This window comes from Zosterops lateralis, assembly GCF_965231275.1.
Source record: "Zosterops lateralis genome assembly, chromosome: 9".
NCBI lineage: Eukaryota > Metazoa > Chordata > Aves > Passeriformes > Zosteropidae > Zosterops > Zosterops lateralis.
In genome coordinates this window covers 16,324,713-16,428,993 of record NC_139769.1, presented here as the reverse complement: position 1 = coordinate 16,428,993, position 104,281 = coordinate 16,324,713, and the positions used below count along the sequence as shown (strand labels likewise).

The window sequence follows — 104,281 nt, the reverse complement described above, 5'->3', positions numbered from 1 at the left end:
CTGGTGTGCTGTCATTTCACAGACAGGCTCAGTGAATATTGCCTCGTGCACATGAGACACTGAGTTCCTTTATCCATGTAAGGATCTAACTTTCCTAAGGTGAATAAAACTGCAAAAGATCACGGTGCTTTGTTTCAGGTGCTGACCAAATGCTGAGAGACTAATTAAATTCAACAGGATATCATCAAACATTTTCACTAAGCTACTACCAATGAGTAAAATACAGACTAAAGTACATAAAATATTGTTAGAGTCTAAACTGATCCTTATTTTAATTCTACATAGAGTTGAAATATTAAATGAATAGCTTGAATTTCAATCAATGGGATTCTGTAGGTAATTCTTTGGGGATACAGCACGATGCCACAGACTTTAGTCTGGGGATGATTCTAAAAAATTTACATTATAAAAAATACTGCTTCCTATAATGGAGCAGTGAAAGAAAATTCAATGTGATGAGAAGTCAGATTTTACTATCTTACTTGTGTGATTCTCCATAATAAAATACATGCTTATACCTGCTTTTAATTTAACTTCAACTTCTTTATATGCTTCCTTCTCCTATCACACATATTGTGTGTGTCCTATCACAAATATTATATTTCAAAATATAAACTGAGGTCAACCATATCTATGCCTGAAGAAAATGCAATATGGACTCAAAACCCCCAATCTCCAAAAATAGGAAAATAGAGTGTTTAAACATGCTGCCAGACATATTTGTGTATATGGCAAGTTTATAGCATACAGAATATTGCAAATGTACTGTGACATAATTTCATTGCATTATGCATGTCTTGAGCACATTTTAATTATGTAGCCTTTATTCATTTTTTGAAGATTTTCATGAGTTAAACATTACAGTAATTGTTAGAATAAGTTAAAATAATTGCAACTAGTCAGACTCTTGTTATTTGGGTATATTTTTACTTAGATATACCTTCACAGAATAGTTACGTGAGGTATAAAAGTTGGTGCTCTTAAAGGCAGTCAGAATAACATTGAAGAAAGAAGTCAGTATATGAACCCCATGTACACAAAATAGTTAAAATCAGACATTTTGCAGAGCACAAATGATACCACTCTAATGCATCATTATGACAGTACTGGTGGTACCTCTTCTGAAAGAAAGGGTGTCTTGCATTAAGCTCTTTATGTCATTCCATCTGCATTTTATGTAGATGAGCAAAAGAGCTGTATCATGTCAATTGTTTTACTGCCGGAATCTTTAATTATATCTCTGAAATGAGATCCGTGAATGCCTGTTTTTTGTTTTTTTTCAAGCTCCTTTGCTTAACAAGGGAATAGAAAAGAAGGTATTAATCAGGGTAAAATTCACTTCCTGCAGAGGGCTAATAACACGTTGAATTTTTGGAAGACTTCCATGAAAATTAACTGAGGCACATACAGTGTTTCCAGTGATGAATTTCAGCTTGACTGAAAACAATCAGATTGAAAAAGGGCAGGTGTTTATTGGCTGCCACTGTTCAATTGAGAAAAAGGCCAACCTGGCTGAACCATGCTTCTGTATTTGTTCTTGAAATCTGTGTGACGTTAAATTGTATCAGTTTAAGCCTTCACTTTTCTCCCAGTGGTATAATTCCTGGTCTCCATGTGCTCTGCACGGGCGTTTCAGATGGAATGGGCTGGGATAAGAACTGCACCTCTGTAAGCACCAGGGGCCCTCAGGGCCCTTTTGTCGAAGGTCAGTCTCTAGGCAGTGCTGACCACTGTTGCTCTTCCCTCTGGTTGTGAAGTGACTGGACAAGATGTGCTACTGTTAACTTGCAGTCCTGCCCTTAACAGGAGTCCCAGTCCTGGCTGTTTATATCCCTGTTAGGGAGAGTTGTTTCCCAATTTACTTTAGTGTGCTACCTACCACAAGGAAACACTACACTGTCACTACACTTTGGGGAATGTGCTTTGAGTGGTCCCGAGTCTGTCCTCTTGTGCTTTTTAAATGGATGATTTCCATGTGCCAGGACTTGAGGGGCACATCCAATTGGTAGTGTGTGAAAACATTAACACGTTTTGCAGAAATGTAATAGATGGTACGGGGTGGCCATACTGAACATAAAGAAGGTATATGTCCTTTCAAATACAATAAAAGTGCCTAGGTATAATAAAAAGTAATTTCTTCCTGTATTTAACATATACTTCATGGATCTAGCGTGTCTTTTTGACTGAGGCTAGATGGCAATTTCTACATTTTAGATAGCTGAGCATAGGGAATAAGGCAAAATATTTTGTTTTGAAGGCTGTAAGGGTATTTTGTTTATATAAAGAAAACAATGTTTCTTTTGTAACTGTGAAACTTCCTATTAAAGGATGCATATAACTTTCAAAATAAAAAGACGCTTGTAACTGTAAATGGCTGATATATTTGCTGTTCCCCCACCCACTTAGAGGCAAAACCTATTTAAGAGGCTTTATTAAGTGCAAATAATTCCCATGGCTTCAGCACAGAAGAATCAGCTGCAGAATATAGTCTGATTTGCATATAAATGACATGATTTCTGCTCAGAAAAATATATTGAAAAATACATGTTTCTACATTGGAAACCTGTTATTCACACATAATAAGGTCAGCTTGTGTAACTTGTTTTAAGCTGCTGCATGTTGATACCTGATCACACTTCCAGCTAGATTCAGGCTAGTTTCAGGCTTTATCCCTTGAAATTATGGATTTCTTCTTTCAATCTAATTAAGCTGTGATGTAGAGAAATGGTTCCAAAACATTTATCTCATCAGTTTAAGCACTTAAAAGTACTCAGAATATTCATCAGTACAAGTGGAAAATTCCTAACTTGGCACTTTACCTTATCTCCAGTAATGTGAATTTGTGGTGTGAGAGAATTCCTGTTGTTTGTGACAGAAAAAGGCTGCTAATTTGCTCTAGTCACTTTAATAAATGGTAGGATGTAATGAAAGTAGACACAGAAATATTACCCTTTTTTAATGCTTTAATCTGTGTAATAAATAATACAGTGAACCTTACCATTGAACTCTGGATATTTTCACAGATTCTTACTATACCTTGCTTTGGCAATACCTTTGATGGTGTTTCTTTAAGCAGCCAAGCCACTCACTCAGGACAAGTGTTCACTTACTGACACGCTCTTGCTTCTTCTTAGATTCATCCTAAAATAAAAGAAAGATGTTGGACAGAGAGGCATTAAAAGGTTTGGAAGAGACCTGCCACACCTTGGTTTTTGAATTTCTGCTTGACAAAGGTCTTAGTGAGCTGAATGCCATTGCTGGAAGCAATAGGTTCTCGGCTTAGACTGATTTGCCATAGTGAATTGTCATTAGTTTTGAATGGCTCATGGAGAGCTTGACACTGTCTAGCTCTCACTGTCTAGTAAAAAAAAAGTGAAAGTAGTGCTATCTAGAAACTTGGATGTGCAAATCAGAACCTCCTTTTTAGCCACTTCTTTCAGTTTTTAAAGGCTATTAAATTATCTGAATGAAAATGAGGCAGTACGGTTTATTACTATTTTTCCTGGTTGAGGTGTAATATTTTAGCTGTTGTAGTCCAGACTTGTTAGATTTCTGGGTATAGGAAATACACTTTTCTTATCCCAGAACTCTATCCTTGTGTGTTACGTGTTATGCCTAGAGAAGGTTTTTCTGTCTAATTGGGATTTTATACTCAAATAATAGTCACCCAGCAACTGTATCATTTATAATTTTCATTATCTTCTCAATTATAAAGATTTTAGGCTCTGAGGTCAGTTTGGTTTCTAAAAATTGTACTAACATAAGTAAAAGGTGCATTGACCAAAGCATCAGCACATTATTAAATAATTTTATTTCCAAAGTATGGCAGCAGAAGTGATAAAGAAAATGTTGGCCATGAAATAGATATGCTTATCTTGTGATACATCCCAGAGATGCATTTCAGAGACTGGAGGCTTGCTTAGAGAGGAAAATAACCTGTGTTAGGAAGATAAGAGGTACAAGTGCATCTCTCTCCCTCCCTGTCTCCCGGGTATGATTGTCTCAGACAACCGCATTAGCAGAAGCTTAGACACATTCTTAGCTTCTGGAATGGATTTGCTGGAGTGAGAGTGCATATTGAGGATGATGGCAAAAAGATGGGCAGTGTATTCTGGAAGAAAATAAAGTTGGCAGTTTGCAATGGTGGAACACAGCTTCAGATAAGCATGTGGTTCAATAGAAATTAGTCTCTGTCCATAGACTTTATAGCAGCCGATCAGACCTGCTCTTTCAGTTCAAGCAGTTAATAATATCTCAGCACTGTAGCTTAAGGGATACAATTTTCAAAATTATTGTAGTGTGGGACCAATAAATTTCAGCACAAAGAAGGCACTATTCCATATAATTTATTTTAGATTTCCATCTAGGGTATGTTCTGACACTCCACATGAAAGTCAAATTGTCCATGTAAAATGGTTTTCAGGTGATAAGTTGACCCCTGGGGTTTTAGTAAAATAATAGATTCAGAATTCCATCTGACTCTCCAATCTATAAAAGCTAGTTATCAGCTGTTTGAAGGATTTGATAAGAAAGGGAAAAAAAGAGAGAGCTTTTGTACAGTGACATTTTTCTCATTAATGGGGACAATGTAAGAATCACAAACTCCTTCTGGATTTGGTAGTAAATACTCTGCTGACATGTTCTGGGAGGGAGTTGCTCTGTGTGAGGAGTGTATGTGTCTAATACTCCACATGCATATGGAACAAGGAATATTTCTAATCACGTACAGCCCGTCAAAAGAAGGACGTTTACTGTGCCATCATCTGGCCATCATTTCTAAATGCATTCCACCACCAGAGCCTACTTTGGCAGAAGTTTTGCTTCAGAATGACTGTCTTACAGTGCCTAGAGACATGGCAGAAGAATAAAAAATATTTTTCCTGCCAGCATTCTTCAATATGTTTCCTTTCCTGGAGTGGGATGACAGAAGGAAGTAAAGTACTTTATCTGTATTTCTCCATACCCCTAATATTGGGAAATGCTGGGCTGATATGGTGTCAGGTGTTGTAGCTGTGTAAGCATTCTCTGAAAAATCTGTGAGTGCAGCCATAGACAGAGTTGGTATGAGACATGAAAACATCATGATCCAGCCCTGGAAGGAGAGTCCCACAGCTCTGCATCAGGGAGGGCAAAAACAGAGCAGCCATATGCCCAGCATCAGCCTCCTCCAGCAATCCTTTACCCCAACAGGGTAAGTTTACTAAAGAAGTATCTGATAAAAAACTCCCGTAACTTTCAATGCAGTAGTGGGTATCTGTTCTAAGATTTATAATTCAGAAGACAACACGACTAAAAAGCAAAACAGGAGGAAAAATAGTAGACAAAGTATTGCCTCCTTCAGCTTTAGGAACCACCTGTTGCTTACATGAAGCACTGAGGCTTCGAGGGTAATGCTGAGTTTGGGACAGTCCTCACCTTCATGCCTGTATGTTGCCTTTTCTCCCCTGTAGACAAACTTCATGCAGATGGCATTTTGTCTACTGCTATACAAGGTTGTGCTGACTGGCCAGATACTTTTGGAAGTATGACTGGAATGTGCTTGTGAAGACATGGAAACCTAAACAGTAAGTGACTATTTTCTGTGTTCTGTCAGAAAAGCTTGTTGACGCTGTGGAGCTCCTCTCTTGCCCTGTGTCACTCAGCTGTTGTACCAGGCCAGTTGTTCTGTAAGGTTGTTATGTGAATTATCTTTTGAGAAGCAATGCTTCTCTTCTTTCTTTGCAATGCTGTTATTGCCAGAAGAAAGTGCACAAAGAGCAAAGCAGACTCAAATGTTAGCTTCCACTGTTGTATTTCACTCATCCTTGAATTGGAAAGTAGCCTTTGTTTTTATGTATGTGGCAAGTGAACTACATATCATTAATGAAACAGAGGGCCTAAATCCTGCTTAGAATTGTCATTGGCAGGTATTAATATATTTTCAATAGTATTTTTTATTTGGAGTCATAACTCACCAAGATGTAGTTCTACTTGTTAGCTATAGAGGTGGTTGAAAGGGCTTGGGATGCTCCAAGATTTCATCCCAGTTTCCGATCATTCCTCTTTGCCTTGAAACTGTGCTGGGCTTTGTAGTGAAAGAACTAAAAAAAGAGCAGCAGTAAATTTACATTTCCACTCCTTGGGTGGATGGAATGGGAAATGAGGAGCTCTTTGTCACCAAGTGGAATGGGTAATATAATTCTAAGTACTGGCTACCATTTGTAAACAGGCCCTGAGAAGAGATTTCAGGCCATATTTCTCTAAAAAGGTCATTGGGGAATACAACCCCCAGGATGCACCGCACACTAAGTGTTTTTCACACACGGCTCACATCGGACGTTTCCCCTCCGTTGCCACTCTCACAATCGCCGGCCCGAGGCGCATTGAGGAACGGCCCATCCGCCGTGCAAGAGCCGTGCGGGGAACGGGCACCCGCGGGAGCTCCGCGCGGGGGGAACAGAGCGGGGCCGGCCCCGGGGGGAACAGAGCGTGCCGTGCGGGACGGAGACCAGCACTGCCTCGCCGGCCGTGCGGGACGGAGACCAGCACTGCCTCGCCGGCCGAGCGCGGGGGTGGCCGGCAGGGCCGGGCAAGGTGCCACCCTCGGGGGCCGCGCTCCGGGTAGCCGGGGGCACTCGCGTGTGGCCGTGCGCTTCCCCTCGGTGCTGGCAGCAGGCGCAGGGTGGGACCGAGGTGTGGCACAGCTCGTGCTGTGTGTTCCACGGTGCTTGTCCGGAGGGCTCTCCCGTCTCGGCACTGCCGGGCAGGTGACACAGACCCGCGGGCAGGGACCCCGGGGACAGTCGGCTGGCCTTGCTTCGGGCACGTGCTTCCCGGCTTAAAAAGGGAGCCCGAAATACTGAACGCCCGTGCAAAAATGCAAGTTAAAAGCAAGGGCGCCCACTATACCCTAGCACCGGCAAGACCCGTAAATTTTAATTGGAGAGAGGCCTACGTAAGATGGCCAGTTCTGTGGGTTTGCAGTGTATTGTAACCAGACTGATTAAATGGCTAACAAGGGGCTCATGTGCTGCAGAGCGAAGGTGACATACCATCCTTTCGAGATTTTTCCAGACGAGGGAGTCGTGTGACCCACTCCGCACCGCAGTCCCCTCCTGACTCTGCTTTGTCACTCTCGGGTGACAGCTGGGCCCTCCAGAGAGGCCGGCCGAGCGGGACAGCATTTCCAGCCAGTGCTGCGGGGAGCGCCTCGGTTCGGTGTGCGGTCCCTCTGCACCGAGCCCGTCCGTGTGTCTGCCCGCCACAGCCAGCCCGCCACATCTCCTGTGGGAGAGAAGGGAGAAAAGAGCCTTTTCATTAATGCAGAAACAGGTTACGGGATAGTTTTGTCTCAGAATTTATTTTCTCCTGAAAAGGGAAGTGCTGCCCAAAGCAGCTGTTGGGCTGACTTCCCTTCCCCATGTGCAAGTCCCCGTTGCACGCCGGTGGGGGAAGGGAGGAGTGGCAAGGCTTGGCTTGGCCTGGCTTGGCTTGGCTCTGCGACCTTGCTGGGTTTGGCTCTGCAGACGGGACCCCAGAGGCCGGCGGTGGCTCTGGGGCTGGGGAAGGCTTGGGTGTGCCTGTGGTGGGAGTGGGGCTGCACGCAGATCCTTCCCTACAGAAGAGTTGTGTCAGCACATGCACTGGGATCTGGCTTCACATTCCTTCCCAGAGTTCTCGAGATGTTAACTTTAAAAAGGGAGGTCTCCCTTGTGGATTGTGTCAGTGATTTTGGGTTTTAAACTATTCATGCATGAAAAATGACTGTAGGAGCTGAATACTCCCATGTATGAATAATGACTACATGGGAACACAGATTACAGCAGTTTTGCACTGAGACTGCTGCAGTTTACATGCTCTCTTTGGGAACATTATGAAACGTTTTTAAATGCTGGTTCATGTTAATGCATTGATTTCAATCAGTCTCTTTTTGTCCCTTTTGGATTTGCTCAACTTAACAGCTAGCTTGTTTCATGTTTGCTCTAAGATACGCTTAGCAAATTAGGCAAATAAGAAAATGCATGCAAAAATATGGTGCTATGCACATGTATCAGGTTTTTTATTTATTAATAGACTCCAATTTCCATACCATAGTCTGTTTTGGTTTTTTTTTTCTTTTTTACTTTGGCTCAATGGATGGTTTATGCCAATTACATGTAGTTTAACAGCTTCAAAATCTGTTTTTGCTTTTCTAATGCATAAAGACATTGATTCTGTTTCAGGTTTTAATTAAACTCTATACCGACTTTAAAGATTCTATTGTCCTTTTCATTTAAATAGGATTTTTGTTAGATCTTTAACAAGACCTCAGTGGGGTAATAAATCTAAGCAATTGTCCTTATTAGGAGTAGATTATCCTCAAGAGATGTAAAGTCACAGAAGTAACTAAAACCATTTGCAGAGACTGAACTAAGGCTTTTTCTTCCTAAACATTAAACAGACTTGAAAATGACTTGCTTGGGCGCTCAAATTAAATTAAATGATTTTTTGTTTATTTTTCACATTTTCAGTGTAGGCTATTTGCATTTACTTAAAATTTGAGTTTCATTGAGTAAAATTCACTCCTGAATAAGGATCCTTACTTTCAGTGTAGAAGCTGTAACTGAAGCTCAGTATAGCCTGCCATTTCTTTTGCTATTAACCCTTGCAATGCTTCTAATTTATAGAACCTGCTGACACTGTATTCTTAGTTCATTGTTTTTGCCGTGGAGATGAGTCTAGGCTGAAGAATTGGTCTTGTGTTTGGCCCACACCCCAGCCAAGGAGATGTGGAGAATGCAGGAGTGTGGAGCTTGTGCAAAGATCACACATGCTGGACTGAAAACGGAAGTTCTTGGAGAAAACTTGTCACACACCCAACAGTTCTGTCTAGGTTTGACCTTACTGTGTTTACATACTGCTAGCAGGTGAAAGGGAGTATAACTCTAATGGTTCTTTTTCTCCCCAGCTGTTTGCTTCATTCAAGGGTATTCTCTGTTCTGTGGGTGCTCCAGGCTTGCTTTGTTCCTGGTTTTGGTCATCAGTTGACTTCTGATGGGACAAGGCCTCCTTTATACACAGTCAAATCCTGAATTTCTCCCCGGTGTCTAGTTCCCGACTCCGTCATACATACTGTGGTGCAATTTCTTTAACCATCCAGTTGTGTGGAAGCTCTGTGTTGGGCGACACTCATTTCTACGCCTTAGTTCTACAAACTGACAGGAAAAGGCAGCGATGTTGTTCAGGGACACCATGGCAGTGAGCGGCCTGTCCTGGCGGGCCGCGGTCTGTGCGCTGGCCGAGCCACGGCCCTCCGCGGGCACCGCGGGAAACGGGGCTGAGGGGACACGGCTGAGGGGACACGGATGTGGGGACACGGCTGAGGGGACACGGATGTGGGGACACGGCTGAGGGGACACGGCCGGGGGGACACGGCTGAGGGCACACGGCTGAGAGGACACAGCTGAGGGGACACGGCCGCAGGAAGCCGGGCTGAGGGCACACGGCTGAGGGCACACGGCTGAGGGCACACGGCTGAGGGGACTCGGCCGCAGGACACGGCTGAGGGCACACGGCTGAGGGGACACAGCCGAGGGCACACGGCTGAGGGGACACGGATGTGGGGGCACAGCTGAGGGGACACGGCCGGGGGGACACGGCTGAGGGGACACGGATGTGGGGGCACAGCTGAGGGGACACGGCCGGGGGGACACGGCTGAGGGGACACGGCTGAGGGCACACGGCTGAGAGGACACAGCTGAGGGGACACGGCCGCAGGACACGGCCGAGGGCACACGGCTGAGGGCACACGGCTGAGGGGACTCGGCCGCAGGACACGGCCGTAGGAAGCCGGGCCGCGGGGACACGGCCGCACGTGACGCGCCCACGTCCGCCTCCGCCGGGAAGGAGCCGCAGCCCTGCGCAGCTGATGAGGACCAGCCCCTCTGGGTTGTTGCGGCTCTACCGGCTCCCGGCCAGCAGGTATTTACTGTCGCGGAGCCCTCCTGTCCGCGGGCTCCTCTGCCCCTGTCCTGCGGGCCGGCGTCTCTGCAGAGCCCGGTCCTGTCGGCCTCCAGGCTGCTGTCCCCGCATGGCTCTGCTGTGTTTGTCTACTAAGAGACTTCCTCTCATCTTCTTGTCTTCTAAGTGATACTCTAGTGATACTGTGGGGCAGAACGGATTATGTTAGAGGAACACAGCTCATAATTATTAATTTCTAATTAGACTCTCTTTGCTGCATATTCTAGGCAAAATTGCAGGCTTTGAGCCTTCATCTCCCCCTTCCATATCACTCAAACAGCAGAGATTTTGGCATGGTAAATCGCAGAGGGAGGTGGAAAACCTGATGCAAAGTGAGATAATGTAGTTCTTCATTATTATGGCTCTTCTGTGCCCTGATAGAAAACTTAAAAACATAGAAGGTGCTGACAGCAGATAAGTCACCTAGTTCCTGCTCTGCTTTAGGTATAAAGCCTGGGGAAAGTGGAGGAAGAGAATGTATTACCTGATTTTTAGGCTCAGATTGCAACTCACCCTTCCTTCTGAAGCGGTGCACTGGAGGAAGTGTGGCAAACCTAGGCTGAGCCCTGCAACTTATTTAATGTGACTCAGTGCACAAGATTATGAGTGCTAAGAGTGCTCAGCCTTTGGGACAGATTCTGGGGAATTACGAGATTCTTCATCCTATCTTGCGTGGCAATTAGACCTGACTTAGGCAGTGCCATACCTCAGACAAAATCCACAGGGCACAGTTTTGCTCTGGATTCTTATCAGGATGTGGGGTTTTCCCTCTGTTTTCCCCAGCAGCAGGGCCGGGAGTTTGTGGCTCTGCAGGGTGAGATTGAGAGGGCCCAGCTCTGTCCCTTGCTGAGAGATTTGTCTTGTCTCCCTGTTTCCCCTCCACCCCTGTTTGTGGGGATGTATGCTGTTAGTCAGAGACAGGTGCTGTCACTCATCCTGCAGTATGAAGGTGATGTGTCTGTAAGAAATACAAGGCTAACTAAATGGACTTCCATTGCCTGCTGATGTGCCATGAAAAGATTCCTGTCTTGCCTTGCACTCTGCAGCAATGTGTGTTGCTTTCCAGTGGCAAGTACATACCACAGCATCAGATGTGGGGAGCTGCTGTTTGCACCTGTGCCACGTGGTGAGCATTCCCCCTGTTCCAGCAGCCTCCCTGGAGGGCAGCAGGCTGCTTAAAAGGTCGGCGAGGTACCTGTGCATCACAGGCGTGAAAAGCTGCCTCTTTAGGCCCTGAGGCAACAACCTGCTTTCACTTTGTGAAGCCGAGCAGAAAAACTGGGGTCCGACAGTGGCAGGTATCCCTGAGCACAAGATGAAGGTAGCATGAGGGTATAAGAAATCCAGTTTGCTTCTCAATGTGAGTAGATGAGGTTTGGGTGGGAAAGTAATGGGAATGCTAAATGTTAACAGCAGACATTTACTAAAATGACAGCAAATTTAATCTGTATTAATGTTTAGCTTTTGAGACGCAGTGGAATTTTACTTTTTAAAAGGAGGTAGGAAGCCTAGAACTAGCTCTTTAATCTTCAACTGGAAAATACAATTTTGAAATCCATTCTCTTAGGAATGGAATAATCAGACAGAGTGATAATGGATGTTAAACCTACTCTGAATGTTATTTAAAGGATTTCTCAGATGGAAACAAAAGTTGATAGGATGGTGTCAGGCTCATGTGGACATCACCTTTACTTATGCAGTTATCCACCTGAAGAAGAAAGGTTGATCAGCATGTATTTTCTGGTTGGAAATGTGATTGGTTAGAAATTATCAGAAGTCATTATATGGTTCTTAAATATTTCCATTTGCTCTTTGTTCCAACAAAAGGCTGTTGGAACTGTATCCATATTTTTTTACAAGCATGGCTCTATGCAAGAGGACTTCACCACAAAGGGTATCCAGAGTCCTGCATCTGCTGGAGTCTTCATTATTGAGGAGAAAAGAACTGTTAGTCTTTCCCCTCCTAATGCTGAGCTCTCTCTCTGGGCACACTTTTGATCTCCCTTGGTCAATCCATGCCTGATACCATGTATACATGTCTTACTGTTCTCCACAGTGTAATGCTCTCCTGTTTTTCCCAAATGTTGTTACATTTCTTTTCTCCTTCCTCTATTTTTCATTTCTCTTTCCAATTTGTAGTGCATCTGCTGTCTCTGTTGTTTTTCATTTCTAATTTAATACCACCAGTGAATTTGTGTGTCTCTGCAGATCATTAAAAAGGGGCTATGTGGGACTACTTGTAAGAGAAAACACTGCATTCCCAAGATAGGTACAAACTGGTGTGTGTCAGTACTCTGTTTTGGAATTTTTAGCTTTGCTGAGTTCTTTAATGGATGCAAAGTGATCTCTGGATCTCATTTGCCACTCCAGTGTGAGAATACAAGGCACAAATTCAGGAGTTGCAGGACTTGAAAGGACCTGTGAAGCTCTAGGAAAAGGGCAGTTTCCTGTGTAAGCAGAGCAAAAAATCAAATTAACAAAATCCCCGTCCAGCCACAAAACCAGTCTGTGCTCAGCGTGGGCAGTTTACAGGAGTCCTTTCCTCCTTCCTACCCTCTGTAGAGTCTGTTTCAACCCACCATTGTGATCAGTGGCTGGTGAGCTGGCGGAAATGGATGTGTGCCTGAAATACGTGCAGTCAGGGGCCACACCTGTGCTGTGAGAGGAGTTCTGCTCCTCCGGAAAGCCAGGAGTCACGTGAGTGCTTTAATCCAGCACAAATCTCTGCGGCTGATGCAGCCAAAGGGAGCATTTGTTTTCTGTGGTGGGTGGCGGAGTTGGATGAGGGAACAAATCCAACTGCGAGCTACCACAGTGCCTCGTGAGGCCGACCTGAATGCCGGTATTGACACAAAGGAGGGAGTTTTTGGGGCAGGGAGGGAAGGTGGGCTGACACAGACTGAGCAATGTCACCACATGGCCCGTGGGGAGAGAGGCTCTGGGGGCATGAGTCTCTTCCTGGTGCCTGGTTTTAGGATGTGGATGGCACTGCTGTGCCTGCGAGGTCTGTACGTGTCAGCTGATGCCCAGGGTAAATTCACGCCCAAGTGCTAGAGCAGCATTGGACAGACCTACCCCTTCATTTTGCTTGTGCTCCCTGCTGGAGTGTTCACTAGGAAAACTCACATTCTCAGCCGTGGTAGGGAGGGCATGATGTGCTCATAGTTGAGCTCTGACTGGGTTAAAGGATGGCCTTGGGCAGCAGCAGGATTTCTGAAAGCCCCTGTAGGCTGCATCTCCTGGCACAGACTCCCTGCTGCCCTTGGCCCTCCTCAGCTGCAGTGCAGGAGGCAGCCAGCATTGCCCGGGTGGTAGTTTTAACTCTTTGTTACCTAAAATTCAGACAGTTTCAAAGCAACACAGCAGTAAATAAACCACTGGCCTCTTTGTACAGTCACATTCCTCCTGTTGCCCCTGCCACCAGTGTTAATAATGTTGTGCACAATTTCCCAAGCACAGACTGGGAGTTGGGGAGTGTGAGGTGTACCTTAAGGGGTTGGTGGCAGCAGTGAGTGTTTGAGGCTGGATAATACCCAGTGGTGCTGCATGAACTTGCTGTCAGGGAACTGTTTAAGTCGTGCTTAGCATTGGTCAGTGGCAGGATTGTAAACTGAAGCAAATAGCTTGGTACTGATTACATTCTCTAGAGGGGATGATGCAAAAGAAAATTGAATTAGAAATTAGCTTTGAAATGACCTGAAAGTTTTTTACCAACCACGCAGAGCTTTGAAACATCTGACATGAACAAAATAACCTATTTGAAGCAATAGTAAACTGCCATCTGCTGGTAAAAAAGTAATGCACATAATGAACCTGCAGACTTAGGAAGTGATAATTCTTATGTCTTTGACATGCTGCAGTCAAATATGTACATGACATGGAAGCTGCATATATTTATTTAATGGGTGGTTTTTATTTCTATTTGCATTTTCATATAGAATATGCTAAACAGATGCCTATAATATAACTAACTTTAACGACAAGCACAGAAACAAGACAATAAGAATAAAGAATGAGGACTAATAAAAGCAGATGAGCGATCAGGATGATGACAGGCTCCAAATGTGTCCTATTTACATTGCTAATAATGAATCACAAGCGCTTCCTTTTATTGTTTCCCTGTGTTAGACCCTCCTGTATGACCAGAATTGTAGCACTGAGAAACATTTCTTGCCATATTCATTTTGATTTGTATGTGTGTGTGGTTCCTTATACAAGCCTGTAAATGGGAACTGGGTCTTTAATTGTTCCTGATTTAAGTAGGTCATCTTCACCAATACACAAATCTCTTGTCTTCTTGTAAGCCAGGTCAGCTGTTGAAAAGGATATGGAAAATATTTACTACACAAATACGACCAGAGAAAATGATTTCACAAAGGACCACTCCCAGATGATACGGCATTACAGAACCAGTTTCCATAAATCAGCAGTATGATGAGAACACTGCAGGGGAGAGACGATCAGATTTCATGTTTTTATAGTGTGTACCAAGTGGGTGTCCTGAGCATGGCTGGGTCCCTAAGGTGCTGCTGCACTATAAATAGTCGTGTTAGTGTGAATTACCTCCAATGCAAACAGCAGGCCACTTGCCTTTTCATATGCAGTTTTGTTCATGTGCAGTTTTGTTTTATGATTGGGATTATTCCAAACATAGACTATTGTTTTAGCAAACTGATCTTCTCATAGGAAATATTTTAACTGCGCAAAGAAAAAATAGGTCAGTTCTTCCTTTGAAATCAGAAAGAAGTGTGTATTCGTAATATTTCCCAGGCTTATTTCCTTGGAACAGGTTTGGCAGGTATGAGAGGAAGTTAAAGATTTATTTTTGGTGCTATGTACCAGATGTCATACCTGCTCTTCTGAGACAGTTACTTTTATCTCCAGCAGTACCTGCTCTAGTAGCAATGAAAAAGTGACTTGAATCCCATTTAAAGCATGTAGTGTGCACTGTTCTCATGCCACTAAAGGAAAAGGAGGCTTGTTTGGGAGACTCCAGGCAGAGTCCTTATGCGTCATTATAAAGCAAACATGTTTGCATCCCTCTCAGCAGTGTTTTTGCCTTCTTGAAGATGTGATGAATTAATATGCCCGACTCCAGGGCTTGTGACCCCAGCAGGCACTGAAGGGCTACAAATATGTCCAGTTTGAAGTGCTGTTATATTTATGAGATCTCCACATTTATGGCTCATTTTGTAGCATCCAGGTGGTTCTTTAGAAAAGACCATTTCTGGGGAATTTGTGGTGCTGTGCACATTCCACTCACATTGGCCTTAATCAAATGCTGTTCAGTGTCTCACCTGAAAAGAGCCCTGCTTGGTGGCAGAGTAACATTAATACTGTAGGGACAAATCCTCAGCTCAGGAAAACACCACAGCTTTTTTTGACTTTTAATCTGTGGAGGATTTAGCCTTGGTGCATGGTCACAGAGGCAGACACCCTGCTCTGGGTCCTGTTTACTGAAATGCTCCAATAGCAACACAACATGGAAACAGAGCCAGGGGAACAGTGGTGCCCGTGGATTCCTATTAACAGGTGGGAGCTGAAGTACCCACCTGTACTGAGTTGCCATCAAAGACACCACTGTCCTCTGCTGTGCTCTGCAGTCTCCATGCCAACAGGACTCTGCCTTCCAGCTGAAGAGTGACTGATGGTTGAAATAACAGTCCCAGTTTATTTCAGGTATGCCACTGACCCACATGACCCATAGGAAGGATAAAGTAAAGGCAATCAAAGCAGCCTGTTCCTGTAGCCTCTAAGGGCTATAAAAATGGAAACATGGGAAACAAGCTCATAGATATATGAAATGAGGATGAGGGTTCACTGTTACAGGCTATAGGCTAAATCAGGAGTTCAGTGAGACTGAGATTTGACCCAGCAAGAGAAAGGAGATGAGTAAGAGATGATCAAAAGATAAAGCTGGTGTTTCTTCATGTTATGCTAGAATCACTCTGTTCAAAAAGGCTCCCAAACCATGGAGAGCTGGGGCGGGCAGGGGTGAAGAGGTGGGTTATGGTGATGGAAGGGTATTGTCATTACATAAATTGGAACATTTCAAGTCTGTTTAACTGTTTAGTGCCATATCCCATTAGTCTTTTCTGAGCTTACTTTGCAGTGGAACGGGAGAAACTGTGCTGACAGCACAACTGGTTGTTTGGCTGTTTCTTTTCTCTGTGTTTCCAGCAAATTAAGCACTGTGTCCTGCCTATGCTATGTTCAAGGTTTGGCAAAGGGCTTTTGATGGGTTTGCCATCCTTTTGCCCAACACTTAATCCTGCTTCCTTTTAGTTCTATGGCTACTATACCAAAATGCAATGGTCAGACTGAGTAACAGTAAAGCTACTCGTGATTTACCAAGGAGCAGGAAAACCCTTAGTGAGGGAGCAGTTTCTAGCAAAACTAGTAGTTCTCAAGATGAATTGAGGTCCTTGTCTTTGCAAGGATTACTGCATGGTGGATGCAGAAATGATAACCTAGCAGTTAAGTGCTGTTCAGAAAGCAGTAAAACACTCACTTTAAGAATCAAGAAGCATGAAATAGATACTGTTTTACTGGGGCAGGAAGGGGGGAACACTAGGAGAATCATGAAATGGCTGCATATTGTTAATTTCTGTGAATATAGTGACACTAGGAGACCTCTGGTATATATTTGAAATAAGCAGTGAAATAAGACTCGTGTGCTATGTGCTTGTCAAAGCCAGACATAGGGATTAGCTAATATGCTTATCAGTCAGGCAGTGTATGTGGAGATGCTCTGCTTTCACACTGTCTGCTGACTGGAATTGGGCCCACAAAGAAGCCAGGTGATTAATCTGCAGAGGTTTATTTTTTCTGAACTGTTAATGTCCTCTGTTTCAGGGCAACAGCCCATGGCTCATTAAGCAGGGAAGATTTGATAGCAAGTGTGAAGGGCAACACACAAAAATTCACTACACATCTCTTGTTTGAGCCTTAGAGGGTAGGAAAATTAAGTATTGGAAAAGTTTGTCCTGTGCTGAGGCAGAACCAGTGCTTCGTGAAAAGCAATGGTACTGTTAGAAAATATGTATTTGAGTCAATCAAGATAAAATTTAAAGCCACAATGCTCTTGTAAGGTGGTAGTGGACACTTGGTAGTAGCCCAGAAATGCACAGCTGCCACTTGAGCTGACCTGCTGTGAGAATCATCCTCTTCTTAAATCTGTTGCTCCATTTCTTTGGTGATTACACCTCACTCTTGCTGTGTTCTTTCCACCCGTACTGTTGTGTACTCTGGCACCTGATGCTGAGAAAGCAAATGGGGCTGCTGAGTCCAACAGAAATGCAACAGGGGAATTGAATACTCAGTCTGAAAGATTTTGCAATATTAGAAGAATCTTAAGGGGATTATTTTGAGATTATTAGTCACCATTTATAGTCTGTGTTGTACCTACTTATAAAATTAATTTCTATCATCAATTGAAATATTTGAAAATGTTTTGATTTAGGAAAAATATTTTTCTGACAGTATGGTGTTATGTGAGCATTCATTTATTAACCCTAGTAACTTTCTTGAGAAACAAGGAAGTATTTCAGCATTGTTTTTACAGACTGGGATACATAAGGCTCAGATGTATAGATTTACATCTGTATGTTCTAGTGTCTGCTAACTAGCATTTGGCCTTGCTTACTTTCATTCAACTCTTTCCTCACTTGAGCTCCTGGTCATGGGGCAGCTGTGTCCTCTGCAGCTTCTGGCACCTCTCTGATTGCAGCCTGTGAGCAAGTCCACGCCTGGGGGAGAGGTTGGCAGTGAGGGTGGGTTATTGTGGAAAAGGGGCAAGGAAGAAAAGCGAATGACTGTCTTGTTTCAGGCTCTGAGAAAGCCAAGCTCCCGTTTTGAACATGGGAACCAGGGAAGGAGAGTGGCTGCACAGGAGGGAGCAGACTGAGGATCTGTGTTTCCATTCCCAGATGTCCAGATCAGACATGAGAACCAATATTAGGAATACAGACAAAATCATGGGCCCTCTAATAATTTATTGGCTCCAGGAACAGGAAAATGTTGTAAACTGTAATTATGACAGACAGCAAGGTCATTGGAGACAGGAGTACCCAGAAAAACGAAACAAAACAAGCCTTCCAAAAAGACTTCTTAGTCCTATGGTGCAATCTTTCCATGCTCAATGGGTGTTTTAAATGGAACTGCTATATTGTTAGATATTTACCAGTAATCTGGACTTAAACTGTACTGTGGAATGCAGTGATAATGGGGAAGGATTGAGAATACTTGTTAGAAGGGGCAGCGAGAAAGTTTCAAGGGCTTCTGGGTTTTGCTTTCTTCTGAACCTCTTTTGGTTTTGTTGGGTTTTTTTCTTTTATTTTTTTCTTCTTTTTTGCTTTAAAGTTGTACTATAAACAATTAGAGGAAATTTAGCAGTAATATTGCCTGTGGAGGCTGGGAAAGTAAGAATGCATTCTACATCACTGTTTTCCTTTGTTTGTCTTTTTTTATCTTGTTTATCTTTGATCAGCTCAGATGAAATAACCAGCTAACTGATTTCCCATACAGGGCTGCCACTCCTGCTGATGAAACTGTGCTGACATGGGAGTATGCTCTGTAGCAGTCTAGCAGTATCCATTTCTTATTCCAGTACACTGACAGGTCATTCAGGGAGACAAAAAACTCTATTCTAAAGTGGAAAAGAAACTGCAATTTCAATTTTGTTTTGATTTGAAATTTTCCAGCTACCTATCAAGACCAAATCCTTGAACTATTTACTTAGAGTAACTGAAATACCCCTATTTGAAATAGTGGATATGCAAGATTTAGCCATTAAAGAGTTGGGGTAAAATTAAAATCCCCTTCAATAATAACTAAAGTCAGAGAAAATCTTTCAAGAAAATTAAACACTTGATCAAAAAGAGAGAAGGGTTATTGTTGAGAGCATAAAGATTAAACAGGAGAGTTGTCTCAGAGAATAACCATCAATGATAAGTAGCAGGCAGTTAATAATATCCCCTCAGGGATCTTCTTTTACTCATGTAGGTTTTTGGACAAATACAAGATTACATTTCTTATAGTTAAAATGTGAGGGAGCTTCATGTCATTCCAGAGTAGCAATAAAGCTTCAGTGGAATAAGGACAAGTGGAATGATAGGGAAGAGGTGACCCAGAAGCTAAAACAGCAGGAAATCAGTGACAGTTTTTCCACATAACTCTCCTTTCTGGCCCACAAATTCTGAGATCTCTCCTCAGTCTCCCTGAGATGCCTATTTTTTCATATCCACAGCACTGTATTAGTGCTGAGATTTTATATGGTACTGGCCCTCAATATGAAAAAGAAGGAGAGACCAAGTAAATGAAGAGTCTGATTCCATGTTGTAATTAAGAGCAGTTTTAAAGCTTGATCATGCAAATGGTTGAACTGGCAGAATTAAAGGCATGGTGGTCTGCAGCCAGGGGAAGGCACATAGGGTGGCAAGGATGGGGGCAGGAGGGTCTGGAGAACCTCTGAAGCCAGCTCTGCAGCTGGAGAAACTGTAACATGAAACGACTCCCTTGATCTCTCATTTTTCTTCCCTTATTCTCTCTGCCTATGTAATTGCAATAATAAATCTTTTTTGTTCCTTAACCATCTTGTGGCCATTGCAAACATTTAAGAATTAATGCAGTTCTCACACATGATGCACATGTTCTTCGTGTCCCCTTGTGTCCCTCCATTTATTCATTTATCATGTACACACAAAACTCCCATAAAATATTAATCTGAAATACAAATCTCTCTTTGCATCCTGGGAGCATTTGCATATAGTAATGTTAACGAGAGTATTAATTCTGCATGCACAGTCTGTGGACTGCACACAGGGCCAAATCTCTCTCAGCAACTGTGCTGAAATCAGTGGCAAATTCAGAAACGTTATTTTCATATTAAAAATCCTGAGTGGAAAGTGACAGTTTCCTAGAACTGAAATGTCCTTAAAAGTCAAACAAGAATATTCGAAGCCTTATTTTTCCTTCTGAGAATTCCTTTGTAAAAGGAATTTTATACTTTTGTATGTTTCTACCCAATGGTTCCTAGTAAATTGGTACAGTCTAGAAACAAAACGATTTTTTTTTTTAACAATGCTGTAATTCATTGGAAATCTGAACATTTCTTTTGCCTTTCTTCCCTGTTGGGAATATCAGGAGTAGCTACACTTCTTCCAGTTGGAGAAGGACATGCAGTTGCAGATGGACCAAAAATAGTTCAGTTAGGCTGGAGAGAAGATCATTTGCTGTGGGGTAACAAAGAGTGAAAACTGTCTGAGAGGGCATTTGATGAAATGGAAGTATGAGGAGGATCTCATTGGTGGAGGAAATCTCTGCACCTCACTCGTGGCTGTGAGCACAGGTGGGTTGTCCTGCCTTTGACTGTGGTGGGAGACCTAGGGCACCTTGGAGGCCACTGGGAGCCAGGGCAGTGCCTCTGGGACAAGGACACGTTTCTTGGTCTGGGTTTTACTCTGCAGGGAGGGAGAGAGGGAACAATCTTCTCTGAGCCTGATGGTCTGCCTTGGATCCTTAACCATCCAAAGCAGGCCTAATACAAAATCAGTACCAACAATGAAGGATGGGTTCTTTGTCTGCACCCAAATCCCACCAGACACAGAAACAGAGGGGCACTGTTACATACACCCCTTGCCCAGATTCAGTGCATCCCTGCAAGTAATTTTTTTCTCAGTGGATTGTTAAAGAGTTGCATTTCCCTCAGTGAAACTCATGTCACTGAAGGTTTACAAAAGATTCTTAAAGGGAAAGGCCCTGCAGCTGAAATTGGACCTTTCTTTCTGCAGGGCCAGTCTCTGGTGAGAGGCAGTTGCCAAAGCAGATCAGATCCCTGCTGCCAGGAGCTGCACCCCTTAGGGGGAAAGCTGGAGCTCTCAGCAGATCCCTGGCTGCTGTTTATGGATCCTTCAATTGTCTGTCTGTGCTGCAGAAAATCAAAGCACTCATGTTTCAGGAGCAATGTATTTTGAGTTTGACTTTATTTCTATTCTGATATTCAAATTCTGATGTCTGTACTTTGTGAAAACAGTAAGTGCCTTACTGTCTTCAGGAACAATGCCATTGATCCTTCCTAACTGTAAAGCATTCATTTGGCTGTACAGCTTTTAAAAGTATTATAAATGAATCATGTGAGACAACCTTCCACAGCTGGAGTTAAGCACTTCCATGTGCTTGCTCTATCAGGGACCGAGTTCTTAGGAAGATCTTTCGGGACTCACTGGAGATCCATAAGAAAATGTCTTGACTTAACCAAGCTGTGGTATTTCTCTTAATCACTAATACATCATCATCTTTTTTCTTTCACTTCCTTCTTATTCATGCTTAAATGAGACACATCTGTTTCCATTTTTCACATTGTTCTGTTATGTGAGTAATGATATCAAGCTTTTTTTTTTTCCCCCCACGCACTGTGAAAGAATAAATTAGTGTTAAATTTTGTGAAGTGCTTTAAAACACTAAAGCAAAACATCTGTTTCAGCTGCAGGTCATTAAGATAAAAAACCCTAGTCTGTATGCAGTGGCATCATTTGGCAAAACTGCCAAAAAATTTATCAGCTCAAACACATTTCTTTACCTGTCTTTTACTATAACAAGTGAATATGGTGAAAGGACAGTAAATCTTTGTCAGGGATGGTGCAGTTAAAAGTGTTCAGTGCAGTAATCCACAGCAGTACCTTGTAGTACTGAATCTTGGTCGGGTCTGGAGATGCCTGGAGGTTGCTGCAGCGTTGTAGACTTCAAGCTGAGTCTCCTTGACCTCCGCATCTTCCAGCCAGGCACAACATTGTGTAGGGGTTGCTACTTATGCCTGTAGATGTTTGTGTTACTGAACTTCAGCTCTGAATCATTCCACCCGTCCCCAGTAATTTAATTGTTTCCAGGGCAGGTGGCCAGAGTAAAGCTGAGCTGGCAAATCTACTTTACAGGTGAACTGTGACACTCTTTCCATGCCAAAGCCCAAATAGAGATGTCTGTGTTCCTCTGTTGGTAATGATCTCCTTTACAAAGCATTTTGAGGTGTAGGGAGCAAAAGCCAACAGCTACCTGAGAACTTGACTATTAATAAATAAAATAATCAGTATTAATAGCAAGTGCATTCCCTTAACTTGCAGGCAGGTCCTAGCAGGCAGATAATAACTTACTTCTACAAGAGGCAGTGTCCACCTGTGTTTCCCTCTGTCTTTAATTAAAAGGTCTCGATCCTTCCTTAGTGTAAAGGAAGTGTTGGGTGTCACAAATGTGCTCCAAAACTGGATATGGCTTTTTTGGCATCTTAAGAGAAAGTATTTATTTGTTCTTCCAATCTGCCAAAGCAGCAGCCAGAGCAATGTTGAGCAATTCTGCTCCACTATGCTCACACCCTCCCTGGAGCAAATGAATGGAATGTCTGGGGTCTTTAGCAGCCCTGTGCACTTTTTTAAAGCAGCACTGTGGTTCCCCTTTCATTTAAACCCTCCATTTGTGAGACAGGAGAATGTATACATAATGCTGCACTGAATCTGTTCACCTGCAGCTCTCCCCACCCCCCGTTTATGAGCATGATTTCCTTTTATGCACTGCTCTGTCACAGCTTGGCACGTTTCCCAAGACAATCCATACCAGAGAGGAGAATATGGCTGCTGAGCAGCATAGACAGGAGAAATGCCTTATGTAACAGATTCATTTAAATACTATGAGATGTTGGGACAGGCGAGACAACTGAAAGCAAAATGCAGCTCTTAATCTCTTGAGAATCATCAGTTCTGCTTGCCCTCACCATCATCAGCATCTAATAGTCACTGCCTGTCTCCATGCACATCTCCATCTTTTTCAAGGAACTGCCTGTGGCATAGTGTACAAACAGCTTGGCAAGCGGTTTTAGGAGAAGGGGTTTTATTTATTTTTTTTTCTCCTAATTTGTCATGAGCCTTATGAGCATTTCCCCACTAATATGCCTGTGGCATCATTAGGTGTTTAATGAGAGTGATGTTGCTTGAATATTATTGTTTTTATAGCTCATTTTGTTTTGACAAGTCTTCAGTTCTGTGGCACTTTATAGTGTGCAGACTTCCCCTTCCTGTATCAGATTTTGCAGAAATATTACCACAGAGGCATTGTCATAAAACCTGAAATAATAAATTATCAACATTCAATATGTTTGAGTGCAGTATGTGTTCAACACCACAGCAGTTTAATGACATGAATTAATTATTTTAGTGTATTTCTTTTGTAATATTGAAGCACCAGGAATAAGCCAATAACAGCCATGTCTCAGACAGCAGTTCAGTGCAATTCTACACAAATAGTTCTATTTGGATTCTTCTAGCAGTTCCCCAAAAGACCAGCTTGTACTCCAGTGGATAGTGGATCAGAGTCTTGTTCCTCACATACAGAATCTGGATCATTATAGGTTGTGCTTAGATGAAAATGCCAGCATTGTATCTGCAGAGAACAAGGCTGCTGAAATTGTAAGTATTGAATAGACCCACACAATGTCATTTTACCCCCTGCATTTTGTCTACATGTTGATGGTACTGCATCCATTTCTTTACTGATGAAATTAAATGTATACAGGTTTTGTGTACAGACAAGACCATAATTCATACTTAGGAAAATCCTATCTTCATTTGCCATATCAAATAGGTGATCAATGCTGAACAGTGCATTTATTGAACAGCTGTGTCAATGCAAGAAAAATGGCTGTATTTTTAACATACTAATTAATACCCATTAAGTTCTCACTTTTATGTTATCTTTCAAGTAATTTTACCTGGTTTAGGCTGTCAGTACATATTTTCTTACTGCCACAGTGGCAGAGCCTTTAAAACAGCTAGCTGCTGTCATGAAATTGGCTTGCTGGCCTTTTGCTAAGGTGAGGGGAGTTATGGGGCAGAAGGACAGTGATGGTGCTCTTGCTGCTTCCTTGTGCAATGTGTCCTGCCTGACCTTATAAAGGGGAAGAAGCTGCACCTCTCTGCAATCCCTGTTCTCCTCCCACCACTCCACAATGTGACTGCACAAATATTCTGCTCTTGGGATTCCTGCTGCAGGTCCCAAAGGTCTGTGTCCCCAGCACAGGCAGTGGAGCTGCACAGTTCCAGGAGTAAATAATGTTAACAAAGCAGTAATTGTATACATAGTTACTGTTTCAAACATTCTTTTACTGGCTTCCAAGGACCCTATTATTATGTCTTTGTTTACATTTAATAGCAGTTACAGCACTTAACTGGCTTCATTTTGGAATCCTTGACGTTTCTCTTGCCAGTACTGGCACTGTGAAGATCAGAAACAAAGATGTGCCTTTTTACTCTGTATCTTCTGATAGATTTTGTCATTTGGCAACTGTTGTTCTGTTAGACTTTGCAGAATTTGGACAGGATTCTGATCTCCTACAAAGTGACACACACACTTATTAGAATGCAGGAACAGGTTTGGGGCCTTTTTTCTGAATACACCATGCTGAGTGCCATGCATGAGGAATTAGAGGCAGTCTGTTATTATGTGGCCAAACAGCTGCAGGAACTTCTAGTGTGTGCTTTTAAATACTAGCAAAATAAAAATCAAAATAATATTCCCATGAAGCAGAATGTAAAGCACAGGCACTCCTGCAAGTCTCCCAGGCTTTGGAAAAGAATGATCAAATCTGGACCAGGCCAGTGTTCTTACACTTAAAGTTCCATTGAAGTAACATATAAACTAAGGAGAAATTTTTGAGTTCTTCTAGAAGCTCTTTTGTGGTAGTTCCTTTTTCTATAGTCTCTTTTCAAACCCAGGCCAGTGTAATAAAAAAAAAATCTAAATTAAATGAAACTCAAGGCTTGAGTTGGTGGGGTTTTTTTGAGATCCCATAGCTAGGATGCATTTTAAGTTGAGGTTGATACATACTACATTTTGTATTAGGTTATTTTTCTTTTTAGGTACACAGGTGCATCACTCACATGACATTTCCAGTGGGGTACTCCTCAAGACATTTAATTTTCCTGCTCCTGCTGGGAAATGGGACTTGTTTAGTCAGCCCCCCCTCCTTGCAAATAAAATATCCTCATCCTGCTCAGAACAAAAGAACTGCCAGATGTAGGCAGGCCAACTAGTTTTGTCCTTCTGTCCAGTAAAAGTGCTCCTGTGCTACCATTAAGTCTGTGTTGCCTGAGGATCATGTGCCCTCTGGGACTCCCTGGGCGTGCTCCAGCTGGGATGCTACAGGAAAATTGCTCAGAAACCTTCTCAGTTTCTCCCCAACATGCATGGAACTTGGATCATCTCCACTCAGTGACGTTCCCTGCTGCAGCCCTGTACCTCTGCAACAGAGCCATGTGGCTTAGTCTTTACACTGCAGCTCTGCACCTGTGTGTGTGCCACACCCGCCCACACCTGCTCTGCACCAGCTGGCCATGTGGCCCTCTGGTAAACAGTGATGTGTTGGTCTTCATCACCCCCAGTGCAGCCTGCAAACACTTTGGGCTTCTCACAGTCTTCTTCCACCTTTGGGAAGCCACAGCTACCAGCCAAGCCTTTTCTGCATCTCTTAACCCTTAAGAGGAGGATCAGCTACCTTCCTTCCCAGAAGGAAGAGTGACACCCCCACACCCATCCCCGCATTGTTTGCAAGCCAAAAGGAGAGAACACTACAGATTTTGTTTCTGAAGTGAAGGCCTGAAGGTGGGTCATCTCAGAATGGACTGAGAAACCACAGAGGTGCTCACCATCTCAGGGAGGAGACCAACTGGCTGCTGCAGCAGGATCAGGAGGCTGGTCAGGGATGAGGTTTTTAACATAAAGGTAGGGGTGTGTATGTTGTGGGTTCTATGTGATATGTGTGTGCTGATGTCACATGAGTACTGGAAAAGCCTCCCATGATATCCTGCTGCTATGGGACAGAGGTACCTATGAGATCTGGAGACCTAATACAGCCTGTAGGGACGGCTCCTGTGCAAGTGATTCCCAACATCTCTGCAGTCAGAGCTCCCCACTTGCTGTTGCCCCAGGCTGTACTTTACAGTGACCCTTTCTGGCATAAGAGCTACAGAGGGGCCAGAGTTCCCCTGTGCCTGGGGTTGGAAATGGTGGCTCTGTGTCCTGAATGTTCACCCTCGTTTCCAGCCTGGGCCTCTTGTTAACACAGGTATCAGCTCCCTGAACTTCTATGAAGCCCTATGATCTCCTGTTTTTGGGTCTGTGCAGCAAAAGCAGGGTGTGCTCTCAGAGGGTGTTTTCAGCCTCTCTGCTCTCAGCAGGCTGCAGAGCTGTTTGATCAACACAAGCTTTGACAGTCAGGCATCATTAATTTTCCACAACCTACTACTTGAAACTCCTGAAAGGATGGGCTGTCACTGTTCCTCGTAGCCTTTGCTGGCCTGAACTGCCCTCTGCACAGTCCTACTGTAGCACAGGGGGGCTGCATGCCTCGAGCCACTGCTCTCCTCTCCTGGGCCTCAGATTTAAATTCTGTCAGCTCTGTCAGGGAAAAAAGGGAATTCTCAATATATAATTATTTCTTTTTAAAGGATGAGATAAACTGTAATGCATTAATAGTGGAAGCGATCATATAAAATTTAGGCTTAGTGAGTACCCATTGTCTTAAATTAATCCTAATAAGCACTGTTTTCCCCAGCATGTGCCATTTTAACGGTCACTGTGGAGAGCTCTGCTTCCTCAAACTATCACAAATGAGATGACACCTTCCTCTTTTGGAAAGCATAATTGATAAAATGTGACAAAACATAGTTATTGCTTATTCGTAAATAGGATACTTTAAAAACTACTCTCTTACATTGATTGGGTTAAATGACTTGCTGATTAAGACATCTGCATGAAATATTAAACCACCATTATCTGGCTCCTGTTAAAATTCAAAATCAGGATTCTCTTTTGTGCAGAGTAAGTAAAAACTTCTATGCTGTTTTAGAGTAGAATATAAACGTAGTAAGTAAAAGCCAGAGGTCTATTTGAATGACAATTCACACATAACTTCGTAAGAAGAAATTCTAATATGCTTGGGATGGAATTAGAAGGACACATTTGACACACTAATAGACAGATTTGAGTGCTTCCTGAGTGTTCAGATATAGCTGCTTCTGCTGAAATTCTCAAACTCTGCTGACTATTTCTGCTTTTACAGATACTCCATTTTTACTCTATGAATTATCTGCACTAAAAATACTAAATAATATCTTAACTAAAAATACACTTCCAAAGCTTTATGAGTCCATTTCCACACACTTTATTGGAACCCAGAGCCAAGGCCTGTGAAACTGGGACAAATTTGAAAACTGAACATGACTGTTCTTCCAAGTTTCCTCACTCTTTCTTTTGTCTGAGAAACCTCTACTCAGCATGCATTCCAGGATACTGAAATAACTATTTTACAGTTATTTTAAATACGTAGATTTTTGTTAGTAGGAAAATTAATGCTAGAATTTTCTTTCTTAGAGCCTGGTTGAAAACTCATTAAAGTCTTTGCAGTTATTTCAATGAGCTTATAATGAGACACTTTATGTTTGTATGAGCTTCACACTAAAGCCAGTAGTGGTATAATACAAGATCAGCCTGCAAATCCCAAACCTGACAGTATTTCCTGAATGAGATGATGGCATATGAACTGCTGTTCAAAATAACTCACTTGAGAGTTTAAGTGGGATGTGATATGGAAATACTGGATGAACAAGAGAGAAGCAAAAGTTTCAATATATCTTTTGATCATTGCTGAAGATACTTTTTGGCAGAAGAGTGGTAATGGATGTGGTCAAAGTGAGGAGCCTAAGAGATGCTCCTCTTCCTTTGGCATAAAAAGGGATTGGCAGGGAGGTTGGAAAGGAAAAACTTATTGGGTAACAATGCTGTCATTATAATAACCCTAGGTTGTACCTTGGTCTTTTCTTTTTTGTTAACCATGCCAACCACAAAATTTAATAAATAATTTTTCACATTTGCATATTGACTCTAAGACTGTGTACAACTATGTAGTTTTATGTAGTTCCCACCCCCCCACCCTCCCCTTTCAGGATTCAATTACAAAGATGTCTGGTTTTATGCCCTGAAGATACATACTTATCCATACACTACAATATAGTCTAAAAAAGCTTTTGTAGTTTTTTTTTTTTTAAGCTTTATCTCTGATGTTAGAAAACTCAGGTATATTCATAATTAATTGTCTTGATCAAAACCAAACTCCTTACAATTAAGAAACAAACAGAAGGTATGGCATATCAAACAGACTTTCTGCTGCTGTGATCTTACCTAAACACAAAGTGAGATCCCCAGTACTTCCACATTAATAGTAGTAAAGTGTTTTTTTGCTTTCTTTACTTCTTCTTTTGAAATGATTGCTATGTATCCCCGTATCCAAACCTCTGGCACTTGACAAACAATAATAAAGATTTCGGTAATTGTGTCAAGCATAAGGACAAGAAGGTGTGTATGTCCATGCAACAGTGAGAGAAATCAGAATTGCTGATGTAGCAATTGCCTACCAGGCAGAGGAGTAGGAAATTGCAGGGAAAAGAAGGTGGTTTGAAATCCTGCCTGGCAATGATTTTGACAGCTGAGAGACACTGCTCATTTTTCAAGTGCTGTTAAAACATATGGAACTTGCTTCTAAAGGCAAAGGGTTTTGGTGAAGATGTCTTCACTTGGATCTTTGTCCTGGCTTCCATCTGGCCAGATGACTTTGAAGTACAGAAGTGGTGGGGGTTGGCTAGTAAAGCCTTTTTCTTTTGGGGATGGTATTGAGATGGTCTTTGTCTAAGAGAGGTGGCTTCCTGATGTTGTGCCACCTGTGTCCCTCACTGGACATAGAGAAGTCACAGCTTTGGAGATGGAGTGTGCCTGAAAGGATTCTTGTCACTGATTCTCCACATTGACATTGCTCTGGTCTCTAATACGTGCTGCAGCCATGAGTGTGACCGTGATGCCAGTCACAGAGGGGGATGTAGGAAGTGGAGTGACACACCTTGAAGAGACAGAACATGACACTGTCAGGCCTTGTGCAGTTTCCCTCTCATCACTGGTGCTCTGCCAGCACAGCACGGTCGTGGCAAAGGTCCGGCATGTGGCCCATAGTGGTAGGAGCTGGATTAATTTGTGCTGTGACCTCTGCAAGGAGATTTTAAGGCTACCAGTGTGACACCTGAAACAAGGATCTTGAAATTACTATTTCTGTCTTCTCCTTGTGTGTCATTTTGGCACTATAATGTGAACTGAATCATCAGTTAAGCAGAGCTATGATAATTTATACTCGTTAAATCTTTTCCATCATCAATGGAAGGCCAGTTTATTGCCACTGCTTTCTTCCTCTCACACTCAATTATAATTAATCAACAGATTCAGGAAGCAACTTGTTATGGTTTTGTTGCTCATAGCATATTTTCATATATTAATGCTTCCTCTGTGTGGTGCAAATGGCAACTCTCCAAGTCAATACATTGTTTTTAAGAAGGTCAGTGTTAAAATGTATGGTGGTATTTTCCTACACTAATATGCTTTCTTTGGTCTTTGAATTCGGTGTAACTTGAGCTCAGTAACTCAGATGTGAGAAGAGAGATGGCAGATCCTCCTGAAAGGAACACAGATGTAGGCTTAGCTGGTGTCTTTTTAATGGAGGATGAATTAGAATAACACCTGATGAAATAAAATAAGCATGAGGATTAAGGTTAATTAATGACAATTGATAATTAATCCAGGATTTGTAATTGATAATGCTTACTCTGGTGGTACCTGTGGAACAGCTAAGAATGGAGCCTGGTGTGCCAGGCAGGCAGTGGTGCCCCAGCAGCTGCTCCCCTCTGATCAGTGGCATATGACAGGAACACTCCATCGTGGTGAGACTGAGAACAGGAGATGGCTGTGGGAAGCTGGGAACGAGCTGCTGTCCTGGCAAAAGCTGGTTTGTAATTGCAAGCACAGGCCCAGCCAAGGGGAGCAGGTCTAAGCAACAGACATGGAAATCTTCGTACCATTGCCTATGGAAAGGAGCTGAGCAGTGAGAAAACAGTTGTCTTTATTATGTAATCTGAGCAATCTTCTCCTAGCTGTGAGATTTCAAACACTTAGAACAGTAGGACACTTCTAAAGGCAATCCACAGTGCCAAGCAGTAATGTTTCTCTAGGCATGCTGTCGAAACAACCTTCTGTTGCAAAATATTTTATTTCAGGACTAACCTTATCTTGGGATCACTGTTAAGAGAGACATAGGTTTAATGGTTAATGGTTCTAATTTTACCTGTATGCTCTTACCGCTCTCTTACAATTTTACTGGTAATTCTAAAAGTTTAATTCATATTGACAAAGATTACAAGAATATCTTGATTTATGGCAGACACTAAATTTATAAATAAAATACATTTTTTGTTCTGTCTGAAAAGCAGACAGGACAATCCTCTTTAATTAACATTTACAATTGTATCTCAAAAGAGCCTGTGAAACAGGCAAGCCAGCAAAACATGAATCAACATCTCAAGCAGCAAAAAAAAAAAAGATTAGGAAAAGTCACTTTCCCCATTTTGGTTTTTACAATGTTGAAATAAATCAAACTGCCCTAAATAATTCTTTTATTAGTTCTTCTAATATTTCAATTGAAATAATGTTGATTACTTTTTGTTGAAACAACCAGTATATTGAGTTCCTAAAATCGTGGATATTAAGCGAAATCATCATTATGGCATTGTTAGAAGGGCCAGGAAACCAGACACATCTCTGTAGAGCGTAAAGAAAAACTCTTTGGCAAGTTGAGCAATGAAACACAGATATCTTTCATACCATGTTTCTGTGTGCTTGTTTTTGTAGTTAAAAGGGTCTAAAGGCAAAGACAACACAAACTTTATATATTAAGATAAGGGATTTTATTAGTAAAACCATCTCACCTTAAAAAAATTCCATCATTATATCTTATGTACTCAAAACCTCTCCTTTTTCAGACTGTAGTAGTGTATTTAATTAAAAATGCTACTTTTCTATAGAGGCCATTTTTGTCTGAAATTCAGACATCAAGAATCATTTCAATTTTGAAAATGTTATGGAAGACAAAATTTTCTACCAAGGGCTATGGTATAAAGATGAGATTGAAATACTAAATGGAGAAGGAAAATGAATGGGCTAAATGCAATGTATCCATTACATGACAGCATTTTGTAAAACATACAGCTTTAAATTGTTCTACAACTCAAAATTATATAGCTTAATATTTTATCTGTTGTTGTTTTGTTTGCTGTACACAAGATAACCAGAATATGTGTCAAGCGAATATGAAATTTTCACGGAATGATGCATGTAGTGGTTATATTTCCATGGTGAAGCATTTTGCATAGAGTTAATGAAGTGCTTGGGGTCCTAGGGAATTAAAGGTGCTATATAAAATGTAAGAAATTATCATTAAAAAGTTTTTCCCTCCAGGCATTTGGGATTTTGCTATGTGTTACAAGGAGGCATTTGCAGTCTTCTTTCATTCAAAATGCTTCAGCTTAAACCTGTTCCAAGTCTCACTCTGCAGCTTCAGCTACAAAAACGTTTATATGAAGAAACAGTTTCTAAATTGGTTGCAGTTAATCATACTTTTCTGCTAACTTGAAAGAACCTGCCTTGGTTTAAGCTTTTTATAGCCATGTTGAAGACCAGGAGGAACTACGCAGCATCATTCTCTCAAGAGATTTTCAAATGCTGTTTTAACCATTATTGGGCCTTGTCTGCATTGGTGGAGAAATAATACAGGACACAGCCAGAATTCCTGCAAACAAAAAGCCAGCTGTGCAGTATCTGGTTTGATTTTGAAGAATCCTATTGTGTGGTTCTTTACTGGACATACATTTTCTTTTGCTGACATTAGAATGCTTCTATTTTGTGCAGACATGCAGTCCTAATTTTGTGTCATTTTTTGTCTATTTCTCGAGTCTTCTTAATCCATCAGGCAACCTTTAAGATCATCTACTACTTTTCACATACTATAAATTGCAACAGAAGTGGAATTAGAAATCAAAAAAAGACTTCTGACACCACTGGACATAACCTTTCACCACACTGCCATTTTAATGAAATATTGCTTTATTCATTCACACCAAATGTGGAGTTTTCTTTTGATCCACAGATTATGTGAATCATAAGCATTTTTAAGAGTCCACATTGCTAATGGAATTGGACCTCTTAGTTCAAGTATTAAGTTGAGAGATTAAAAATTTGCTACATATCTTTATTAATAAATTGTGGGATTTGGCAGCATTAGAACTGAAGTTCAGGTTTTCTTATGCTAAGCATTTTACTTGTTCACAAAAGATGTGAAATATAATAAAACACTGCCTCTTTTTCTGTTTATGGAATTTGGTGATTTCCTTCAGTTATTAATTGCAGAATTGAAGCAAGAATTGCTGTTCCTTAAATTTTACCTTCTATGGGACGAAATATATTTAAGTAAGTGTGATGACCTTAAAATGATTGCGTGCAATAAAAGATATGATTTTCAGCAAGAAGCATAGGGGTAGTATTAATATTTGCTTTCTCACAGTTTTATTGTTTGTATTTTGGTTAGCATGGAGCACATATGATGTAAGAATCTTAGAAGGATCTGTGGATTGCATGAGATGATAATGTTTCTTGTGTTTAGGAGCAGTGGAAAAACTGTCCTTACAAGCTCCACAATAATTAGAACCCGATTTTATAAATGTGTATTTTCAGAAAACAAGCTTAATTCTCAGAAGAATAATATTAGCACTCATTAGGGGACTGAATGCTTTGGGGTACTGTTAATGAAATTCATAGCCTTTTGCCTGTGGGCTATCAGTTTGAATTCAGTCTAACTCAGTGGAGATTGAAAATTGGCCTATTTAATGGCCCTTTAGTCATCTCTAATGAGTAGAGTTTGGTGGGTCTCAGTCCCACAACATAAACCACTCACACTGCCTTCTCCTAACTGGCAAGCTCCAGAGAAACCCCTGAATTTAATGGATTTTGGGGGAAATTAGCCTCTGGTACCATGGAGAAAAAGCAAGGAAAAGCAAAAGCTGTGATAGACGATGGTTACATGAGCACTAATACACACATTATTTTTAAATGTGAAATTTCTAGTGATATATAAAGTTTATAAATTAGCAAATTAGCTGAGCATGTGACATATGTTGCCACACAGCTATACTGATTGTAACATGACAAAGACTCCCAAAGGGGATATCCACACCTGTGCATAAGATCTTGACAACACATTAAATGTTTAAATACCTCTGGGATTCACTTTTGTCAGAAAAAAATAGGATCAGAACAGATATCTGGGTATCTGGATAGTAACTGCAGCTACAGAAAATTATGCTGAAAACAATTATTACCTAGTGTGCCTCCATTACTTCACAGCAGTCAAATGCTTCTGTATTTTTCTTATAGATATTCAACTTAATATTAAAAACTGTACTATCAACATTTCCAGGATCCTGTAGTGAATATATGCCAGTTTTATTTAACTGTGTCATAACAGAACTGTTCCTAATGTCTAACTGAAATTTCTCAGTACAGTTTAAGGCTGTTACATTTAGCCTTGTCTGCAGTGGACTCGTGAACAATGGATTTTTCTGTCCATAGTCTTTTATTCTCTAGACTAAAAAAACATCACACATTCCTATTTTCAGTTAGGGTCACATCTTTTAAAATGGTGAATTTTTTTTTTCCTCCTTCCTTGTACTGTCTTCTACTAGAAGTTTTTGAAAGAAATTTTTGTTGAAATGCAGAGGCCAAATCTGAACATACAGATGAGGCTTCACCAGTGTTAAAGATGAGGAATTCTTCCTATGTCCTAGATATGACAGTTCTGTTTATGCATGTCTCTGTACTGCAGCTTTTTTCACAACAGTGTGACACTGTTGATGCATGTTCAGTTTGTGATTTACTCTGATCTCCAGCCCCTTTTCTGTAAACCTGGTGTTTATTCATCTGTTCCCAGTCTTGCAATTGTGCAATTGTTATTTTCCTGCTTAAATGTTGAAGTTGGCACTTGTATTTATTCAATTGCATCATATTTCTGCAACTATTTTTTCAGGAAGGTTTTGAATGCTTTTCTTGTGCTGTAGCATGCTTCCAGCTCTGCCAGTTTGGCATTGTTGGCAAATCCAATCCATGTAAACTGTATTCTGTCACTCATATAATTAGACTCAGTACCACACTCAGGACATACCCACCTCCAGGGAACCATATTTGCTGTCCTGCTATTTGTCACAGTGAAACATCGCTGATGTAATTTTGTACCACTGCAGTAATTTCATTATGTTATGTCTTTTGCTTGCTCAATTAAGATTTCTCTGAGATGGTGTCAAAAACTTAAGTCAAGCCATAACCGATTGGGCACTACTCACATCCAGGGCCTGTTATCCTGTCACAGCTAGGGATGAGTTTGGCTTGATGTGATTTTTTTGACAAATCTATGTTGGCTGTAACTTATCACTTCATTAGCTATCATGTACTTAAAGATGTGTGATTATTTGATTCAGTACTTTTCTGGGAATAGAGGCTGGAATGATGGACAGTACTTGGCCCTACCTCTTCCCCCTTTTGAATTACATGTGCTGTGTTTTACCTCTTCCTCTCTCCCTGACATCTGTTCTCCTTGAGCGCTCTGACCACCGCCCACAGCTCTAACGTTGCCTTTATCAGATTTTCACTCTAATGTGAAATCCCTCGGGCCCAGCAAGTCTGAAGGGGAAAAATTAACTCATCTAAGCAGTCTCTACGCACTTAACATTGTCCCCTGACTCCGGGAGAATTCCCTGTGTGAGCCAGGGCTTGCTTCAGCAGCATTTATCACAGGAGAGAATGGCATCGAACGTGTCTTTTTGTCACCTCGTGGCTTCCCGCCCCCCGGGCCGTGCCCGCTGCGCTCAGGTTCCCCCCGCGCCCTGGCACCGTCCGCAGGAGCCTGAGCCTGAGCCTGAGGCTCCCCTCCGCCGGCTCGGGAGCGCCCCGGCGCAGATCCTGCCGCACCTGACCTGCTTTCCCAGGCCTGTGGGAAGGGCCGCCCGCCCCCGCGCGCGGCGGAGGTGAGGGGAGCCCTCAGGGCGGGCGGCGGCCGCGCTGGCAGCCGGCCTTGTGCCAGGGCGCGTTCGGGGAGCCGCCCGCGGGGGGCATTTCCTCCGGGCCCGCGGGGGGCATTTCCTCCGGGCCCGCGGGGGGCATTTCCTCCGGGCCCAGAGGGGGAATTTCCTCCGGGCCCGCGGGGCCGCGCCCGGGCCCGGGGAGGCGCGCGCTGCCGCGGCGGGGAGGGGGCGCGCGCTCCCTGCGGGGGAAGGGGGGGATGCCGCGCGCGTGCGCCCTTCGGCCGCTGCGGGGCGCGTGCGCGGGTGTGTGCGTGTGCGTGTGGCCGCGCTCGGAGCGGTGGGGCGGTCGGGAGGCTTGCGCGATGACGTCACGACGGCGCGCGCAGGACGTAACCCCGGCGTGACGCACAGCCCGGCGAGCCCGTGAGTTTCCCGTTACGATTTATTTTTTTTGTAGCGCGCCCCTGCCGCCCCCGCCCGGCCGCGCAGCGAGTGGGGAGAGCGGGAGGCGCGGCGCCCCGCGGGCCGGGCGGCGCGGGCCGGGGCCGAACGGAGCCCACCCAATCCGGGCCGGGCCCGGCCGGCCGCCCTAGCGGCGGGTGGCGGAGCGGGCGGCTCTGCCCCATCCTGCCGCATCGGGAACATGGCGGCCGCCTCCGACCTGGTGCGGCACCGCGGCTCGGCCGCGGCCGCCCCCGCCGCGGTAAGTGGCCGGGCCGGAGCGGCGGCGGCGTGGCGGAGGTGGAGCGGCCCGGCAGGCACTGCCCTCCCCGGCCCTTCCTTCTCCGGCCCGCCTCGTCGCCTCTCTCCGTCCCCTCAAGCGCCCCTCGCCACCTCCCCGAGTCGGCGAGCCGCGTTCCCGGTGCCCCGGCCGGGTGGGACACAAAGGGCTGTGTCGAAGAGGGTTTTGTGCGGTCACATGAAGCGGCGCAGCCAGTGAGCGCGGAGCGGGGAGGGGGAGCGGGGCCGCCGCCATTGCCAGGCGCGGAGGAGCCGGGCGACCCGGGGCGGCCGCTCGGGGCCTGGGGCCGGGCCGGCGGAGCCAGGTAATGCCCCGCGGGCGGGGGCGGCCGGGCGGGACGGTGCCGTCGCTCGAGGGTGGCCGGGGTGACCCCGGGGACCCGCAGGCGGCCGTGCCTTGCCGCCGCCCGCCCCGGCAGGTCCCGCAGGGCCGCCCGTGCCCCGCCGCGCTCTCCCTGGTCCGGGTCCCGCCCGCGCTGCCCCCCTCCGCTGGCGGCCGGCCCGGGAAAGGTCGTGCTGCCGGCCTGGGACAGGGGGAGCCTGCGCTCCCCACCCTCCCTTCGTTCCCTCCCTGCTCGGCGTGAGGCGGAGAGGCTCTGGAGCGCCCGGGGTCGTTACAAAGGGCCGCCGTGCCCTCCGGGAGCCGTGGGAGAGCTCCCGGCGCAGAGGTGGTTTACAACAGCCAGGGAAAAGTTACCAGTTCAGGTATTAAAGTCGTGTTTTCGAGCTCCCAGCAGCTTCAGGATCTGGCGGTTTCTCGGACAAAGTTTGTGTTATCAGCTTGCAGTGATGAGCATCATCTTGACGAATGGAACTAGTGCGAATGTAGAAAGTTCTTTCTCTTCTTATGGCTCGTGTGTAAGCTTCAGCCTGTTTGCAGTACCTCTGCTGTGGTAGTGTGGTCTGTAAACTGGCAAATCAAGTGGTAGTGGAAAACAAGTATGATATATCAAGAAAAGGTTTCCATCAATGCTATACTCTAGTCCTTTAAGCAAAACCTCATTCGTGGTGATATTCTGATTCCTGCCCCCCTTTCCAGGGCATAATTTAATTATGAAGATTGTGTCATGGAACTTTGCATTCAGACACATATGAGGAATGAATGTGCACCAGATTTTAAAGTGAGAAGTCATTTCATGTTGTATAGAGTAATGAGTTAACATATTAATTAATTGACAGAGGTTTTTAATAGAAGTTGCAACATAATTTTTCATTCAAATTATAAAACAGATTTTAAAGAGAACACTCTTCACGGTGAAGGATGAAGTGCTTCAGAGTTTTGGTAACTTAAAGGGATTCTTCTGTGTAGAATTCTTTACTACTTAACTTGTGTAAGGTTGGTGATTTGAGGACAGAATAAATAGACTGATTAGACATTGCAGAATAAATCTGGGGAAGCTTTTGGTGGGTCACTGCAGAGAAAATGCAGCAGTTTTCTTACTGGAGAGGAGTTTAAACAGTGCACCAAAGAGCAGTGCAGTGTGACAATCCTGTTACACTGACTTAGAGTCAGAGCTGATGTTGCAAACCTGTATAATGTAACTGCAGAGGGATATGGTGGAGAGTTAAACAAGAATTACAGTGAGAATTGAAATTAATAATCTTCAGAATATCTTAGAATAGTTTCTTCTGATATCTAGTATTCATTCCAACAGATACCATTTTTTCTAAAAAGACCTACCTAATGAATAGTTTTGTAGAGAAAAATGCCCATAATGTCGCCAGAGAGACTTGATTTGTCTTTTTTATAGTATTTTTTTTTCTTTTGTTCAGTCTGCGTGATTTTTTTAAAAATAAAAATAGTCCTGGGTAAATATCACTGTAAGAAAACCCCCCAAACCAACCAAACAACTGAGGGTGTACTACTCTGATTTTTTTTTTTTTTTTTTTTTTTTTTTTTTTTTTTTTTTTTTAAGTTTCATGAAGGCCAGTGTCTGATTTATGCTTAGTTAGCACTAGGAGGACTATGCCTAGGAAAGTATAAAAGTTCTTAATGCAAAAAGGGCGTTGAACTCTCAACAGGTGACCTGGCTAGTAGGAGAAAAAAGCACTGACCACTTGGAGCATCTCGGTGAGGTTATTTAATCCAGAAAAGATTGGTAAAATAGGAGCATCAGCAGCCAAATAAACAGGATATTAAACAAGAATGGCAATGCCTTTGACTTTAAAATAACTGAATTTCATATGGACACTGAAGTCAAGGGTTGTCAGTGGAATTTCTTGAGCAATAGTTTGTGCTTACGCTTGCAAGTATGAGCACAGCCTACTTGTGTGTACACTTTTTAAATTCAAGCCTTTTCAAGTCACAGAGAAAATGGAACTGAAAAAGGTACAAAATTCTTGATAGTAATAAAGCACACACATGCTCACACACAGTTAATAGTTTCAAACACTTTCAGGCTTTTAAAAGCTCTGGGAACTCAAAAGTGGAGAAAATACAGAATAGTTATGTCACTTGCTCTGCAGTTTTACCTGAAGTTGGTTTGAATTAAAGATTTTTGAACAGCTGCTGATCGACTGTGTCAGTAATACCAGTCTCATGTTTTTACATTTTTGGGCAACTTTTTAACTTTAGCAAAGTTCAACTGATGTGGCTATCAGAGGGCTGCCTTAAGATTCTTGTTTTATTCCGTTTATTTTTTTAGTACCAAATGCATTATTCCAATGTTAATTACTACAAGCCACATTCAATTGGTTTCCTTTGTGCTCTGGATTGCAGAGCATTTTGTGTTATGTATCCAGAGATTGGGAAAATGACAATAAAATTAAACAGTGTTGCACTCACTTAAATTGATTTTGCGACTGGGTAAACTTGGCATAATCTCCAAACCTGGATTTGTTCAGATGGAAATAGTGTCCACCCTACTTCAGAGTGTAAAGGAATCCCTGGTGAAATAAACCAAAACCAGTTTGTCTTCTCTGAAAATATGCATTGGTCTTCTTGAGCACTTTGCCTATAAGCTAAATCTGTAAGCTGATTTTTGTAAATTAACATTTTTACTTGCTGCATTTTTTTTACCAATGTAGATGTAAACTTCATATTGGTACTGCATAAAGAGTGAAATTACCTGTTGAATTGTGATTGTTGGTCACTCTGGCTGATACACATAAAGATACTGTCAGAATGAGTTAAAGGATTTCATAAGTTTGTAGTATCATGAAAAATATCCTTTTTATACCTAATTAACAAAAAAAACCACCAACCCCAAAACCCAAACAAAAAACACAAACAAAACAAAAACCACCCAAAACCACCCCCACAAACAAAAAACCCAGACAGAAAGCTCACATGAACATTAATGCCTGTACACATTGTGTCCCTTAGATCAATTAACAGGAACCTTCCATGCAAGCAGTGATGGTAGAAGGAATGCCCACGCTGTTCACAGAATTGTAGAAAAGCTTTTTGATGGCAAAGATGTGAAATGGCCACGTCAAAACAGATGCAAATACTGTGCACCTCTACAGTGCAGTAATCCTGTGGGATGTAATTTGATGCTCAAATCACAGTTCTCCATCAAGAAAGACCATGTGATGAGTTTGCATAAAGTTATGTGTTGTTTTCAGAATTTGAAAAAATGTAACAGGCTCTGTTACTTACCTAGTGTGCAATTCAGTATCCTATAGTGGATACAAAGTCTACCCAGAATCTGTAGGATTTACCTAGTGGTAGAGGAGAAGGAGAGCTCTTTTAAAATTTCATAATGAAATATATTATAAAATAATTTCATATAAAATAAGTTCTTTTAAATCCAGTTGTGCTGCCTTTTTATCACTGTTGAGCTGTACGCAGCAGCTGTTAGGTTGACAAAATGTTGCAGCCATGCCCTTACATTGCCAGTAAGGTTAAATGGGGGAAGACAGTGGTTTAACAGTGTGTTTGTGTGTTTTGGTTACACTAAATGTTTGAACAAACTTGGTTACAGAGAGCTCTCACTCCAGTAGAAGTAATTGTAAAGCTCTTGGTATGGGAACTAATGGTTCATATTAAATCCAGATACTGGAAATGGAATTCTCTAGTTGATGTTTATTGATTGATATTGAGTGCTTTGTCTTACAAATAATTAACTAGTTTAAGGATGATGGGACTATTTAGTAATTCAGTATTTCTTGGAACTTAATCCAGTCTATGCGAAATTCCTGCTCAAATCAGAATAAAGGTTAGATGGCTGGGTTTAGGAATATTTCAGGCCCATTGTTAGTGTGTTGTAACTTTTCAGTACGCTGTACACTACAAGTTACATACTTAATTGGAATTTTTTCTTCAAAAAGGAACAGTATTTTGTGAGTATTTGAATTATTGTAATTTTTGCTTGCCTTAAATTAAATGACTTCTTGATAATGTTCATTTTTACAAAGCAGTGTACAACAGGAGAGACAGTGCATTTTGGGAAACAGGATGGGAGGAATTACAGGTGCCTTATTGGTTGGTCTAATTGTAGCTGAAGTCATGAACTGAGATCATTGTACCTTCCCTGTTTCACTGCACTTCCCTGTTTCCTGGATCAACTGTTAGCACCTATTTGTAAAAATACTTTCCACAGCAAAGTATCTCTTGTGTAATTTACCCTTATTTACAGGCCTTTACGTGATGCATCCATTTTTAGTTTGAGTGAAAGACAAGGAATTCCTTAGCAAATGTAATCATTGAAGTGTAGTAGTGAGTCCCTTCTGCCTGCCTTTTCACAGAGTATTTTGGTACATTGATGGCATTAAATTGTGCTTTATCCCATCTTTTTTCCCAGTGTGGCTCTTTGGTAGGGACAGGGGTGAGTTTTCCAGAAATGCCATACAACAGGAAGTGAGGTGACTGCTTTCGGAAAAATGATCCTTATGTCTGCTTGTAAAGCAGCTCTGGAGCTGCCCCTTACTGTGCTGGTAGGAAGTGGTTGGTGTCTGTTCCTTGCCTGGCTGCAGTCAGTGGGGTGATGGGTGGTGGTTGTGGTTTAGGGTTTTCATTGGTTTGGTTGGTTTCTTCTTTTTTTTTTTTTTTTTTTTTTTTTTTTTTTTTTTTTTTTTTGAGTGTTCTGGCTGATAGGTCTTTTTCTATTTTAGCTTCAGTTTTTATTTTCTGGAGTGGTTGTCTTCTGTATATTTCTGCTCTTTGCTTCTGCCTCTACTCAGCTCTCCTAGGAGCACTATGTGATATAATTTCTGATACTTACTTTTGGAAAGCCTTTAATATTTATAATGTTTGTTGCTGATATCTTTCTTCATCTTCAAATGTGGGCATACACAGCAGTTTTGTGACTGTAGAGTTTCAGGAACTGTCTCTGAAATTAACTTAGTTTTCTGGATTTATCTTTTTCAGTCAGAAGAGTTTGGAAATGTATAGAATTTCTGTACCAAAATTAGGCCAAAACAGTGGTTCTAGGTTATTGTATTTATTATTGTGTTTATACTTACATAAGTTATTGTACTTATGCATATAAGAATATTGCGTATTCTTAAGAATGTTCTTAGGAGCCTTCACCAAAGACACTAGATTCTGTGTCCTCCGCTGTGATAACTGGTAGGGAGGGCAGAGAAGAGGAGTATTTTTTTCCAACAGCTGTATTTTTGTTGTTGCTGCTAAGTCGGCTTGGTATTAGAAACAATATTTTCAACAGAGAACAGGCTCTGCCTTCACAGTTCCAATATAAATAACTTTTTTTCTTCACACAGAAGTGCTGGGGTTTTGTTTCAGTACCATAGCTGTGAGTGTGTCTTCTGTGAGAAAGTCTTGACTGTGTGTGCTACCACAGGGAGTGGGAAGTGGCAGTTCTGCAGCTGGCTTCTCGCAGTTCTCTCCCTCACTGAAGTGAGTACTCCACCCTCTTTTGCTTCCTTTTTCTTAACATACTTATTGGCATATTGAAATCACCTGATCTTTTGTGTTCCTGGGCAAAACTTTGAAACTGAGAGTCTGTGGCATGTAATGAAAATAACTGCACTGTTGTATGAATTGTAGTGAATACTGGCACTCTGAAATTGCTTTTAAAATAGTTTCTCATCTTGTAGAAAGTTGAGAACAAGATGGCAGTTAGAACTCCCTAATCAGGTAGTTATTAACAAAAAATGTATTATGTTGTGACAGTTTTTTTTGCTGGGGCAAAAGGGGGAAGATAAGTTGGGGAGACGTGATGGTGAATTAACCTAGATAAGCCGCAGTGAAAAAATTGGAAGGGTTTGGAGCAATTACAGAGTGGGAGGGAGTAGAACTTGCATGTCTGGAATGCAGGCTGAGCTGAAATGCTGCAGAAACTGAGGTGGAAAGGTTGCTTGTGTTGTCACATAAACCAAAGATAGTTGGTCCATATCCAAAGATACACTGTCCATGGTCTTTTTAGATCTTTGCTTTGGGGAAACTATTGAATGTTTGTTTTACTTAACTTGTTTTCTTGCAGAAGTGGTTTAGGATAGTGATTGTCTTCTTCTGTGTCCTTGTAGAGCCTTGACTGTGTTGGACAGTAGTGACTCAAGTGTTGAAAAGTGGTAGACTTTCTGGTGAGCTGCTTTAGCATGGATTCCTAGGGACCTTTCCTTTTGTTAGTGTTTTGGAGTAAGGTAGGTACATCACTGGTGTTCCGTGCCCTAAATGTCAGGCCCTTGTTCCCAAACCTTGGAGTTGGTGAGACTTGCTGAGGAAGTTGAGTGTGATTCTCACTGCTGTACGTGTGGCTGAAAGAGCTGGTGGATGAGAATTTCTTTCCTGGCGTGTGTGAGATTTGGAGCAGAAGAGGAGCAGCTTGTCCAGAAAAAAAATATTCTCCAGTTATCTCTCTGTAGCAGTGGTAAGACTGCTATTGCTTTTCAGTATTTTACCAGCAGTAATGAGCACTAGAAGGCATAATGTATTTTTGCATGAAGGAGAGTGCAAAAAATAGAAATGGTGTTTGGGAAAAGCCATCCGGGTTCCTATATAACTGAAACGTTGCAGTATTTCTAAAAATACCATACAGGTACTGTGATAATTCATTTTTAGAAATGTATTTAGGCACTGAAAACAACTTTGGAATTCACCTTCCATTTTTTAGTCCAGTGAAGTGTTTCCAGAGGAGAACAGAGATGATGACTTGTCTAGTAAGGAGTTATGTCAAGAACAAATAAACAATTGTGGTTTTTTGTCTGTATATCTTTAGAGATATTTATCAACATTTGTATATAGACAATTAAAGGTGGAGTATTGTGTTTTAGAACATCATACAAAGTTCTAGATGAAGGCAATATTTAGGGTATCAGTCCATTTACTGATATTCAGTAAAACTGAAAGCATACAGGTTCTGTAGTCTGTTCAGAAGTTCAGCTGTGCCCATTAGGAAATTGGAGAGATGAGTTGATAGTTTTGCATAAGAAGTATTGCAGTATCGTAGCAGGTCCTTCCTTCATGTCACTTGGAGCATTGATGATGAGTTGGTTTGGGTTTTTTTTTTACTTTTGGAGCCATTTAGAGAAAAGTAGGTTTGTTTGACTTCTGCAAGGTGATGACTTTGATCTTTAGGATACTGGGTACTGTTTTAAACAAAGTTCTATTTAATATATTTCTAGTAACTTGGCTTTAGGTCAGTCTAGTAAGCTGCTCCTGAAGCGTGCTGGTGCATACTATTTTCAAAGGATGTAAATATAAAGGAGGGAGGATTAATTAGTGATCACCTGTGTTGTGATTTCCATGATCTTCTTTGATCAAAGTTTTCTTCCAACTTTGTGATACTAAATACTAGGAGCTAGGGTGCTTATGTCCAACATAATAATTTCTGTGGTTTCACTTTTATTCTGACAGACACTTTTACCTTAACTTTTCTTCCACTTCTTAATGTAATTTTCCAGAATGCCATTTTCAGCAGGAAGGAGTGCTCTGCTTTTTACCTGCTTGAGGCTGTTCTTTTTCTTAGTTTTCTGTCACTGTAGATTCATTAGCATTTCTTCCTCTCCTTAAAAGAGATTTTAGCATTCAGAAATAAAAACGAAACCTGTATGATATTAGATATGCGGCTATTTGAAAGAATGGAAAACTGTTAAAGTTACCAATACTTTCCACGGGTCAGTCTTATTAGTGTAAAAAACCCACCTCACTTCCCACCCCCTCACCACCCCCCCCCCCCCAAAAAAAAAACAAAACAAAAAAAAACAACAAAAAAAAAACCAAAAAAAAAAACCTCCACCCCCAAAACCTCTTGGCTTTTCAAGACTGAAGTACAAATCTGAGTGGTTTGTACTGCCTATAGCTCATTTAAAAAGAAATCAAATATACAGATATCACTGTTTTCCTCTAAATACTGTAAATGCCAAACAGTTTTCTGGTTCAAGGAAGAGCTTTGGTTAGGATATTTTGAAGGCTGAATGTTGAAGTTGACCTGTTCTATGCTGCAACTTCTTTTGTTTCCTGTTTTATTTGTTCTCGGAATTTCTTCTCTTTAAACTTAAGGAAAAGTTACTCTTGCTGCTTTTATCCATTTAAACCAGATTTCGTATTCTACATATTCTCTCAACATTTAAGTGTTGGTTATGTTTTCTTCAGTGTTTCAGTAGAAAACAAACATGAGGTCTTCAAATCTAACTCCTATGCTTACAAAATTCCCAGTAATGAGGAAACACAGTAGCTCTGGGGCCAGTCAGTAGGCAAATAGCTGTATTTATGGGCCCAAAAGAAGGCACAGAACCTCTGTTGATGTAGAACACTAAGCTTTTGGGACATATTAGTCATTGTGAATTTATGAAGCCTTTGAACAAGGTATTCAGGGGGGGTTTATTTCAACTGAATGTCCAAGACAATAGCAAAGTTTCCTTTATCTTTGGAGCTGACTTTGGTTTAAGAAGCTTTGTTATTACTGTGAATAACAGAAGCTGTTTTCTTGCTAGAAGAAAATATTTTTGTGTTGGTGTTATGTCCTTTTTAGGATGGGAAACATTCAGGTTTCTTTACTTCAATTAAAAAATATGTCTATATTCTGAAAGAGTAATGATATGAATGACTTGTGTCATTTATACTGTTTGATTTTATGCAATCTTAGCCCATGCAGATCCAGTTCTTCTGTGCTATTCTAGTCATCCAGTGTAAAGCATATGAAACAGTCTTAGAGTATCTGTCTTGTCTCTTCTGTTTCTTGAGCTACTTTTAAAAGTTTGGTTGGGAAACCTGCCCTGGTTAGGAAAACTGACAAATCAAGTGTATATGGATTCTTCAGCTCCAACCAGATGAGATGCCTAAGGACAGTCAATGGGCTGGATATGCACAGATGAGACTAATTGGCATGGCATGCTGGAAATACAAAGTTTTTCCATTTGCCTTCATGTATTTGGAAGAACTAGCTCAAATAGCAAAAGAATCAAAGATTTTAAGCTTTTGCCTGAAACAAAAGGAAGCTAACAAGTCACAAGCATTTAAAGGTTCAAGGCTGAAAGGAGAAAGATTAATGAAACCCTAATCTTGAAGTGAAGCCTGCATAGAACTGCTGCATCTTCTTGCAGTCTCACATGGAGACTCCATAGATGTTTATTAAACAGTTTAGAAAATAGGCCTCAAGGTACTGCATAACTTGGGTAGAGTCCTTGGGGTGGATCTTGGATCTTTCATAGAGTGCAAAGATTATAGCTTGTATATCAACCCGGTTAGGAAGCATTTTGTAGCTTCACTTCAAATCTGATAAGCAGTGGCTGAAACCTATGTAAGAAATATATGTATCTTTCATTTGGAAAAAGCTTTTGCTGGAAGAAGGGCAGTGCTGGAGTTTATATTTTTAGGTGATTGGTTTGGAATTTGTATTTTTGGGGGATTGTTTTATATAGTTATTTTCTTCATCTTGGAACACTCATTGTAATCACAGCTTAGTTCTCTGATAAGGGAGAAGGCTGTTTGAGAGTTAGCAGTGCTGTTTACGGGGAGTGATACTCCCGAGTGTCTGCTCTGTCCTCTGCTGGAAGGTACCATCCTAGGGATATCAGAATAAAACCTCTGCCACACCAATTCAGAGTTCACCATAAGCCTGCCTTCATTTTAAGTGTAAGCCCTTTTATATGAGATACTGCTTAGCACTTCATGAGCAAAGCATTGCAAGTACTAACAAAAAGTGTGCATGAAATCTCTAGAAAATTTTTGTTAGATTTTACATTTTCATGGGCACAGAAAATACACTTCCTCTGAGGCTAGGAACAGGAGATTCCCTTTCCTGCCATGGTCAGGAAATGTCAGAAACGCTGTCTAGACAGACAGCAGCAGGCATTAGAGCTCGTGATCCCAGCATAGCTACCCCTTCAACTGGAACAAACTTGTGAGGAGCTGAATTTGGGCTTAGGATCCTGTTTTGTGGGAGGTACTTATGTGCTAATACCAGTTCACTGTTTCCTGCCATTGCTGTTACAAATGTTTATGTAATTCACTTTCTGTTCTCTACTGCTTTCTTTCAAACTGTCATGATAGCAAGAAAAGGGAGATTTTAAAAGAATTTTTCTTAAGGAAAGAAGAAAATAATCATTTATCACTAATTTTGAGCTGTAGGATTTTAGAATCAACCTTTTTTTAAAATCTGCATTGCAGTCTTAATTCAAGAAAGTATTTCAAGTTTTGTCATTTTTAAGACTTTGGAAACACAGAGGAAGACTTGGAAATGAATGTGTACACTAGTTTGCCTTACAACGTAGGAAATTCAGAGATATTCAGAATAAGTCTATTAAGAAATTGGTTTTGGCTGCAGCAGTGGCTTTGATGTTGCAGTCTGTGATCTGGAGGCTCGGTGGCCGCTCTGGGTGCGGTGACCGAGGCGCTGCCTGCGGCTCGGGGGTCTGTGCTGGGCTCTGTGCTCTTAGCGCCTGCAGGTGAAAATAATGAACTGCCGCGCTGCTCTCCCCTTACAGTGTCCTTTAGTAGCAAACTGTTCCCTCTCCTAAATGTGGGGGTTGGTCGTTTGGGGTTTTTTAAAAAGGGAACTGCCCTGCTGTTCTATTTCCATTAGTGTAAACTGACATTGAGTCGAGTGCAGCGCTAGGGAATAGTGATAGGTGAGTACCTTGGCCTGAAGATGGTCTGGAGGGAGGCATCTGGAGAGTGTAGCCAGAGAAAACTGCTCAGCAGTTTGCTGCCTTTGGGTTTATACTGAGGTTGCAGGAAGGACTGTTGGCTTTGAAATAGTGTTAAAGCTGGAAAGAAAATGGCTACCAGAAATTATTGTTGCTACAGTAAGAACATGGCGTGTTTATTAATGTGCTGCTTTAACCACTGTTAGAAATGTTGTGAGAGATACTGCCTTGAAGTAAAAGTGTCATTAAAGGGAACAGATATTTTAATCCATTTAGATAGAATGGATATCATCAGGCATTCTTGGTTTAAAATCCCAATCTATTTAGTGGAGAAACTAATTTCTAGTAAATATCTTTTAAAACCTCATTACTGCCTTTTCTACACTAAAAAAATTGCTTAATGGTTTTAAATTTTAATAATAAACGTAATGTCCTTATAAAACAACTTGCAGGAAAAAAAAAAACAGTACAGAGATACTATTTCACAAAATATGTTGCATTTGGTAACATATTTCTGACTTTCTGAAATTAAGCCCTGAGTGTTTTTTTCTGCATGCAGCAAAGCTTTCTTTTAAATTTTTTTTTATATTTTCAGTTTGAAATAAATATGCCCAGCTTAAATCCTGTTTGAAGATTTATAAATAAGGATCAAGATATATAAATAAGGGCCAGATTAGAGTGGAATCTACTTGAGAAACTATTGTATTTTTATTTTATGAGGCTGTAACTGTATGCATTGTGTAGGAAACTTCTGGGAGGTTTTTGGTTAATAGGTTGCAGTTACATTGAGGAATTTCAGAGTTATTTTATGCAGTACATCAGGAAAGGGATATGTTAAGTTCAGTGAATGTGTGAAGAATAATTGATGCAGTTCTGTCTCTATCAGGATTCCACAGGTGGCAGATTGATGACAGGTATGGTCTGACAGTAAACTGTGTCTGCTCTTCATCAAAGTCCCATATGTGTGATGTGTTCTATACCTAGAGAAGATCCCAGTTTTCTGCACTTTTTTCATCTTTTGGGGTTTTGGTTCTCTGTTGGACTTCTTGACTGAAAAGGCACTGGATTCATTTGGTAGATGTGGGGCTGATAAACTATTTGCAGTAATATGTGCCAAATACACATCAGATAAAACTTCAGAGTTGTAGAAAAATGAGTAGTATGTGAAGAAATATGTTTGAACTGTAAAATGGTGCTGCTTAGTGGTACATTAAAGGGGATACACTAACTTGATGGACACAATCTTAGCTTAAACTTTTTTTACTTTTACACTTAACTTGGCCTGCTTCGTGTTTTTATTGAAATTCTGTACTTCTGGAGAAAGGACAGTGCAACACTACAAATGTATAACATCACTGTACAGTTTAGTATTTTAAAAACAAACCTTCAAATATAAGAGGCTGCCTCAGATGTTACTAGAAGCTTGTTTGGTTTTAAGACAAAAAATGCATGTTTTTTACTTAAGGCAGTTGGTTGCTTGGAAAGTGCTTCAGTGATCAAGCTTTCCTGGTTTGTGTTTTCAGTTGCTTTTCAGATGAGAAATGGGAGGTGCAAACTTGGACTAAAAATTTTTAAGGAACCATAATGAAATTTCTTATGAGGTGGGGAAGATTCTGTGTAAATATTCTCTGGAATGCTTTTTTGCAGTGCTTATAGTCCTGGGGTATGTCACTGTATTTTGAGGTGCTCTATGTTAAGCTTACATGATGATGTATGGTGAAGGGATATATATATATATATATATACATATATAGAGTCAGACTGGGCACAGAATAATTGTGTAACTGGAAGGGTAGAGGCAGTTCCTGTACAGATAAGATTTTGCTGACAGCATAATGAATGGATTGTTCAGAGTCAAGGATGATGCCAAGGATGTGTACAGTGCCATTAGTAGTTTGGAGAGGAATGGAGAGATGATGTCACTCTATGCTTTAGCTTTCCCTATTTAAGAAAAGCTGTTATATTTAAGGTATTTGAGTGCAGCAAATGAAGAGCTAGTTCATGTGGTCAAAATGAATAGGGTGAAGGGTGACTGAAAATGCATGGATGATTATTATGCAAGTGGTAGGTTGATCTGTAGCTTAAATAGGCAGAGAAATTATAAAGACGGTGAATTATTTCTCTGTAGCTTATTGCTTATGGTAAATCTCATTGTGAAGAATGCCATTCAATTTAGTAGGGTATTGATGGACTGCAAACGTTTTAATGTCAGTGATATTTACAATGTTGCACCCATCTTAGCTCAGAGGAGAAACTGAGACCTTTCTCCTAAGGTCTTGAAATTCTGAATGTTTTCAGGACTCCCATCTTCAAACTAATGCTTCAGTTTAGTGCTTTTATGATGCTTTCATTTGTGTGTTCATTGTTACATATTTGCTTACTGAGTAACATATGCTCAAAGTAAATAGTTCTCAAATTGTTTCCCCTTGCTTCTCTGTAGACATCTTTGTGTCTTTATTGTGTGCCTGTTGTGTTCATCTTTGAATGTTTGCATCTGATCTGTTTACTGATAGAGAGGAAAAATAACCTTTTCAACCAATGTGTTCTGTTAGTCTAAACTCCTGCCTAGAATTCTTTTTGCTGTGATGATTTTCAATTTATTTTTATTTAAGGTATGCACATTTTTGAAATAATAATTAAATCTCTTGTTCGACCTAATTGATGGTATAAACAGAGGTTCTTTTTTTTCCATTCAAGCTACTCTCTCTGACAACTTTTTTCCCTACTGTGATACTCTTATTAATGTTGCATTCAACTACTTGTAATCTTGTTTGGACTGAAAGAGCTTCCCAGTCTGAGGTATGATCGGTTGTGTTCATTTCCTATGCTGTCACACGTTTCCTTGAAGTGCTTCACCGTCCCATATGGAGTGTTGTCAAAAAGCAAAACTTTCTACCAGTAGAAAAATGAGATTTCAACATTTCCACGTGAAAGCCCTACCACAGCTTTGAGAACTGCACGTGTGGCTTTTACTGTGATGAATAGACAAAGGAAGAACTGTAACTTCTTTGAAGTATTTTTTCAGATAACTCTCAAAATCTAGCAGGAGATTCAAAATGCAAGAAGCAGTCTTCTCTCTTGCAGTCCCTTGCTTGTTTTTCTTCACTCACTGCAGATTCTTTGTAGTCAGGAGCATCTCCAGTAAAAAGTCTTAAATTTTGTCTCTTCATGTTATAAACTGTTAAGCTTTTGCCTAATTTGACTTCTGGGTAATTCAGGCTCCAGTATAGTACCTGTTCTTAAGTATTGCTCTTCATTAACTATTTTAAGAAGAGTGATTATTGTTTTTTCTTTACAAATTTATGTTTGGTGAATGGGATTGTGGCATATATAATTCAGTTAGTTAAACTACAGTTGAAGCAGCATAGATTAAGAGATTCTACAAATTCTTGAAAGGGATTTGTTTTGTGGTTTTAGAAAACCTCATGTTTAAATTCAAATGATTATTTAATCTACACTAGATGTTCTAGATATTTGCGGTTACTGAATGTAGATTAGGTTGGTTTTATACTTTTTAAATGGAAATCAAAGACAATTGAAGCTCCTTCTGCAAACAGAAAGCAGGAAACTACATTTTATGCAGACAAGGTCATTGCTGACTACTTACTTGGAAATGGCAGTATAGGCTTGTATTTAAAGAGCTTTTCAGCTGTATCAACTCATGCAGGAGTCTCATCAGCTAAGTTTTTGCCTTTTCAGTCGTCTTCTGAAATTGCTTGGTCCCTGATACTGCATTTACAATTTTGACAGGAACTTCCAGGTTTCTTGTAATAGTCTTTTCTTAGTAATCTCTGCTTTCTGCTGACTCTTTTTTTCTGCATTGATATTTAGGATTGTTAGATTTTTGTAAGATTATGGATTTTTTTCTAGCGCTGCAACAGATACTAGAATGAAATTGATTCCACACCCCACACCCTGCTTTTGAATTTAATGCTGGGATGGTCATATCCTAATAAACATATCTGCCACTCTTGACTAACAAATCAAATTTTCTAAGCTGTGAAGTCAAGATCACAGTTGCAAGCCTTTTTGCTGTGTTATGTCAAGCTGGTGGCATTGACTGTTTAGCCACAGTTTATATCAACAAAAGTAGTTTGTATAATTATCCTAGTCTTTCTTCCTCTTTCTTTCTTGCCACACAATAATAATCAGCTATAAGGGCAAAATTGGTTTTGTGTTAAACAGCAACACACAGCAAAACAAAACCTGTCAAATACACCACCTAAAAAGCTTCCATATGAATTACATTCCTGGCTGCAATCATCCCAGGAGAAGGTGGTAGTTAAAGCTGGTGGTGTTTTTTCCCAGACTGATGTAGAAATGTCAGTTTTAACACAGATCTGTTATGAAATAAGGACTGCATAGTAAACAAATGGGTCAAAACTCTTGTTAGTATTACAACAAACTTTACTTAGTTATTGTACATCTCTGCATTCTAGTGTGTCTTTCTAAACTAAACATTTCTAGTGTTTCTTTCTAAACTTTTTCCTCAGAGAGGGAGGGAGTGTGCTGTTAGAAGATACTTCATTATAGCCAGAGTTTTCAGTCCATCTTTTTTCATTTAGTATCACTGGGGGTGCATTTGTGATGTCTTCCTACCATTTCAGTTTTCTTCCACTTCCTGTTCACTGCCCATATCAGAACAGGAAGCTGCTTATCACTAATCAGAAGCCTGACCATTTTACAGCAGTTCTTTTTCCCTGCTGTAGTCTACCTTCTCACTCTTGGGGTATCGAGGCCTCCAGGTGAATACTCTGTAACTACATTTCTTACTCAATTCTGTCCCCTTTTCATGCTCTCTTTTATTACCTGGTATGGGAGAGTGACTTTCTCACTCCTTTCCTGATAATAAGAATTAAGACAAGCAAATTGAAGCAAAACCATTTATGATGTTGAAATCTTTGCCTTTTCCTAAGGAAATTTTTGAAGAACTACCTTTCTTGAATCTGCTGGCAAAGAATGTCAGGCGCTCAGTTACTTCAAATGTCATCACCCTTGAAATTAATAGTAGGTGTTAGGGTTTGATTGTGCTGGAGTGAGAGCAATCTTACTTGACAGCAGAAAGACCTTTGAGTGCTGGTTAAGTGTTACAGGTGGGTGGCTTTGGGCAGTTCAGTGCTATCAATAGTTTGAGCTAAGATCTGGTGTCCTGTGGGTTGTGTTACCTTCATGCAGATGTTTGCATGACACTGCAAGTACCATCTCCCATTGGGTGGAGCTTTGTACATCAGAAAGTTTGAAATCCCAGAAAGGGGAGTTAATTCTGTGAGGCCCTTTGAAGTTTTTGATGCAGGGCTACAGCGACCAGCTCTTTGGTCCTTCAGCAGTTTTTCTGCCCATTTAATGTAATAACATGTGTCTATTTGATACAACTTCTTGGTAGATCTTTTTTTATTAAAATGCCAATAGCTATGCTATTTGGAAATTGCATGTGTTTGAGAGAAGACCGCTGGATGTTGATAATTCTACCCTGAGATCAAAAAGGTAGAATACTTTTATGGCTCCGGATTTCTTACCTCTCTGTTTTGCCTGTCTTGTCTGATAGTCTGGGACACAAACAGAAAACAATGACAGCTAGACAGTAAGTTCTTGTTTTATTTTCCAGGTTTGTTTTAATGTGGAAGCGGATCTTACAGCATAATGTAAATCGAACAAGCAAAGGTGAGTAGGAGTTTTGTGTTGGTGGAGGGTTTTTTCCTAAAAAACGCCGGTTGCATATACTGCTAAACCTGCAGAAAAGTGATCAGTGAAAATTCTCTTGAAATTTGTATCTTGGTTACTGTAATGTATGTAGTGTATGTACTGTATTGGTGCAATGTTACTTCTACAAAACCAAAAGAGAAACAAAAGATATTCTCACATTTAATATTATGATGATAATTACGTGGGGTTTTTTCCGTAAATTATTATAGTCAAAAAGCTATCAAGGTGTTCTGCTAGCTGATGAGAGCCAAAATCATGAGCAGTTTAAATTAAAATTGTCCTCTACATATTATCCACTTGGTTTCAGAGTACTGAAAGTGTACTTTGCACTGTAAAAGCAGCCTGTTAAACTTTCACTTTCTGTATTAATAAGTAATTGCGTGGGAAATTTGACCAACTATCAGAATAGTATTTCAAGTTCTAAACAAAGAAATTCTGTTGGAATTTTTGCCCCCCTTTCTGTCCTTAGGAAACCATTTGCAAGCTATTTGAAAGACAGAGTGTATGGAGATTTACTGCTGGTAAAACTTAAGTGTCCATTTGCAATTGCAAAGTAGGAAAATTTTTCTGTAACTGGCGTTTTCCTCCTTCTCTTCACCTCTTCCTCTGTTATTTTGAGAAAAAGAATTAAGATGCTTATCTTTTTCTCTTCCATTTCCTTGCTACTCCAGGAATAATTTGAACTGTAGAATTAATCTTGTCTCTATATAATTACGTGAAACATGTAACAAAGAGCTTTAGTCCGTTTTAACTTGAGTCTTCCAAGAGAATATTTAGGTAAGGCCCCACAGTTCAGTAAGTTCTCTACTTTGGAGACATGGCGTGATGGAGTCTGCTGCAGAGGCCTGTGTAACAAACCAGAGCTGTCTTCTCGAGTTTCCTGCTTCCTGTTTGACTAATGGGCCATCTTAGAATGTAGCTGCTTGCAGTGACTTGATATTTTGAAGAGGTTAGAGGGAGATCCCCTTTGCTTAAATGAGTTTGTTCCTCAATTCCAAGCTCCAATTAATATGTAGACTTAATATTGCCTTGAAATTTTAGTATGTACATTTTTGTATATTTAAAATAGATGTGAACTGCTTTGTTCATACCTTCTTTTCCACTAAGACTTCTTCAGAACTGTTGCTGTCAACTTTAAAATACTGATTATAGAAGAGTGCTTTGTGGGGAATTTAAAATAACACTTCTGTTGAGTGTTGTCTTTTGTATCATGTGTAACTGATTCAGAACTTTGATTATGAATTGTCTTCTGAACTATGAACAATTAAAAACAATCTCTACTGCTGTGTTATGCATATACTTCTGTGTAGAAGATGTTTACTGCCTTAGCCTGACTTTGCTGGTTTCTGGAATGTGCTGCTTTGAGAAAACAAACGAATATAACTCTGCAAAAGGAAATACTTCATCTAAGGATGAGTGTAAAACAAGAATTATGGCTAGAAAAGGGACTTGAATTGACAGTAAAATTGAAAACTGCCTTTTGCCTTCTAATGCTTTCAGTACTTAAAGCTTGCCATTTATGCTGTTTGTGATTTGTGTGTTATCTAATTACTCATTTAAATACAGAAAATTAGTTGAAAAGTCTAATACATAAATGAGTGTGTATTTTAAGCATGAAGTCTTCTGAATGAAACTCTGAAGACCTTTCATCATAATGGTGGTTATCTGTGTTTAGTAGGAAAAAGCTGGTCTCTGAGGCTAATGCCTGTAGTATTGCATTCACAGCAAGAGGACAGAAAAATGTATAAAAGAATAAGTGGGAACAGTGTAATGAGATTTGATCAGTATTGCTATTGCGTGGAGGACATCTTGAGGTTCCCTGAGTTCAGTAAAAATGAGAAATGAACTATCAGTAAATCAGTGAAATTTTTGTTCTTTTTTAGTGAACAAAACAAAAACCAGATCCAATTCTACAAATTTGTGGTGTACCATAGCTGCCTTGCAATGTGTATTGCTTCTCCTAGTTGGGGGACTGAAAAACAACATAGCAGAGCTGAGGAAGGTTCAGAGAGGGGCAGCAGGGATGATTGAAGGAGTTCATTTTCAAGAACCACCTGCATTTCCCAACTGCCTCTGTCTTCAGTCTCCTCTCATGAATGTAGTGGCTGCAGCGTCTCAGAGACTTCTAAACAATCATTTTCACTCCCACAACTCAGTGCAGATTTGCCTTTTTGTGTAAGCTTATGTCTTTTAAAGCAATACCTGAAAATGTGATTTAGTTATTTGCTCAAGCATTTTTCGTGTACACTTGACCATAATGCATTTCCTGAAGACCCTGCTAGTGTGCTTTCCATGTAGGAATTTATTTATTTATTTATTTGTTTGTTTGTTTGTTTGTTTTGTAAAGGGTTTGGAGTTTTGTTCTTATATTTTCAAATAATTCATATTCCTAAGGCAAATATAAAAGATATCATATCCTGACTTCTGTAAATAAATAAAGAAGTCTGTTACTAGTTTAAAACACACAGGTATAGGATACTGTTAACAAAGAGTGAATGTACTTTATTGGGGTAACCATGGTATTTATTCTTAAAATTTCTGATTTACAGACTGTATTTCTGAACTCCACAAGAGAATCTGTCTTGTTTTAAATACAGGGGAATGTCAGGGAAAAACAAGCTTGGTCTCAATGTGTTAGAAGCACAACAGGCCACACTCTTGTATATCAGGATAAGTTGCAGAAGTTACATGCTTGTGCTGAATTTCCCTGTAATTAAGTGAGGAGAGTGAAGTGAGGTCATATTTTAAGCATTTTAGATACCAGTCAAACCAAACTTGCTTCCAGAAACTGTCTTGAATGTATTTAGTATTGCTTTACCTGGAAGTAGAAGGATGGTAATTAGTGAATAATAGTTCCGTGAATACTGAAGAAGGATAGGTTATATACAGAATTCTGCACAGGATAAACTTTAGTATGTGGGATTTTTGTTTCTTTGGCTCAGAGAGGGTCTCGTATAGTTTTTATCTTGTTCATACTATCCTGGTAACATGAAGTTGAGTTTTCTGCCATTAGTCACTTCTGGTGATGATTTTTTTGTTTTAAAGTCATCACCAGAAGTGATTTTGTCTTTTTATCAGCAAGCGCAATTACCTTCTCCAAGTCAACAGAATTTTTTGTTTTTAATCTGAAAAGGTACAAGATGGCTTTTTTTTGCCTACCTGGTACTGCTGCTTAGAATCTTACTAGCTTTTTAATCCTTGATAACTAAAAGAACATAGGATAAGCCAGTTTTGATAAGGAATGTCAAAAGTGAGTGAATATCACTAACGTATTTTATTACTCTAAAGTTCTGAATTAAATTAGTAAAAGCAGAGTGTTTGTTTCAGTTAGTGTTTTTATAATTGGGAAAGATACCATGCTTTAGAAGTTAAAAAATCTGTTTACATTAGCAGGAGATACAGTCTTAAAATTGATGATTACATTAACATTGTACAGCAAGTGGTTATTAGCCAAAAAAGCAAAAATCGTGAGAAACTGCTAGCTGTGTTTCAGGTCGTGCTGGATAAAAAGAATGACAACTTTTGTTATAGCAGTAAATAAGGTCAGAATTGTTCTGAAGTTGCAAGATGTGTTGTGTTAATTGGGTTCAAGTGTTCTTAATATCATCTTTAAGAAAGTCGCTCTGTAAATCCATTATGCAGCAGCATCATGTTGTCATTCAAGTTTTCATCTGTGATCTGTTGGATTGATACTTCACAACTAGTTCATGCAAGTAGCCAGCAATATTGTTTAATTAACTTGTGAAATATTCCTATAAAAATAGTCAAATACATCTGATTTCTAAAAATTTCTCTCGGTCTGATTGTGATCTTTACGTACTAATGAATGTAGATTGAGTGGGTAGCTCATCCGGGTAACAAGCTGGATATTTATACTTTAAGAGGTCTTTCATGTCAGTTACAGAATTCACTTTTTCCTCAAATCATGAAAATAATACCCCTCTTGTTATATAATTGTAGTCATTGGGGATTTGCATAAAGTTCCATAAAGCAGCTTAACTATTAATTGTCTTGGTGATATGTATTGAATTTGTTTTGGAAAAAGGTCTTCTTTACCCAACCGCTTACAAGCAGTGTCTGAACAAAAGGACCAGATTGTTGGAAAAACCTCTGTTTCTCATTGAAGATCCATTTTAGATTTGGATATCTGGGTTCTGCTTTGATTAATTTTTAAATGTCTTGTGTTAGCAGAGCATTGCTCATATTTGGCAGCTGCAGGAATGTTTTTCAGTTCTGGATGCTCCACATGGGGGATAATTGGATTTGCAAATCCAAATTTCACCACCACTTGGTGGCAGTACCTGGCTTCAAAAGGACTTGTCTTGGAGCAGATAAGGTGGCTGATCCTGTAAAACTCTAGGTTAAGGAGGAATAGATTAGTTTTTAAATTTCTGAAAGTTAGTTTTGTGTTTTAGAAATCAAAATACTTTTTATTTAACCCACTGGAAGGATTTGCATATATATGTCTCTATGGAAAATCTAGCTATCACATCTAATACACAATTTAAGAGTATTGCTTGTGTTAATAGTATTCTCAGAAGATGTATTTAATGTTCCCCAGTTGAATTATTTTAGCATTTATTTCTAGCATTTTGCTTCAGTTGAGTAGTTTAGTTCAAGTAATTTTAGAACATAAAATTTGCTTCATGGTAGAATTCTTTATAGTGCTGCATTCTGCAGTTTAATAGAGGACTGTCAAAGCTTCTTTTTTGCCTCACGAAAATGTTCTCTGCGTTTTTACTTTTTTATTTATTCATATAGATTTTAGGAAAAGATTTCCCAGTGGGCTTTTCTGTCAACAGAGCTAGTGAAAGTTTGTGCCCTTACCCATAGTTGTTGCCTCTTGACTGTGCCGATTCAGCGGTGTTTGGGTCCCAGCCTTTTAAACTGGATAATGGAATGGTTGATAAGGTGTGAAAGAAGGAACTTGGGAGAGTGGAAGAAGGCAGCAATTATTTAAATTTGCTTTGCTGCAAAGAAAAGCATAATCCCAATGAATAGCACAGTAATTTGGCAGTATATGATGTGTTGAAAATACTTCCTCTTCTCTGCAAGCCAAAATCTTCTGCAGTGGTCAGCAGGATCTTTAATTTTAGTATACTGACCCATGTAAAGACTGTAGTGGTGATCTTAAAGTCTGGGAGAGTGCAGATACTTTCTTAAACATGGTCTCTTTGTGAAAATGTCTCACTTAGTGTGACTGGAGATGAATATTGCTGGTGGTGGGTTCTGTAAGGAGGAAATACTTCTTCTGTATTGCCTGAAGAGCCAACACTGAGAAGCCTCTCTGAGCTATGACACATCAGGAAGGTATTTAAGTATATGGTGGTGAAGAAGGGGGATTCATCCTGTGTAAAATCTAAAGTTGCAGAAATACAACTAGAAAATGAGGTGGGACTTGGGAAGTGCATGTTTATAAATTTGAGTGTGATAATACTACTCTGCTTAGTGGTACTGTTACTTTATTTAATGAGAGAACTCTGGAAGACAGGATCTCTGGAAAAGAGAGGTAGAAGGGAGAGAAGCATCAAATTATAGTTTTGCTGTCAATATATTCTACATAACTTGGGATAGAGAGAACATGTTTTTATCGTATGCCTAATAATTTTTGTGTAATTTTCTGTGGCTGTCAGAATGATAAATTCAAAGTTGGTAGTTGGAAGCATTTTTAAAAATATTTTAGTGCCTATATTGCTATTTTGAAATCGAAAAATTGTGGATAGTCTGAGCTATTGTGGAGTACTCTAAAGAGGACTAAAGTAAGCAAGAATTGGGATACTGTGTGGCAAAGTGTACTAGAAGAGAATACAAAACAGTTGAATTTGGAAGGCACCTGTAACCATCTTGCCCAATCCCAGTGTCCATCCTGTTGAGGTCCCTCTCAGTGGCATCACAACCTGCTGGTGTATCAGCCTTGTGTGATCAGCAGCCTTGCCAAGGGTGCCTTCTGCCCTGTCATCCCAGTGGTTAATGAAGATGTTGAACAATGTGGGACCTGGGACCTGCCCCAGAGTACAGATTTAGTTCCTGGCCATGCACACTTCGTACCACTGATCACAACCCTTAATTTCTTGGCAGTGTGATAAAGATGCCTCACAGCAGGGATAGGAGCAGGGCTTTTATTTTTAGACGGTAATGAAGAAAAGCTTTCTGGTTTTAATAATGCTGCTGGTTAATAAAATTATTTATTGTGTTGTGTCTAAATAAAAGCAATTTTTTTGCCGTACTTGAGGCTTAGGAATACGTTTCACAGAAAAACACAGTTAATTGTGCTGAAAGATTAATAGTGTTTTCTCAGACATTTAGTTTATTTAGAGAGAAAGCATGTGGGCGTGTGAGATGACATCAAGGAAGAGAATTTATGCATGTAAAAGTAAGGAAACAGTTTAGAAGAGAAATAGTGTGTATTTTCACAGAGTTCCGTGTCTTTATTGGAATGCTGCTGTTCATTACCATGCATGTCTGCATTTAGGACAATTTAGTATTTGATTATAGTTCTTATGTCTAGTAGAGCTATTGGCAGTACAATTCAAACTACATTGCCCTACTAAAATCCAAAGAGAGCTGCAGGAACATAAAGACAAGACAGCCTCTGTGAACAGGGCTGTGGAATTCTGGGCAGGAGTTACAAAGCCTGTGGAGTTGCCAGTGTGTGACTGTTTTTAAGTTACCAGATTCAACATCTTGGTTTTTTCTGGCTAGTCATCTTTTGTTCATTTTGAAAAGCACCTGCCAATGAAACTGTTGTGAACTGCTGCATGAGCAGTTAAAACCAGAGGAGTATTTTTTTATAGTGATACATGTGGTTCTTGTGACACTTAAATTGTACTGTCATTTATTATTATTGATTTCAGTATTGAATTTTAGCACGATGCCCCCCATTGTGACAAACTGGTTTATTTCCCCAAGCAAATCAATACTAGAAGAGTAAGATTAAGAATGGTTGGTGGCAGTAATGGAATTCTCTTTTGTGATTTCTAACTGTATGATGGTTGTTCTTAAGTTTTGTTTAGTTTCCTTTCACATGAGATGTTAATGTATCATTCTTAGGTGTTTTACACCAGAAATCGAGTTTCAAAAATTTTGATATTTTTAAGGAATTTTTGGTTTCCTTACTGTTCCTGGCAGAGAACTTTTGAAGACATTGTTACATTAGGAACTAAGTTGAAGGAAAATAATTTTCTAAAAAAGTATGCTTTGGGTTTGATCTTCCCAATTATAATCTTACTGAAAAAACAAGCTGTTTTTGTCATAGCTCCTCTGTAACTGAGAATTTCTTTATGGTCACCTTTTTCTGCAGATATTTGACAACTCGGTGAACTTTCTAAGTTTTCTAAGTATAAAAAAAGGTTATACTGTGGGTGGCAGTAATTTTGTATTTATTTAGATATAATACAAATGTTATATTGGTAATATTTCATACTGCTTTAAAAATTTTAATATAGCAGTCTAGTTAGCTATAAGAGTTTTCCAGTGTTTGTATTGTTATGTGAACAGCTGTGGATTTGGATTGTGTTGAAGCTAACTAGTTTTGAATGGAACTCTTCATGTTGTAATTAGATTAATAACTGTGGGCTGTGTAAAGTAGGTGTGGAGGGGTATTATGAGGGGTATTACTGGTATTATGCATATTAAACAAACTGTCTCTTCACTACGGAAGTTTGAAAAAATGCGGAAGTGTTCATTTGTAGATTTCAAAGCTAAGTAAGGCAGTCTACAAATAGTGTTTCTGGTGTGCAGAAGGAAATATATTTTCATTGACTTAATTTGCAAACACAAGTAGAAGCTGGGGAAAGGTGAGTCACTGACTTGTCCTCTAGTTGTCAGGCTTTGTGGTTTTATTTCCATCTGAAATGAGGGTGGAATGGGATAGCTTTTTTAAAAATAAACCAGAAAACAAGTAATAGGTATTCTTCCAGTGATCAAAGTATCGTGATTTTATTGATTTGAGGCATTAATATTGCTAGATAACACCCAAAGCTCCTTAGGCATAAACTCTGTGCATTACTGTATGGAAGAGGCAAAAATATTGTGCAGCTGTGTTCTACGGTTTGTTGGGTTTTTTTCTCAAGATGTGGCTGGTTTATGCTGATACAGTACCAGTTCCTCTGTTACTCTGTACAAACCTTCATTTTCCAGAGGTTCTTAAACTGTTCTCTCTTGGCAGAACTTCTATCGTGTTTGCCATGATTAAGGTTTTAAAACATAGACTGTGATGGGGCAAAATGGAAGAAGATACATTTTTAGTCCTGTACCGTGATGTACTTAAACTCTTTCTGGTCTTCTGTTTGTTGCCTAAAAATCTGTGACTTTGGTTCCATCACCTTTAATGCAGTCTGTCACTAGAGAATGCATTATTACAGGAACACTTGTGGAAAAATGGTAGGTTTTCTTAGTTTTCTCTAGTTGCATAATGAAGTCTTGAAGAAAAATCTAAATGGGAGCAGTGCAAACCTGAAGCACCTTTTCTATCGAATATTTGAACTATCCCGTGAATCCTGGTTATTCACGTATCTGCTTATAGAACTTGTCTTATCAGGAGTTACTTAGCACAGAGCAGGTATGTTTTTGTCTTTGTTCCAGCACTGCTGAAAGACACTGTATTTCTTCAGCTTCTTTAACTAGGCTGATGAAATTCAAACCATTTAGGAGATGGCTTCTAAGTTTTTGTGCTGCTTAATAGTCACTCTGTGCTTTAAGCTCATTGGCTCATATTTGTGAATTTAGTGAGGAACTTGATATCAGAATACATAAAGGCACTTCATGCTTTTCACAAACTCAGCTAAATTCTTGTGTCTTAATTTTTCAGCTTCAGTGTGCTTTCAAATTTATTGTAAATCCCTATAAAATGACACAGCTTGCAACAGAGGCTGACAGATCTCTTGCCTACAACTGCTAGTAGGCAACAGCATGGTATGCTTGGCACTGAGGTGTAAGCTTTACTGAACTAGCACTGCATGAAGGCAGTGCTCTTAATTTGGTGTGTAGCCCTACTGCATAGTAAAGGTTGTTGTTATGAAATAAGAACTTGGAAAGGTCATAAACCTACTGGTAATAAATACAATTAATAATGTACATAGAACAATGGATTTAAGTATGTTCCTATCAGAAAGAATTATTAATGAACAGAAAGTGGACAGCATAGATCTGATGACAGGAAGGTTGCATCTAATCTGAATTACTGAGTGACCTAGGAAGCTTGCTTGGAGGGATTACCAAATAATTATGTTAATATGCAATTATCACCTCATTTCTTCTGTAGTAACCTCAAGATGTAGTGTAGTAAGGGTGTTATAGCAAGTGCTGATAGTTTGCAAAAATACTGATGTTCAAGATTTTTTATGACAATAAGAGTAGCTTAAGGCATTTAAATTATGATCTGTCAGCTTGAAGATAGATCTGACCTTACTCATTTTTAATGCTTAGACTGTCTGGCCAGAGGCAGTCATATCTGCAGAACGCATTATGATTTTTAAAACTGATACTTTATGAATAAAAACAGTATTTAAAATCAGGTAGATTTTTAAGTCAGTTAATAGAGAGTGGAATGTGGCTTAGCTGGATAAATAATTGGTTTCTTTCCGCTTTTGAATGCGAAATAATTTCTTTATAGTAAATAGCATAGCATGTAAACCAAGAATAACACTGTTAAGTGCACTGCAGTCATTCTAGGGCTTAACTGAAATAATTGAATTGAATTTGACCTAGCCTTTAGATAAAGTGTGTTTCAAAGGTAGGAGCTGGTATTCTGTATGCTTTTCCAGACTCTTTCCATCACTATTTTTACATGTATATGTCTCCTAGGTATATTGCACTAGATGCTTAAATAAAAATTACCTCAACTATCTAGTTGAGGTAATATAGTCCTGGTAGTGGATATGATAAGCAGTACTTTCAACAGATTGGAAGTTTGATCTCAAATTTTAATTTTTCAAATACACCAAATATTAAATGCTACATATTTTGACAGTATTAATAATTTTGTATTCCTGATCTAGTATAGAGAAGGTAATTTTAAAACTGATGGAAGTATGCAAAGAATATTGCATAGCCTTGGTTACATCTTAGTTATTACAATGTTTGATTTTTCTTTTTTTCCCAAGAGACAAGTTAGATGATAACATTTCCTCAAAAAACATGGCATTGTGTCTTTAGTTATACCTATTGTTGTTACTGCATAAATTCTGACACGTGGAGTAGATAATGTAACTGAAATATTGCATATTGGTTCAATGTTACCACAGGACTAAATTGTTGTAATTTAAAAATACATTTTCTGTTTTCTCTAATGCTACACTATTAAAACTGTTAACTTTATGGTTGTTGTCCTGCACAAAAAATAATTAATTGTACCACCTTGATAGCTGGAAAAAATAATAATATATGATGATAAGAATAAAAATGATAATTAGCTGAAAATTATTAAAATGTAGCAGTGATATTACTGATGCAGTAAGCATTTCAGGCTTGATACCTGTATTACCATAGAAGACCTCTAATCACACCCATATGGAATAGTTCACAATCTCCATAAATACACAGTATGGAGAGGAGTCTCTTACAAGATTGCATGAGGTAATGCTTTAGATATCTCTGATAAGGAGAATCTCAGTTTGATGATGACCACAGGGTGTCCTAGCCACCTTCTTAACTTCAGCTTTAACACTAATATTCATTAGCAGTATGGTTTTGTACGTGGAGCAGCATAGTTTTTCTTCATCTTGTAAACCTGTGAGAAGTTTTGAGGAGCCATTCTGATAATGAGGATTGCAGTCTCCGAGCAGCGCAATATTCTCAGTCTGCCTCCCCGCTGTTCGGGGGGTACCAATGAAGTTGCTTTAAATGGGAAGCGTCTGTTCTTCCTCTGAACCCCTCACACCAGAACAGATGGGTGGAACTTAGAGCATGGAAGGTTTTACCTCAGAGGTGGTAACAGTGAAGCCACTCATTAACACTGAATTTACCACTTCGTTAGCAACTTTGCTTCCTGTTGAGAAAAGCTAATACAGGCTATCAGATTGACTGAGCACACTTTTGTCTGCGTCTGCAGCAATAAACCAAGGAAAACACACCTCTTCCAGGCAAAATTATCTTAACCAGTTTCTTGTAAATGTTTTGTGAACAATTTTATACTCTACTGCCTGATACTATATGTACCCTACATTATTGAGTTATAAAATTGCTGGAACTGTTGTGCGTCATTGTAGGCTTCACTTCTTTTAATTGACTTTTGCATTACTGATTCTTAGCACATGTTTGCACTGCCCATTTCTAACTCTTGTAGGTGATGTAAAGACTCCTGCTGGGTGGTGCATTATCACCATTTTAGGGTGATAGCTTTGAATGTGATCTTATTGGAAGTCGTTATTATAGTGAAAAATGACATGGAAAAATGACCCGTCTCAAAACCGGAAAGAAAAGCAAAAATCTAAGAAATGCAAAATGAGAAACTGTTTTGTCTAGTAGAACATTTGCATAAAGGTATGTTATAGATAATAATACAATAAAATATTTTAAACACTCTTCAGGCATTTTTTGTGGCTCTGATTTGACCATTGCTGTATTTCTAAATTGGCTAGTTCAGTGATGGAGTAGCAAAGGAAATATTTTTTTAATGCCTTTGTTTTTCATTGTATTTCTGCTCCAAATATAATTGTTTTTATCTGCAAAAGTAAGTTATCTTACGTTAAAGTTTGATTTGTGTAAACTCAGAAGAGGTTAAATACTTGTTTTGTCCTTTTGCTGATTTGAAACAAAATAAGTGCAATAAAAGAGAATTTCTATGAAGCCGTAGTTAGCTTTGAATTGTGTGGATAGCCGCCATTCTGTTGAATTGAAAGTACTGGTTGTATTTTAAAATGTTATGTATGAAGATGAGACTGGTGTTGTTTAACTAATTGTTTTCTTTCCTTAGGAAAAAAGGATGTCCAAAGTGGTGTTCCTGGATTTTGATAAAGGACCATTGCAGGAAGCCATGGATATTAGTTGTGAGTTATAACATCTTAATTCAAAGAGTCTAGGTAATAACTCCTTTTAATTGAGTTCTATTCAAAATGTTAATTAGTAGCTGAAACTATGTGATTGCAGGGATTCAAATCCCCCAAAAGATCAAAGTGAGTAGTATTCTTTAAGGGTAAAATACGTGATTTCTGTAAAATATAGATGTCCTGACTCCTAGATGAATGTTTTAATGCCATATGCTTAGTTTATTCTGAGGACCTGTATAAAAAGTGAATGTCAGGGTAGACTAAAGTTTGTATTTCTGTTGGTCACACATTTTCATGTGTAGGCAACTCGTTTGTGCTCACTAAGCATTGAACAGATGATGTGATGTATGAATAAGAGTCACTTGTAGAAAGACAAGGCCACCCACAGGGAATTAATATGCAATGGTTCTCTGTACTGGAAGATATTGTTAGTGTCATGCTCTGGATTCAACACAGTGACTTCATCTGGTGGGTAAATTCTAATGAAATGTTCCGTTCTTACAATATTTTTTTTCCCACCTTTGATAAGATGTTGTTTAATTTGCTTATCATTTAAAATATAAGCAAATGGGATTTACATGTTTTAAAGCAAGGAGAGTCCTTTTGTAAGAAGGGAATAGGAAGACGTCTGGTTCCCTCTGAATTTGATCCTTTGCTGTGTCTGTGTCACTAATCAGATGCTTAAAATCAGCTTCATTCTGTTTTTTCCTTCTGCAGGCTTCCATGTAGCATCAGGTCAGTTGTATGGAAGTACTTCGAAAAAAGTGCTACCTTGAGAAACGTAAAGACTGTTTTAGTTTCCTAAAGAAAAACCAGAATTGCTAGTAGATGTCTGGGTAGCCTTTACTCCTTACTTTTACTTCTGGAGAACAACTGAAGATAATCTGTATTTATGTACATATAGAATGTATTTGCATTTGTTTTGACAATCTGATTTTCCCCATCTTGCTTATGTGTAGGTCTCAGACTTCTTTGAACTGGGATATTTTGCAGTGACTAGTTTGCTGTATGATTATTAATATTGCATAGCAAAGAAATTGTTGGGTTTTTTAATTGCTTCATTGATTCACTATAAATGTCCTGGATATCCTAAATGAAAAGTAGATTTTTGACAAGTTCAAAACATCTTTTTAGATTACAGTGTGAAGAATGATCCTGAAGAAAAGCTGTAAATTAAAGTTGCCATTATTTATTTATGCAATTACCTGATTTTTTTCTTGTTTATTTTTTTAGTATAAAAGTACTTAATGGACAGACCAGCAATATGGATGATTTAGAGATAAATACTGGAGTCACTGGTGCTAAAGAAGAAGAAATCCTATGTGATGATAATTTTGTATCTGAGGAAGAAGGTGGCATTCCCAAACCAGAAGAGAGTGACACATCATTTCAGAAGAACAACACATTGACTCTGAGTGAGGAGCTGTCAAGGGACAGATCTGAAAACGCCTTAAGTGGAGGCCAGGCTTCTCTATTTATACACACTGGTGCTCCTACTGTTTCTAGTGAAAACTTTATGTTGTCTAGAGGAACTGCTGTTAATGGACCAGTTTCACACTCCACCTCAGCAAAGACTTCCATGATGAATAAAGGCAGCGGACAGCCTGGAGGTCATCTCACAGATTCCTGCTCAACTTTGACAGTGGTTCATGATCTTCAGCTGCCTGCAAAGAGTACAACACAAAAATCAAATCAGCACCAAGTTTTATTTTTGTTACCTGATGTAGCACATGCTAAGAACCTGACTCATTCCATTAAAAATCTACCTACCTCTGCTTCAATTGGTTCTGATTCACAGAAAACAGTAGGAAATAGTGTAGATAGCACTTTAGTAGACCAAGTAGAAGTTTGTGAGGATGATAAAAATTTACTACTAAAAGATGATTGTGTCGATACATTAACAGGCATTTCCTCAGGTACAGGTGGCTTCAGATCGGGATGTGATCCCAGCTGGGATCCGCAGAAAGAGTTTATACAGTTTCTTATGACAAATGAAGAAACAATAGAGAAGTCTCCCATTCACTGTAAGGTAGGGCTAGAAAAGAAGCGAAAAAGGAAAATGGATGTTAGTAAAATAACACGCTATACTGAAGACTGTTTTGATGATATTCCTAGTAAATCAAAACTATTAAATGTTGAATTCTTAGAGCAGAATGAGGAGCTACAGATAGTAGAACCACAGAAATACTCATTGAGTAAAGTAAAGCCTGAATCCACCGATGAAGAGCTGGAAACTGTTGATGCTATCCAACAGCTCATTTATAGTCCCAGTAGTAACTGTGCAGAAGATACTTCTCCTGTTCACACTAGCACTTTTCTATCCAATACTTTGAAAAACAAATGTGAAGAGAATGATTCTGAACCACCATCTACTTTCAGTACTGATGAACCATCATTTTATCCCTGTACAAAGTGCAATGTGAATTTTAGAGAGAAGAAACATCTGCATAGGCATATGATGTACCATTTAGATGGGAACAGTCATTTCCGGCATCTCAATGTCCCCAGGCCCTATGCATGTAGGGAATGCGGAAGGACATTTAGAGATCGTAATTCACTTCTTAAACATATGATAATTCACCAGGAAAGAAGGCAGAAACTGATGGAAGAAATCCGTGAGCTGAAAGAACTTCAGGATGAGGGTAGGAGTGCACGGTTACAATGCCCACAGTGTGTATTTGGTACCAATTGTCCCAAAACATTTGTGCAGCATGCAAAGACCCATGAAAAAGATAAAAGATATTACTGTTGTGAGGAATGCAATTTCATGGCTGTGACAGAAAATGAACTGGAATGCCATCGAGGGATCGCTCATGGAGCAGTAGTCAAATGTTCTATTATTGGTAGCGATTTGTCCCAGAGAAAAGCCCAGAAAAAGGCGTCCTTGAAAGATCCTTATTTAGGATCCTCAGGAGAGTCATTCGCGTATATGTGTAAGCTGTGTCCGTTTGGTACTTCAGCTAGAAGCGTTTTAAAAAAACACATGGCATATTTGCATTCAGCATCATGCATTGATCCCTTTGGTAGCCATCTTAGACTAGAGAAAAGAAAAGGCAGCATAATAGACGAATCTTTAGGTTTTCGTAGCAGGACAAAACAGTTGATGAAACATTCTTCTACTTTTCCAAAGAACTCTGCTTTAAAACAGGATGTAAAAAGATCATATGGCTCTACTTCACAGTCCGGTAGCTTCGCAAAACTTCACAAGAGACCCTACAGGATACAGAAGGCTCGGAAAAGCGTTTCACAGTCATCTGTAAGTGTGTGCAATCTAAATTCTACGAACAAGAACTTTTTTATTAGAAATAGCATTGACCAAAAACGTAAATATTTTCATCAAGCAGCAAAGCAGAAAGCTAGTGCCAAAAAAAGTAATTATTTGTATAGACACAAATATGAAAACTACAGGATTGTTAAAAAATCTAGTGACTCTTACCCTTTGCATTTAAAAAAGGAAGAGTCCAAATCTGTCAGTTCTTTACGTTTATTTTCTTCATCAAGTAATAATTGTTTTGTCGTGGATTCAAATAGCCTTGATTGCAAAAGGGCAGAAGGCTGTAAAGATCATAGGCATGTAGCTGTAAAAAGAGTGGTTAAAGAATCCAAGAGGGAAGGCTCTGTTACAGGAGATGATTTGGATTGCTATCCAGATTTTCTCCATAAAATGACTGTTGTTGTTTTACAGAAACTAAACTCTGCTGAAAAAAAAGACAGCTATGAAACGGAGGATGAAAGTTCATGGGATAATGTTGAACTATGTGATTACACTACACAGTCTGTGGAGGATGAATCTTACAGTGATATTAATCAGGAGCATGTAAACCTATTCCCCATATTCAAAGGTAAAATGGAAGATAATGAAGCTGGTGATAAATCTTCACTTGGTTATGAGCAGAATGATGGCTTTTATTTTGAGTATTATGAAGATGCTGAGGGTAGTAACTTCTTGCATGATTTGCATGATCCTCAGAATTTAGAAAATGTAGGATCAGCATTGCCAAAGCATAATTCAGTTTTCCACTGGACTGATTTGTCGCTTGAAAAGAAGTCGTGTCCATACTGTCCAGCAACCTTTGAAACAGGTGTTGGGTTGTCCAATCATGTCAGAGGACATCTTCACAGAGCTGGACTAAGCTATGAAGCCCGTCATGTTGTTTCACCAGAACAGATAGCAACAAGTGACAAAATGCAACATTTTAAAAGAGCTGGAACAGGGACTCCTGTTAAACGTGTTAGAAAAGGTAAGAATTGTTTTTTTATTTGAGTACAAAGTAAAGAGGGGGGCAAAGAGATTTTTTTGAGCACTGAAGAAGACTTGCTTTATCTTGTAGTAAAGCCTCTCTTCTTGTGATTTGCAGTTGTCATGTTTAACTGTATATAATTTTCAAAAACATTATAATTGTTTTTTTTTTAGCGATTGAGAAATCTGAAACTTCCTCTGAGCATACATGTCAGCTCTGTGGTGGCTGGTTTGATACTAAAATTGGATTGTCTAATCATGTGCGAGGACACCTGAAGAGGCTTGGCAAAACCAAGTGGGATGCACACAAGTCTCCCATCTGTGTTCTGAATGAGATGATGCAAAATGAAGAGAAGTATGAAAAAATCCTAAAGGCTTTGAACAGTCGCCGTATTATTCCCAGACCATTTGTTGCTCAAAAATATGCATCAAATGATGACTTTTTATCTCAGAATGTTATACCTCTTGAAGCATACCATAATGGCCTAAAGACTGAAGATATATCTGTGTCTGCATCGGAGGAAGAAGGGCTGAGTTTCCTAAATGAATGTGATGAAACAAAAGCAGTACTACATGATGGAAAAAGAAATCAGTCACTTACACTGATAGAACTCCTGAAAAACAAGAGGTTGGGAGAAGAAAGGAATCCTGATATTTCCCCTCAAAAGATTCATAATCAAACTGCAAGAAAGAGGTTTGTTCAGAAATGTGTTCTTCCATTAAATGAAGACAGTCCATTGATGTATCAGCCACAAAAAATGGACTTGACTATGCAGTCAGGTAAGAAGGTGTTTCTTGACAACATTTCCAGAGAATTGTATAATTAATAGAAAATGTACAAGTGCAAAGTATTTTATTTGGGATCCTGTTCATTTAATTCTTGTTTCATTTCCAGAGGACACTTGACTGCAAGAGGTAGCACAGCAAATTTTTCTGACATGTTTTTCCTAAAATGAAAAAACCCCTCAGCAGCACTGAAGGGTTTTTGCATGGAATAGTTCCTGTTCTGCATATGACTGGGCATGCAAATTGAAAACGGACACAGTGAGCCTCAGTAAGGAAGAAGACACAGCCTGCAGTAAACAAGTTGAAGTGTCCAAGCATATTTGGTAGACTAACAGTTCTGAAATGTTTGGGCTTGCAACCCTGTTTTGGGGTGTTTAAACAGCTGCAGGGAATACTGCATTTAAGTCTTAAAGGTTTGTGCAAGGCAGCATTTGCTCAAACTAACAGAACTGTTGATACCATTAGAAATGCATAATACTGCAAATTGGTGAATCACTGTCAACTAATTTTGATGGTTTTAGGTAAACATACTCTTACAACATAGATGGATTCTTGTTTGTTGCAAATTGTGGCTGCTGTGAGAAACTCATGCTTGCTTAGGGCCTGTCTATCCTGGGTGACAACCTGTGCTGGTTCAAGCTTTGTTGGCATACAGTTGTAGCAGCAGGTTTCCAATGCACGGCCTCTGACCAATAAGGACCTAGATTGTCCCTCCACTGAGAATTGTACTAATCAAACAATTCTGCAATCAACTTCCTAGCTACTCTGTATACTAATAGAGCAGGCACTTAGGGTGATGTTTTTAGCTTGTCACATGAGAATTATTTCTAGTCTTGGGGAACTCTTACAACATCCTTTTTAATGTGTACGTAGAGCTTGCATTTACCCGTTTCTTGGTTGGACACCACCAGTGCTGCTGGATTCTCTAGACTGAGGAGCAAGATCTTATTTTTATACTCCTGACTTTTTTTGGTGCTGTTTCTTTTCTTGTTATTAACTAGGTTAGTAAAACTGGCAGTGCCTAGTACTTTTTCACCTATATTCTCTTCTTCCTTTAAACAAAAAACCCCAACAATCTGATGTGCTCAGAAGTTCTTTTGGGGGGCTATAAAAGTGTGGCAATAAATCTCTTAAGAAAGGTGGCTTTCTAAAATGACATAGTAGAAGTGGAAAAGAGTTACATTTTATGTCTTCTGTATGTCTGTGGTTGTCCCTTAAGACAGGAAATTGCTTAATAAAGGAAGTGTATCTTTGACAGGTTTAATGTTTTGAAAAACAATGCTCAAGGAATAGCTTGCCAAACCTGACACTGTTTTGCTTTCTGTGTAATATTTACCGCTCAATACTAGGTAGAACCTGTTGGTTATGATGAACAACCAAGTAAAAACAAACATATGCTCGCCTGGTACTAACAGTTCTGAATGGGGCCCGATAGTTTTCTGTGGCTGAGGTAACAGAATTTGATAACTAACACACTGTGCCAGTTGAGTTAATAAGAAAATATTTAACATCCAGTTGAAAATCTTCTGTTTTTCCTAAAAAGGACAAATACTCCTAATTCTGGTTTTAGTTTTAAAAAGGCTTTTACCAACCAGGTATTCTTCTTCTGTAACTTGCCTGAAAAAACAGCATGTCTTCTGTGAGCTGCTGGAGAATAGCATTCTTTCTTTTCTGCAGAGACTTTTCAGCTGAGTAGTTTTAGCTTTTTCATTTTTTCTTCTACTAATTTATTAGTAGAGAGCCAGAAATATTAGTAGACCAAAACAATATAACTTTGGTAAAATGCAGGGAGAAATATTATGGTGAAGTTGAGCAGGAGATAAGTTATAATGGTTTCTTTGTCTGTAAGTGAGGAGTTCAGTATTGTTTCATTGTTTTCGTGTGATAAATGGCATGTTGCTTTGTTGATATTTATTTAGCACAAAGATTTTAGCAAAAAACTTCAAATTATTTACTTTCATTATCAGTTGTGCATCTGAAGTAATGAGTAGAAAATGCACTGAACAAAATGTTTTGTCTAACAGCTGTTCAGTGGTGTGTTTTACCACCTTTTTCTCTGAGCCTTGAACAGCAGCCTAATTTTAGTATTGAGTGCTTTGGTCTTATGGATAAAACACTTTTAATTACCACTTTGTCAACTTGACGTTTCAAATTCTCTTCATTGGAAATTCTGAAAGCTCTGAAATTTCTGAACAGAATTGTGCTATTCAAATTGCAGGATTGTATTTTGCATTTGAGCTTCATTATGTGGAGATCTGTGGGAGCTTGGTAGTAGGTATTAAATGCAGAGTAGCCTACTGGGCTCAAGTTGCCTCCTTTCTGTTCTTTTTCAAATAACATGGTTTGGCTTAAAGCACTAGGTGGAAAACTAATAACGGTTAACTTGGATCCTTCTAATATACTAAACAATCGCGTCAATGCAGTGAATATATTTTAAACCATCTTTATTGCAGAAAACTTTTTACAACGCTTTGAGAATTTCATTTTTTGAAGAGAGAACTGGATTATAGTTTTCTTTTGAATGATAGGTATGCCTGTGAAGCTTAGAACGTGTGTGCATTGCAATACGACGTTTACAAGTGCTGTTAGCCTGTCCAACCACTTACGCGCTTATGCACGAAAGAAGAGTGCTGGACTTTTGACTGGGACAGGTATGTTTTGTTACAGATGTAAAAGCAAGTCTGTCTATGATACATTTTCTTCATCAGACTGGACAAAAGCATATGTCAATTCAAAATAATTTTGAAGCTTCTGCTGGTAAACAATTTATTTGCCATAAAACTTCAGCAACTTGTAAGAAAATGTATGTTGCTGTTGTCCACTCTCATGTCTGATTTTCATTATTAGTCTTTGATTTTGGATCCAACACTTAAGGTATGTAAGCAAAACTAAGAGATGGTTGCTTAAATTCATTCTCCTGTGATATCACAACTTCCAAAGCAGATAGTTGGCCTTCTAATGAAGTGTTTTAAAGTATCTCAGAAATGAGAGCAGTGGGAAGGAAAAAAGGCAACGATACAACAAGTAGTTTTTACTGTCTAGTACATATTGTTACAAAGAATACTCCAGTAATATAGGAAAAGCAAGTAATTTTACACTTTGTATATTTCTAACAACATATTATATGTAGTTGGTTTCATATCTTATTTGGCTCACAACCCAAAAACTACCTGCTCTGACATAGAGTGAGGGTAGTACAGCATTTGGCACTGCTGTTGATGTTTTTTATTAAAACACACTTCATTTTGAAATTCTTCTAATATGCCATATTTTGACTTGTTTTCAGAGGCCTGCAGCTTGCTTGGCTGTAGGCAGTTTCTGAGTTTACTTGGATTATTGCTGGGATTAGTGGGACTTCACATGATCAACAGCAAATTGAGGAGCAGAGATGCAATATAATGAGGAAAATTTGGAGATGTGAAGCCTGAAATATTCTGTAATTAAGAAGGGCAACCATCAGTTTTCTGTGTCAACAAACACAGACTTTTACATAATGCTCTTGGAAAATGCATAATCCTTTTTTTAATCTGCAGATGTAATTCATTATGCTAAGAAGGACAAACTGAGTAGCAGGCTTTCTCTGTAGAAGGCTAAAAGAAATATTTTTATAATATGGGCCTGTGGCTGCCAGGTCTTATGTTGCACTGCATTAATGCTAAAACAAAGCAGATTTGGAAGGAAGTCAGCAGATGCTGTAATACCTAACATGTAGAAGAATATGCCTTTAGTCAGTGATTCTGAAAATTTTCATATTTATTCAGTAGAAGGGTGATGGTAGTGAACTTCCTTTACCGCTGCTGTGATTTGATATTAGCCCTGTGCTAAGTTCCTTTTATATACCTATTGAGGAAGTATTTTTCAATAGCTATATATTTAAATTGCACTTTAATAACAGTAATTCAATGAAGGAGACTCTGGCAAACAGGATAGTACACAGAGATTGAATTGACAAGCACTTTGTACCTAGCTTCCCTTTTGCTAAGTGGGAAAAGTAAAGGAAGCTTGTTTAGGTACTTTCAGGGATTTTTGTTTGTTCTCTCTAAGAAAGGTATTTTGCTAGTGAAGTAGTTGCATAGTCATCAGAACAGTTACCACTTTTCTTATAAAAATGGAAAGAAAACTCATAAGACTTTTATCATTGGACCTAGAAGTTGGTTTTGCATTACATTGGAAACAAAATGGGGTTAGAAACAAAGTTTAAATTAGAAGTTAGAAGAAAAGTTTGGAGGAAAAAAATCTGCTAAGCCAGATAAATAACTTATACTATGGATAAAGGCCTGTTGCTGAAACCATTGACTTAAGGAGTCAATGTTGAGTTTTAGCTATAACATCATGCAGCCAGTGTATATTTGTAGTAACTTAGTCATTATTCTGCTACAACTCTGTGAAGGCTGTAAACTTTGCTCATTGACTTCTCATTCAAGCAAGCTTAATGCAAGGCTTGTAGACCAAGAAATATGCTTTTAAACAGATATTCTATTTGATATTCCACTTTATATTATAAAGTTTTGTGAAGAGAATTATTTTAATGCAAAATTTCACTAGTACACACTAGTTTTAAAATCCACACAAATACTTGTTATGAGTGTTGCTCTCATATAGATCTTGGGTTTTCTTATTAAAAGATGGCTGTGGTTGAGAGCAATTTCAAGATATCTTCAGTTGGGCCCCAGCTGAACCTTCAGTGGTTTTCAGCCATTGTGTGGAGACAATGAGGACATGTTTATACATGTTCCTTCTTCTCATTAAGCCTTTCTTACATCTTCTAAAGCAAACATAACTACCAAAAATAAATCATATCAATTAAATAATAATGTCAGTTTCTTGCTGTAATAAAATAATGGTGTCTAAACATGAATGCTGAAATTCTTTTATCTGGCAGTTGTTATGGGACCTATCTAGGTACTACTGTCTATTAGGAGAAATACATGAGAAATATGTGATCTCTGCATGCCACCAAAGTGAGACCTTTCCAAGCATTACATTAGCTTATGTACTAGTCTCAGATTTTCCATTTGTCTACACGTGTTTTTGATATTGACTGTTACCACATTGCTCTTCTAGCAGATGCCCTGCTTCTTCGGTCAGTAATGTCATCATACTTAGTTAAATCTTAGCCTGTTTTTCTTTTCAAATGTAACTTGACAGTTTTAGCAGTATAGTAGACAGAGTTAAGCATAATGGTAGCTTTGGAGAATGGACTCAAAAAAAAAAACTTCCTAGAAGTGAAAGTTCCTAGGTTGTTGGCTGGTTTAGGTTAGTCTTTATTAAACTTTGTTTGTGCCTATACCAATGCGTTATAGATCAATGTAGAGCAAATACTTGTGTCTTCAGATGTCTGGCTGGAACTTTTTTGTTGTTGTTATTCAGTCCAATTTTTAACAATGTAATGATCTAATTGCTCATCTTGAGCAGGTGTTAATTTCCTTTTATACCTGTTTTGATGTATAGCAACACATTGGTGTTTCTCAGAGCAGGTGGTCAACTTGCTTCTTTCTTCTGAGTATCTGTAGAGCATTGGACAAACCTACACAAAATCTTCAAAATGCATCTCACTCTTCTTTGTTATAGTTATATATTCAGCTTCCTTTCTTTTTTTCTCTTGCTCCCTCCTGCCCTGGCTCTCTCCAGGTTTGCTCTTGATTCATTCTTGCACCCTGGCTTTGTATATCTTCTCTTTGTTGACTCTTTTCACATACTCAGTCTCTTCTTACTGGCTTTCATCTTCTGGGAATCACCACTTTCTTCTTTGGTCTCTACTTCTATAGATGGAGACTGCTTTGTCAGAAGTTTGGGAGGGAACAGTAAAGTACAGAGCAAGGAGTCTGGCCTTCAAGCCAACAGTGTGACTGAGGTAGCAGTTCATGAGGGCTGCTATGTGTTCAAATAATTTCAAATGTTGTTTTGTCAAACTTGTAGCTTTGGAATGTTTGCTGTGAAAGTACATCAAGTATGCAGAAATCTGAGATCCATTTGTGTGTCATTTTGTGCTGTTACAGTCATAACAAATCAACTGGCATGATGAGCTGATTTTCAGTATCCTATAAAATCCTATAGGGAGCAAATGATAGGGTTTTTTGGTTTTGGTTTTTTTTTTTTTTAATGTACTTCACTGTGCAGTAGTGATGAGGATAGATAGCAAGTGATTGAATTTGAAAAATTAGTAACTAAATGTATAAGGTAGTTCATTATTTTTTAGTTTTTAATTGGCAATGTTTTCAAATGGCTAATTAGTTCCATTTCTGTGTCCAATTATTCAACTTGTTTTAGCTTACATACACTTTGGCAAAAGTAATGAAGTCTGAATAAAAGACCCAGCTTGAGTTTTCATAAAATGCGAAGCATTTCATGTTGGGGGACATCAGGAAGCAGACCATTTTAATTTGAAACTGCAAATGACTCAATGTCATGGCATGAAAGGGCTTCTAGTTGTGACCTGTCTAATTCACTTAGGCATGGTCATTGAAGCCTCCTATGTCCATCTTCTTGTAGTCTTGATAAGTCATCACAGAGGTTTTTGTATGCCCTGTTTTTACCTAGCATATATTTTTCAAAGTAGTGTGCTCTGAAATTGTGCATAAGTATCTCAAGAAGATTCCTCCAAAGTTTGATAGTCTTTTGTTTTAAATGGGATTTTCCTCCATCATCTGTCAGTAGTTTGAGGAAGTGATGTGACTGGATGTTGACAAGAAGTTTTTCAATTATCAACTAGGAGACATCAGGTGGCCAAACTTGAAAGAAAGAGAATTCATCCAAAAAGAAGCAGGCCTTTATGGAAAATGAGGAATGATAGTTTGGAAGCTGTCCCAACTACAAAGTAGGTGTTAATGATAGGTAATTCCTGCCTCTAGCAATTTGCTGCAGTTTACATGCATCTTACTAGAGCTAAATTATCCTCGGTCTCTTCCCAGATGTGATAAACTTTCTGAGGAGGTCATGTTTTGTTACAATAAAGGCATAGAAAAAGCAGGAACTGAGTTTTGGTCAGAACATGGCTACTTTATGGGGAGGCAATGGCTGAAGCAATTGTGTGACTTACTTAATGTTTGTAATCACTTGCAAGCATCCTATCAACAGAGTACCCAAGCATGTGCATATGACTTTATTTAAACTTGCTGCTGTCTGGATATACAAAATGAAATGAATGTGATGGTTACTGGTACACGTCTCATAACTGCTGTTTGAATCGTAGTTTTCAGTGAGCTTTACTCAGATATTACTCCTCCTTCACTCACTTTCCATCTTTTCTGGAGTACTTCAAAACATATGGGTGCTGCTTTGAGCTCCCTAAAATGTGAAAGAATATGTTCACTGTCTAAGAAGACAAAGGGAACAAAAAACGACCCGTGTAGAACACAGTTATAGTGTTCTTAGTGTTTTCTGTCTTTTATAACAGCTTCTTGCTTGGGCAAATCTACTTGCAAATTTAGCTAAGTTGCTCTGAGAATTCATAGTGTAATCTGAATGCTTTTTCATGGTCTTTTACTGTGATATTTTCTTCTCTTTGTTTTGTAATTCCCTTATATAGAGCCTCCATCATAAATGGCTGAGAGAGTATGCCCTTTCTTTTGTTTTCCTTGTTTTCTCACTGTTCATGGAAAAAGTACCTTTCAAGGAAGTAGGAGCTACCTTTCCTGGTTCATTATGGCAATTTCTGTCAGTGTTGCTGTTTGATTGCACAGTAATTCAGAGGGAGCTTTTTCTTAGAAGATTATACACACACAAACCCATTAGGTATCAAGAGTCTATTACAGAAGACCAGTCAAGGTCCTAAAGGAAAGGGAAAGCTCTCTGAAATGCTCCAGATGTATGTGAGGTTGAATCAAATTTCTTGATGGGAATGAATATCTTTGCCAACATCAAGGAAATAGCAAGTTCTTGTTCTAAATGCAGGTTGGTCTCTCTAGGAAGGGTCTGTTGTCACTGCTGCTTCTTTTTTTTCTACTCATATAAACTGGCATCAACTAACTGTCGTCAGATGCAGCCCATGGACATGTTTGCATTTGGATAATACAAGTTTCTGTTTCCCTTCTTCCCACAATGTTCCACAAAGTTGGCAAAACTTTTGCTGTAGTAACTGCTGTGGATAAGTTGCCCCTCATACAAACAGTTCTCTTCAAAGCATGGGTGTCTGGTTTCCAGTATTTTATCTACTTACATTGCTGATGGTGTTACTGAAGTTGCAGTATGTCAAATATTTATGTACGTGGTAGTTCCTACCTGATATGATAGTTAGCTTTTATCTTCCTAATTAAATGAAGAATATGTTTCTAGTGAGAGAATAAAGTACTAAGAATCTCTTGATGCTTTTCCAGAAGCATCTTGGCCATTTCTCTCTCTCTCTCTTTCCGTGCTACCTTGGGTTACTGCCCTTTTATCCATACTGGTTTTGTTGTTGTTGTCGTCAGAATAAAAATGCTGTTAAGTCTCGTTTTCCTAATTTTGATCTGAAGAAATCTCTCTAGGTTGGTTAATAATTTATTTTATTGATTCTCTGATACCATAAAACCTCAGAAATTAATTCTCAGTTTTAGAAATGTCAGAATCTTTAAGTCTGGAGATAGAACTGGGAAGTGTCTGATATGTCTACCAAGTTCAAAGTTAAGCTACAGGATAAAAGCTTGAGAGGTGCTCATTTGGAGGGCATGAGAAAAATTAAGGATACAATCAAGACTCTGTTCTTTAAATCATCATGTTTTATCTCACCAGACAATGTCTTTCACTTCAGAATGCTAAGAGGTTAATTCTTCTGTTTTATATTTATAGGAGTCAAAACTTTAGCCAAGTGTAACCATTTTTTTCCTCATTTAACTGTTAAGATGCTTCAGTAGCATAGCATTATGCCTTCTTGGTATCAAGAATACCACCTGGTACTGTCTTTCTGGTTTCTGTGGAGTTTTTGTTGAAGTGGTGTAACTGGTTGTTTGCAAAATGTTTTTGTGTTGGAGTTCTATTGTTGGTGTCTTGTGTTTTGGAATAGAACATAGCTAGATACACTTCTCAGTTCAAGCAATCACAAACTTCTTGAGCTTTATCAGCTGTTTGCATCATAACAATATTAATTCAGTTTAATCCACTCATCTCCCACTTCGGCTGCTTCTTAGAATCTCCAGGTTTTGTTTCAGATTCCCATTACATTTGTTTATGGGAAAGGCAGGCCTCAAAGCTATCTGAACTCATTTGCTGTGTGTTTCCTCTTCACACACGTTACTTTCATACAGTTTCAAATGCTTAGACTGAATTTAAAAAGTGGCCTGGCCATCCCTGTTGATTGTCCTAATACCAGCTCCCACTGCCAAGGACTAATACATAATTTTTGTAAGCTTCATTAGAATTCAGACAGGAGTGAAGGGGAAGCTTCATTTGATATTCTTAGAACAAAAGGACAATTTTTTGCTCTGTATTGAAAACAAATGGCAGGTGTTTTATTCAAACTAGAAATTCCTGATTGTACTAGCTGAAAGCTACAACTTCATAAAGTTGAAACTTGCTTCAACATGAGTGGCCTTGTGATGGTACTTGAACTACAAAACAAGTTCTGAGATTTTGACAGTGTATTATGCATGAAAGGGAATTTCCAGTGGTGCTTTGCTTCTGTATAATTCTGTATAGGTTTGTAGGTGCTTGGTGATACTAAACCAACAGTTTTATGCTGAATGCCAATTATCTAGTCTTTCAAAGAGCAAGCACAATGCTAAGCTAGGAAAAAAAAGCTTCATGTGTTTTGCCAGTATATTTCTTAGAATAAGCTGTAATTGTTTTGGATTTATATTATAGTTAAATATAGAAAAACAAGGAGGTGGATGTCTTCATTATTGCTATAGGGAATACTTACTGAATATCTCTGTTTGACTAACACTCATTGAAGTATTACTTTCACATATGAAAATTTCTCTTCTTAGCTTTAGACTGTAAGCAAAAGAAGTCAAGGTCAAGATCTGGAAGCAAGAAGAAAATGCTGCCGTTACCTCATAGCGCTGATGAAGTTTACATACTCAGATGCAGGTACATAGTGTTACTTTCATTGGAAGAATACATTCTTAAAAGCTTACAGATGTTAGTCATAAAAAGATTCATGATTGTGTCCATAAATATTTTGTGATTAAATTGAATAATAAGGGGAGAAAGGAATTTCCTGTTTTCATTAATTTGATCAAGAGGATTTGGTTCAGTCACACTTGGGTGTTAGATTGGCAGCTGTTTCTCTCGCTAAAATCTTACTGGTCACATCTGAGTAATATTCTGTCCTTGAAAAGAAACCTTACGTAAGATCAACAGATTGTTATTACTGGTATTGAAAGTGTGAGAATGTGAGTTGTATAAGCTGCAGGGTTTTGTGCTCGCAGTTACTACTACTAATGAACGCAGTTACTAAGTGTAAAACACGTAGAAACAAAATTCAAGAAAACTTAAGACTTTCCTCTTACTCTCTTTATAGTTTTTCAGTAGAGATAGTTGTATCTTGATGGATTAATTTTAATATTTGCATAGGTTTTGTGGTCTGGTCTTTCGAGGACCTTTGTCTGTTCAAGAAGACTGGATAAAGCACTTGCAGCGACACATTGTCAACGCAAATCTTCCACGGACTGGAGCTGGCATGGTTGAGGTCACATCACTACTTAAAAAGCCTGCTTCAATTACTGAAACTTCATTTTCTTTACTGATGGCCGAAGCTGCATCATAGAACACAGAAACATTTTAAATTTTAATTGGATGTAAATTTGAAATACTTCATCATTTTTTAAAATAAATTGCTACACTAAATTATGTTTATAAATGCTAAAGACAGAAAATAGAGGAAGTGGATTACAGTAACATCAAAATAAATTGAATACTTAACAGTTACAGTAAGTAGTCTTTATATTTTATATAGGGTGGAAGATGTGTTTTTAAGGTTTATTATGTTTTTGTCAGTTACTGTGTTCACTATCAGTACAAGACCATTATATGTATGGCAGCCATTTTTAAATTGTTGCACATGGGTACTTAAAAGACGGATTTTAATAAAACAAAGAAACCACGTTCTCTTCAGTGTTACCCAAATCAAGGTTCTGTTTATTCCAAAAAGAATTACATAGTAAAATAAGATACTATTATATTTTGTTTGTATGTATGTAGTGTTTTGTATAATACCAAGAACTGCTAATACAATTTACTCGACTTAGGGCATTAAATACCATGTACTTCATAGTTCAAAAGACTGTTTCGTTCAAATAGGGCAATTAGTACTATTCTATCTAGGTGTGTAAGTGTTTTTTTTTTAAATCACATGAGGCTTTTTGTACTAAAAAGTGGAGGGAAACTTGTTTAAACAAATTTCTAAGAGAAATATGTACATAATACTGGAAATTTGTGGTAAGGAAATATTCTTTACTTCAGTTGCATTTCTCACTGACAATAAAGTGGTGCATCCATGCTACCTCCTATTTGTCAACAAAGATGGTATTTACCCTTATGTTTTTGTATCATAGTAGATTCAATCCAACTTTATTACAAAACATCTTTTTGTTAACAAGTTTGTTACTTTTATGACAATTTACTTAAAGTCTGACTTGCTTACAGAAGTTTGCCTCTACTATTTTATTTAACACTGTAGAAATGTACTAATAAGCATTGCTCACTACACGGTTAGAGTAGGCTTTTCATTTATAATTCTGTTTAAAAGATTGATCATTTTAGAAAATTCAAACACAGATTGAAATGTTTCTACATATGAAGAGAATGTTTACAACTTAAATTTTAGAGCTTGTTTTGGATGTGATTATATGTATGAAAACTGTAACACTATGCTCATGCTAAGGACCTACTTACAGAATTATTGAAATAAATGTGCTGTGAGGATGGAAATATGGTGCAGGTGTCTTGGTCATGATGAATTGTGTTTGTTCATTTAAACTGTCTTCAGAACATGATTTTTGTTTAAATCAAATTAGATTCCTCTACAAATCAATTTTGTATGCAAGTAACATTTCATTTTACTCATATAGGGTAACAGATACTGTAGTTAAGCCAAGGATATGCATTGATATTTTCTTTATATGTAAATAAAGTTAAAAGCAGTTAAAGCAAGAGGAGTATTTTGGTAGAGTATATACATACCTCACTGCCAGTGAAATTGCTTTCCTATGGTATATCTCCTTACCAGAAAAATCTCTAAATAAAAAGGTTTAAAGAAAATCTAAATGTCTATAATGTGAAGCATTTATTTGCATTGTGTGAATTAAGTTTGTGGAATTGATTTGTCTTGCTTGAGATTAGAATCTTCTCATTATCTTAAGTAAAAATACATTTACTTGCAATAAACTGAATTGTTCACAGACGCATTACATTTGATTGGTGGAAAGTATGAATAAATGTCTGTCTTCCTGGATGCACGGAGTTCAGAGTTAACATGTGAAGCTTGTTAATGTTCTGATAGAATAGATGGGCTAAAAATGCACAACTGTGCAAGACGGAGGCCTCAGACAAGGCCATTCTAGCTCTCTCAAGGCTGTCATTAAATTAGTGCTGTCAGGTGTTTAACTGTACAAATTGCTACAGTTAAGTTTAGCTTTCCTGTTGAAATTTATTCTCTTGTAAGTGGAACATATACATTGTTACATTTAAAGGCTGGAGGAATAAATACTTTAGAGATTTTAGAAAAGATAACTGGGATGTTGAAGTGTATTGCAGACAAATCATGTGTATGCAGACTAACAAATTTCTGAATTTGTGGATACTTGTGGGACTTTAATATGATGTGAAAACTGAAAATTTAAAGCAATGTGTTGAAACAGAGTAGAGGGAAGTGATCACATCACCTTGAATGTTTATAATGCTTTAATAGAGTGCTTGTTTACCCTTCTCACCAAAAAAGGTGCTTATGAGAGCACCATATTTTATGGCTATTTAGCAAATAAAAAAATCAATTTAAGTGCAAATGATATTTATCTAGTGTTGTTAAGAATGCTTGTAAGGTGAAGCCATACCGTGCAGAATTTTGCATTAGCAAAAAAAATCTCTTACTAGATTCATAATAATAATAATTAAAGAAACCCTAGTTAATTCTATTTAATTCATTAAACCCCAGTAGTGAGCTACTATATGTAACACTAAAATGCAAGGTTTTGTCTGAAGAGCAGTGAGCTCTAGGGCTGATCAGTTTCCAGAATGAGATTCTAGAGCAGTTTTCAGTGACAGGCTGTTTGCCCTGCTGGCATCAGATCCTTGTGTTATAGTTCAAAAATATGTAGGAGTTCTAGAACTCTTCTCATTATTAAATTGATTGCATATGTGGTTGATACAGGCTGAATAATCTTTAAAAAAAAATAAGAGTACTATTAGTTGTCCTTAGCCTCTAGTCCTCAAGTGGGGCTGTTTGTTTTCCTGGTTTCTCTTGTTTGGAAATAGAAGAGATTTTTTAATCATTATCTACAAGAAAATATCAATCCCCCTCTCTGGATTACCAAAATTCTAAATAATGTGGTAGAAGAGGGTAAATTAAATCAGTCACTTTGTGATGCCAGTCTGATGTTCTGTGGCTTGAGGGGCTCTGTGGCAGTCCGTGCTAAAGAGCTGGACTTCCAGAGCTGCCTGTCTAAACACCCAGTGTTAATTTGTTCAGGTTGGCTTAGATTGCTTTGGGTTGAAGGCTGTAGTGGCACAGTGATTTTTGTTTGGTTGGTTTTGGTTCTTTATCACAGTCCTACTTGTTTATGAAGTTATCCTAGTTTCTGGTAAAGGTCTCTTTAGTAGTAGCCTCAGGAAAACTGTAGAAGACCACCCCTATACACTTTTTGTAAGATGGTGGCCTATATTCCCTTGTCATTCCCGGTGATATTTCCAAATCCTCTTCAAAAATTAAAACTCTGCTTGCATTCCTTGAAAAGACGTTTCTGCAGAACTTTGGATAGGTGATTATTTTAAAGTGCCCATGGCAGCTGCTGCTAAGAGATGGCATGTTCAGGCGGGATGGATGGGAAGTGGAGGCGAGCAGACAACACTTGTTGGGCATCTTCTGCAGTTTGCCCTGTTCTGCTTTGGTGGCTTGGGGGAACTGTGAGAGGTGCCTGCTCCCACGGGCTGAGGGGGTCCAGCTCTGCCCATAGATCATCTTCTTCCTCAGGGCTCACCTTCCCCAGGCAGGCAGTAGTGTCAGGAAAGGAGCTGCTGGCTCCTCCCGGTGGGAGAGGAAGGACTGACCATAGGTGTCTGTAGCTGTCGGGAGGGAGAGCGAGCCCAGCCTTGCCGAAGGTGGGCCCTGTGACAGGTGCGAGTCCTGGGCCTGGCAGGTTGTGTTTGAGCCGTGTGCCTCTGCTAATTCCTGCTCTTTCAGCCATGCTCAGGGAAATCACCAAGCTTTTTGAGGTAAGTGATCACAGGAGAGACGCGAGCTATGAACTGGGGCTCAGACAAGAGCATCTGAAGTTTCTAAAGATGTCACAGGACTGAGATGGGAAGATGCAATGCTATTTTGACTGTGATACTTTTCCTGGGTTAGTTATGGTTCTAGGTTTCCTGCAGTGCTTTAAAGAGGGGTTATGCATTAAATCTACCTGATTCTGAAAACCTACAGCAGATAAATCGGGCTGAACAAATGTGGAAACACTAGCAGTGAATAACAAGTACTTGCTTTTAACTAAATGGTTATGGGCTGTGAACAAACCCTGTTTAGTTCAGCACTATGGTTAACAGACTTTTCCACTTTTTATAACAGTAGCTAGTAGCCTGGATATTTAAACACCAGTTTCATATTTTAAATTTTGATTTATATAGTTTCGAGTTTGTTTAAAGAAAACCCCTAACTTTTTAGGGTGGTACTTACTTTAAAAAGCTGACTGCATTATGATTTCAGATATTTCAATCCACCATGCTTTGTAGGTGCTGTTGCCTGATACATGGGTAGCAATTGTGATGTAATGAAAACATTTGGCCATAGTGCCAGGTTTGTAATCTCTTGCAATAAAATGTTCCTTTTTAACACTGCAGGCTCTTGGTGTTCTTCCCATTGCTCCGAGGTGAGCTGCCCTGCGTGTGTCGTTTAACCAGGGAATTCTGCCCCAGCCAGAGGAGTTCTGTGGTGATGCAGAGGGTAGATTTCCTGGCTGTAGCCACCTGAAAATTCAGAGAGGCGAGGCAAGAAGGGGGGTATTTACATTCCAGTGTTGGAGACTAAGGATGAAAATTGATGGTGGAGGGAACACCACGAGAGCCAGGGGCCCAAATCTGAAGCTGAATCCCAGGTGACAGTGGCTCTCATCTGTGCCTGTCTGCCCACTTTTTCACTGCTCTGTACAATCCCGTCTCACTGCTGCCCTCTCTCCCAGTTAAGAGCAATTTCTCCTTGCAGCTTTGGCTGCACAGTGTCTGCAACATGTACCTGGATGGAGTACACTGAAAAACCCAGTCTGCCTGGTGCTCTGCAAGTCCTGGTCTGCAGCGTGAGAGGATTCATTGCCATACCACAGTCATTCACACACTCTGTAAGAAAGAAGTGCAGAGGTTGATCAAATATCGCATAAAAGACTGATGGGGGGGAGGTGTATTAGCTTTATATAAGGGCTGGAATGGGGATCCCTTCCATGTTTTGCTGAGGCTGAACTCTAGCACTGCTCATTTTAATTGCTAGTTATGCTATAGGCTAATAAACTTGTATTTTTAAAAAGCAATTAAGAAATCTCTCTTTAGTGCCCTATCCCCCTATTAAGATTTGAGCATAAGTCAACAACATCTTTATAAAATTTCTTATTAATACTCAAGTCCATCAAGTAGAAAAACCTTGTGGTCCAGTAGCCCCTCAGGGGAGTGTTTGTGGCTGCCTTAGCTGGTGGGCAGGTGGCTCCAGTGTGCTGGAGTGGCCGGTGGAGGGATCTGGGCAGTGTGTCACTGACTCTGAGGGTGGTTTGCACAGGTTGCCTGAAGACTGACATGGAGTTATTTTGGCTAAAAAATAAAAACCGGAATAAATGCATTCCTATGGGAATGCTCTTCTCTAAGTAGAGGCAAACTTTTTTACAAATGCCCTGAAAGCTCTTTCTCATGCAGGCTTCCAGGCTCTTCTCACTGCAATTAAAACCCAAGCAAATAGCATGCTCAGTAACTGTGAGCCCAGAGGTTCCAAAATTCCAACTCTTAATGCCCAGTTAGGGAACAAAGGGAGCCTTGGAGCCTTTTCAGAGCTTCCAAGGTGCCTGTACTCATGTTGTATAAATCACAACACTTTTGGGCTTTCTGTCCTGTATTTTCACTTAAAAGTGCACCTTTAACTTGTAAAATCTGAAGTTTGTGTACCAAGTGATGATAACCCTTCTGCTTTTGTGTTAGAGACCTGCAACATGAAACATGCTTACATGATACTCACTGTAAGTGTTCCTAAATATAACCTACATCTTTTTAAAAATCTGTTTATTGGAAACAGGAAACTTTACATGTAAACCTTTGATTATGTATCTTTAAGTCAGCAGCAGCTGTGAATTATGTTTGTAGCTCTGTATAAAACTCAGCCAAATCCATACTCACAGCTGTAGCAACAAATGCTGAAGCTCTGAATCCCACTGTGCTCTTTGAAACAGCTTCAGAAAATAATAGACTGGTAAAGGAGAATGCAAACTAACACCATTAATCTGTATTTTAACCAAATAAGGAATTGTGTGTCACCCAGGTACAAGTCTTGCTGACAAGAAATAATTCTTTCATCTGTCTCTTCCCTGAAAAAACTTAATTGTGTGAAAGTAGGAGAATGAAAACAGCCTTATTTAGGTAAAAAGCATGGGGAAAAACTTAAAAACAAACAAAACTCCCATAGGTTGAAAGAGAAACTGCAAAGAGGGGAAGACAGTATAAGCCTGGGGTTGACATTTGTTTTGTAGTCCTGAAATCTAGCTGATGGCTGCATTTGCTGTGCCTCCAAATCTTCAGGGGTGCACTTGGGTTTCTGGCACAGAGGAGGCTAGGGCAAATATTATCCTTAGCCAAACAGCCAAGGAAGGAGTTTTTACCCAAAACTGTTGAAGAGATAGGCAGTGACAAGGGAAGGAGGCTTTAAATCCGATTTCCTGTGTAGGAAGTCAACTGTTCCTATTCCTTTGCCATCTGGAGTGCCTTTACTGAAGCTGTGTAAGTGCTGGTATATAAATCCACAGACACTCAGTCCAGTCATGAAAGAACATGAGCTCCTCTTCCCAAGTTACAAATTTGCTACTGACATCTGATTTTTCAGGTTCTGTTCATGATAGATTGCCATTCATTGTCTCCAAAAATTTTCTCCTTTACTATTTGACATCCATTATTTTACAACATTCTCTTCTCACTGAAATAACCTCCACTACTCAACCCAGTGTTCTCTGACTGCAGCTGACCATGAGTGCTAATAAATGACTGAAGACCCTGACCCAGAGTGTGAGTGTTCTTGCAGGATCCCAAACTCATTTCTTTGCCCTGAGGCCCAGGTTCCCATCTGGGAACGGTACTTAGCCGCGTCTCACTGGGCTGCTAACCTGACTGTTTGCATTATCTTCATTCCTAGCTGGGTTTGTTTTCCCTTTCCTCAGCTTTTGCTTTTATCCACATTTGGGTTTTTGTCTTCATTCTTCATCTCTCTTTTTCTTTAGGATTTTATTTTACCGCTGGCTACCAATGATGAAGCTTTTTGGGAAAGTCCTGTGAAAACAGATGGAGTACTGCTTGGTATTCTTAAAAGCATAGCTATTGGCCTGATTTATGATATATTTTATGTAGAGACAGTAGCTCTCTGTACCTAAATGGAGGAGGGAGGAGGAGATATTTAGATTTTAGAGTGATTTTGGGTTACATAAACCAAAAATCCCAAGTTACACGGTACCAACCCTTGATGCTGCTGCTGGGAGCTGAACTCATAAGTTACCTTTCTCTTTTGTCTGCACAGGGCTGAATTTACTGTCTTTTCTTTTTCCTTTCTTTTCTTTGTTTTTCTGGCAGCCTTTCTGAAATCACAGACGTATTTAGAAAATGGAGCACTTGCTTGAATGATTTTTTGTGAATACACAGCTGGTTAGGTCCTTTGAGCAAAGTGAAACAGGGATATCTATTAAAAATGTTAAAAACATTGGAGATGAGAATCTCAGCCCATTTACTCATAAAAGATAAATGTGATAGATGACATGAAATTCTTAGGAAGTTAAACTGTGATTTCAGATTTAGGTGGAGAACTGTGCAAGAAGTATGTGAGCAGCCCTCTCCACTACCAGCAGCAAAATCAGCAACCTACAGGTTTCTGTAATTTCCTGCATTATGGAGCAGTTGGCACCCAGTTCATAAAGGGTGGGGACAACAGGGGTCAGCCCTGCTTTCCAGCCACTCCTGATGCAATGCGTGTTGTGTGCTGGGCTGTGGAAGTTGTATGATGGCCCAGACTTCTCTCCTTGCTGCATTAGAAATAGAAAGCAGCGTGTGTGTTACAGGAGAGTATCTACAGTCTAGATGTGTATGACGCTGCTGTAGTGCCCAGGTTCACAGTAGGCACTTTTTTTTTTCCCCCTTCTGAAGTAGAAGATTATTATCTTGCTGTGTCTTACAGATTTCAGATTTTCCTCCTACCTTAACAGATTAAGAATGTCAATCCTGGCTGTCTGATGCTGGGCACTGAGCTAGAGTACTGGTCTGAGAGAGATGCCTGAATGGCCTGTGAGAACTCCCCATATCAAGCAGTCAAGGCTGCATTTGAATTTAGGTGCTGTGTTGAGTTTGCATTACAAGCTTTTGGTAGCAGGAGGGGTCATGGGGTGGCTTCTGTGAGAAGGCACTAGAATTTCCCTTATGTCCAATAGAGCCTATACTAGATGGATCCAGGATGGACCCACAGCTGCCTGAGCCCACCAGTGATGGTGGTAGTGACTCTGGGGATAATGTATTTAAGGGGATAGAACTGTACGACTTCAGCCAGAGAAAAGAGAGAGAATATGTGAGAGCCACAACTCTGCTGACACCAAGGTCGGTGCAGGAGGGGCAGGAGGTGCTCTGGGTGCCAGAGCAGATTCCCCTGCAGCCCATGGTGAAGACCAGGGGGAGGTGGCTGTGCCCCTGCAGCCTGTCAAGGTCCAGGGTGGAGCAGAGCTCAACCTGCAGCCTCTGGAGGACCCCACACTGGATCGATCCAGTGAACGCCTGAAGGAGGCTGTGACCCCATAAAGGAGCTATGATGGGGCAGTTCATGAGGAACTACAGCCTGTGGGAAGGACTCATAATGGAGAATTTCATGGAGAACTGTCTCCCAGGGGAGGGACTCCAGACTGGAGCAGGTAAGAGTGTAAGGAGCCCTGCCTCTGCAGAGGGAGAAAGGCAGAGACATCCTGTGATGAACGGACTGCAGTCCTCATGGGGAAAAAGTTAAGCCCGGGAGAAAAAGCATGTGGGGGGAAGGTGTTCTAAGATTTATTTTTTCATTTCTCATTATCTGATTTGATTGGTAGTAAATTTGACTAATTTCCCTGAGTTAAGTCTCTTTTGCCCATTGGTGTGATTTCTCCCTATCCTTATTCTGACCCATAAGTTTCTTGTTGTGTTTCTCTCCCATGTCCAGTTGAGAAGTGACAGCGCAGCTTTTGTGGGCACCTGTTGTCCAGCCAGGGTCAGCCCACCACAGGTGCTTTATTTCAGCTTTCTGTCTCTGACAATTTCACCAAAGCTAAAAATCTGCTCTACTGTTGCTGTTACTACTGTTGCACAGAGAGAAAGCCTGACAGGTCTGGAATCACAATAAAAATTGAGCCGTTACAGAAAATTGAACCAGATGTATTCAGAGCTTCAACTGCTTCATGTTTCTGCTGCCAGGAAACAGCAGCACGTGCTGCCCGCAGCCAGAGCTGCTGTTTGCTGCTGTCACAGGGAGCTCGTTTATTATCAGAGCAAATCTGAGCACTTTCCCATTTTTTTATTTTTTTTAAACTTTCCTTGCATGTACTTTCTCTCTCAGTTCCTTTCCCCTGCCCTCAGGAAAGTGTTAGTTGTGTTGTTTTTAACTGGAAAGTTCTTGTTAAAATTCTTTCTTAATTCCAGAAGACTTGCAAAGGTTAGATTTTTATCCCTCTTCACACTGCAGATCTGAACTGCCCTACCCGAAGGTGGTCTCTGCACGCAGGTTAATGAGACCCTTCTCCAGATCTGTACCCAGGAACCATGGATCTCTATCTGGAACTGTGGTAAATGAAATGAAATAGTGAGTATAAATGTAGCCTTTCACCATTTCACTTACTTTGCCTTGATTAACAGTCAAAATTATTTTGATCTTACTCAAGAGAAAGGCAGTATAAAATCTTTGTGTTGTTTAGGTATGGTTGGTGCATAATGGGAAAATGGACACATGAACATTATTAAGTTCTCCATTAAAATTCACATGATCTCTGACCTGATTAATGCTGGGAGCTAATTGGAGAGAGGATTTGTACCTACTGCTAAAAAGATTGCTCAGAAAAAACTGTGTAAGTCATGAGAAGTTAGTGAGATTCATCTCCTTTAAAATACTCTATTTGAGAAGTTAATAGGCAGGACATAAGAAAAGCAAAATGTTTTTTTTTTTTTTTTTTTTTTAAGAAATAAAAAAAAAAAGAATTGCAAAATCTTTGAAAAACAGGTGCAGCTAACATCTGATGTGGAAAAAATATATTGATACTTCAAGATCAGATATTATGTAAGAGAATAGTAATAGTGATTGAACTACTTTGGGGAGCCTTAATAGATGTATCCACTGTTTCTAAAAATGCATGAAACCCTGGATATTTTGTGGACTCCCCCCACAGAAAACATTTTACACTTTAGAGTAGGAACTGCAAGATGATAGGAGAGTGTTATCACACTGCAATATTTTCATTAGGATTGTGCAAGATAAGCCATTTGCCATAAAATGGGAGGAGGAGCGTGCAGTGGAACCCACGTGTGCTGCAGCAAGGCTGGTAATTAGAATGTAGCCAGGCAAAATCACAAGGGGATATGTAATAAAAGAAAGCTTTAATGTGATTTAAATACCGTGACGGAGCTGCATTCAGTGACAGCCTGGTCACCGGGTGGAGTGGGACAGCCTCCCCTGCAGAGCCGTGCTCTGCCCAGATGGCCGGGCACCCACGGGACATGGGACACGGGACACGGGACACGGCACTTCCAAACTTCCCTGCGCCATCTACTGTGTGTTCCCGAGTCTGGCGCGGTGCGTGTTACTGTCCCTTAAAGCATCATGGATTAATTCTCACTGGTCCCCAGAGGCTGACACTGACACAAGGCAAGGCAGCTCCCATTTCCCAAGGCCCAGCCCAAGCTCTGTGTTCCTCCTGGGAAACAACTTTCTGAGAATCGATCTCAGTCACTCTCTCTCTGCTTTTCTTGTCAGCTCTTGTCTTGGCTCTGAGAGGAATTGTCTTCCTATATCTCTTTCTTTCTGATTGCACTATGTAAAAAAATTGCAAAAAATTTCCTTGCATTTCATAAATAGAGAGGCATAATGGTTGCCTTATTTGTACAACTCTACTTGGATCACAGAGTTTTGTTAATCGAAATTATTCTGTAAAGTAAAAATGTAACTTTATATATATATATATATATGAAATACCAAGTTTATAAACAGTTTCTGTAAGTTGAATTTTAAATTTAAATATTTAAATTAAGTTGATCAGTTATTTCTGAACAGTCACTCATCAGGTTGGATGTTACTGATGCTGTTGTTGGAGCAATTTGGGAGATAACTGCTTTTCAGAAGTTTTCTTTACACTCTAAGAGGATGGAGGCAGGTAATGAGACAAGTATCGAATGTGAGAACAAAAAAGGATAATCTGGAAAATTGTCAGTGATGGATAATTAGTCTCCAGGGCATTGTATTTCTAATTGTCCCAGGCTGTGTTTAAACATGTCATCAGGATTAGGGGGAAAACATCTGTTTTCTATAATATTCCAATAAAATAACTTACAGACCTTGGGGTCATTTCCAGCAGCTGTAGATAGATGACTAATTAGGAGATGATGCAGGTACAGTAATTTGGATACTGGATCTAAGAGTTTCACTGGGATGGGGAGTGTATCAAGCAGGCTGATGCAGGAATGGGCTTTACCTGCAGCCTGCTGAGCAACAAATGCAGCAAAAATGGAAAGCAACAGCTGAAGCTGGCTACCTATAACTCATTTACTGCACTCTGCAATAAGCCTTACAAAAAAATTTATGGAGCAGATGGGCAAGAAATGTTCATAGCCTTATGTGCCTTCAACTTTTGGTAAACAGATACAAGTGAATGTATCTCAGGAGTTCTTCACTGAGACTCCTGGGTCATGTAAAAACATAGAATGGGTCTGCTGGGAAAGGATGCTTGAGCTTTGAAACAAAACCATTGTAGATGTGGTTAAGAATAGTACTTGTCACAGTTACAGATGTGGCATTTGTTCATCTGAAACACCTTACAGAAGACCAGGATGATATAATTAGAGCATCTGGTGCTCCAAGTGGGACTAAATTGAAAGTGCCCCATATTGCTTAGGAATAGGGGTGTTCCTGGCAGGGATTGTCAGTAGCCAATGAAAGTGTTATCATCTCAACTTCTCTGCAAAGCAGGATGGCAGTAGGGTCACTCTAATGCATTGCCCATCATTCTGTGGATGGGCTCCTGGGCCATGATCCTCAATCACTTCAAAACTGTGTTTGAGCTAATGGATGGAGACATAAGGGAGCAGAATGAGAGGGGGTTTCCTTCCTTTTTCAATCTCTTTGCTAGGGAAGCTTGCAGTGGGCCACCAGCACTGCTGCAGGAACCCCACCTGGCATTCCTGAGCAAGGGGGGGCACACAGGCAGCAGGACTAAATCTATGCATTGACACCTCAGTGCCCTTATTTCTCCTTACTGGAGTGGTCTCAGGAGAGCCAGACAGATGTTTGTGGCAGGTTTAGTGTTGCAGACCAGAGAAGGCAGGGGGCTGGAGCCTTTGTGCTGACCATTGGGTGCTGCACCCTCCTTGATCTGGGCTTTGAGTGTCTGCAGGCCAGGGCTACATCTCTAGGCTTGAGGGTCCCTGAGCTCAGTGATTTCCTTTAGTGTTCACAGCCTCTCTGAACTTTCATTACAAAATACCACCCCCTCCTTTTAATCCAAATCAGCATGAGACTCTGGGTTTTTCCTCTCTTGTACAAGCTCAGATAATTATTACCATGGGAATAAACATTGTTATTTTTCTGTAACATTCAATATATTTTTGACTGATAGAAACTTTAAATAAAACAATGAGCATATATATACACACTTACACACCCATTCACACATGCACATCAGATGCAGATAATTTTCAATAGAATTTTCCCACCAACATAAGTGGTTATAAAAATCCCAGATGTTTCTTGCTTTTGAGATGAAAGTCTGAGTTTACCTTGATGGATGGTGATTCATGCTTTTCCCCAGAACAAGCCATTCATTCATTATTTTCATTTCTAACTCTAGCAACCCCATAGTTTTTTATAATTTCTAAAATCAGTGCAAAGGAGAGAAAACATTAATTCTGGGAGCAGTGGTTTTTCCTTTATTTGTGCACACAGTTGGCTCTGATGACTGTACTTGAAAACGCCCTGCTCCTTCCTCCCACCTCCTCTCTCTTTAGAGCATTGGCTCTTTGATAGGGGAAGCATCCTAGCTTTGTATCTGTACAGCTTTTGATACTAGGGATTTCATTTGAAGTTTCTTCTTCATAGCATGAATAAATAGCAATCTTATAATGGTTTGTTCTAGCCAACAATAAATGAGTCACACAAGCAGGCATGCCACAGTAGGACTGGGTAACTCCCAAAGGGAGGAGGGGACAGAAGTTGTTACAGGGATATTCTCAGCCAGTTTTGTGCCCTGATTTAATTCTTGTGTGAGAACAGCAGCAGAAGATTTATTTCATTTAGTGTATTTGAGACTATTCTCTGTGAGAAGTGAGATGCAAAAAACTGTACAGTGTACAGAGCATGTAAGCGTGATATGAGAATCCTGTTACTGATGTATGAGAAGAAAAGGCCTGAAGCTCTGTTTTATTATTCTGTAAATATGCTGTGCTAGAGGCTCTTACAGCAAGATGAAAGTAGAGGGGTTTTTTTAATGTTCATTACAAAGGAGTCCTTCTCACACTTGGATGGGTGAATCCCCTTTTCTGACTGTGACTTTGTGTGGCCACTTGTCTGGAGAGTCCCCAGAGGTCAGCCCTAATAAAAGGTTATCAAATACCAAGAAATTATAGGCTTCTCAGTAATCAAAGTCTGGTCCTAAGAAGTGCTTGATAATTTATTTATCTTCTGGAAACAATAGAGCAAAAACAGAATAAAGGAGGATAATCTTTTCAATAGAAATACATAGTAGAAAGTAATATTAAATACCATTATTAAAATTATTCTAATTTTAAAATTGGCAAAATTGTAGCATTGAGGTGCCAAATTCTCCTAATTAAAGAAAGAACTTCAGCTGATGTCACTGGTAACATAAAAAATGATGCATGTGAACTACTATGTGCAAAGCTTCCCTGCGAAGATATGCATAAGGCTGAATGTTTCAAGTGTTCAGTTCTATACTCAATACTGTACAACAAATTTCTGGGTGAGTAAGCTGCTTATGAAGCTAATTACGGTTAAAAGGAACAAGAAAAGATGGCAAGAAAGTAGCAAGTTCACATTACTAAAATCTTCTTAAGGTCAATCCCTCCTAACATCATGGGCAATTTACAGTAATAGAAAAAAAATTAGTTAGGGCAGTAATTGAAACAGTAGCAAAGTGTGATTAGAAATGTGGGAAGAGATTTAGGCTTAGAGCAATAGATATTTATGTAAACTATATATTTTTAATTTTTTATAATACTATCTTAGTTCTCATTTACTGGGGGAAGGCCCTGGTATTATGGTATGGAACAAGGAAGGACTCACATTCTGCCTTACAGCATCCACGCCCAGACCGAGGATCACCTCAGTGGTCTGGTTATGGATGCACCTTAAACATTTTGGTGTCATGTAGCTGAGAGTGGTCTGACCCACTGAGACTCCTCCAGAAACAGAGCATCTCTGCCCTCACTGAGCCCCAGGGCAGGGGTAGGGGAGTAGGGCCAGACTTTGGGGGCTGGGCTGTAGCCAGGTGAGGGGGGCACCCAAGCTGCACACGGGGTCCTGCGAGGCCAAACACCTGTGCAGGAGGGACAAGCTGAAAGGAGACAGCAGGGAAGGGCCCCTCCAGCACTGTGGCTCTAAAGCTCTCCTTGGAGATGGAGAGATGGAGGTTCAAATCCCTTCAGGCAGAAAAGGGATTGAACATGGATCTCCCATACCCTGGGTCACTGCCCTAATTACTGGGTTAGGGGATAAGAAGGGAATGACAGCAGCTGTGGTGAATCCAACCTCTTATATCTTTGAGGATTTTTTCTTTCTGTTGCAAGTGCCTGAAACAAAACATTTTGGATGAAACAAAGCACTTTTCTCACTGCAAAATGTATAGGATTCGTTTTAGTTTCAGCAAAGAAAACCAGAAAATAATATTTCAGATTGATCTGATATGGGTTCTTTTCTCCCTTAAGTTTCAATCCATTGCTTGAGAGCATAATCAATTATTTGCACAAACCAATTTGGAAACGTTAAAAAACACGATTTGGGCTTTGCTGGGGGACATTTGCCTACAAAATCTCAGCCTATACTGGCAGACTGTGACCCCAATGACAATAACTTCCAGTAGAGCAGAGCTCACTGAGGTGGTACAATAGGCATGGACTTGTGAGTAGACGGGTATGTGTACACACTACTGAAATACTGAACACTATAAAATATATATCTACATTGATTTAGAAACTTTAGTAAATAAGAGGCACTCTATAGTCCCTTGATGCCTCTCATTGAAAACAAGCGACAGCTGGTCCCATAATGATTCTTCTCAGGAAGTGCAGTTGGGTGCACATTGTGGTGGCCTTTCTTGGGAAAGGATAATGCCTGGTGCAATCCTTCCTGTGGCTCATTTTGAGTGACTGTTGGGATGCTTGTTTGGTGGGTGGACAAGACAGTAGGTCATAGAAGTTCTGACTTACTATAAGTCACTGAAAGCTGTGAGGACAGAGCAAGGTCTGTGTCTTCAGGCAGAGAAAAGCTGAACATCATTATGAAGCCTCTGCTAAGTGAAAAAGAAGTATGGGCAACATTGGCATACTTTTTAAATATTCAGAGTTGTGTTTCATTTTTACTACTCATCTTCTGGTTGGGAGTCACCACAGCCAGCACAGTTGTAGGAAGGAAATGTACATGCTTACTCTAGGTCTGTTATTCTCTTCTTTGGGCCATTGTGGATTCCACTATGTCTGTTAATTGTATTTTATAAATGACATAAATGTACATGGAACATTACAACAGGGAAAATATGACAACAGTAATACTACAGAGCATAATCTCTGCCTCAGGAGCTTCTTATCTGAAGGCCTGAACATATTTGTGATACTTAGGGAGGGAGTCGTGTGGAGATGTTATCCACGCTTGGCCTAACATGAGATTTGGGGTTCTGAGAAATGGGCAGGAAGAGGAGCTGAGAATAGACCTGAGCCTCTCCAGGGACAAGACATCTGGGTCTGATCATCACCCACGGGGTTCTGGTGCTCTGAAAAACTCTTCTCCAAGGTGAATAAGAGAGATCTGGGCTCCTCATTTCAGCTCATAGGAAAAGTTTGGGGGTTGTTTTGGATAAACAAAGCAAAGATATGAAAAAAAATTTACATTTAATTTAATTCAAAATGATCATTGAAAAAGCAAACCCCAAAGTATACTTGGCAATTCGCACAGCCTTGTTTAACACTTCTCAGGTGCAGCACAGTTACTCTCACAGGATCAGGCCCTGAGGGGATGCCAAGAAGAGAAATGCTCGAAAGCAACATATGGAAATTGAACACGAAGTAAAAGCTTGAGTGGAGATAGGTGGGTTCAGGAGCTGTCTTCAGGAGAGGGAGCCAAGGCTACACAGCGGGAAGCGTGTAGAAAATGAAAGTATGTAGAAACTGAAAGGTATTCAGCAGCAGTCATGTCAGTGTAATCCGTGCAGTCATTTCCTCTTGACGAGTGTATGCAGCACATCACAGAGCTGGGCCTGTTGTCAGGGGAAGGCAAAGGCAATGCATACATGTGTGCATGTCATGGACAGCAATGACACGAGGGGATGAGGCACGTATGGGGAGAAGCCACTGAGCAGAAGGCTACAAAAGATAAAAGTGCATTCAAGAAGGGCTGGTATTTTTGTGATAAAACTGACCAGTTGTTCATAATTAAAAATATGTTTCCCCAAGGTCACTTGAGTTTTTTTGCCAGGATCACAAAGCTGTTCTAATCTCCACTGGTGTTAGAGCTTGAATTAAATGTCTGCTGACATCTGCCAGGGTAAGTATCTTTGTTTCCTCCTCCTGTGCCTTACAGGAAGCTTGGTTCTTCTGGAAGAATTTAAGTTCTGGAAGGTTCCAAGCCCCAGAGGAAGAGATTTGGAGCACAGTAAAACTTTCCCTGCAAGCTCTTGGTATCCCATAGAAAGCCAGTATCTGTCTGATCCAAATTTCTGTCGACCTTGTGCTGGTAGACCTCCCACTGTCCTCCTGATGTGCCAGTGTGTCAGCGGGGTTTGACTTCTGTCAGGGACACAGAAGTGGCAGTTGCTTTATCTGTGTGCAGTGAGCTACTAAGGAAGGATAGACCACACTTTGGCCCCTAAAACGAAAAAGTGCTTTGAGTTTTGGAATCTTTGAGGTATTGATTTTTCCCCCCAAGCTAAACATTTTCAAGGAGTCTGACATACCCATGTCTCTTCCCTTTAAAAATTATGCATGGTGCTGCTTATGGCAAACAGTCCATCCAATTCTGCAAATCTTTAAACACTGATCTCCTCCCTTCCCAAAATTTCAGTTGGACTTGCGGTACTTTTTTATCCCAAATCATCTCAACTCTATGAGGGCTGCTGCACAAATTTAAAATTCCATCTTGCATTACTGGATTTTTATTAACCAGACTTTATCATTATTACCTGACATCCTCCTCAGCCCAGAGCATTTGTGGTGACACAGGAAGGAGTATGACTAACTTAACCATCATGGACTTGTTCAAACCATTTTGCTTTCCTGGAGGTGGGAGTTAATTGTCATCCCTCCCTTTTGGGTCACATATCCTGGCAGGCTCTGTGCCTGTTGAGTTACTCTCTCTCTGGAGGCTGGTGGATGGCTGTGGAGTGCAGTGTCACCCACCTACAGGCTCATTCTTCAGTGGCAAGGGTTAAAACCTGGAGAGGCTGTCACAGGCCTCCTTGGTTAAAGGGACAGCTGGAGTCACCACCATGTCTGGGCTGTGGTTCCTTGACATTTTCCTGGACATTGATTCCTCGTTCCTTATTGGGAGAGGGGGAAAACTGAGAGAGGCCACTTCACTGTTTGTATCCAGAGTGGTTTTTGTGAGTAAATTTTCAGGATAGGCAATTGTCTCTTTATCCGAGTCCGAGGGATATCTGAGTCCAAGACAGCTGATGACATTATATTGGGCATTCATTTTAGAACTGCTGAGCCCACAGAAATCAATAGTTTTCCATTATCAGGTCCGGCTGGGTCACTAGTCTGTCAATGAGCTGTTACAATTGCTGTACAAGGGTGAACCTGACCAGTCAATTGCTGCTGACAAGAGGAAAACACCCTGACAGGCACTGGAACAAGCCAGAACACAGATTTGCACTTTGGTTCACCATCTGAGAAGGCTGGGAGTAGGCCCTTTTCCAAGATGTAGGGCACGCACTGTGGGAGAAGAGGCCCCTTTCCCCCTCCCTGCCACACATCAGACAGGCCTTCCCTGCCCAGGGAATTAAGGTTTGCTCCTATAGTCCCAAACACCAGAGAACTCTAAGTGGAGATGATGGTACCACCTTGCTCAGCACTGTGTTTGTCCAGCCAGAAAGGGACGTGCTAAAAGGCTCTGCTTCTGCCAGCAAGGCCAGAGGAGCAGCCTGCAGTGACCACTGCTAAGGGATGTGGGCTCAGGGCTTCTTGTCCATGGCAGGGGCCTGTGCTACAGTGGGCAGGAATGCAGATGACAGGGTTACTCCATTTCTTCTCTGTGTTTTAGCACTGACTTCCTATCAAATTTGAGAGCAGAGCAAAAAATAAATATTTGGAAATTATCCCAATATTATGATTTTTAATTTTCAACTTTATTAACTTCTTTCAAGTGTTAAATCCTGACCGTTTTATTTATGCCTCCGGTCGTCTGTTTGATTCTCACAGAAGTCAATATTCACTTGTGCTCCATCATCAAACAAAAAACTGGTAATCAACTTTATCACTGGGAGCCAACTAGCTGGGTTTTTAAAAAATACACTACCCAAAAGAAAGATCATTTGCTTTAAATGAGAGGAGAGGGAAGTCTTTTTAACAGAGAAGAGCAAACCTTCCTTTACTGGTAATTAGAAGCACCAGTCTTACATGACTCGCAGCATTTGGTAGCTCAAGCCGCGTCAGATCTCTTACAGCATTAATTAAAAAGAATTTATGTTTTTTTAATAAAATGCTTCATGTTTTAGCCCCTTTTTCGTCCTCCTTCCAAACGTGATTAGGGGGGCTGAAGGGAATTCAGGTTAATGTGTTGACACACTTAACAATGCGGGGTCATGTAGCACAATCCGTGCGGCGGGTTCTGCCCCTGACAGGTCCCGCCAGCGCTGCCCTACAGGCACAGGCCAGGGGGGGATTTTAATTACCGCGCTCTGCCAGCATTAAATTGAGACATAATGAGGCCCCCGAATTTTAATAATTGTCCTAGCTAATTGGGCAGACAAGTACGCTCTGCAGCGTGGCGTGATTAGATAATTAGTGTTTCCAAATGACAAAATTGGGCTCTTGATTGCTGATTCCAGATGCGGGGAGGGGGGAGGGAGCGGGCGGCTCCCTGAGCTGAGCCGAGCCGAGCCGAGCCGAGGGAGGGAGGCGGGCGGGCCGGGCGGGCTGGGTCGGGGCCGGGCGAGGATCCTGAGGGGGACAGTGACGGGGGCGGCTCTGAGGCACCTCCCGGGCGCCCGATGAGCGTGTGTCCCCCCGCGACGCGACGTGAGGCAATTGACCTGGCGGCGCTCATTGATGGCCACAGCCCGAGGGCGGTGCGGGGCCCCGGGAAGGACAGCGGGGACAGCGGGACGGGCCCGCCCCGGCGACACCGGCCCCGGCCCCGGGATGGGCACGGGCACGGGCACGGGCACGGGCACCGGCCCCGGCGCCTCCCCCCGCGGCCGGCAGGGGGCGCCGCTCCCGCGCGGCGGCGGCTCGCGCCCGGTGCGTCCCTCAGCAGGGCCCGGGCCCGCAGCGCCGCCGGCACGGGCACCCCGCAACCGCCGCAACAGCCGGAACCACCGCAACAGCCGGAACCACCGCAACAGCCGTAACCACCGCAACCGCCATAACAGCCACAACAGCCGTAAGTACCGCTCCCGCCGCCACCGCGCCCAGCCCAGCCCAGCCCGGCCCGGCCCGCGCCAGCCCCGCCGCTCGGCGCTGAGGCGGCATCGCCGCCCCGCCGGGCCCCCTTGTCCCCTCGCAGCCTGCTGGGGAGCCTCGCTAACCATAGGTACATAGATAGATTGATTACCCCATCAAACATATATAAACGTGTGTGTGTGTTGAGCTAGGGCCGGACTCGGGTGGCCGCGGACACTGAGGGAGCCCCGGCGGTGCTCGCGGTGCCGCCCCGCTGCTGCCGGCACCTGCGGGCTGCAGCCCCGCGCGGGAATAACAATAATAATAAATAAAAAATCCCATTTAATTTTTTTTAATGATACAACAGAGCGCGTTAGTGTTTTCATTCCAAACAAACAAATCGATAAAAAGGCAGAGGGCGGCGGGGCAGATCGCGGTGGGTGTGAGTGCCGGGCCCGCCCCGCCCCGAGCGCAGGTGAGCGGGCCCGTGGGGCCCCGCAGGCTGCAGACCCTGCCGGGCCGGGACTGCCTTGTGCTTGTTATTATTACCTGCATTTTCTTTGCGAAGAAGCAGGCGTTTTTATGCGGCAATGTAAAGTTGGATCGCTAATACCCGAAAGTTAAAGTACAAACACTTCACTAGGAAGCATTTCATGCCGGTGGTGCAAAATCGCAACTTTTTTCGCTTTTGTTGTTTATCTACGGGAAAGGAAAAAAAAAAAAACAGTGTTATGATTTTTTTCCCCCCTGTGTGTGATAGTACTGTCATCAAAATACAGATGCTTTTTCTACATCAATGATTTTCACTACAGCCTAAGGGCTTCTTGGCTTTAAAGGGCTAATTATTTTTGCTAATATATCAAGATTTTAACTCCTGACTATTTCATAAATCAACTCCAGATGCATTGAACAGTATTTATATACTTATTTTCAGAGGTGCATTATGGCACAGTAGGTTGCTGTCTCACCATTTCAGTGCTTCAAAGTGATGATGCTGGGAATTGTCAACTCTGAAGACAAGGTTAGCTCGCAGAAGCAGGGCATGTTGTGTAAAATGCTGATTTATAAAAGTGTTACCATCTGTGTATTTTGCCGGTCGAATTGCATGCATTATATTATCAGAAATACATGGAGGATTAATCTTAAAGTGTTTATTTTAAAGCATCATGTTATCTCTAAAGGTGCGGGTGCCAGAGACACACAGGAGCAGAAGCCAGAAGGTGCATCTTCCAACCCTCCCCGGCCTGGAGATCCTGTGGCAAAGCAATCCTGTACCCCGATAACAAACCCCCAAGACCCAACCCTCACCCCAGCCTTGCTGGGAGCGGTAAGCACCCTGCCCTGCCCATGGTAAAAAACACCTCCTGCGAGCCAAATAGATGCCTGCTCATTTAAAAAAATCTTTTCTGACTTTGACGGGCTCTTGACCAGCAGGTGACACATCCTCGGGCCTGCGAACCTCCGAGGGTGTTTGTGGGGATTTCAATCGCCGATAGGTGTTGCTTTCCCATAAGTGGCTGCTTTCTGAGAAGCTTCAGTAGCCCCTGTGCCCAGGGGGCTCTGGGGGCCGGGAGGGGTGTGCTCCTCCTGCAGGCTCCGTTTGGCCACCCTCCCGCCAGCCTGCGGGTCGCCTTTCCTGTCATAGACGGGCTTGCCGTGCTCCTGTGAAGGTCCCATCCGGCTCCACGTTTGTGGTTAATCAAGCCCACTTGGTGAAGCTAAACGATTTAATCAGTGCCTGATGAAGCCTTGGATATATCTGTGGTGTATCAAATTGTCATCAAATCTAAAGCAGTTGTCAGAGGCCAGAGAGGGGGAAACTGACAACACAGTGGTAGTTCCTGCCCTGATCCTGGGAGAAACGCTATGTAGTTACATCACAGTACAGCCATAAGACACAGCAGCCTGTACTGCCCTGTGGCCTTTTCAAGGACAAGGTGAGGCTCCTGTTCCCAGGACGCTCTTGTACTGTTTACGAACCAGATTACAGTCTGGGCGTGAATTACTTAGCAACCCTTGCCAGGAATGTTTTTTGTCTGCTTGGTGAGAGGGCTGGGACTCTTCCTTCAAGGACACTATCAGATAACTGTCCTGTTGCTTGTGCGCAGAGTTTTTGTGATACAGTGGCAGGACATGGAAGCTGAAGGCCACTCAAATGTGGCACTGAACGGCGCTGTGTGAGTTTGTCCTGTTTCTTGCAGGAAACATGCTCCACCTGTGCTTCATGCCCTGCTCACCCTGGTGCTTCATCTACAGGTGTAGAAGAAGGGTGGGTTTTGTTGGTTAAGAGGTTACTGTCTTGGAACCTGGTTATTTTAGAAAGTTTCATTCCAATTCCAAGTTAATACACGATACTAATGAGTTGAAGCACAGACAATGGTATCCCCGTCCTGCCTGATGTCTTCTTGCCAAGCCTAGGCTGTATTTATTGCTTCACAAATGGTAGCTGAGTTTGCTGGGTTTTAAGATCTTCCCTGGGGTGACAATGCTGACTGTCCACGCTGGAATCGGCAAGTAGTGTTGAAGTTTACTTGCTTTGTGAGTAATATGGTATTTTTTTTCTGAGTACCAGCTCGATTAAAAAATTTGGGTGTGTGTGGGGTGGTGTTGTTAATGAGCTTAATGGTGCTCAAAACATAAAAAGTAAAATTAAACTTATAAAACAGGGTGTTTGTTTTAGTGATCTAATTGAAGTGGCTCCAGTTGTTAGCATTTAGTATAACCTCCTTATCATGCAGGCAGCTGTAGAAGTAGGAAGGCATTTTAAACTAGTACAAGGGTTTTCACAGTCGCTTCCTCAATGAGGCGCCGTCTTGCTTTTCCTCTGGTCTTAAACATGACTGCAGACGTGGTTCTGTCGGGAGTCTCCACACGCACCCACGCTGGGAATCACATCCGGCCGGCGGAGGTGCGGCTGCCGCGGGTGTTGGCAGAGCCCCGCTTGTCCCGCAGCTTTGGGCCTTGCCAGGGCACGTCTGCATTTCTTGTCCACCACTTTGGGCGTGTCTCCCCGGCGTGGGGAGCCCCCAGGAGGGGCCAGAGCCGTTCCTGAGCCCCGGCCGCGGCCGAGGAGCGCTCCCCGCGCCCGCCGCCGGCAGCCGCTGCGGGGAGACTTCAAAGAGCCGTCAGTGGCGAGGAGCGGCGGACAAAGCCAGCGCCGGGCTACCCAACGCGGCGCTCCGCCGGCGGCTTTTCAGGCGCTTTAAGTTTAAAGGAAAAGTGACAAGGCAATCATCTCCTAGGCTCGGCTGCGGATGGGAGGGTGAAATCTTGCTAACAGCTCCTGCATCTGTATATTTAATTGCGACCTGGCTGCATGTTCCTGTTGAGGAAGGATGCAGATCACAAGCGAATCTATAAAAACGCAGTTGACAAGCCGGGAAAGGGATAACTGACAGATGAAACGAGAGTCAACTGGCAAACGCATCGGTACAAAGTCAGATACCTTCTGAGAGGAGGAGTAGTTTGTTTTATTCCAGTGCTCCAGAGTTTTGTCTCCTATCGGTGTGATGGGGTAGAAGAGGAGCTAATGTGCCCTGTTTAGGATACAAACATGCAGATTAGATCAGACTTCCAGACACCATGTTTCACTCGAGACCTAGGACAGTCAGAACGAATAAACCGGGCTTTCCCCACCGAGGAAAACACGGAATTTTCTTTTAATGTTTTAAAGGGGTTAAAACTTGTTCAAACACAACTACTGTGCATACGACAGATTTAGTGAGCTATGGGGAGTTGATAGGGTCGGGCGCTGGGGCCCGGCGCTCAACGCCACCGTTGTGCAAGGCTGGTGGAGTATCAGCCCGGCTCCCGTTTTCTTCACTTTTGTGTTACTTTAAGTTTTCAGTGAGGCTAGTGTAATTACGAGGCGTTTAACTTTTTGCCAGGCTCTTTCATTATGGCTTTGCATTTGCACCTCGCTTTTAAGAGAAGTAATAACATTCACAGTCAGGGGCAAATCCTGTTAATGAACAAATTAAAGTTCAAACAGTTATTCAAGTTCACAGCCCCGCTCGCTGCTCCTTTAATAAGAGTTATACATGTTACTTTCTCTCGGGATCACTCCCCCTTTTATTACTTTTTAAGCTTTTCATAAGCACTAGCGGGCTATACGGGCAGCTCCCAGCCTCTAAAGAGCCCACAGATCCTGAATGGAGCCCTAATCCGACCTTAATTTGGCAACTTTTGTAAAAAACATAAAAGCTCGGGTGCCACCCTTGTGCGCTCAGATTATAATGTCGCGGGGAACAAGTCGGGGGAAGGCCCCCGCTATCCCGCGCTCACCTATTTGAGTTGGTTCCCTCCCCTCAGGAGCTGTGCAAAAAGCCTCTGTGAGTGCCTCATGGATACCGGGAGAGAAATTAAGATCGATACCCTGGGAATTTCCACCCCCTCTCACGATGGCTCTTCCCGGCTCTGCTGGGCGTGGGCTGCCGGTGCCCCAGCCCGCCCGTCGCGCTGCCCTTGGGCCGACT

At 40.6% G+C, this 104,281-nt stretch overlaps 1 protein-coding gene across 7 annotated transcripts; it reads left to right on the top strand.

The window, feature by feature from the left end:
- The first annotated feature begins 9,875 nt into the window (after positions 1-9,875).
- On the top strand, positions 9,876-84,352 carry ZNF644 (zinc finger protein 644). 7 transcript variants are annotated; one of them, XM_083867556.1, is made up of 9 exons: positions 35,320-35,381; positions 52,297-52,352; positions 64,309-64,414; positions 65,615-67,637; positions 68,067-68,622; positions 68,796-69,401; positions 71,936-72,058; positions 79,310-79,412; positions 79,899-84,352. In XM_083867556.1, exons 4-9 carry the CDS (start codon positions 65,646-65,648, stop codon positions 80,089-80,091), a joined length of 3,573 nt encoding a protein of 1,190 aa, XP_083723682.1. In that variant the 5' UTR covers positions 35,320-35,381; positions 52,297-52,352; positions 64,309-64,414; positions 65,615-65,645; the 3' UTR covers positions 80,092-84,352. The 7 variants fall into 7 exon arrangements, with proteins under 7 accessions (XP_083723679.1, XP_083723682.1, XP_083723683.1 ...); XM_083867557.1 differs by lacking the exon at positions 71,936-72,058 and having other exon boundaries at positions 79,899-84,351; XM_083867553.1 differs by lacking the exons at positions 35,320-35,381; positions 71,936-72,058 and adding an exon at positions 9,876-9,939 and having other exon boundaries at positions 65,615-68,622.
- Positions 84,353-104,281: the final 19,929 nt, after the last annotated feature.

Bases quoted from the DNA above. Each gene is read 5' to 3' on its own strand.
- ZNF644 (XM_083867553.1), top strand. From the start codon at position 65,646: ATGGATGATTTAGAGATAAATACTGGAGTCACTGGTGCTAAAGAAGAA. The intron at 68,623-68,795 runs GTAAGAATTGTT...TTTTTTTTTTAG, and splicing joins TGTTAAACGTGTTAGAAAAG to CGATTGAGAAATCTGAAACT. The intron at 79,413-79,898 runs GTACATAGTGTT...ATATTTGCATAG, and splicing joins GTTTACATACTCAGATGCAG to GTTTTGTGGTCTGGTCTTTC.